Consider the following 102,905-nt stretch of genomic DNA (forward strand, 5'->3'; position numbering starts at 1 on the left):
AGGGTAGGCAGGAGGCACAGGTGAGCAACTTCCAAAAGGTGCAGCGAAGACAGAAACAGCAGGCTACCTGGACAGTCACCCAAAGTCTCACAGCAGCGTAGGGGCAACCAGCTTTGGCTAAGGCCTGGAGTATCTGACTGACCAACACAGAAGCAGGGAGGTAGAAAGGCTGTCATACCCTGACTTGGCAAGGTTCAGCAGTCTTGTAATTTATCTCCTGCAAGCACAGTAGGACAGCATGTCCAAAGTCAGTGGTCGAAGTGAGGGCAGTTCTTTGCCCAAGAGGCCATTAGCCAAGGAGAGAATGGACACCGGAAGGAGTGACATTGGTGCCCAACATTTTCTCGGGAAATAGCTTGGTGCTGTCAGGAGCAATTGTGTCTCATGTCAACAGAGTACTAATAGTAAAACATTTAAATGCCATATTCTGCAGGTCTATGAAGTGTTTGAAGATCAAAATCTATGTCTGACTAATCTCACAGATATAAGAATGTGGGTGAAAATATCTGTAATTCTCGGGAACCTAGTTGTACAATGCCTTAAATTTCCCTAAATCCCACACTCCCCGAATGCACCTGTGGCCATGCCCAAACGGGCAAAGTACCTAGTAAGATCGCTCCCTACAAATATAAATATCTGTGTTTTCCTATGGTCTTGGGTAATCCTTGTGAAAGGGTTGTTCCATCCCCAAAGGGGTCGGGATCCACAGGTTAAGAACCACTAAGCTAGTGGCTTTGGGGAAACGCTGGGAAGAGTTCCTGCAGTGAGGCCAACCGTAGTGTTTTAGTGATGGGGTGTGAGTGGGAAGCACTGGCTTGGCTTGTGGGAGGTTCTGCTGGTGCCTTGTCTGGACTAAGAAATACCCAGGAGTCACCACCATTCGGTCCCCTAGATGTGAGGACTCTAGGAAAGACATTGACCTCTCTCCACTCCTCAGAATAGTCATGTTTCTTTGTTTTGTCATCTTGAATCTTATAAGAAGCAAGACTGGTAACGAAAGGGACTTCTTCATCTCCCCTGGAGCCCAAAATCTGATTCTGCTTGGCATGTTTGGGGAGGCCAGAGGTGCTTCCAGAAGACCTTTTGAGGCTGCAAGGACATCGTTGAGTTTCCTAATGATCAAATGGGATGGAGAAAGAACTGAGAGTAAGATCCAGTGAGCTGGCCCAAAAGTCGCTGTGATGTGGAAGGAGAAGGCTTGGTTGTGTTTGTTTGTTTGTTTGTTTGTTTGTTTGTTTTAATTGCTCCCAACAGAGTACCTTTTCCACAAATTCAAATTAAGTGCTGGTTTGGGAACTTGTATAAGGATCCCATTTCAAAACACAATGTATGAACTTTGTAGGGCACAGCTCACTTTGAAAAGCCCAGGAATATGAGAAATTATATGCCTATAGCCAACCCTTTCTAGGGATCACAGAGTTAAATAACTCTCTGTGGTCCTAACCAGTTAGAAGGGTTTTTTCCTTTATCCCTGAGGTGTTTTTAATAAAGTTGCTTCAGGTTGATAGACTTTGGTGGTCTGCTCCCTGTTATTTGTGAGATTCCAGGACCCAACAGCTTTAGCCAAGTTGGGCAGACACATTTAGTTATTATCATTCATTCCTCAGAGAGCTACCCAAGGTGCCTCTAGACCCTTGCTGGCCCCTACTGTTTCTTCACTGTAGACTTTACAGTCTTTGTCCTCACAGACTCTTGACAGAACATAACCAACAGGGCACCATGGTAACATTCAGGCATGCCAGAGCAGCAAGCACGGGTAACTCTAATGGGCTTTCTGGGAACTATGGGGGGAAGAGACCAAACCAATAAGGCAAGCTTTGATGTGCTTCAAGAAACAAGTGACTTTTGTCCCCAGTTTCTGATGTCTCTTTCAACACAAAATTTCTAAGCATCTATTTCCGAGGCCGAACAGGAAGTTTCCGAGTAGCCATGGCGCTTCTGTGGTGTCATTTGGGCAGCTACAGCTTGTCTCCATTTTCTAAAATCCCATCCTAATTTTTTTTCCTTTTAAACAAGTTCAAAGCCAAACATTTAAATGTGAGGGGAATCTGCAAGGCCACTTTTACAAATGGTGTCATGAGTCCTACTCAAGAAGTGAGTCCCACTTTGGCTGGCAGGGGACGAAGAGTTGCTTTACACACCAGCTGGAGTATCTGTTGGGTACCCCTCTTCTGGGCACCCACTTTGAAGTAAAAAACAGCAATTCCCGATCCTTTGATGGATCAGCTTCGGTGCTGTTTGTGGTCTCTGTCAAAAAAAGCTTGCATAGCTTGAATAGGTTGTGAATTGCAGGAGGCGCGCATGTGCACCCACGTGTGTGTGTGTGTGTGTGTGTGTGTGTGTGTGTGTGTGTGTGTGTGTACACGCTCGCTGTAAATTTGTGCATGCAATAGTGGGGAGGTCAAGGTAGAGATTTTTTTCCTTGGTGAAATATATGAGATGCCATATGGCGGGGTAACCTGAGAATGCCAGGTGTGCCTGTATCAGAAGCTAACGTGCTGTTGCCATGGAGACCAGCGCTCCTTCCACCGTGCAGGGCCTCTACCTCCCCACTCTGAGGAGTTTGCCTGGCTAATAAGAGCCTGTGCTTTGACGTGCAAGAGAATTACGGCTTGAGGGCAAGCCTCCAGCAATTTCTGATTTCTTTTTTCTTGAGTCTTCCAGGAGAGTTTGTGCCCTCTGGACTTGCAGCTCCACTCTCTGGACTTGCAGCTTTGAGGATGCCTTAGAGGAGAAATCATATTTACATCTATAGAGACGGTACTTTGTGTTACACACACCACACACTGACACTGAAGTGTTTTATCTATGTTTACAAGGAAACCAAAGGCTTCCTAGAAAGTGAGACTTGTTCCCAACTCTCTGTCCAAGCCTGGGTCTGAATCCAGAACCGCCCGATGTCAGCTGTTAATTTCCCACTCGATTCAGATGAGTTGTTATCTAAACAAACCATTTTTTTTTGTCTAAACACATACCTCCCTCATAGATGGGTACACAGTAAGAACCTAAACACAAAAGGAAGGGGATATGAAGTAGCTTCGTTAATAAGTCGTGGTGACTTACTCACAGGACATATGCGGAACTGAGAGTGAATGGCTGAGATTCATCCAGCATCTTCATGTCATTCATTCATTCAACAAATATGTATTGAGATCTACTTATGCCAAGCATTGTCTTTAGTGTGTAGGTATAGCTGTGAATAAACAAAGTGGACAAAAGCATAAATTATCCAACTGTAGAGCACAACACTTAAGCGCTGGATTCGGGAGACAGATGGTCCAAATGCTGTGGCTGGTGGGTGGCAGGGTGGCTGTGGGTGACCCAGCTGCCTCTCGCCTCTGAGCTTATTCGATCGTTGGCAGATTCCAGTTCTGCTAAGCTCCCAGGGCTTCTCTGGTGACATATGGGAGTCACTTTTGTTGTAAGACCAGGTTCCCAATCTAGCACGTTCAGTGACTTCCCTCGCCATTTCGTTTCCTTATGCTTTGCTTTATTCATTTCAACTCAGCTCTTTCCTGGTCCTACAGAGCCATGTGTAAAGGTTGTTTTAGAAAGACATCCTTGGGGGGCTGGGGTAGAGGGCAGCTCAATTATTGTAGTGCAAGCACAAGGCTTACTGCCACCAGCCTAGCCTAAGTGTGGACAGCATTTTCCAGGTTCTCTGACACATGCATGCATACACATGTACATACACACATACACACACATGCACAGACACATCCTTGCACACATCCAAAAACACATACATGCGCACACACAGATCTTGTCAGAAAAAAAAAACCAAAAACAAAACAGGAGGGGCGAGAGAGATGTCTGAGCAGACTCACAAAACTCCATAATTCCAGATCCAGCACATCTAACCCCTTCTTCTGACCTACATGAGTATTAGGCACACACATGATGCACATACATATATACATACATACATACATACATACATACATACATACATACATACATGTTCTTCTAGCCTACATGAACACTAGGCACACACACGATGCACATACATACATACATGTTCTTCTGGCCTGCATGAGCACTGGGCACACACACACATGATGCACATACATACATACATACATACATACATACATACATACATACATGTTCTTCTGGCCTGCATGAGCATTAGGCACACCCATGATGCACATACATACATGCAGGCAAAGCACCCTATTTATAAAATAAAAATAAATCTACCTCTTTTAAAAAGCCAAGGAAATCACAATGGCTGTGAAATCAAAGCTGCGAAGTCACACTACCCAACTCTCTGGCCACGCTGCCAACCTCAGCGCTGTCATTTACGCTTGGGCTCTGCAGCATATGATGCCAAAGTGTCAAACACAAGTGAAATATGACTGGGCAACTGGCCCTCTGTTTTGTTAATATGTTAGCAGACAGGCATGATATCCAAGTCATACATACACAGAGTCCAACATTCGTAATTAATAAAACTTAGAACAGCATGAACCTAATACGTATTAATGGCATGCACAGGTATGACAGTGCTGTGTGGTAGATATGACGGGTAACACGTTCAACAGAGGTTGCATTCCTTCAGTCAAGGGCCTCCAGGCACAAACTGGGTGAAGACAGGTATAAAAAGAAAGGGATCAGGATATAGGATAAGATCAATTTTAGAGGTGACTTTTGCACTTCCTTAAGCCAAGTAACTCCAAGGGCCGTCTTACATGCCTTTGTTCAAGGGTTTCCAATCCATGGGGTTAGCAGAAGTAAAAACCCAAAACCCTGAGCAGGGACAACAATCTGAGGATAACTGTCCAGAATTCAGGAATAATGAACTACCTCCCAGGATGCTGGGTCTGATATTCTTAAGATGTTCACCCTCAAAGCAAGCACCCCCACCCACTTAGATGAGTGAGAAGAGAGAGCCACCTCTTAGGCAGGAGTTCTTGCCAAGGAAGTCCATTCAAGTCATCCAAGAGGGGGATGGCAGGCAAAATGAGGCGGGGCGCTCAGCAATTAAGCGCACCAGCTGCTCTTCCAAAGGACCTGTGTTGGGTTGCCAGGACACATACGGTGGCTCACAACCATCTATAACGCCAGTTCCAGGGGGAATCCAGCACCCTCTTCTGGCCTCTGTGGGTACTGCATACACATAGACCCGCATACAGGCAAAATACATGTGAGACCTCAAAGCCCGCCCCCACAGTGACACACTTCCTCCAACAAGGCCACACCTCCTAATAGTGCCCCTCCCTATGGCCAAGCACTCACACATATGAAACTATAGGGGCCATTCCCCTTCAGACCAGCACAGTAATAGACCTTAGAATGTCCATACAGTGGCTAAGAGGCAGGGATCCCTCCGAGAGTCCTAGTCCAGGGGCTTCACTCAGAGACATGTGACAATCACCACTCAAGTTTTTGGGTTTGTTTTTAATCTGGAGGCCTCATATCACAGTACCAGGCACTTCTCTCTCTGCCACCTCCTCCCACAGATGTGACACCTCCCACTTTGACTCTGCCTGTCTTCCACCTGGGAACTCCGTGGCACCCACCTCATCCATTTTTTCCCATCAGTCACTAACCTCAGAATGTGAAATCTGTGGAAACCATGAGGTGTGGTATTGGCAAAGTCGTAGACTGAACCAAAGTTAGCCATATTTCATTCGGGCAGTGCCAGTGTTTGTTATTACTATTGTTGTTGTTGTTTCAAATGAAGACCATGGAAAGAGTAGCAGCTCAGAGTACACCCCTGAGTAGCTCCCACAGGCTGAAGTCACCAGTAATAAGAGTCTCTCTCTCTCTCTCTCTCTCTCTCTCTCTCTCTCTCTCTCTCTCTCTCACACACACACACACACACACACACACACACACACACACACACACACATCAAAAACTGGAAGAAACATACCAAGCTCGATGTACACATTATAAGAAGTCAAATTGGCACATTGTGCTGGCTATTTGCAAAACAGTGATGCAATCAGCCCTGGCATGAACTGTGACTTTATTAAAATATGGAACAGTTCCTGGTGCTGTGTTGGTGCTACATAATACATTTTAATGTGTTTCTTGTGAGGAGTGAGGGAGTGGATAGAAAACTAAGCTAGTCTTCACTCCCAAAGTGACCACTCAGGTTCTGTTTTCTGTCTCCCAGGGAGGCATGGCTTCAGGAACAATGATGCATGGTCTTTGGTAACACTTTCCTATGTTATATGTACTACTCATTTACTCCCATGACCTCACATGCCCTCTTAGAAACACAACAATGTTCACCCAGCTCTAGAACTTTCTGAAGTTCCAGTCTTAAAACTTTTCAAAAAAGAAAATGTGGCTTTGAGATAGTCTTTGGCTCAGTAGGTACAGAAGTTTGCCATCAAGCCTGACTGCTGTGAAATAAGCCTTTTTGTACACTGTGAAGCTTTGTCACCCAGATTGGTTTAATAAAGAAGCTGACTGGCCAATAGTGGGACAGGAGAAGGTTAGGCGGGAAAGCAAACTGAGAATGCTGGGAGGAAGAAGGGTGGAGCTGGGAATCTGGATTCACCAGCAGACACAGAGAGAAGCAAGATGGACATGCCCATACTGAGAAAAGGTACCAGCCATGTGGCAAAGCATAGATAAAAAACACAGGTTAATTTAGATTAAGAGTTAGCTAGTAACAAGCCTGAGCTATTGGTTGAGCATTTACAATTAATAGTTTCTGAGTGATTATTTGGGAGCAGCTGCTATCACAGAAAAACTCTGCCTGCACCTGATAACCTGAGTTCAATTCCCAAGGCTCTAGGAGGTAGAACAATGAACTGACTTCCCTGTGTGTCCTCTGACCTCCACATACACACTTGAGGACACACGTGCGCACACACACACACACACACACACACACACACACACACACACACACACACACACTTTAAGTTACACAGAGTAATCCCATCTGCCAGAGTCCTGAGTAAGGAATACTATTGCATGGAGAGATGGGCATCTCCTGTGGCCAAGTGTGCCACTATGCCTGTCTTGGTGTTCTCTTGCTGTGAAGAGACACCATGACCATGACAATACTTACAAAGGAAAGCATTTAATTGGGAGCTGGCTTCAGAGGTTTAGTCCATTGTCTTCACGGCAGGAAACATGGCTGCCTGCAAGCAGACATGGTACTGGGAAAGGCACTGAGAGTTCTACATCTGAGTCTGCAGGCAGCAGGGAGACAGAGAGAGCCACTGGGTCTGGCTCAGACTTCTGAAACCTCAAAGCCCACCCCCAGCGACACACTTCCTCCAACAAGGCCACACCTCCTAATCCTTCTCAAGTGGTGCCACTCCCTATGAGGAGGCACTCAAACATATGAGCCTATGAAGGATGTTCTTATTCAAACCACACAGTGTCCATTTATTCAGTCTCTCTTTCTGGAAGAACTGTCAGGGAATACCACAGAGAGCATTGTCTGCTTCTGCTTTTGGTGACAGTGAGTATGGCCCCATGGCTCACTGTGGCTGAGGGGGCAGGAGTAACACATCTTGTTCTTGGAAGCCATTGGCATCTGGTCCTCAGGAAAGAGGACCGATCTGTTAGCCCCCACCAAGTGTAGAGGATAAATACTCAAAGACTGCCAGGCAGAGCTAGATGAACACAGGCCTCCAGACAGAAGCCCCCAGCAGCAGAGACTTCAAGTACAATAGAGCCACAAGCATCAGAGAATGTGTAGTGCCAGCTGCCTACCATGGGACGTGGGAACCAGCATGGTGAAGCTGCCATGATCATTCCCCAATCCACCCTATCTCCAGTTGGAGTCCAAGTAGATCTAGGGGACCCTGCACTTGCCACCCAGAGCCCCAGCTCACTCCCTAATTACTAAACCCTTCAAAGTCTACTTGACCTTGTAGAAACACAGTGATTCCATATTTATGGGCCAGACTTTGTGCGCGCGTGCGCGCGTGTGTGTGTGTGTGTGTGTGTGTGTGTGTGTGTGTGTGTGTGTGTAGAGAGAGAGAGGGGGGGGAGGGAATGGAAGGAGGGAGAATTTGTGGTTCATCTAAATGAAGGTGCAATATTTTATCAGCCTCATGGAACAAACGGGTTCTAGCTTAGTCTATGTGATACTGAAGAGAAGATCAAAGCATTGTTCAATCTGAACCTGAGCCTCACCCTCTCCCAGGCAGATTCCATGTGTCTTAGAGGCATACATCAACTTGACGAATCCAACTAGGACAGGGAAAAAAAAAAAAAAACAGAAGAATTTTCCAAATGAAATGATGTAAATGACTGGTTTTAGATAGAGAGCCCCTCACTTAGCAGGTGTTTGGAGAGCAATGTCTATGTTACTTTAAGAGAAAAAAAAAGGAAAATTTAAAAAAGGCACAACATATAGAGAACTAATTAGACTCACAGTCTGTGAATAAAGTCAAAATAAAGATCTCAAATCCATTTTCCCCTTCCTATGTAGCCTGAGGGCAACGGCCAAGAGAAATTACCATTAAGTGTGAGTAATGCAAACTAGATTGTGCGAATTTCTATCTGAAATGTGTGAATTTAATATACAACTGTAAATTGGGAAGTGCCTTTTTGATTTCCAAAGTAGGCTAGGTTCACAGGTGAAAAAAATTCTACCCTACTGATGACTCCGGAGACCCAGGAAAGAGAAGAGCAACTTCTGAGTGCCACAAAGATCCCCAGGCTATGGAGAGGGCTCATAATCCAATGGCTTATAAAAGCCACTCTGGAGCAGGGCTGCATGACCCTGGGACTGACTGTGGTCCCCTGCTCATGAGTAGGCACAATGTACTGGTGAGCACACAGCCAGGATCCCAAGAAGTTCCCTTTAAGCCATATGACAATAAAAAGAAATGAATTTCTGTAGTTGTCCAGGGCCCAGCCACAGGCCAAACAATGGATTTACCTCTAAGATTTCCACCCTGAAGAAGGTCAAATCCAAGGCTTTGTTGTAGTGACAGTTCTGCAAGGAAGGTCTTAGCTTACAAGGAAGGAGACGTTCATGGATGAAGAGTTACCTATGATCTTCAAACCCCCAGAGGTTGTAGGAAGAGGCGGCCTCAGCCCTCACTGAGCTGGACAGTTTGTCAGTAATGACAAGCGTTAGTGAGAGATCCCCACTGCACTGATACAAAACCATTAAGACATGAACGGTAACGTCTGCTGGACTGATAGCCCCTCCCTCTGTAGCCAGGAAGCCTACTGCAGGCTTCACAAGGCTGGAGTACCTGTTTCTCATGTGACACTTTCTCTGTCGTCTTCCAGACAGCTTCCAGACACACTCACTGATCCGGCACAGTATTTTCTTGTTGACACGGCTCTCTCTACCATGCTGAGCTACGAGGGCAGGGCCTGGCCTCAAATCAGTTGTGCAATCAGTAAGTTGAACTGATCTTACACAAGTCTAAATTATACACTTACATCAAGATTCAAATAGGGGAGATGGGAAAGCAAGTCCTGGCTCAAGCCTCCAGACCTTTGTGTAACATCATACATTAAACTTCTGGGTGGGAGGCCTTAAGGAAAGTGCTATGGAACCTGAGAGAGACCCTCTGCCATCATGCAGTGTGCTTTCTTTCTTGTGGAAAGAAAATGGGGTGAACACATGTCACTCCAGGCTGTGTCACTTCAGTAAAGTGCACAGAAGTCAAGGGGTTCTCTCTGAAGGACAGGCAACAGATCAACAAGAAGGAAAAACGTGATGTTTGCAATTACCCTAAAGATCGTCTTTATTAAGAAACTGAGGTTGTTGTTTAGTTTCTACTAAAAGCAGGGATGGATGCCCTACTGTGTGCTGCTGTGAGGTTCAGGAGAGATGGGGACCAGGGAGAGCAGACCCTCTCCGTCTCACCACCTCCTGGCCATTGCTGGGAAAACGACTCCACCAAACACTTCTGTGTGTCTGTGTCTGCTGTGGTGGCTAGGTAAGCAGCATCAGCTGTGGGCTCCCGAACCTGGTGGACAAGAACCACCTGCCTTTTGACAAAACGCCAAAAGCAGTGTGGGATAGCCTAAGTGTCGGTAGGGAACGGCAGAGGAGGGGACGTTTCATTCTTCTCCTTGCGTCCTACAGTTTCTGTGACACAGCAAAAAAAGAGAGTGGTTTGACAGCTGCCAAAAGAGTCATTCATCCCACAAGTCCAGAATGGTTCAGTGACAGTTGTTGGTTATCACATCTGCTTGTTTCAAGTGACAGAGCCGAGGGGCGTTCAGAATGTCACCAACAGTGCATGCTGATAAGGAGCCAGCCCTCCAGGGGGACCTGCACTGGCCGCTGTTCCAACATGCTGGATGCTCTCACAATGACACATCAATGCTGGAAAGGCCAGAGTGTCCCCTAATAACCAACAGCTGGCTCTGGCCTAGTCCACACCAGGACTAACACACTACAGTCACAGCCTCTTATTAGAGGTAGGTCATGATGGCATCAGAGCTGGGAGACTCCTGCATGTCAAGTGCCTCACTTAATCTCAGAACGGTCATCAGAAATGACAGTTCCATGCTTCTCCATTTTCAGGTGAAATAAAAGGCACAGACAGGGTAAGACAATTGCCCAAAACCTCACAGCTTAGAAGTGGTGGCTCTGGGGCTAGAATCCAGGTCTGACTCCAGAGCTGAAGTTCTCACAATGCCAGTGCCTCTCACTATCTGATGGCTGCAAACAGGCATCTCACAGGGGAGCAGGGACTGCTCTTTGGCCTGGGAGGCAGTCTGCATAAGACCAAACATCCATGGGTCCCTTTGGCCTTGTTTGCCCAGCCACCGAGTACATCCCACCTTCTTCCTTTGAAAACTCCCTTCCTCTTTGCAGCCTGTCACTCCCTCACAGTTTTCTATTAGTAAATTGGAATTGTGAGAGCCAAAATTACATTTTAAATTTTAATTACTATGCCTTAGAGATCCATGCAACAAAAATACCTTTGATCTGCAAGCCCCTTGCCCAAGGACAGATAGTTCCTGAAATGCTGGAGGCTCTTGTTTGTGGGAGATAACAAGCCGTATGTTTTCACTCCCCTAAGCAAGTCTGTTTGACCCATCTGCACCAGATGTGGGCCGGAGGTATGGGGGCAGGAAGTACGTTGGGATGTATGCTTGCTCCTGATTGGACCTGATGGGAAATGCAATGAATTGTGGGTTTTCCTTCTTAAGTCCCTGCACACTTGATTCTGGGCCATTTCCCAGGAACCTGGGTGTGGACCTGACCAGAGCCCATCCACCTGGTCAGTATTTAATCAAAGCTTGCTTCAAATTTGACTTTAAACTATGGTCGTGGTCTTATTCTCAGTCAATGGGATTAACAGAATATCCTTGAATGATCAGCAATGGTCAGCAAGCAGCTGTCTAAATGTTCCATTCTGGCATGAGAGTCCCTGTCACCTGCCACCTCCCCAGGGGACATTCACGTGGCATGGGGACTCGCAGACATTAGCACAAGGATTACCAGTTGCTGACTGGTTTCTGAAAAATGAAGCAATCTTGACGACGTATTCACGTCCCATCCAGATGTCAGGAGTTGATGGTTGTGGAGAAATGAATGTTCAATCAGGAATCAAACTTGTTCCAGGTGTGGGCTGGAGGATGACCCAGCACTGGCTACTCTTCCAGAGGACTCACATTTACTCCCACAACCCACATGGCAGTTCACAACTGTCTGTAACTCCAATTCCAGGGGATTCAACACCCTCTTCTACCCTTTACAGGAACCAGACATGCATATGTTGCACAGACATGCAGGTGCAACCACCCATACACATAAAAATAAATAAATAAATGAAACAAAAACCTAGCGCAGGCCATCCAAGGACAACGGTGAGTGGGCTGAAGAAATCCAGTTCTCAAGCACAGGAGTGAGCGAGCAGGGGATAGATGCCCAGGATGTCTGCCACCTTTAGTAGTGAGAGGGAACTTAAACAATAAGTTTGTTCCTGATGACCAGTCGGGAGCAGCATGGTGGAGTACAGGCATGGGTTTCTGCTAACTCCCCCAGCGCCCTTTTAGAATGGGCACTGAGGGTCCTCCAGACACACTGAGGGGTGGGGTGTGCATCTGGGGCTAGCTGGAAAGGTACCCAGTTTCCTATAGCAGATCAAGCAGTTTTATAAAAGAAATTCAATGGAGAATAATGCAGAGGCTCACACACAATGGGGGCAGAGATCGGTTTTTATTAAACTTTTGCTACGCATATATATGTACTCGTGTACAATGAAATGCTCATCTCAATTATCTCTAATTTGATTCCCTTTTAAAATGAGGAATTAATGATCATTTTAAAGGAATCTGTCAAATGGAGGCTGATGCTGAGAAATGTTCCCACTGTTATGGGCTTTTGTTACCAAAAACACTGAGTCTCTTATTACAACTCTTAATAGGGGCAACTTAAATCTGAAGCAATTTTCCTATTTGTTTAAAAAAAAAAACCCAAGTTTTAAAGGAAGAGGCTTGGTGGATTTTGCACTGTTAATACAAAACTGCGACCTTCCAATTAATGTGAGGGACTGAAGAGCATTAAGAAAAACGGGAAAGTTAAACAAAAACTTCTGCATAATTAGTGGGCATGGTTCACAGTGAAGCTCATTAAAAAGTTGATCTCACTGGCAAGAGTGGAATAAAACAGCTTTCTAGAGTACAGCAAAGATACAGGGGAGGGGCAGGGTGGGAAGGGAGGGTGTGGGTGCCGGGCTGGATAAGGGAATAACACAGCAGGTTCCATATAGCCCCCAAGTATAACCACAGTGGACAACAGTTAGCTGAGTGATTTCACCATGACTAGCAAAGAGGATCCTGAGTGTTCCTGACCCAAAGGTGTGCTTGAAAAATGATGTTCAGGATTTAAAATTGCAGCCACTGCAATTCCCACTGTTGTAAAAGCAACTCTGTGAGCAGTGACAGCCACTGAGAGTGAGCACTGGGATAAACAAATTGTTACCTCCCCCAAAGAACCCCAAGGAAACACAATTTCAACATGAATTTTTCAGCATTTTTGTAAAGATTTCGTGCCAATAAGGTTTTCAGTGTTCATGAGTCTCATCTTTAAAATTTCTACATTGTGTTTTTAGAAATTATATACAAATGTTTCTATAAGCCATCAGCAGAATAGCCAGAGGTAAATGTTTGTGTATGTTGCTCGAGGTTGGGGGTGGGGGCTGGGGGTGCTGTGTTGATCAAACCAGGGCCTTGTACATGAAGACAGGCATCATCTACCACTGAGCTGCATCTCCCAAGGTCTCACTGTGCAGTTTTGTATTCTTTCCTGGAACTTCCTATGTAGCCCAAGTGGACCTTGAACCCATGATGCTCTGCCCAGCTCCTGAGAGCTGACCATCATGCCTGGCTGCAGCTCATGTTATTGCCGGTAGGAAGCGCCATTGAAACTAGGTGAGTGAAAATGGCTGGCACCATCCAGCCCCAGCAGTCAGGGGGAGAGTACTGACAGCCATGGCTGGGAGGAAGGACTTGACTTCTACAAACACTGCTGTTCTCACAACTTTAAAATTTGTAAAGAACCCACATGGAAAAGTACAAAGTAAAAGGCAAAAGAAAAGAATCTCTCTTACAAAAGTTGATACTGTTTTTCAGGCTAATTCTTAAATGCATCTATCATTCAAGTTTCCCTGAAATATCAAGAGCCCTTTTTATGGCACACACTAGTGAGTCTATGAGAAGCTGAGATACCCTAAAAGGCACAGAAAATATGTCTCTACTAAACAAATCCTAGAGAAAAAAAAGACAGTTTCTAAGGGTAGGGGTGTCAGGTGTGTTCTTGTGGTCAGTGGATGCACATTTTGCAGGTCCCTACTGGGAACTGATGAAAATGGTGTCTTTCTCCAGGCTGGTCCCTGAGTGGTGTCTAGCTGCCTCAAGCAAGCCCCTTTCTTTGTTGCTATGCCTGTGGATCTTTCCCGAGTCACTGTGGCTTATGACATTCTGTCCAATTAGCTGTCAGCACATTTCCTTTTACCCTCACTGCAATGACCTTACTTCTTCTAAGACCCCATACCATTAACTGGTTCAGTCGGAGCTAAACAAAAAGCCATTCTCAAAGCCCCATTGCTAGGCAATGGGAACCCATTGAACTAAATCTCCAGTGGAAAATACTGCTAAAATACAGATGAGAACAATTATTGCAATTTCACCATAAATTGTTAATTTGGCTGAGACTAATACCTTGTAAAAATTTTCAGGAAAAGTTGAGAATCTACATCTGGAAATAGCAAATCTGAAACTTATGAGTGCTGACATGATGCTCTTTCCCGAATCTGAACTATTTTGGAATTCAAAGTTTCTGAGTGATCAGTTAGTAAAATCTATGCCAACATCCCCAAATCCAAACAACTCCAAACTCTGAATTGCCTTTGGTCCTAAGCATTTCTGATAAGGGATACACAATCTACACAGGCAAAACTTAAGTTAAACTATGAGAATTCATTTCTCATTTCTTTAGAAGCCAGGGTCTCACTTAGTGTAACCTGGCCTCAAATGTGTGTAGCTGAGGGTGGTCCTCCTGCCTTGTCTCCCTTCTGAGTGTTGGGATTACAGGCCCGTTTTCTTGTAGTGCTAAGAAATGAAATTGGGGTTCATGCATGCTAGGCAAGCACCCTACCAACTGTGCTATGTCTCCAACCCCTTCCTGCTGCTTTGAATGTGTGTCTTTTCTAGTACATGTGAAAATGTGACAATTCACATACCGCCAGTGTGCATGCTGGCTACTCGTTCAAGTAATGTGCTTGAATAGTTCACCTCTGCTGAGTGTGACAGGCAGTACGTGTTCTGTGCCTTCACAAGCACGTGCTGTAAGTTCTTTGCTGGTATTTGCTTTGAGAAGCAATGAGTGAGGCCAGTTCTCACCGTGAAATCAGACCAATTTATTGTCTCCAATCCAGGGCTAGCTTAGATTTCAAGCTCTGTATCTTGAACTGAACTAAAACACTTTATCCACAACCATCATGGGAGGAAAAGTTATGATTAAGGAGAAGGCTTTTAAAGACCAACAGAATTCATGAGAAGGGTTCTTATGACTTCTTAGAAAACAAACTGCTCTTAAAAAACAACTTTGATGAGTTAAGTGCAAAATGAATGAGAAACATATGGGTTATATTTCCCTAAAGATGCACGAGAGCTTAAACACTAGAGGGAATGTGTTTGCAAAGTGTGTCTGAGAAGTGTTACAAAATAGATTTCAAAATGCTTGAAAAACAGCCCGAGGTAGCTGGCAAACCTCGGATGGGGTGCAATAATTCATCTACCCCTAACTACATAAGATGCGCGAGTGCTACAGCCCAAGATCTCTGTTATAGACGAGTAGTCATACTGTGGTTAGCTATTCATGTAAGAAATTACTGAAGATATGCTAACTGAGAGACATCTGAAGCATTCAATGTGAAACCGGGCTGTGGAGTGGAGCTTCCATGGTGCCCGGTAGCTAACGGCAACCACACATACAGCCAGGAGAATGAGGCTTAGAAGCCAGTGCAACTGTCGATGAACCATGCCACTTACACAATGCTCAAAATGCAGGTTTTTTTGAAACTCTCGGGATGCTTAGTTTCTTATATAAAGCCTTGCGCTAAAAAACAAGAAACATGCTGGGCGTTGGTGGTGCACGCCTTTAATCCCAGCACTCGGGAGGCAGAGACAGGCGGATCTCTGTGAGTTCGAGTCCAGCCTGGTCTCCAGCGCGAGTGCCAGGATAGGCTCCAAAGCTACACAGAGAAACCCTGTCTCGAAAAACAAAAAACAAACAAACAAACAAAAAACAAGAAGCATATACACCTGCACTCGGATGTAACAAGTGGCAGCAACAGCCCCGGATGCATTTATGTCTCATGGCATCGAGACTCTGCTTCCCCCATCCCTGTCACTAACATAAAAAGCAATAGGATGTGTTACGATAAGTCTTCTAAAAACGTCCTGGTAAAAGAGCCCTGCTGGTAGGGAAGGTGAGCAGTTAAAACCCTCAGAAAGCAGGGAAACTTTCTGGTGAGTAACTTTTGTGTCTGTTTAGCTTTGCTCAGAGTAACCTGAGCTAGGCCAGGTCCCCATCCTCCTGTGTAAGAGCCATGTACTGCAGCAGGTTGCTCTATAGCCTGCCTCCTCTTTTGCAGACAGCTGAGTAGAAATCCGATGACAATAAATGTATCTCAAATACACTCAGCATTGCAAATGTCCTCTTCAGTTCCTCAGGGCTTTGTATTTCTTAACTACTGTCAACCTTAATGAATCAGCTGGGCATCCCAATCCAAAACGCTGCAGAATCAGAAGGCTAGACAAGATGCTACAAGTGGATGCCACCACACCCAGCCTTGTGACAGGGCACAGCCAAAATAAAGGGGTAAAAGGACTGTTGACGGTGAACCACTCCATGGAGGCAATTACCAGGAAAGGTAAGATTAGGGAAGAGATTCTACAGAGGACAAAGTAACTGCTTCCCTGTGTGGGTGCAGTAGGAGCAAGGACTGTGAAGAAAGCTGGAAGCAGCCAGGTAAGTCAGGGGAATCCCTGTTCCTCTGCCTGTTCATTAGAAAGGAAGTGGAGGATGCAAGGTGCAAGAGGACCAGGCAATGCTCGGCTTTCTCAGTTTCTTGATTAACTCCTGCTTTCGATGGGGAAACCACCAGCAATGAACTCTGCTCTGCCCCAACCCACCTCACAACTCCAGGCCACACTGGCCCTCAGCCCTGGACAAGGGTAAAAGGATTAGTGGGGCAAGTGGGACAACTGGGCCCTCCCTGGCCGCTGCTAGTTTGATACCACTTACCTAACTCTTTCCTGTGTACACTTCAGAAGGACAAAACTTCATTTGTGGTCACAGGAAGTTAAAAAAAATAAACAAGTAGAGCCACAGAAGTGTTTCCAGGTACATTCCAAGCTGTAAATATGACCCAGTGCGGCAATGCAGCTATGTGCAAACCCCAGCTTCACACTTGCTCTACCCAGAGCACTTCTGGTAACCAAGTCTTAGCTTCTCTTCTGTGACTTAGATAAAAGTACTGACAAAAGTCACTTCAAGGAGAAAGATTTATTCCAGCTTACAGCTCAAAGGTACAGTCCATCATGGTGGCAAGTAGAGGTGACAAGGGCATCAAGCAACTAGTCACATGGTATCCACAACCAGAAAGCAGAGAGAAGCAGGCCTTCGAGTGCTCTGCTCACTTTCTCCATCTGACACAGCCCAGAATCCCAGCCAGGGAACTTGCAGCCCATAGCTAAGATACATCTTCCCACACCAACTGCCACAATGAAGACAATGTCTCCCACATTCGTAGAGGCTAACCTTAATCTCGATAATTCCTCACAGGTGTGCGTGAGGCTTGTCTCCTAGGTGACTGCAGATCCTGTCAGGATGTCGGTGAACACTAACCATCAGGCAGAATCATAGAGAACCCAGAGAAGTGACACAACACAGTTCACACACCAGAGCTTTACTCCTCCCCATGATTCTCAGCAAAGGAAAAGAGGCCATTAATGTGATACAGATAGGAAGGAATATTGAAAAACAAATGCCAAAGAGGTGCTTGGAGCCCATAATTCTGTACCACAAAGACATGGATAAATTAAATCTCTCACTTAAGAACCCAGGGCAACAGTGGGATATGGCTAGGCTCCAATTACATCTCATTAAAATTAATGAGCAGGGGCTGGAGAGACAGCTCAGCCACTAAGACCCTTGGCTGCTCTTCCAGAGAACCCAGTTTTCAGTTCTCAGCACTAACATGGTGGCTCACAACGATCTGTAACTCTAGTTCCAGGGTATCAGACACCATCTTGTGGCCTCTGCAGGCACTGTATGAATACATAAATGCAGGCAAAACTCTACACATAAAAAAATAGTTTTAAAATTAAATGAGCATATGAAAAGATGCCCAATGTCAGTTGTCATTAGGAACAAGCAAATGACTTACCAAAATGGTGAGATCCAAACAACTGCCACCACCAAATGCTGGCAAGGGCGCGGAGCAAGGGGAAGGTTCACTCTCTGCTAGGACAAATGCAGGATGGCCTTGGCCACACAGGGAGACAGTAGTATAGTTTCTTACAAGATTACACAAAACCCCATGCATGAACAGTGTAATTATGCAAGCATGGTTTGTAGCCATTTTATTCATAATTGCTGAAGTTAGAAGCCACTGAGAAACCATTCAGGAGGTAGTGTATAAACAGGGAAGAGTTACATGTGTAACTACTCCTGGATGACGCACACAAGTCTGAAAAGCTACGAGTTCTCATCCAACTAGACTGAAATCTGAACTACAGAGACAGAAGAGTATGGCTAGAGGACCTGGGAGAAGGTGGGAAGAAGAACAGCAGGGGGCTTGTGGGATTTTCAGGGCAGTGGAATGATTGTCCATATAACAGTTATGGTAGTACACGAATATGCTCTTGTCAAAATCCACAACACGATGCAGACTGAAGTCCATTGCAAGCTATGGACTTTTGTACAAGAGCACTTCTATCACACCAATGCAACATGCTAATGAAGATGGGGGCATTGGTGAGAGAGTATGGGACCTGCAAGAACCATTTCTGCTCCTGTTTTCCTAAAGTTCTCTAAAAAATAAAGTCTGATAATTCAGGAAATAGTTTTTGGAGTGTCATCAAATAAGGCTCATGATCTGGAAAATTCACTGTACAGAACATCCATTATATAATAGTATAACATAAATATTTATTAAAATAATTAATTGGAAAACTACACACATTACCACATCAACCTTAAAATTATTAGCATATTGCACAGAAAACAAAATACCAAGTTGCCAATATAAGAGTTCATGAGAAAAGGTCATTGCCAGCTAGTGAGGGGTATGTTGTTCCCAAAGTAGCACACATCACTACATATCAAAGCTAAGCCACATGAGAAGCCACCAACAGTCAACTCTCTAGAAATTTATTACTACATCACAACTTACATACAAACACAACAAAGCTTGAGACTAGCAAACAGTAGTGTGAAAAGTGAGAGGAAACAACATTTAACAGATACAACTTAGAAACCTCTTTTTAGGTGAATTAGTTTTAAATACTGGATGGCAAACACTGGAACAAAACACTCTAGCAGCACACCTACAAACCATTCTGACATGTAGGGGTCCCACTAGACACTGTGTCCACAGAGAGGCGGCCAAGGACAATGCTTAACTGCCATGCAGCCACATGAACAAGAGTGTTTTCCTAATGTACTTAGGTTCTCAGAGGGTGGACAGAGAAACTGCTCGTCTCCAAAATGTTTAATACCATCATGTGGATTTGTATTTGCATAACTCTGAGAAGCTAGGAGAGGGTGGTCTATGTGTGAATCTGTTCCGTGGGATGAAATACATTCAAATAAAGAGGCTGGCCACATAAGGGAAAAAGCAACTTCCACCCTTCACATAGTGTCATTTGGAGAATATGGCTTTGCCAGAGGAAGAATGGCAAACTGTGTTTAAAAACAAAATTCAAGTTTAGCTGGGTATGTGGCACATGCCTTTAATCCCAGTACTCAGGAGGCAGAGGCAGGTGGATCTCTGTGAGTCCAAGGCCAGCCTGGTCTATATTATGGTTCCAGGACAGCCAGGGCTAATGGCAAGACCCTCCCTCAAAATAAAAAATAAATTAATAATAATAATATAACTTTCAAAAGTCTAGTTTAAAAACTTGAAGTTAACAGGAGGAGGCCAGAGCAGCAGAGAAGGTGGTGCCTGGAAAAACAGACCTACAGAGATCGGGACTGAATGCCTGAGGCTCTTGGCTCCCTCCTGAGGGCAGGTATGCATGCTCAGCTCACTGAGTACAGGAAGAGAGAGCCTGCTTTTTGTTCACCCATTCAAGGCAGAAGTCCCTGCAGTAATCCCCCATTTGTGGTGCCAAACGTACCAACCCCATACTACTAGTGATACGCCAATATTCAGGTTTTAGTTTTTGTTTTTAGTTTTCTCAAGGTCTGAGAAAAGCAAAGCAAAAATGATTTCGTCGGTCGCATCATCTTAATATGTGTTTATCAACAAGGCACCTAAATATCATTAAAACTAGAGTTTTCAGAGGAAAAAAAACTAGTAAAAATTCAAGGAATTACTACTAAATAAATATGTAAAACTATATTACCATACAGATTTAATTTTTTAAATCCTCAGTTTCTGCATTAAGAAACAATATTAAAAGCAAATGATCCAAAAGTTAAATAAATAAGTATGAAAAGCCTAAATTAAAAGTATAAATAAGTAAACATGTAGTAATTAAAACAAAGTAGACAAACTACAAAATAATTAGTGAGAATTAAACTCATGAGGTTTTCCTGATATGTCCCTCAACTTTGTCCTACTTGCTTCTGTTGTGACGAACTCCAAGAGTCACATACATATTATATGCATCACAAATTTAAAATATTATAATTCAAAGCATTAAGAAACAAAACAAAGATACAAAAAAGTTGGAGTATTCCTGCTTCTTTCTCATACCTAGAATTAAATGAGCTTTTCTTGGGAGAGGCCAAGTTCCACCTAATATTTTTATCTCAAAGCACAGGGCATTCCATAGTGTGAAGATATTTAATAACAGTGGAAATATACTATTATGAAAAAAAAGACTGAAGAAGACTGCACTATGGAGGCCAAAGCTGAACCCACCATGCAAATGCCTTGTCTAGCTCTTCACTTCCATCTCAAGTGGGGGCAGGAGGAAGTCAACTGGTCTACTCTTGAGCAGGTTCGGCACCCTGCAGTGTATCCAAGGAAGGAAGACTCATGAACCAGATACCTAAGACCTATGGAGACAATGATCCCACAGAGCCATGACACACAGGAGAAATGAGCAGCAGTGAATACTGGGAACTGGCCTTGCATGTACTGTTCTGGACGGCTGCTCATCTTAGAGCCCAGGCACTTGCCAGCCTTCTGGGTACTGGCTCCACTACTCCTCCACTCTTTGAGCTCTCTGGAAGTTAAACAGCTAAGTGAGTAAACTGTCACACAGGTGCTCCTGTGAGGCCCATGGCAGGGTGCCCGGCAGAGTCTGAGTCAAAGCTCCCTGTGTCTGGGTCACCACTGAAAGGGCTGTGATATGATGTCACTGAGTTTCCAAGCTGGGTAACAAAAGGCTGCAGCTTCCCAAGCCATGTGTCTTGGACATTTCACCAATATTAATTTACTTTCCTTAAAAGAACAAATTATGGAAACAAAATATTTACAGAAAACACATCGCATGTGTACATCTTACCATATTGCACGTGTAACAGTGGCATGGAAAAATAAAGATGGGTGCATTAGAATAGATCTTCAATAGCTCTATACTGTTTAAAACGTCTCGTTTTAAAACCAGTCAAAGGTCAAAAAGGAGAGAGGAAAACCTTTTTGTATATTCCCTTCCTCAAACACATCGATCACTGTGTCTCTGTTCATGATAAATTCCTGTTTTCGAAGCAGAGGCCAGGAGTGACAGTTACTGAAGAGAATGCCAAGTCAGAGCTTAACTGTCTGACACAGCTACACAAGCCTGTAGGCAGACAGTGAACAGAGGAGTGTGCCCAGGGAGGGACTGTCTATAGAGTGCCTGTGAAACAGCTACACACACACTGGTTACTGGTCTGCGGCTCCTAATCTCCTGCTTTCAAAGCAGTGAGAACCAACCCACTTCTACTGTGATAACACATCTGCTTTACAAGTCAAAAGCCAACGAAGCAATCCCCACTCTGGGCTGGGCAACAGGTCTCCTGCAGCCAGGACAGTGTGTGGGAGATATCTGGAGGGACCTCTTCCAGAGCCTTCCAAGGGCTTAAGACATGCAAAGCCTCACCATCTGCTGACAGCAAAATGAGAAAGGAGGCTGCAGGAAGCCCAGCTGACTCTCCTAAGGCGGCTGCAGCAGAACACCACCTACCCTGGGATAGACGCACAACTGCATGCAGAATTTCCAGGAAGAATTCAGAAAAATTAGGTTTATGCAAGGATAAGTAATGAAAGATCCAGAAAAGGTCTACCAAGCCATAGTGTTGCAGAGAAGTTGTTTGTTTTTGTTTGTTTGTTTGTTTGTTTTTAAGTACAACACTATTAGATGGTGATGGTTTGCAAGATAATTCATGTGGGATTATTTTTTGTTTGTTTGTTTGTTTGTTTGTTGAGATATGGCCTTGCTATGCCACACAGGCCAGCTTCGGACTGTGTGTGTGTGTGTGTGTGTGTGTGTGTGTGTGTGTGTGTGTGTGTGTGTTTGCGCGCACGCGCGCGCGCGCCTGGGGAGGTGGAAGGCAGAGGATATGCCTTCCTTACTCGTTCATCATTTGGAGGGCATTTGGGTTGTATCCATTTCCTAGCAATCCTCCTGCCTTAGCCTCCCACACTAGTTGCTTATTTTAAATGTTTATAAATCATCTTGGGGTGGGGCCTCAAGTCCCAGCTACTCAGGAAGCTGAGACAGGGAGATTGCCTGAGCCCAAGAGCTGAGACCAGCTCAGGCAACCACGTAAGACCCTTCCTCAAAATAAATAGGTAAATGCAAGTTTGCTTATAAGTTTCTCGTTCTAAATTTTATAAGAATTAGTTCCATTACAATAAAATCATGTCTTTTGATTTGAAATTTTATAATAGGTGTCCAGAATAACGAGGGCAATTATAGAAATCAAATAACGCCAGAAGTTCAAAGAGTCAGATGTATGGTCCCTAAAAAGGACACAATGCGTTTACAGGTTTGACTAAGGAAAGAGGTCAAATATGTTCATCAACATACTACGAGTTTTTGTTTTTTTTTTTAAAGTGCCTGTAAGATGTATATGGTTTAAAAGCAGACTTGAGACTCAGGACTTCAGGATATTGTCACAGACACACTATGGATTGCCTGATGGTCCAAAGGGACGGGCATAATTAATTACAGAGAACTAACACGAGGGCCCAGGGCTTGTGACTAGATCTGCAGCTCCCTTTCTGAAAGCCTTCTCACTCTCTAACTATGTGTCTAATGAGCATGTTCCCATCTCTATTCTAATTGCATTGAATACACAAGTTCTTAGAAGGAAAACTTTCTACTCTTTTAAATGAGTATTATTCAGTTAGGATACTGTTCTGCTAAATAAGCTGTCTGAGAACCATAAGAGATTTTATTTGTGGGACTGGGGAGATGGCTCAGCTGTTAGGAGCACTGAGTGGTCTTGAGGAGGACCTGGGTTCTGTTCCCAGCATCCCTATGGTGACTCACAACTGCCTGCAACTGCAATTCCAGGGATCCAATGCCCTCTTCTGGCCTCCTTGGGAACTACAACGCATGTGATCTACAGACATACATACATGTGGGCAAAATACTTGTATACCGAAAGGGAGAAAAATGTTTGTTTTGCATTAGCCTAGAGACTAGACTTGTTTAGAACTTATCTTAAACACTAAAGTCAAATTTAACAAAAAAAAAAAAAAGCAATTAGTGTCGGAAAGTTCGAAAAGAAAAACAATAGCTAAGAAAAACAATGGCTGTATTGATTCGAACACATTGAAAGAAAAGTGAGCACTCCCAACAGGAGGATGAAGGTGTGCTGCTAACAAAGATTCTTCCCATCTTCCCAAGTGAAGTATGAGAGGCACTAGCAAAAGAAGACTATATACCAGGGGGAAACAGATCACAGACCACTCCTGGATAGACATAAGCCAGCAGCTAACAGTGGAACTGGCAGAGAAGAGGAGAGAAAATTCTAACTACAGATTAGACTCTAACAGTATTAAATTCTACAGATTTAAAATCCATTATTTCCTTGAGAACTTACTATCATTCTCAAAATGACAATTAATGAATTTGACAGAAACCGAGTTTTGCTGCTAAAAAGTGTGTGTGCATGTGTGTGTGTGTGTGTGTGTGTGTGTGTGTGTGTGTGTGTGTGTGTGGTGTGGTTTGTGGTCAGACAGCAAAGCATTGGGGGAAACAATGTATGCAAATGAGAGTAGAAACTGCCAAAGCTCTGTAAGCAAGGCCCTGCAACACAGTCCCACCCACTGGCTTGCGTGTTCTGTGACTTGAGAAGGAGGATTGTCAGTGTGAAGCCAGCAGACTATGAGTGTCTCATTTCTCAGCTGTGTTTCTCTGTAGCTCTAGATGTTTTTGTTTTGCTTTGGCCTTTAAGTGAAATTTTCTCTGATTAAAAATTCCAGATTTTTTTTAAATTTAAGGAATTTCTTCACATTTTATAGACAAAAATACCACAAATGAAAGAGCTGGCAGAAATCACGCAGATCCAAACTCAACCATCCACTTCTCGTACTTCTCCAAGTCTGCGGCAGAGACTGACTTGGCAATTTTCTTCAACGCCAGCTCAAAGTCCCCTCTGGTGACAGGCATCTGCAGCTCCTCTTTGGACAGGGCCCTGATCTCTTCTGGACTCAGGCCGCTGATTCGCCGTCTCATTGCCATCAAAGATGCGTCCCTGGAATCAGGCAGGGCAGTCAGTAGCCACACCTGCATGTGCTCTCAGCACTTCTAGCTATTACAAAGTTATGACAAACATCCTACGGGCTAGTTACGTGTGCTCTTATGATACCACTCAGAAGTTCACACTTCATCCTAATGTTTCCAAAGAGAATAAAAACCATGCAAGAGCTTGGGAGATGGCTCTGTTGGAATAGTGCAGCCTATGTAAGCCGAGGACCAGGAGTTCGATTCCCACCCACCCCCCAAAACGCTGGGTACATCGCCACATGCTTGTAATCCTCGTGCTTGGAAGGTAGAAACAGAAACACCTTCAGGTTTACTAGTATTTTTTACTAGAGACTCTGAAAACTATATTGGGCTTGAGGTCTTTGGACTCAGACACACCTGGAAAACACTAGCAGAAAACATGAGAAAAACAGAGGCCAAAGCTTTCAGAGAAAGCTGCTGAGACCAACTGTGCAGACTTCTCCATATAAGAACTAAAAATTCTCTTTATCGGGTGATGTCTCTAAAAGTTATGAAGTCCCTAAAATGAAAGGGAAAGAAAAGAAAAATGTGTGTTTCTTCTACCAATGAAACTGATCAACTTCATTCACCCACATGTGGTCCACATTTGCCCAATAAAGCTATACAATATTGCTTCCATCCGTATAGCTGGGCTCCAGCCTAAAGTTAATCAGCCAGAGGCTGCTCAGCTATTGTTGCCAAGTAAGACACAACGTTCCTAGAACAATCCAAACTCTAAGTGAGGAAAGGGGATAGAGCTCACTGGTAGAGCACTTGCCTACCACATGCAAGCCCCTGTGTCTGCTGCCAAGAACCATAAGAAAAGAAGCCCAAAACCCTAAGTGAGAGTCTGTAATCCTAGCATTCCTGAGACGGAGGCAGGGGGACTATGAATTTACAGTCTGGGCAACAGAGGATCTGGTATCAAGAGCAAAAAAGAAAAAAAAAAAAAAAGCAAAAATGATCATACTATGTACTTGTCTAACAGCCAATGAAGGTTTGTCTTAAGGGAAAAACTTCTGTATAATAATTCCATGTATGGCCGGGCATTGGTGGCACACGCCTTTAATCCCAGCACTCAGGAGGCAGAGGCAGGCAGATCTCTGTGAGTTCGAGGCCAGCCTTGTCTACAGAGCAAGTGCCAGGATAGGCTCCAAAGCTACACAGAGAAACCCTGTCTCAAAAACCAAAAACAATAAAAATTAAAAAAAAAATAATTTCGTGTATGTATGTTTTCAGGGCTGCCCATTTGGCACTGGATAACTAATTGGTGTGCTCCTCTCTGGGGAAGATTATTTCTCCTGCTCTTAGTATTCTTTAGTTGCCTACAGTTGCTTGTCTAGGGTTGAGGCCTCCTGAGCTTGGCCATCTCCATGTCAGCATGTCTACTTTGTACGGTTCATGTTTAGGCAGTCATTGGTGGAAGAAAAGAGAAAGGAGAATGATATAATTTTATTGTATCCTCAAAACAATAAATATTTTTAAAAGAAAGTAAAGCTAGTTGAAAAGAAGGAACAAGTACAGCAGTAGGAAAGCACATCAAGGAAACGGGGCTGGGGCTGCTCCACGGACCTTAAGGCTAGTCACCCTACAAAACTAAAACCAACGTCTGAGTCACCGGTCACAAAGACACACCTGCACACGTTAGTTATGTCGGCACCGGAATAGCCCTCAATCTTGTCAGCAATGTCCTCCAGGCGTATGTCAGGATCCAGCTCCACCTCCCGAAGGCTGATCTTCAGAAGCTCAGCTCTTCCTTTTGCTGTCAGAAGATGAAATGTCTTGTTAAATCTACAGACCATTTTGCTGAGGAATCCCATCTAAAATCCAGGCACAGAGAGCAACGTCAAGAAGAGTCAAAGACGGCAAGTGCCCCAGTGCCTCTGACTTGCCTGCCAGTGCAGCAGCATTCTACTTTCTATATGTGGTCACTGAAAACAGAACTGATTCCATTCTCCTTGTAGATGCAAGGCCTGCTCTGAGAACCAAAGATAAGATAAACACTGTATTCAAACGCCAGAACACTTCTAAGTAAAAACACCTGGGGTGTGGGCACTGGGCACTGGAGGGACAGCTCTGCAGTCAAGAGCACTGGCTGCTCTTGCAGAGGACCTGGGTTCAGTTCCCAGAAACCACATGGGGCTCACATCATCTGTAACTCCACTTCCAGGAGATCTGACACCATATTCTGGCCTCCATAGGCACTGCATGCTTATGGCATAATACATGCTGGCAAGATACCTATCCACATAAAATTAACTTTAAAATTGGAATATCATTTGGCCCACTTTATCAAATGAGACCGGATGGAGTATACCTCCTATAAGTAACTCAGCTCACATGTGAGGATGATAGATTTATAGAATTCTCATCAGTGGTTCAGAAAAATTCCTAAGACTCAGCAGTGAGCACAAATGGCTCAGTAGTGACATTTCTACTTAGTCCAGAGCCACTTGCTGCCGGCATAGCTTCCTCCCAGTGCCAGTATGGATTGGACTCTCTACTGAGTGACTTGGATTTCACAGCTGCAGTCTGTGGCAGACCTGCCTGAACAAGACACTATAACAGACCATAACAGGTTTTCCTTGGTCTCTACTTCCTAAGATACAAAACAAATTTAATTTCCCTCAACTGTTATTTTGAAAAATTTTAAATATACAGGAAAAAAAATCCCTTACTTCTCCTCAAAATTCACTGGATGCCACTAGTACCACTCTAGCTCCTTACTTCTCTCCACACACACTTGTGAGAGAGAACCGGCTGCAGATAACATGATACCCACACAGTCGTGAGCATGCATCTCCTGAGAACAAAGACATATTCATGTTTTTCACTATTACTAGGAAGTACAATAGCAGTGCCTAAGAAGTATGTGAAATACGGTTTAAGGTGCAATGTCTCCGTTAGCCTGGGCCTCACGGCTTCTAACCCACCGCATCCTACAATCACACATTATCTCATCATTGTCTCCCATTAAAATCGCGCCCCATGAGTTTGTTTCTATTAGTTTTATCCTTCATGGCACAATTCTTCCCCCAATTCATAACACCAAAACACTTCCATGAACGTCTGAAGAGGTCTGTTTACAGAACCTGATGGCAGATTCTAAAATGTGCATCAATATGGAAAGAACCAAGAACAACAGAGATGTTCTAGAAGAACAGCAAGGTGGGAAGAATGGCTGTTAACAATTTATAATATGGCCTGCAAAACAACTGGGTGCTGTCAGTGGGACACTCTGTGGATGCAAACATGTCAGTGGACAGAAACTGGAGTGGGGTAGACTCTAGACTTCAGGTTATAACAGATGGTTCAGGTAAAGAGGAAATGTAAACCTATCCTCAGGGAAAATGAGATGCAGTTTCCCCTTATTCTATACACAAAAATCAATGCCAATATATCACAAGTAAAATAAATGTAAAATTATATGCATTTTAGAAAATGACTAGGAAAATAGCTAATGATCTTAGGAAGAATTTTCTAGATACATATTTTTAAAGAGGAGTACTGGGCCAGAGAGATGGCTCAACAGGTAAACTGCTTGCCATGATATCATCAGGATCTGAGATTGGATTCCTAGCACAGTCATCAAAATCTGGGCATGGCTGCGTGAGCCTGTGATCCCTGTGCTGGAAGGGAGGACCAGGGAAGCTGAAGGAAGGAGGCAGAACTGAGGATCCTGAAGGAAGAAGGCAGAACCGGGGATGCTGAAGACAGGAGGCAGAACCAGGGGTCCTGAAGGAAGGAGGCAGAACCAGGGATGCTGAAGGAAGGAGGCAGAACCAGGGATGCTGAAGGCTCTTTGACCAGCCAGTCTACTCAGTCAATGAACTCCAGGTTGTGAGAGACCGTGTCTCAAAAATTAAGGAGGAGTGGCAGAGGAAGACACCCAACACCGACCTCTGACCTCCAGAGGCACATGCACAGCACTTACACACATGTCGGCATACATGTGGCACACACACACACACACACACACACACACACACACACACACACACACACACACACACACAAACACACACACCAGAATGAAGGAAAAGCTAGCCATGCAGATAACACCTGAACTAGGGACTCCTATTATCACAAGAACCACGTCCCCAAACATTCTTATGATGAAGTTCTAACTCCAAGTCCTTTGGAATGTGACTGCACTTGGTGACAGAGGCTTTTAAAAAGATGAGATCACATGAATCTGTCCTAACCCAATATAACCGATGTTATTATTAAAAAGATTAGGACACAGACATATTCAGGAGGAAGGCCAAGTGTTGACACCAAAGGAAGATGGCATCAAGCAGTCAAAGAGAGGGGCCTCAGAGTGAAAGATGTCTACACAGCCTGATTCTAAGGATCAAAACCCTGTCTCCTCACTTGCTCAGGTGACTAAGCAGTATTAACTCTGGGGGAAACACAGCTGGGTCTACACCAGTCATGACTTCCCCAGAGAGCCTTGCTGGAGAGCACCTGTGCCACTGTGTGGCTGGTGCCAGTGGCTTCAGCTCCTCTCCTAGAGTCTTGACAGTCACTTTGGAAGGAAATGTTGTCTTCCCCTGGGTCCACAGATGCCCATGACCAGAACAGGATGAGAAGGCCTGGTATCTTTGCCTTCATCCTGTGTCTGTCCTCCTGGCTGCCTTATCCTCTGGGAAGATTCCACTTGCCCTGCACATGGACAGGCTGATTATTAGAAAACTATTTTCTCCAGAACTAAAACTCAGCATTAATCTGATGGAGATGTGCCTAGTCTCTCATCCCCTTCAAGGTAAAGTCACCTATTAGCCATGCTGCCCATCACAGGAATGAGGGAAGGTGGTATCTGTGCTCCTGGAGGACCTCCGCCTGTGCCCAGAAGGATTGTGGATGGTCCTCACCCTTTCATCACTCCTTCCCTGCACCCAGATCCATCTCTCTGTGGTGGAGAAGCAGCTGCACGCAAAGCTCCCTCTTCTCCATTCTTCCATGGCTAATAACACTTCTCTCTATCTCCCCAAACTCACATCTGGGAGAGCTCCACATGGACCACACCTGGGTTCCATTACACCTCCACCTTGGACTTTGTGACTTCCCCGGCTATGAGCAAGTGGATTTCTGTTGTTAAATGCAGCTAGGCTTTGGTGTCTGCAACAGCACCCCTAAAAAACAACTGAACACAGTAGAGCACCAACTACATGGCACCATGAAGGAGCTACATCCATATGTGGTAACACGGAGTCTCTAAAACACACTGAGCGAAGGCAGCAAGATGAACAGACACAGTTTTGTGACTGAATCTATATAAAATTTCAAAAGAAATAAAACTGTTTGGAAATATATTAAGTAACAAAATTACAAGGAAAAACAATAAATGACTTCTATAAAAGGAATGGCAGTGGTTAGCAGTGGCTCAGGAAGGGGGTGTGCTGGAGGGGACGCTCTGTGGGGCTGCTGAGTTCTGAGGAGGACCTGTTTCTTTCCTAGAAGCAGTGGCAAGAGTATTTGACTTGCCAATACTTGAATAAGCTGAGAATGCTAGCAAACAATTCTGCCCTGGGTTGTGGTTCACGCACACATAGCAGAAGAGACAAGACAGCAAGAGCAGCTACGGTGGAAAGATAATAGGCATGCATTTTTTTTGAAGTTTCCAGAAAAGAAGAAAAGAGAGGTCACAACTTGAGGATAGTCACCTCCAGATATAGTGTTCTGGAGATGAAAATGAGCCTTGAGGCCTTTGGGACAAACATGTTCAAGTCACCAATTCAGAGCTGGGATATGTGTGACAGTGCACGAAGACCGAGTCTCTAAGGGAAGTCACTTCAGCTACTGCTGTAGGTAAGATCATTTCAGAGCCCAACCAGCAATTAAGCACTACTGTATGCAAAAGAAATCCTTTTAAGCCTCGGTTATCAAAAGTGGCAGAATAGAGAGTGACAGCCAGGAAAGCTGACAGGAAGCAAGGCCCGTGAGCTGAAATTCTACCAATTAATTATGTCACATAGCCTGGAGGCCAAGTCACAAGAGTGATCAAGTAATACATTATAAAATACAGTTTCAAAATTCAGAGGCAAGGCTTGCCTTTCTAGCCACAGAGAAATAACTGCTATCAGACAAGCCCTCCTCTGGTAATCATCTATACACTTAGACAAAATCATGAGGCCAACTATTTTCATGTATGGGTGTTTGCCTGCCTGTGCGGCCGTGCACCTTGTGTATGTAGTGCCTGAATAGCCAGAAGATGGCACTGGATCCCCTGGGACTTGAGTTACAAATGTTTGTGACCCACCATGTTGGTGCTGGAATCAAACCTGGGTCCTCTCAAAATGAAGTCAGTGCCTAGACCACTGGCCATCTTTCCAGCCCCAGGAATTTCAGGATGGGTTTTTCTGAGTTTTGCCTGAGTACCTGCAGGAACACACTTTATAGGAAGGCAATACCCAGACTCCCTACAATATAGAGCATATGACATAAATCACTGGATATATTAATAAACAGAAAATGCAAAGAAAGCAAGAAAATTGAAAAAAAGAAACAGGTGGTCAAGAAGTTACAATGGGCTAACAAAGTGAGAAGTGGCAGTCTGTTTCTGAGAAAACAGTAAATTAAAGTTTAGAGGTGTAAAATAACATCTTAGTCCCACAGTTTCTGTGATTCCAAATCTGAAAGCAGTTTTTCTAGAAAGTTCTGGCTGGGGGGTCTGAGCTAGCTAATTTATTTGTTCAACTAGTGCCCAAATCTTACGTTCAACTTTATTCTGGAGCTCAATATTTAAATTGGTGGACTTTGAGAACAGCAGACCACCTGCCCACAACGTGGCTGGGCCTCACCTGATCATTTGAAGGTCTATATAGCTTAAAACATTGGCCTCTCCCAGGAAAGGAATCTGGAGGCTGACAGCTTTCTGGCTTAACTGCCTGTGACATCAGCTCTTCCTGGGTCTCTACCATGGCAGCTCACCCTGCACACTGTGGACTACGTGAGCCACACCCTGAAGTTATTCCATCCATCACTACCTCTCCTCTTCCTCTCGGTCTTCTCTCTCCCTCCATGACCCAACACACAGACAGAGAGATGAACTCTATAGGTTCTTTTTTTTTTTGAAAACCCTAACAGAGGATGCCCTAGTTTCTTTCTTTTGCTGTGATAAAATATTCCAACTAAAAGTAACTTATCAGAAGAACAGGCTTATTTGGCTCACACTTCCAGGTCACAGTCCATCACTGCAGAAAGTCAGAGCAGGAACTCAAGTAGGAACCTGAAGGCAGGACCTCTTACTTACTCCACGAAGTATTATGTTCAACCAGCAAACTCACAGCCAAGGACATACAACAGAAACATGGAAGGATGCTTCTTGATGGCTCACAGACTCACACTTGGCTAGCTTTTTTATATTGCCCAGGTCCAACTGCATAAGGATGGGACTACCCACAGTAGACTGGGCCCCCCTACATCAACTAATAATCAAGACAATTCCCCATGGACATGCTCACTGGCCAATCTGATGTAGGCAACCCATTAAGACTCCTTTCTCAGGTGACTCTAGACTGTGTCAAGTTGAAAGTTAAAGCTAACTAGGACAGAAGGGATCTCATTAGATTGTACTACAGTCCTAGACCAGTCAATCTAGAAGCAACTCATTCCCATGACTGGCAAGATGGTGGCTATTAGTATAAGTCTTCAGTTCCCATGTGGGCTTCCCCATGGTTGCCAGAGGAACTCATGTCATGGCTGCTGGCCCTCAAGGGACAAAATAAGGCAGAAAATATTCTTTTTCTGACCTAGGTTTAGACCTTAGCATCGTTTCTGCCACACTCTATTACCACCCAACCAATGTCGGGAAGAATTCTGAGAAATAAAGGGAAGGAAGAGACAAAAGTGAATGAGACAATGATGAAGAATCCCAGCAAAATAACAGAAACTATTTAAAAACTGGAAATGAAAGATTTGCAAAGCAGACCTAAAATGAAAATTCACAGGAAAAGAGACTGCAGAGGAAATGCTCGGTAAACAAATGTAGAAGGAGCCTATCAGGAAAAGGGTTAGAAGAAACAAATAGCACCCCAGTGATGGTTGCAGTAGGACCAAGATGTCCAACACACATGCAGAACAAAGAAAAAAGGAAACCCCACATTACAGCCAACTACTAAAATACAAAGTGCACCATCTTAAAAACAACAAGCAAGTCAGTGACCAGCCTGTTGCTATAGCCAAACATGTATCACCAATGTCACTTCTCAGCATTGATGCAGGAGAAACTAGAGCATCTGCCACACAACCAACCAACCATCAATGCTCATAGCAGCCTCATTCACAATGGCCTTAAACTAGGAATGGTCTAATATCAACCACTGGGAATGGAGAAAGTCTGTGATATGTCCACACAATGAAACAAACAATGAAATATCAGCCCAGGTGGGAGAAGGAAGGCAGACTGGGAAGGGCTCCAGAAGCCTCTTTAGGAAGAAAGGGTGGACTTGCTTCTTGGTATATGGTCTCATGGTGGTACACAGCTGCCATAGCTCAGCATCTGATGTGAATAAAGTTTATTGTGTCTAAGTCATTCCTCAGTAAAACTGATTTTTAAAACAAAGAATTAACCAGGGAGGAAAAGATACCCCTCAACATACAAGGGGACAATGACATGAATGACAACTGACATCACATAAGAACAGGCTCAGAGTAGCCCAGCAGCACAGGGAATAAGAGGCCCTAGATGCTCTTCCTCCTGATCTGGGGAGACAATGTCTTAACCTCACCAAAGCTCAGAACCATCTAGCAAGCCACAGCGTGAACTTTGTGGAAATGGGTGAGAAAAGCCGCCTGGCTCTGCAGTTAGTTCTTCCCCCTAGCTAACGGCTCCTAGGTTAAGGAGGAAAAGGCCAGCTTGGAGCTTCCCTTGGGAGGGAATGAGAAGAGGGAGGCATGTGCCCCACATTCCAGCTTCCATAGCACTGCCAAAGGACTTGACTCCGCTGGCTCAGGCTTCAAGCATAAAGGAAGAAGAATCGGTACCCCTTGGCCTGAGAGCCACCAGGAACAGAACTCGGCAGCTGCTGCAGCCCCAGAACCTATGGCACCTTGAATAAAAGCTTGCACAGCTCCACAGGGCTGGACATAGTGTCCCCTGGGAGGAAAGAGAAGAGTGGAGCATGTGTCTGTGTCCGGCATCCAGGAAAACTGTCCGGGGCACTGATTTCCAGCTCACAAGACTGTTTTGCAGGGAGGGTTTACTCTTTTGAGTTTCACTTTCTCCTTTTCTGAAAGCAGAAACAGAGGACCTAGTTGAGGCCTTTCTTCTTTCTTAGGTGCAAATGTTAACATCTGTGACTATTTTACGCACACTGACTCCCATGGTTACACTGATCCAGAGGTGTTACACAATGAAGAACACTTAGGGAGATTTTACTTTCACTTAGTTGCTTCATTTTCCTTCTGTCTATAAGAGCTGTTGTGGTGACTCCTTCATTCCTAATACTGGCAATTTATCTCTGTTGTTCTTCATTATTTCTCTAGAGATTTGTCAATATTAACATAATGAACAAATGTTTGCCTTGTTAATATTCTATTTCATATCTCACATTTTTCTAATTTATTTCCTCTACACATTTAAACTAATTTCTGTTTCAAAGTCTAACATAGTATCTACTCAAGCCTTTTTCAAGGTATGCATTTACAGACCTTAAAACACTATGTTGGCTTCATATCACAATATTTAGGGTGACATATTTTTCCTACCAAAACACTATTTTCAATTTTTCCAATTTTCTTTGACCCTTCTGTTATTCAGAGCTAACTTGTTTAGTAGTAAAATATTGGGGATAATCTAAATACCTTATTGCTAGTTCCTAATTCAATCCCATTACTATCCGGAATATACTCTGCAAGATGCCAGTTTCTAAGATTTTTATTAAATTGAGAAAAGTCCTCTCAGCAAATGGTACTAGAACTGAATATACTCATGGAAAAAATAAAAGCCCACCCCACAATTCAAGAGAATCACAGGGCTAAATATAGCTTCTAAAAGTAAACAGAAGAAAGCTTTACAGCCTAGGGGTAAGCAGATATTTTCTAAGATACAGGAAGCCCTATTAATAAAAAACAAAACAAAAAAACCTTTAAAAAAAGGTCTTCACAAATTAAAATACTCTGGCTACCAAGAAAGAACATTAAGAAAATTGAAAACTAAACCACAAATTGGAAGGAAAAAAATTATAAAAATGTAAGTAAAGAGAATTTATATAAAGCATTAATAAAACATTAACTGTTATAAAATGAGGGACACAGTACATAAGTTCACAAAAAGGTGGTCAAGATATAAGTCATCAGAGGAACCAGATTAACCACAATGAGATGCCATTTCACATCAACAAGAGCAAATAAAACGGAAACACTGCCAACAGCAGCTATAGGCAAGGTTGCAGACTGCCCTTCCCATTTATTGATGGTGACAGTGACAATACAACATGTACAACCACTCAGGAAGACAGTTTGAGTATTCCTTATAAAGTTAAGTACAGCTGCCTTGTTAGAAGTGAGCAAAGCATCAGTCTTATAAAGTTAAACACACAGCTCCCCTGACTGACTAACATATCCCATTCATACTACCCAAAGACCTAAAACAGTCATCCACAAAAATATGTATAAGGCTTAAAGCTCTACTCATAATAGCCAAAAACTAGAAGCAATTCCTGTGCCCATCAGAGGGGACTCAACACACAGCAGCATCGTCACATGGACAAGAAATCACTGATAAGCACACTCATACATGCAAATCTCAAAGACTTCTGCAGGACGAGAGTCACTAGACACTGACTGTATGCTGTCACCATACTGTTTACACAATGCTTCGCAAGAGAGAAAACTGGCCTGTGGTGATGGAGGACCAGGCAAATCGCTTATGCAATAGCCATTTAGATGAACTGCTGGGACATCCTTTCTAGGATACTACACTGATTGAACATGATGACACATTTCAGAGAACCAATCATAACACACTTGAGATATACACTTCTCAACGACATATATATTTATCTCAAAGGAAAAGATAAAAATAAGAAATAGGAAACTTCAACATTCAAGAGAAAATCACTTTTGAAAGTCCCCAAGACAACTTTTTTAATATTTAAATTAGGGTTAATGGAATCCAATTTTAGAAGTAAGAACTGGAGTGCTACCAAACTTACCAGCACAAGTACTGCTCTAAGACTAAGGGTTTCTCTGAAATGCAAAGGACTTCACAAGGGCTTTGTTTCTGTCACTCAGATCGTCCCCCTAATGCCACAGAGCTCTTCAAACAAAGTGACAGTGAGACAGAGATTTAAATAAATAGAAAAGGGTTAACAGGAAATGACAGAAAGTTCCAGATCCAGTAAAAGGAAGCATCATACCTGTCGGTAGAGGGATGTAGATCCTTTTTTCTAGTCTCCTTCGAAGAGCTTCATCAATGTCCCACGGGAAGTTAGTGGCAGCCAGAACCATCACCATCTTGGACGGATCGTCATTTTCTAAGGCTCCTCCGACTCCTAGACACAGGGAGCAGGGAACAGGCTATCAATGTTTTGTGATGTCCACTTCAGTCCTTTCCCTCAGCCAGCCTCTCTAAGTGTGAGCCACAGCCCTCAAGTGATGCACCTTCACCATCTCTGTGACCTTGATGGAGTGGCAAAACCAGACATCAACACAGAACAAAACAAAGGGGCTAAAGAATTTGACAACCTAGGGCAGGGCTCTTCCAATCTGTATTTAAGAAAATAGTGCATATTGCTTCTGAAAATTCAGGCTGGGGTCCACTTAGTTCTTTAATGTTTTCACTATAAATTACCTCCCCCCACCTTAGTTTTGGGTTTAATTTAGTTGGCTTTCTCAAGAAGAGAGAACAGCTGACACAGAACAACCAAGGATCTGTGTGCATTGTCTGCTTCTTCACAATTAAACTCATAGGATTAAAAACTATCCAGGCATGGCAGTACACACTTTTAATCCCAGCACTTGGGAGGCCAGCCTAGTCTATGCATTGAGTTCAAGAACAGCAAGATCTACAAAATAAAGAGAACCTAACTCAAAAACAAAACAATAAAAACAACAACAAAACCTTTGAGAGTGTACAGTTGGCTCTGGGCAATACATAGTGAAATATTATTCATACATATGTTCACAAATGTGACAATTTACCAAAGTAGTATATTTTGAGCAACCCAGTTCAGCATGCATAATAAATAAGTCATTACTAAATGTCTTTTTAAATAGTTCTCGTGAGGAATAAACCTCTCCAGCTAGTAAGCAGCCATGATACTGTCCAATGAAATCCTGCTGGCTGGATGTTTATTCAGTGATGCACTGACCCTAATTTTAAACACCTCATTTTCTGCTATGCTTTTCTCCTAAGTAAAATGTGGTCCTTCTGTTCATATATATGCAAGAGCTGAAATGGTACACTAACTGAGGGACAGGTCACCTAGCACACAGTGCCATTGTTGGTCTCTCAATGCCTGATATTGTGTACCACGTGATACGAAGTACCCATCCTCAGTGTAGTGCTTTGAATAAAAATAGACCCCATAGACTGCAATGCTTGAATGTATGGTCCCCAGTTAATGGAACTTTTTGAGAAGGATTAGGAGGTGTGGCCTTGCTAAAGGAGGTGTGCCACTAGAGGTGGGCTTTGAGATTTCAAAAGCCCAGCCCAGGCAGGGTCTACCTCTCCTCTCCTTTCCTCTCCTTTCCTTTCCTCTCCTCTCCTCTCCCTCTCTCCTGCTCTCTCTCCCTCTCTCCCTCTCCCCCTCTCCTCTCCTCTCCTCTCCCTCTCCTCTCCTTCTCTTCTCTCTTTCTTCTCCTCCTCTCTCTCTCTCTCTCTTTCCTCCCTCCCTCCCTCCCTCTCTCTGTCTGTGTCTGTCTGTCTGTCTGTCTGTCTGTCTGTCTGTCTGTCTGTCTCTGTGCCTGCAACTTGCAAATCAGATGTGAGCTCAAGCTGTTTCTCCAGCACTATTCCTGCCAGGTTCTAATCCCCACCCCCCCACACACACACCCATGATGATAATGACTAACCCTCTGAAACTGTAAACAAGCCCCCAGCCAAATGCTTTCTTCTGTAAGTTGCCTTGGTAGTGATGTCTCTTCACAGCAATAGAACAGTAACTAAGACACTGATTCCACAGCTGGTGGGTAATCAGAAACAGCACTTGCTGGGTATTTTAGACACATTTCCATCTTTTCCTATGGATTGCTTAAACTGCCTGCTGTCTACCACACAACTACCAGACTGAGTTGTGTCTAAAGAAGTGCTGAGCCCCTAACTCTTCCTCATGGCTCTCCAAATCCTTTTCCTCTTTGTCTGGACAATTCCAGCCATGCATCAAAGCCCCTCTGCCTCCGTGCTGCACCTCCCACCCTGACCACTGCCACTCCTACACCCAGAGTTTCTTTCTGCTGCAGAGGAACCACTGTGCAACTTTTGGTCAGCTGTCAGCCTCAGGTGTAGCCGATGGTCTTAAAGGTTTTGGTCTCAAGACCTCTAATGCTCTTAAAAATCCCTGGAACTCTTAAGAGCTATCACTGTGTGAGGTATGTCTATCAGTATTTACCATTAGAAACCAAAACACAGAAAGGCTGGGCTGTTGGCTTAGTGGTGCTCGCCTATCAGACACAAGGCTCCAAGTTCTAGCCCCAGCACCATAAGTAGATAGATAGATAGATAGATAGATAGATAGATAGATAGATAGGTAGGTAGGTAGGCAGGTAGTTAGTTCAAAGTACCAACTTGTTGTAAAAATAAGACTTCATGACTCATCAAATTAAAATAAATAACATATTTTATGAAAAACAAGCACAGTTTTCAAAAACTCTCAAGTCTTAGAAGACTTTTTGTTTTGTTTTTCAAGACAGGGTCTCTCTGTGTATCCCTGGCTATCTAGGAACTCACTCTGTAGACCAGGGTAGAACTCAGAGATCTGCCTGCCTCTGCCTCCTGAGTGCTGGGATTAAACACATGGGCCACCAACTATTACCTGGCCTAGAAGACTTTTAAAATGACACTATGTCTGAGTAAATAAGAGAAGAGCAGCATTCTCCCATCTGCCTCTGCTCTCCATCCTTTGCAGGTTTTGTAGACCCTGGGAAGCTCTACTACATACTTGTGAGAGAATTAAAGCAAAACCAGTAAGTGTGCCTTGATATTAGTATTGAAACTGTGTAGCCCTTGTAGAGCCCTCAGGTGGTCTGAAGGCCCAGGGACTTCCAGTCACACCTTCAGAGCCTTGGCTCTACCAGCAAACTCCTTGGTGGCCAGCGTAGTCCTTTGCTCCATAACCTAGAACCTGAGCTGGTGTGTGGTTCGCTGTGAGTATTCAATGAGTACTTTAGATGCATGAACAAGTGGGTGATGAGCAAGTGACTAAAAAGAAGTCACAGCTGCCTCCTGACCCACTCATTCAGAACTTACAAATCGTGAGTACAGACATGGCTGAAAGGGAGCGACCTTGGGAACAGTCTTTAAATGTCAGTTACCGTCCATCTGGACCAGGAGCTCAGACTTGACTCTGCGGCTTGCTTCATGTTCGTCAGACGTTCCTCTTCGACTGCAGATAGAATCTATCTCATCAATGAAGATTGTGGTGGGGGCATAGAACCTAGCCTTGGTAAAAACATTTAAAGTAATCATTCAATGATCTCATAAAGCACTCGATTTTTTAGGTAGCTTTTTCATTCTAGAACAGTGGCAAATGAAAGCTATAATTTTTGTCTATTAAAGTGGTACCACTATCTTGTTATCAACAATAACTTTAGGAAAAAGCAATCCAAAAATAAAACTTATGTGGTTGGTGATTTTGAGCGAAAGATTTACAGAGATTCATTTTTATTTTTTCTACTTTTTATTTATTATTATTTTGAGACAGATCTCACTATGTAGCCCTGACTGCCATGAACTAGGTATGTAGACCAATCTGGCCTCAAACTCAAGTGATCCACCTGTCTCCCTCCATAGAGGGAAAAAAAACCTTATTGGAAGTAACTTTAAATCAATAAGTCAATATCTAATGACAGATCCACCTCTGGCTGTTTTTTAAAAGTCTTCTGTCCCATCAGTGCACTAGACATCCAAAATGCCAATCAACCTCACTGGACAGTGTGCCAAAGGGCCTATTTTCATCTCATCAAGAAAGAGATGTTGAAGACACACCAAGTATCCTACAAAATCCACTATCACTAATGTGTCCACAGCTAGTCGGATATACCCACACTGCTCTTTCAGAAAACCTCAAGGAATACAGACCTGGATATGAGGAACCACAGGCCCAGACAGACAAACAGCACTTGGAAACCCAAACACCGCACACTTACCATTTCAAACAACAGACGGACCAACTTCTCAGATTCGCCTCTGTACTTAGAAGTCAGTGTAGAAGAGGAGACATTGAAAAAGGTTGTCCCACATTCAGTGGCAACCGCTTTAGCTAGCATAGTCTTCCCAGTCCCTGGAGGTCCAACCATCAGCACACCCTGAAAACCCAAGGATGAATTAGGCAACATACTAGATTTAAATGTTTTCTAGAAACGATCATCAACTGGTAATGCTGGTGTACATGAGGCTCCCCATTAAAATATAAACTCTATTGCCACTGTGAGATCTGTGCATTTAGCAAGAGCAACAAGAAAATGATGAAAGCCATTTCTCCAGGTGTTTCAGGTCACAAGTGGCCAGAGATAAGCTCATAAAAGACCGGCTGAACAGATACTGTGACTCACGCCTGTACTCCCCACACATGGGCAGTATATAGAGAGTGTTCAGAGTTGGAGGCTAGTTTGGACTCCAGAGGAGACCCTGCCTGATAAAACAAAAGATAAGGAGGAAAAGAGGAGAGGAGGAGAAAACAAAAGCATTGGCAGCAAAGAGCCCTCTTGTGCATTTAGAAAGAACCTTTCTTGATCCCAAGGGAAGACAATCCTGTAATTCTGTGGACTTCTTAGAGTAACCCTTCTGGGGCTGGGAAGATGACTCAGTGGTAAAGAGAATGTCCTACTCTTGCGGAGGACCTGAGCTCAGTTCCCAGCATCTCACAACCACCTTTATCTCTAGCTCCAGGGGATCCAACACCCTCTTCTGGCTTTGGGGGTGCCTGCACTCACATGCACATACCTGTACATAGACACAAAACACATAATTTGCTTAACTTTTTCTTTACAGAAAGAGACATCCAAAAGTTCTTAAAATTAGGCTCTAGCTCAGCACTTGAAACATGTGACTTGGAAGATGGCAGTCACTGCTCTAAGCCCATCTCTCTTGCTGTGTGGTTGCAGCACATCTCAACCCCAAATTCACACCCAGGTGTGGAGGTGACTGGGAGCCCAATCTACTGATGGTATGAACACACAGACCCACAGCAGCACTGCCCTTCAGTTATGCAAGCATCCCCACTTCAAGGCTGTCAGACATGCTCACCTTCCATGGCCTTCTAATCCCTTTAAAAAAGTCAGGCATCCACATGGGAAGGACAACAGCTTCCCGGAGCAACTTCTTAGCTTCCTCCAGATCTGCTATGTCATCCCTTTGAAAGAACAGTTGCATGTGTGTTTACTTAGGGGACACCTCTGATTTATGGTCAAAGCTAATTACATTACATGTGTTTGCTTACAAAGTTATTCTTATATTAAGATGGTATTCTAATTCTTAATATAAAAAATAACCAGTGAAAACATACTGGGCTATTAATTAGAACACTTTATGCAGTTAGCAAACGTTGTCAGCATGTCAACAACAGATTAACATGTAAAGTTTCCTTTGCTAGAGTATGACAGAACGAAGGTGTCATCAGGAGATGGGGAGAAGATTCAAAGCAACAGGCCCTTGTGATGTTTTCTCTACTATAATTCAAGACTCTCACCAGTGAATGCTAGGGTTCCTAGACACAATGTCCCTCTCCAAGGCTTCCACCAGATCCTTATCGTACCCAGCACCATCAAATTTGGGGATTTCACCATCACTTGCACCATCTTGCATATTTTTCCTTCCCTGGAGTTATGAATAAAAAAGTTATGGTCAGTAACAAAGTAACTTTAATTGATATTATTATGTTTTCAACATATAATGTACCTGTGTGTATATGTATGTATGTGTATGTGTACATGTGCATGTGTGTCCATGTGTTCATGTGTCTGTGTGTGCACAGAGCAGGGACCAGGGATGAAATCCAGAGCCTATACATTCTGGGAGAGCACTCTAGTACTGAGCTACATTCTCAGGCCAGAGTAATCTCTTTAAAAATATTTTCTTATGAAGGGAGTGATGGTACACACCTTTAATTCCAGCACTCGGAAGGCAGATGCAGGTGGATCTCTGTGAGTTTGAGGCCAGCCTGGTCTACAGAGTGAGTTCCAGGACAGCCAGAGCTATTACACAGAGAAATCCTGTCTCAAAAAAATTTTTTTCTTACTATTTAAAGTAATATCTTCGGGTTGCTTAGATGCCATCCTGCCCTATGTAATTCATCAGAAGTAGATCAACTGGTCAAACATATGTGACCGTCCTCACATCTACATTCTCAGGGGATAGCTGCAGGTAGGACTTCGCTGACCCTTCCTAGATCAGCAGTCTAGAGAAGCCTGCCTCTGACTCACTGGACAAAAAGGATTTGCCTCTCTGCTAGAAGATGGTCAACCAATGTTCGAGAAGAAGATTAATTACTGAACACTTGCCGCATGATAGAGCAACCCACACAGTATCTCATTTGATGTAGCAGCCCAGCACCACAGACTGCTTTTCATTCTCTATGGATAAGGAAAAGGGGCTCAGAAAAGCCAAGGGGCTAAACACTTCTCGGCCTCTTAACTACTTAAGTGCAAAGTCTAAGGAAGACTCGACTCAACAGCAAAGGTTGGGGCAGAAAAATGTCTTCCTAAAGCAACACCTTTCCATGGCTCTCCCATCTCACAACTGACTGAGTTGCTTACCATCTCAGTGCCATATGGCAGAACTAACAGATCAAAGGCTCCAGACAAGATGACCCTTGACACTGTTCCCTTGACACTGCTGGTCACCACTCAGGACTCAATGGTCTCCTTCAGACAGCTCTCTGGGCCACATCACAGAATTGCTCATCATGGCAGCACACACTGTTATAACAGCCAAAACCCCCTCTCATTTCTCCCACCTCTTCCTTCTGCTCATACCTTTCTCACTCACTGCCCAGAGAACCTTTTCAATCATAGCATTAAGACCTAAGGAAATGTTTGATCTATCCTAAGTTCTTTTACTAATAGTGTGCTTTAAAAAAAGGGAATTCTAAGCTATTGCTATATTCAGTCAGTGCTGAGAAGGTGAATGTGGAAATGCTCTGATTTCTCAGCGTTTTCAACCACAGAACTGCTTTAATGAGTAGAGCCATGCCCCTTCCCAGAGCATCGGCCCCTTTCCGTCTGATCTAAAAGTAAAAGGTAAAGGGTCACGATGAGGAGACAACAGAACATGATGGACTTCTCAGATTCTACTTCATAGATAAACAGAGAGGCACAGTCAGTACCAAAAGGGAATCAAATGGCTCCTTTGGCAGAAGTTCTGGCTCTCTGAGCCACTAGGTAAACGGCCAAGCAGTGTTCTGGTGACCCAATCACAAAGATTTACTCACTTGGGCAGTATAGCAGTTGCACTGGGATGAATGCTTAGGAATATCCTTCCAGTTCAAATGGCATGTATTAAAATTGACTCTTTTGAAATGAGCAAACCTCTGGCATACTGACACCACAAACAACCTCAACAAATTGAAAACAAGCTCTGCCTCAGATCACATTTTACGACATGGCTAGGCCAAGGCTACAAGCCACATTCAAGCCAATCCCTGGGAACTCTGTGATCATTTTAGAGTAGTCTAGAAACAAAGCAGCAACAGGCGTCAACAGAAACCAACCTAGCTGGCTCCTACAAGCCTTCACAAACCTTTGTAATTTGAGACTTGCCAAATTAAAATTAAGTTCAAGTTTGACTTTCACATGAATGTCCACATGACAGGGAGACTTGACACACACCAAGAGGAAGTGAATGCCCAGTCTCTGTCTCAAAGAAACAAGAATCCTGAGATTCTAAGAAAGTTACTGTGAGCAGTGTAGTTTCAGGGCAGGGGTGAAGATGCGTGGTGTTGCCCTCACTGAGCATCTAGGCGGGTGGAGGACGGGGGAGCCAAGTCATCAATGTGACTAAATGAAGAGGCTGGAGAAATGGGCAGCAGTGAATCTGTCTTTTATAAAACGAGCATGGACTACCATAACGTGACCCGACTTTCAGACGACCCTACCTGCCATGGTAGGGAATAACACTGGGGTGGAGGAGAGGAACCACAGAAGTAAGCCTTTCACTATAGGGGAGGAAAAGGGATGGGAGTCACTGAAGGACTGGCCCAGCACATTCCCACAGAGAGGACCTCTCCCAGCGAGGACCAAGTCAAATCAAGATGGTGAAGTGAAACAAAGGAAAAGCTAGTGAAGCCAAATGAAACCATCAGCAAATGGGCAACAACTGTCCTTATAGCAAACATAAATTAGAACAGGGGTAGGCAATATAAATACCACATGCCTGGGTAGGAGCAGACATTAACTGCACTGCTTTAATGAAATGGACGGTTTTCAAGCAATAAAACTGAGACTATCACTTGGGATGCTGTGACTTATACATAACACTAGGCTGGAATGTCACAGGGTGATCTCAGACTCTTAGCTTTGTGCACTCATCGATAAGGTCAGAATTACCAAGGATGTGACAGGGTGGAGGCTGGCATATAGTGTTTTTCATTAAAGCAAAATACTTAGCTTCTTATTACTAATTCCTAAATTATTCAAATCAAGACAGTTTCCTTAAGGATCTTTTATGAGTAATGCCTAGTCATTCTATCTGAAGAAAATGAGGCTCTAAGTGATGAATCAAGTATTTATAGCTTGCAGTCAATGATTGATACAGCTTGTCCCCAAATGTAAATAGCACTTGCATTTGCATTTGTAGCTTCTCACACTGTGGGACTAAAGTGATTGAGATCACTGTTGAATGAACTATGCGGAGGACAGATGACCAGATGATAAATGGCTCACACATCATGACCTATGGAGGAGGAGGCCAGCAAACCTGTGCCACATAAGCTGAGGAGATAGTACAAGAGCAATGCCACCCACCAGCTGCTCTGTCACTGCAGAGGAAGAGCCAGGGCCAGCATGAGGCAACAGGAGAAGTGGGTTTCAGATCAGCACAGGATTTTCTAACAATGGGTCCTGTTCAGCAAAGACACCGACTTTCTTATTAGGCAGTGAATGATGTACAGTCACAAGAACGACCTGGCTGAATTGTAGATGGCTGTGGTTTGTTCTGTAATCTCATTGCTTCTCCCTTGTCCAACTCACTCTTCTCTACTGCCTAGCTTCAATGGCCAAAAACAAGTGCAAAATTTCTTGACCGTTTCAGATTTCTTTCCTTCTTTCCTTTTTTTCTTTCCCTCACTCTTTCTCTTGGTGCTGGGGATCAAACCCATGGCCTTATATATGCTGGGCAAGCACTCTTAGCACAGAACTACATGGAAGCCAGAGACATCAGCTCCTCCTGGAGCTGCAGTTACCCAACTCTGGTCCTCTAGGAGAGCAGTATGTGCTCTTAACCACTGTGTCATCTCTCAGCCCCAAATATCTTCTGTAAAATACGAATCTTGTATAATCTTTTCCACGTCGTTATTGGTCTCCCACTGTCATGTTAGCTTAGCAGTGAGCATTTGCTCTGCTCTCTGTTAGTGTCCTGGGAACTTGGCATGTATCCACACACTCATTCTAAAAGAAGTGTGAAGAAGGTATTCTTTCTTCCATCTCACAGATGAGAAAGCTGAAAAACGAAATCAGTAGCCTGTCTAAGCATGAACAGCAGCCTCGTTTCTCTAGCTACAGGCCATGCTTGCAGTCACTTTGTTCACAGGGCAAACTGCTGCACATAGGGGCTGCTCCCAGGTGGCAGCAGAAGTAAACACAGGAAATGTTAGACAAGCGCCCCAAACTGCAGCCCACCATTGTCCTACTGTTCTACAAAGTAAAGCAGGCAGATTAATGCAAAATGACACTTACTGATTTGGGTGCAGTGCCCTGCACTGTCCTATCAAGACACTACAATCGTAACAACAAATCCACAGCAAGTTGTAAGCTTGCCCATATGGATGTTCTTTACATGATATGCATGAGCTCGTTTAGTGTGCCAGGCTCAATTCTAGGCAGAGAATACAGCAATGAAGCAAACAGACAGAGACCTCTGCCCTCATGAGGCTTAGAGGACACAGTCAAACACAATGAAGTATTTAGGGTTAGAACATCAACGCAGAAGTGTCAAGTGGTTGTGTTCACAAGCATCAAGAACAGAGGCAGACAGAAGTACCACAAGCCATGGCTGAGCGCAGTCAAAGAGGTAACAGTAGTCAAGCCATCCCAGGCTTATAAACGCTGGTGGAAGGACACCAGCTGTTAATCTTAAGTGGGAAGGAAGGGAAAGGTTTTGAGCAGAGAACATGATGTGAGCTGTGTCCCGGGCTGCTGGGGGCAAACATACCAGAAGCAATGGCTTCCCTGAGTTCTGGCTTACACTTTCTATAGTGTACAGAATGGCTAGCATGAGTAGTAGTTTTTTGTTTGTTTTTGTTTTTGTTTTTGTTTTTTGTTTGTTTGTTTGTTTTTTGTTTTTTTGAGACAACGTTTCTCTGTGGCTTTGGAGGCTGTCCTGGAACTAGCTCTTGTAGACCAGACTGTCGACAAATAATAAATGGGACCTCCTGAAACTGAGAAGCTTCTGTAAGGCAAAGGACACAGTCAACAAGAATGGGAAAAGATACTCACCAACCTCACATCTGACAGAGGGCTGATTTCCAAAATATACAAAGAACGAAAGAAGCTAGTCACCAAAACAACAAATAATCCAATTAAAAAGTGGGGTACAGAACTAAAAGACAATTCTCAATAGAGGATTGACTGACTGAAAGAAACTTAAGAAAGTGCTCAACATCCTTAGCCATCAGGGAAATGCAAATCAAAACAACTCTGAGATACTATCTTACTCCTGTCAGAATGGCTAAAATCAAAAACACCAAAGATAGTTTATGCTGGAGAGGATGTGAAGAAAGGGGAATACTCCTCCATTGCTGGTGGGAGTGCAAACTTGTACAGCCACTTTGGAAATCAGTATGGTGGTTTCTCAGGAAAATGGGAATCAGTCTACAATAAGATCCAGCAATTCCACTCTTAGGCATATACCCAAAAGAAGCACATTCATACCACAAGGACATCTGTTCAACTATGTTCATAACAGCATTATTTGTAATAGCCAGAACCTGGAAGCAACCTAGATGTCTCTCAACTGAAGAATGGATAGAGAAAATGTGGTACATTTACACAATTGGAGTACTACTCAGAAGAAAAACAAACAAACAAAAAAACAAACAAACAAAAACAAAACAAAACAATGGAATCTTGAAATCCTAAGGCAAATGGATGGAACTACAAGAAACCATCCTGAGTGAGGTAACCCAGTCACAAAAAGACAAACATGGTATGTACTCACTCATATATGGATTTTAGACATAGAGCAAAGGATTACCAGCCTACAATCCACATTGCCAGAGAAGGAGGAACCTAAGAGAGACATATATGGTCCCCCAGAAATGGGGAAAGGGACAAGATCTCCTGAGCAAATTGGGAGCATGGAGGGAGGGGAGAGGGAATTACGAGAAAAAGAAGGGGAGAAGAGGAGGGGAGAGGAGGACATGAGTGAGCAGAAAGGTTGAGTCAGGTGAAGAACAGAAGAGAGCAAGAAAAGAGATACCTTAACAGAGGGAGCCATTGTAGGTTTACAGAGAAACCAGGCACTAGGGAAATGTCCAGAGATCTACAAGGATGACCCCAACTAACAATCTAAGCAATAGTGGAGAGACTACCTTAAATGTCCTTCTCCAATAATGAGATTGATGACTACCTTACCTGCCATCCTAGAGCCTTCATCCAGTAGCTGATGGAAGCAGAAGCAGACACCCACAGCTAAGCACTGAGCACTGAACTCCAGGAATCCAGTTGCAGAGAGGGAGGAGTGATGAGGAAAGGGGTCAAGACCAGGCTAGAGAAACCCACAGAAACAGCTGACCTGAACAAGGGGGAGCTCATGGATCCCAGACTGATAGCTGGGAAAACAGCATAGAACCAACCCAGACCCCCTGAAGGTGGGTGTCAGTTGGGAGGCCTGGGCAATCTATGGGGCCCCTGGTAGTGGATCAGTATTTATCCCTAGTATACGAATGGACTTTGAGAGCCCATTCCACATAGAGGGATACTCTCTAGACACATGGGGGAGGACCTAGGCCCTGCTCCAAATGATATGACAGACTTTGTAGATTCCCCCCATGGAAGGCCTCCCCTCCCTGGGGAGCAGAAAGGGGATGGGATGGGGGTTGGTGGGGGGCAGGGGAGGAGGAGAGGGAGGGAGAACTGGGAATAACATGTAAAACAAGTTTGTTTCTAATTTAAATTTTCTAGAAAAAGATTTCCCATTCAATTTTCCCGTTTATAAAATACCACTTTTAAACAAGAGCTCACAAACCCTTGAAACTGGCAAAACTTTAGCTCAACAAGAATATACAAATTCTAAAATCAAGAGGATGAAGAATGCTTGCTGAGCAAGGCTGAAGACAGTAAAGAAACTCACCAAGGGAAACACAGTGATGAGACACACCCCTCCCTCATCCTGAGAGCGCATCTCTCACAGACTAAGAGGACAATAAATGGGAAAAATAAACCAATGTGGATTTTAAAAAGGTAGTGGCAACTCCTACATATGTGCAATTCAGCCACAGCTATAGAAGTAAAAATGTTGCAAGATTACAAAAATGAAAACCCACAAGACTACATATTAGCTGACATGAGACTGAAAAAAATGTACAGATGGTTTAATGTCCAAAGGCCAGAATAAGACAGTTCTTAAAACACATCACTGGCCAAAATATAGCCAATACACATATGAAACAGTTTTCAGTCCCCTAAATTATAAAGTATTTATACAACACACCTTCAAGAGAATGCTGACAACGGTGTGGAGACCTGCAACTCCCATTCTGCCAGTGTCAGTGCAAACTGCTAACACCCAGTTGCAAAACTACTGGATGTGACCTCCCAGTGTCTAACTTACACATCTCCTATGAGCCCACCATTCCAAGTGGCTCATACAGTGTGTACTCACTAAAAATGGATACATATACACAAAGAAGGAAAAAAAAAACATACCCAAAGTGACACTATTTAACAGCTCCACACTAGACAACCCGAAAATCCACTAACGAGGCGCCAGATTTAATTGAATGTAACAGTATATAACTATGAGAATAATTTACAGTGCCTGCAAAAAGGTGGACAAATCTCACAAGCATACATTAATCAGAGAAAGAAAAGAATGAGAGAGAGAGAGAGAGAGAGAGAGAGAGAGAGAGAGAGAGAGAGAGAAAGGTAAAAACAAAAATCCAATTCACAAGAACAGGTGGCTGCAAACAAGGTGCTCCTAGCGGGGCATCATAAGACAGAATGCTGGTCACTCTGGGGGAGAGGGGAGTGGCAGAGACTTCGAGAGAGCAGGACCATGGTATCTGACTTCTGAGGTACCAGTGTTCTCTCTTGACCTAGGATGGACACATTTATGACAAGAAAGCTACAAGGGTTAACTACAAACACTGTTCCTTTTTGGCTTATGATAGAGAATTTTCAGCTTTCAAGAACTTCATAAGTCAATTGTGAAACATACTTAATACTAAAAACCAAACCTCACCAACAGCTTCAATTATGTGTGTATGTATGTATGTATGTATGTATGTATGTATGTATGTATATGAAAAAAGTAATATTTAAATCTCCTCATTTCCTGATTATCACTGTCTGTGCTCTAGAGGCTTCTTAATTCCATTATGCCCGCATGCTGAAAACACTGCAGAGTAGGGAATTACCATCTCATGTAGACAAGGTTGAGTGAGAAGCTGACCCTGTCATAATGGAATCAAGTATACCACAGAGCTCAGGTGGTGTAAGTGCTGTAAGCTCAGGCTCATTTTGTTGCTGGTGACTATCTACACTGTTAAAGGTGACAGTTAAAATGTCACTGTGGACTCAACTTAAAAGTATGCCATTGCAGGCTTGGGGGATGGCTCAGAGAGTGTAACACAGACAAAAGCAAGAAGACCTGAATGTGGATTCCCAGCACAGGGGAAAAGCTGAAAATGGCAATGTGCACTTGTCATCCCAGTGAGAGGCAGAGGCAAGACGACCCCAGAGCTTGCTGGCCAGTCAACTAGAGCTTAGAGTCAACAAAAAACCCTCTGTAGCACAGGGTTTCTTTTGGATCACCATCCAGCACACAAATAATGACATGGAGACTTATTATTAGTTATGAATGTCCAGCCTTAGCTTATGTTTGTTCCACTAGCTCTTATAACTTAACCTGTTTCGCTTCATCTATGTTTTGGTTCAGGGCTTTTTACCTTTCTTTCATTCTGTACGTCCTACTCCATGTCTGGTTGGCTGGCACCTGCCCCCTTTTCTCCCTCATTCTCCTCTTGTTTCTTCTTCTCATTCCTAGATTCCTTCTCCTATTTATTCTCTCTGCCAGCCATCCCTGCCTATCCCTCTACTGCCTAGCTAGCTATTGGCCATTCAGCTTTTTATTAGACCACTCAGGTCCCTTAGGCAGGCAAAGCAGCACATCTTTACTTTCTTTGTTTTGTTTTTGTTTTTGTTTTTCGAGACAGGGTTTCTCTGTGTAACCGCTCTAGCTGTCATGGAACTCACTCTGTAGACCAGGATGGCATCAAACTCACAGAGATCCACCTGCCTCTGGGACTAGTGCTGGGATTAAAGGCGTGCACCACCACCGCCCGGCCTGTAACACATCTTTACATAGATAAATTAATAGTCCACACAACCCTCCCTCAAAAGTTAAAGTAGAGAATGACAAAGACACCTGGTGTCAACCTCTCACCTCCACACACATATGCACTGGTGTCCACATGCATAGGCACACATACCTAGACAAATACACACACATATATGCATACACCATACACACACACACACACACACACACACACACACACACACACACACACACACGCACACACACATACACATATGCCATTTCTGTTGTTTTTACATTATTTGAAAATTATTCTGTCTGTCAATGTTGCATAAGTCATGGGTGAATGAATAAAATTCCAAGATGTTTTATTCTTCATGGCTTTACTACCATCTTACTAATGAAAACAAATTATCAACCAACATTCACTTCTATACTGCATTCCTCCATCAATGCAATCACAAGTCAAACAGAGATATGAGAGTGGGCCTAAATCAGTAAAAGCTTTCTATGAAGTCTCTAAGGAATATTGGACAACCATCATTTCTAAATTATGGGCATATAGCTGCATATCCTTATGTTGATTGTATCTGTAATGGACTCACATGTGAATGTATATGTGCATAAGTTATATGTGAACATACATTTTTCCAGAAAAGTCATTCTTACACACCCGTCAGCACCCATGTAAGATGATCATTCATAAAATAACTCAGTTATGACTTATGCACTCTCTTACGTCACTGTTCACTTGTGCAGTCAGCAGGCATCAACAGAATATTCCAGTCTTGTTTCCCACACCTCTTCATTCCTATGTCTTGAAGCTAACCACAAGAAGGAAAGCATTCACCATGGCCATTTGCTATACATGATGTGATGAGGCAAAGCATTTTAGGCTGAATAACTGAGCAGTGAGTTCAGTGGGTGTAACTTGCCCTCTATGCAGAATCACATGTAGTCAGAATAATGGGATCATGCAGGACACTGCTCGTTAACCACAAATTAGTTAAGCCAACAAGGCTAGCCTAACACATTTGAGAACTGGCATTTTCTGAATTAAACTTATTTTTATTGTAATATAAAAACACTCCTTCCACTCGCTCATATTTACTTTCAGTATATCCTTTCTAAATTAAAAAAAAAGCATTTGTTATTTCTACATAACTCTCTGATCCTCAAGTATTGTTAAGACTATAACTCACAGTCAATTAACTCTTGGTGAAAATGACCAGTGTTCCTCTATCTTGTGACTAAAGATACATATCCTTTTAAATAGAATTCAAGTTAATATAGGGCAACTTACATTTCTCAGCATACTTCTATGTTGACTGTAAACTTAAATGAAAAATAGTACATTCAATTTTCCATTGGCTATAATCTAAACACATGGATTCCTCTAAATGTCACATCAAAACCCACCCACCCCCACCCAGTACACTGCCATTAAGAGGTGTGGCTCTGTAGATGTCTTCACTAGACCCTGCCTGAGGTTCCATATTCATAAAATGACCTGGCATTTTAGGATAGCATCCCAAGCAGACCAAGACACCTGGTACATTCAAATAATGACAACAGCATGGCTTAGCTGTCTCTGTCAGCAAGGAGAAATAGCCACATGTCAGTCACGGGATCTTTTAAGACAAAGTCTCACTATGTAGCCTGACAGCACCAAACTCATGACCATCATCCAGTCTCAGCCTCCTGGTGTTGGCATTCTAGCCAAGTACACTTCATTAGTTAATATTTATGACTAACACAAAGCACATACCTAATACAAATGTACTAAATAAATTAAGGTACACACTGCCATTCAGACAATCCTGCAGCCCTCAGGATTATAAAGAAACATGGCCTCAACAACAAATCATTATGCAAAATGACTGGTGCTTATTTTAAAAACAGCCCTTTAGCCAGGCAGTAGAGGTGCACACCTTTAGTGCCAGCACTCGGGAGGCAGAGGCAGGCGGATTTCCGTGAGTTTGAGATCAGCCTGGTCTACAAGAGCTAGTTCCAGGACAGCCTCCAAAGCCACAGAGAAACCCTATCTCAAAAAAAATTAAAAAAATAAAAATAAAAATAAAAACAGCACTTTGAGTTTAGACTAGTCTGAAGCCTAGCAGAAGTTTAAAAAGAAGTGGAAAAAGATGTAATCTCTCACAAAATTTAACAGAATTTTTGTTTACAAAAAGTATTTTCTTATGACAGAAAAGTTAAAGGTAATTTTTAAAAAAAAGAAACACTTTGACACTGCTCACGATTTAGAACTCAGGTGTAGTCATGACCCTCTGAAGCCCAGTCCCCCATATCTTCACGTGTGAACAGGAGGTGGGGCTATGCTGGTAGATGGGATTGACTACACCAGCACACAGCTTCAAAAGGGTCAGAGGCAATAACCAAGTTCATTGTGCTCAGGGAATACTGTTTCTACTGCTGCATGTGCTGTTCCATCACTCAATTCTGCACACAAAGATAAAAGGCAAATACACTAGCAATCCTTGACAAGACTATTATAATTCCTTTACCTTTTGAGCCATTTTGTGGGCCCAAAATAAATTCCTCTTATCCTCCTTTTTATACCTATGAAGCTAAGTGTCTGGAATACAGAAGGCCTTCAGAATTCTATACACAAAGTAATAAATATACTAGATTATGAGAATACACAAACGTTATATCACTAATTTTGTTTTGTTTATTTTGTGGCAGGGTCTCAATTTACTATGTAGACCAGGCTGGCCTTGAACTCATAGAGATCTGCCTGCCTCTGCCTCCCAAGTGCTGGGATTAAAGGCATGTACCACCACACTGAGCTTAAAATTGGGATCTTAATGGGGAAGCAGGTAGGAACCAATACAATGGAATAAAAAGCAAATAAACTCTGGTCCCTTTACCTACTCATTACAAGTGAGCTTTAAACAGCTTTGTCATAAAGCACCTCATCGGGCCAGTAGGCCAGACTACTTACCATGTAGGAGCTCCTATAACTACATGTTTATATACTTACTTAACTAAATATTTTCAAGATAATTACTATCTTTATCATAGGCAATACAGTCTGATGTTTCTGAACCATTTTATTTTATTTTTTCAAGCCTGTTGCAACACACCAACCAAATGTTTTTAAAAGGAGTGTATAATACCCATAATGATCCTTCCATTTTCATTTCCAAATCACCTTAGTCTAGGGAACTAGTCTCTACTAAATTTTGAATGACTATGATAATCAGATCAGAGATAACTACACCTTTCAAGCTACTGTGACATTTCCATGTTTGTTTTTTAGTAGTACTTCCTTTTGTTTCTGTGGTGACTCATATATCTCTTCTACCTCCTTAACAACCGCAGAAATAAGAAAGCCTGATTTTCCAGTGATAGTCTGAGAACTTAGCATGTCAGTGACGGGGTAAGACTCAGACAGTTATTCAGAAACACTACAAATGAAAAGCCATTCATAACCTCCAGGGGAACATGCTTGACATTCAGCAACTGTTACTTGGTTGCCTTGTCCTCAGTTTAAAAGTGACACTTAAAACCCAAGATTTGCAGGCGTTGGTGGTGCACTCCTTTAATCCCAGCACTCGGGAGGCAGAGGCAGGCAGATCTCTGTGAGTTCGAGGCCAGCCTGGTCTCCAGAGTGAGTGCCAGGATAGGCTCCAAAGCTACACAGAGAAACCCTGTCTTGAAACCTCCCCCCCCCAAAGAAACCCAAAATTTATTCAGTTGTGGACTTCTTTCCTCAAATCCAATCCAGACTTTAACGGTGTGTGGGGGGGGGGGGTCGTCTTCAGACTCCACCCCTCACTCTGAGAGGACTGGACCTCTCTAAACCTTAGTTTCTTACTCTGAAAAGGGGTGTGGGGCTGTCTCATGAATTATTCATGGATGGTGCCCAAAGCCTCCCAGTAACCTGGCTGTTCTTTCCTTCGTGTAATGCTGCTGCAAAGGGTCCACTTTAACTCATACGTGTGTGTGTGTGTGTGTGTGTGTGTGTGTGTGTGTGTGTGTGTGTGTGTTTACTTTATTAAATACCTCTCTACCTGTGTGCATACTTACTTTACTGTTGTAGGACAATCTTTTTATACACTGTAAAGATGTGCCTCTGCCTAAGGCACATTCTGATTGATTTAATAAAAATCAGAATGGCCAATAGCTAGGCAGGACATGGTAGGTGGGACTTCCAGGGAGAGAGGGGAAGGATCTGAGGTGCTCGAATTAAGCCAGCGAGGCTTGGAGTAGGACATACAGAATGGATGAGAGGTAACAAACCATGTGACAGAACATAGATTGACATAAATGGGTTAATTTGAGTTATAAGAGCTAGTTGGGAACAAGCCTAAGCTAAGGTCGAGCATTCATAATTAATAAGAAGTCTTCATGTCTTTATTTGGGAACTGATGATCCAAAGAAAGTCCAACTACACTTCACTACATCTATAACTCTGTGTGTGTATGTGTGTGTGTGTGTGTGTGTGTGTGTGTGTGTGTGTGTGTGTGTGTGTGTTTGCCTGTGTGTGTAATGTGCATTTACTACACCTGGACTGTGAAACATGAAGAACACTAAGGAACACTGGAAAGTCAGCACCAATTACAATATCTGCCAAGGCCCTAGGCTGGCAAGGGAATGAATTACAGGTCTTGCCTTGTCATCTCTCCCTCTTGCTTTATAGTCCTTGTCTTTACTTGCAGGTTTGTCACTCTTGGCGATCGGGTGTGCTCGGCCCACGAGTCCTCGGGCTCCTGCTCCCATGTCTTTCCTCAGAGGCCTCACTTCCCGGTTAGGACGTCTGATCTGAGGTGGAGCTCTGACAAAAGACAGACAGGAAAACAAACACTCATCAAAGACAAGTGTGGAACACCATCTTACTCAAGAAGCTGTCACAGCTTTCCTAATGGATAGTGGTTGACACAGTGATTAAATATAGGTGAAACATACGGAGCCATAACTCTGCCAAAAGTAACCATTAATCACCAACAGAGGGCAACACAGCCTGCATCGGCCTGTTAACGTTAGCAGCTGAACTCCACTGACTGCCTTAAATCAAGAATAGTTAACTTAGAAAAAATTAAGACCTTTTCATTAAAGGACGGGATTTAAAACCCCAACTATTTGTATAGTTTAAATCTTTCCTTTTTACAACCAAGAAGACTTTCTCCTTACACTGGAAAAGTCAGCCTTTCACAAAGCAAATGAGAGGTGGTAGGGCTCGGCATGGACACAGTCTTATAAACAACGCATTTATGTTGGAAAATACTGCCCATGTCTTGTGGGTGCCAAAAGTTATTCTAGGGCTCCAGGTGTGATGAGCAATTCCAGTGGATCCAATGCCTCACAGCAGCACGTTTTGTCGGTACAATGCAACTTCCACCATCCAACACAGCCTCAGACTCTCAGCAGAGCACAGCATCCCTCTGGGAGGGGACTCTATCACTTCATCTTCCATCTCCTTTCTCAAGCCATCCCTCCCTCTGCTTTCTTACCCCCCCCCCATGGCTACTCTGACATCTGTGGCAGTGCAGACCCCTGTGTGCAACTGCTTTTCCTATTATTACTACATTGACTGTCCCACCTCTGGGCTCATGGGCTGTGTGTGTATTTTAGCTCTCTTCCCTTTCCCTAATGCTTTCATTAGCGTATGTTAATTATACATACTAACGGATTTCATTATGACATTTTCACACATGTACATAAAGTACTTTAATCACACTAACCCCTCAATTACCCTCTAGCTCTCCACCCACTCCCCTCAGCCCTTCTCTTCCAAACTAGTTCCTCTCCTCCCCCCCCTCCTTCCTTCCCACCACCGGTGTGTGTGTGTGTGTGTGTGTGTGTGTGTGTGTGTGTGTGTGTGTGTGTGTGTGTGTGTGTATGTGTGTGCCCCGAGAACTAGCTCTCTGTCTCTCTCTCTCACTCTGTGTGTGTGTGTGTGTGTGTGTGTGTGTGTGTGTGTGTGTGTGTGTGTGTGTGTGTGTGTGTGAATAAAAGAGTTTCATTAGGGTTGGTCACAGGAGCATGTGCACCACTGAAAAGGCCTCTCCTTCCCACATTAACTCAGGGAAGAGTGGGGCCCCATGAGCACCCCCTTCCATGACAGGGTGCTGAAGGGTCAGTCTTGTAAAGATCTTTGTGCAAGAAATCGCAGCTGCTGTGAGTTCAAGAGCACAAGCCATGCCATGCCTGGAAGTGAGCATTCCATAGTGCTCCACCCTTCCTTCCACTCTGACACTCTTTCCACCTCCTTGTCTGCAATGTGCCCTGCAGTCTTGGGTTTAAATTCACCTACTCACCAGTTTCCTTACCAGTGTGATAGACGGTGGCGCAATAACAGCCAATTTGACAAGACAGGAAAATGGCTGACGATCCATACCCTCGGGGGAAAATGGTAAAGTACCATGACAGTTCCACTACGGTCTAATGTACAAAGATCCCAGGTCTCACTCGGTCTCTGGATGGTGGTTCAGCTTTGGAAGGTTGTAGAACTTTAGCAAGTGAGGCCTGGCTGATGCAGTGGGTTGATGGGTAGAGTCCAGCCCTGTGCCATCTCTGCTTCTTGATCTGCCAAATGTTAGTTGCCTCACGCTTCTGCCTGCCTGCAGTCCTGCCACTGCCATGCCTTCACTTTCATGATGAAGTTCCCAGAAACCTGAGTCAAAATAAGCCTTTCCCCATTAGGATTCTGTCACAGCAGGCAGAAAAGTAACCACTGCATAGAGCATCTTCATATTGTGGGAATCCGCTGAGAATAAAATGGCTGCTGAGAGCCGCACAGCTGTCTATCGGGCTACTCACATTGACATCTTCATCCTCAGAGTAGATCAGCTCAACAGTTACTGAACAGCCATTTTTACATACAGCTAGTGACACCACTGCCCCCCAGAGAAGACGGAGATAAGCAAACAACAGTGTGACAGGGGTCCTTGGAAAAGGAACTGGGTGAGAATCCACAGCAAAATGACCAGAAGACACTTCAGAAATTGAAGTTTTATTACATTATTGGTTCTAGGGCATTCTTGGTCACTTAAACATTCATTAATGAAATAAAATGGTGAAGAGACTGGTGAAGAAGAAGAATAATGACAAATTGCTGTTTAGAATACTGCAGGTCTGGGGACCTCGCTCAGTAGCAGACTGCTTGCCCAGCATGCACCAAGCCCTGGGTTCAACATCTAGCACAGAAAATAAAATAAAACCTCAAGCCTTTTAGTGTCTCAATGCAATCCTTCTGTTGCTGTTTGGACTGAGGCAGGCCTGTTTTACTTACGTTTTCTGTTCTGAGGAAGAGAGACACAGTGGTCAAGTGCAGTCTGCTTTGTGTATTTGTGTATTTGTACATGCAGAAATGTGTTTCCTGCATCAGTCAAGGGCATCAGCAAAGAAAAGAAATCGAGACTCTCTCTCCATTCTGCACACATGGAGTTTCTCCTATTGTTAGCAGCTGTGGTGCTATTTATGACTGTCACTATGGTCCAGCTTTGTAGATACTACTCCAGCATGAGGCCTCTGCTCACCTTTAGCAAGGCCAGCCCTTGCGGCTGTGTGCAGGCTCTCTGCACTGCAGTTGCTAGACTTGCCCCAAGACAGCCCTGACTCTCTGCTTGCTACTTAGCAGCTGCTCAGAAGTCCTCGCGCAGTCCACTTTGTGCACACACCTGGCTTGGTAAGCTATGTTATAAGATTGCTTCTAAGCCGGTGCACAGGCGGCCTTCCAAGGGCTGCCACCGAGCTTCTCCTGCCATGCTCTCTTCTGATGGGCTCACAGAGGCACTGAATGAAGTGCTCACCAAGCTGTAGGTGGCATCTGTGGCAAGTCCCACGTCTTGTGGGAAGTACGCGTGTGCTCCCCACATCTTCAGTTCTGCCTCACTGCAGCTGGATGTTACATGTGTGACAGACTCTGTCAATGTCCCAAAGGACACCCTTGATTCTGTTCTGTACTCCTTTGTCCATTGCCGCATCACTGCACAATGTCATGCTTCACTATGGGGGCTCTGTGACAGCTTCCAGGCTGTGCAAGCAACGGCTTCTTTAAAGAGAGGCTTTAGTGGGGCTGCCCAGCACCACCAACCTCAGCCCTGATGCTCAGACAGAGACCGACACTGTACTAGCATGCAGCTTTTCAAACACAGAAAGCAACTAGATAGTCATCAGAACATAATGAATAAACACCAGCCTGGAATTCTGCACTGAACTACCATTTAAGAGCGGCAGGGAGACAAGCTATTCTAAGATACAAACTGATAGCTTACCACCAGGAGGGACCTTCACTGTGAGAACCACTCAATACGCATCAGCAAGGATAAAAGTGAAGCAGAGAGAGACGAATAAGGAACAAAGAGGTGAAAACAGGTGTCTACACACTCCTTCAAGAAATGCTTCTGGAATACCTACACTGTACCACCCATTCTTCTTGGAGCTGGAGATGCAGCAGTGATCAAGTCCAAGGCCCCAGGTCTTGAGATCACATGACTTGGGGGCATGAACAATAAGAATTGTGCAGTCTGGTAGCAGTAAGTACAAAGGGATAGAGTCTAAGGTTGGATTCTTGGAGTCATCTGGTAAAGACAAGTAAGGGTGTCAACCATTGAGAGTCAGGTGGAAGCTGCAAACCTGCCCGCACACCCTGCCATGCCAGGCTGCCCTTCATACTCCCCAAGCATCACTCTACGTCATTCTCACAAGCATGGCAAGGGGCAACTGCCACTCTGCTCTCAATTACAGAGGAGAAAAATGAGGATGAAGCTGGCTAGCTTGTCCTTAGGGCCACTGAGTGGCAGAGCTAAGAGGAAACACCCTCTACTCCCAGAGCTGGCAACTGGTCTATGCAAAGGCAGCAGCCTTCCTAGTAGAAGACGCTGCATGGCAAGGACCTCACTCTTGTTTGTCAGCATCCAGAGGGTACTGATGAGGTCAAGATGAACTGAATCGGGAAGAACATGGGAACTGGGGACCAGAGACAAGAGGAGGACATGACAGAAGAGGCCACAGTAACAAAAGGAAGAAGCACAAAACAGAGCCATGTAAAAGGCGCAAAAGCAAGAAGAGGGAAAGAGTTCCAAAAGAGATGGCAAACAGCAAGTGCCACAGAGGTGAGGAGTAAGTCTAGAGGGAGCAGATGGCATTATTACACTAGTGAGTTGCTCAATGCAGTCAAGAGTTCAGTCCCGGTGCTGCAGTGACTTGGGATGTGGGATTCCTAGTAACTAAGGAAAAGGAGAGATAAGTTACACTCAACAGCAGACAGCAGCTTGCCAGGAAAAAGACAGCAAGGCAAAGTTTTCTCAGTTCAAATGTAAATGTGTTATGGTTTCATTCTGACATTGCTATCTTGTCACTCCTTCATTTGTCTCTAATACATTATAATTCTACTTTCAGTTAAAACATGGAAATACCAAGTTTAGGGGGCTGGAGAGATGGCTCAGTGGTTAAGAGAACTGCTGCTCTTGCAAAGGACCTGGGTTCAGTTCCCAGCACACACAGCAGCTCACAACCATCTGTAACTCCAGATCCTGGGGATCAGATGCCCTCTTCTGGCCCCCACAGGCACCAGGCACACATGTGGTACACAGACATACAAGCAGGGACAGCATTCACACACATAAAATAAATCATTCATTCATATATATATATATAATATATATATATATATATATATATATATATCACTCACTGTAAGAAATACCTAGAACTTCAAAATTCAAATTCAAGAGATCACGCAGGAGACAGATGTTCCCTACCGAAAGCTTATATAAGAGGAACAATGAAAGTATAAAAATCAAGAACAGAGCCCAACAGAATGCCCTCCCCCTTCGGGCATGTGGCCCCTGACCTTTGCTCAGTCTTCCTTGCTGTTATCTTCCTGTGAAGTGACAACAGTACCTGCAGGCAGAAGCCGTTTCTCTACACTCACCACACTGTTCCAACTCAGCTTTCTGTCCCAATCACTGCATCAGCACCACTGCTCCTGAGACCTGAAGGGCACTGGCCCTGCAGCAGTGCTTCCCACCCAAGCATTGTCTTGCAGCCACAGCCTCCAGCATGGAACTCCAGGCAGCATAGGCACTGCCCTCTGTCCTCTGTAAGTAACTAACAGAGACTCCTGGGCTTCCCCCAACCACCACTCAACTCTGCTCTGACAGCGGGACTAGCTCACGGAACTGTAGATCCACTATCTCCATGCTGAAGCTGGTGTGTCACTCTCTGCCATTCTACTGTAACTGTGCACAGTGTACAGTGTACAGTGAAATCTCAGGCCTAGAAAAATGGAGACAGGCAGACCTTGAGTTTGAGACCAGCCCAGGCTTCCCAGCAGATGATGTTTCAGACATCCAAATACAATTTTAGGCTGTGTGTTTTTGAAGCTGTGCACCGAGCCATGGGTGAGCTCATGCTGTTAAGTTCCATCTGATTCCCAGCCCTTGTCCTATAGTAGATGTGTTCATGGGAGGTTGTAAGGGTTAAATTATAAGACAGGTAAAGAACTCAGTAAATGTCATTTATTACTGTAACAAATCACCCCTGCTACCTACATTCTCCTCACAATCTGAAATCAGAGGAAATAGGTGCAACCCGAACCTGGCCCCAGTGTTAGACAATAGCCTTCTGCATCATATGAACAACCACCGTCAGATGTCTCCAGCTTGGCTGACACTCTCAGGTAACTAACTACTATTACCCCCCTCTTCCCCCAAGTCTGTTCTTACCTCTCATTCCTAGTCAATAGCTTGGTCTAGATACTCAATTATCTAGTCCCATTTTCTCTCACTCTCACTATCTCATTAGTCACCAAGTTTAATCCATTTTACCCAGTATGCTCTCACACCCACCCACAAGACCAAATGTTTCCAGGCAGGCGCCATATCCATGTGTGTATTCCATCCAATGGGCATGGGACCTGGTGCAGAGCTTGGCAGGAAACAGATGCCAGCATCCCTGAGGCCAGGCTCTGTGGGTTAGTTATTGCCACTACATTGCCTGCAGGACCTGACATAACAATGAATATTTACAAAGCACGTGGCAGGTGGATCCTGCAGCACTCTTCTCCCTGAGGTCTGATGCAGGGCTGCAAAGCGGTCTCACTGTGATGCACACCTCACACAGGCCAAGTTTGGAAGATGAGTGAATCAGTGAGTGCTACTGCAAACCGCCTCTTCCTCCTCATGTGCCAGGAAAACCACTGAGTCAGAGCAGAGGTGAAGGACTTACTAACAGGAAATGGCAGTTTCCTCTCGGTACTTGGCTGTGGCCTCTACTGAACCTTTTCATTATTAACTGGGCTTTCTGTTTTGAATGCTGACAGTTACTTAAGCTAGCAGGGAACCCAGAGAAAACAGCCTTAATGTTAAGTCTGTAAGAACTCAGGTAGGGACTTAAAGAAAACTAGTCTCCTAAGTGTACATGGAAACACATTGTGCCTTCCCTTCCCCAAGGTCATGCACACACACGCACGCACGCATGTACGCACACACATACACATGCACACACACACCCAGGAATCTTCCTGCCTCTGCCTCCCAACACTGGGATTCTAGGTACTGCCTCTGTTCCAGCTTTTATGTGGGTACTGGAAATCTACTCCCATGTCATCATCCTTACAAAGCAAGCCCTTTACACAATGGGCTCTCTCCCCAGCTCCTCCCTCCAGGTCTTGATGAAACAGCATTAAAAGGTCTATTAGGGTTTTAATCACAAAATTACCTATACAGAACAAACTGAATGATTAATTTCAGATTCACATATATAATCTCACTTGTCTGCCCCCACCCAAGGCATGACTGGTTAAAATCTAACACATGGGCATATAATCTAAAACCCATCATAAAGAACACCAATAGTCCCTCAAAAATAGGGGTTGGCAAGATGGCTGAGCAGTTAAGAGAACTGGCTGATATTGTAGAGGACCTGGGATCAGTTCCCAGCACCAACATGGAGACTTACAATTGTCTTTAACTCTAATTCCAGAGGATCCAATGCCCTCTTTTGGCTTCTGCAGGTCCTGCACATATGTGATCAAGAGAAACATAGACATACATGCAGGCAAAACACCCACACATACAATATCAATAAATATTTCAGAAATTCAAAATAGAACTACTATATGATCTAGTAATCCCACTTGTGAATATATATCTAAGTAAAACTGAATAGGGTGTTGAAGAGGCATCTGCATTCCTGTGTCTGTCACAACTCTATTCATAGCAGCAAGACATGAAAATAACTTAGATGAATGACTAAAGAAAACGTGGTGAGTATAAGACATGCTGTTATCCAATGCTAAAGAAGATAGTTCTTTTATTTGCAAAATAATAATAATAATAATAATAATAATAATAATAATAATAATAGATGACCCTAGAAGGACATGGTGCTAAGTGAAATAAACACCCTGCAGAAAGACAAATAATGGGACCTATTTACATATGGCATCTAAAACAGGCAGATCACACAACTGGAGAAGAGAATGGGGGCTTCCAAGGGCTGAAGTGAAGGGAAAGGGCTTCTTAGCCCATTATGTATCACTTAACAGAATATCTAAGACAGAGTAATTCAGAATGAGTAGAATGGCTTTCTTTACATCTGGATTCTGAGAGGTCTAGGTCTAAGGCACCCATGCCTGCAAGGACATTCGTGTGGCATGGCTCCATGATGGAGGGTGAAGCATGAGTGGCTTTCCCATAAGAGTACTCCACCTTCTGGGCTAACAGTATTAATCCATCCCTGGACCCTACCCTCAGAACCAATCCCTCCTTAGAGATCCAGCTGCCTTGGGAAACAAGCTGCCAACATGTGAGCATCCAGAGACACTCAGACCACAGCACAGGCAGACACTCAGATCACAGCACAGGCAGACACTCAGACCACAGCACAGGCCGACACTCAGACCACAGCACAGGCTGACACTCAGACCACAGCACAGGCTGACACTCAGACCACAGCACAGGCTGACACTCAGATCACAGCACAGGCTGACACTCAGATCACAGCACAGGATACACTGTCACAGCAAAGTCCCAGTCATACAAGAATTAATTCTGGACATCCAGCATACATGAAGGTGACCACAGCTAACCATCCGTACTATATACTTGAATTTTGCTAAGGCAGATCTTGTGTTCTCGCTACAAAAAGAAAAAAAAAGGCAAATTATGTGAGGTGAGGTGTAACTATTGTCATTATTTCACAATCTAATCCAATCACTAAGTTGCATATCTTAAATACAAATTCTACTTCAGTACACCTGGAAAAAAAAAAAAAAACGATCTGCCATGTTTTTAAGATGAATAGAGAATATTATAGGGTTGGAGCAGTGGGTCTGAGTGTAACACCTGCTGTGAAAGCAAGAGGACTTGAGTTTGAATCCCATGCAAACAGTGTGTGTGGCTCCATGAGAGCCATAGTCATGCAGGTGACAGACAGAAGCATCACTGGGGCTTGCTAGCCTCCAGCCCAGATCCAGCTTCGTCGAAAGACCTTGTCTCAAAGGAATAAGGCAGAGTGACAGAGCAGTGTTGTCCTCTCACTTCTGTACCTGCACACACACACACACACACACACACACACACGCACACTCACTCAAACCCTCATGCACATGCACACATGTGGATATACACACGCACACTCACTCATACACACACTCTTGCACACACAGACATACACACACACTCACTCTCATACACACACATGGACACACACACATGCACACTCATTCACAATACTCTCAAGCACATGCACACACCAACATACACACACACTCACAGACACATACTCTCACGCACACATATGGACACACACTCATGTACATACACACACGGACACACACATGCACACTCACACACACTCATGCACATGCACACACAGACATACACACACTCACACACACATACTCTCACGCACACACATGGACACACACATGCACACTCACACACACATACTCTCATGCACATGTGCACACGGATATACACACCCACAAATAGACACACACTCATATACATGTATACACATGAACATACACATGCACACTCACACACACTCTCATGTACATGGACACACACAGGTGCACTCACAAATCACTCACACATATACACAAAAAAGAAAGAAACGTATTTGATTGACTCTATGCTACACCAAGTATTGTTCCAGCTACAGACAACCTCAGATTCCGTCTAAGGCCTCACAAGGAGAGATCACCTTGTTAAAGAGAATGTACTTACTAAGCCTAGACGTGAAATATTATCAAAATCATTTCACTAATATAGGAAACCTACTCACAAAGGACACAATCTGAAGGCTTCATTCTTTAGAGTTTAACTCTACTATTGCTTTGACCTCCCATCATGATCCTACTTTCACAGCTCAATTTTCTCAAATTTAAGGCAATGGATCTAATTTATTCAAAAGACTGCTTTGATTTATCTAAGCAGCTGCTGGTGATTTAAAACATGATCGTGATTAGACTCAGCAAATCCATGACACATAAAATCTGACTTTAAAAAACATGGCAAAACCACTGACAGAAGCCACAGTGTGCGCACAACTGTGACGTGCCACTGGAAGAAGAGGAAGTTCTGCACTACAATTCCATAAACTCAACCAGACAGAAGTACAGACAGGCTGGCCAGATTAGCAGCCAAGGCCAAGCACATGAACTTCATCTCTGAAGGGCTTTGTAGGAAAACAGTAAATTACATTTCTCTATTGACTAAAATAATAATTTCAGTGTGGTGCTCCCACAGTGACTGTTTTAATTACATTTAAAATATTAATATTTATTCCATTAAGCATTTTCAATTTCTTTATTCCACCACCACTAGTAAGAATTTAACAAGAAGATATTAGGACACAGACTATATATCAAAATGCAGCCACAAATGCCACTGGCTGTGTGTGCTGAAATGACACAACAAAGTGGATACAAATAAGACCGCTGGCACTGAGGGGCTCTGGGTTCAAGTCCTGACTGGAAAAATAACAAGCTTAACTTCACTCTCATGTCTGGACATCAGGGTCTCAGCACTAAATCAGCACACTGCAACTGTCTACGTACTTGGTGGGGGCACTGGAGGTCTTAAGTAAAAGACCACTTAGAAACAGCAAGTGACCAGTAGTTACTAGGGCCCCCCTTTCCCTGAACACCAACGTCATGGATCTCCAATACTGAAAACCCAGTATTCTATCTGCAGGGGTTGTCCAACATGCTCTAGACAACTAAAGATTTACGCAGAATTTTCAAGGAGAAAATACAGTCACACTTGAGGTTTTCCTGAATGAGATCATTGTGAATTATGTCATCTTCCATTATTTATCTGAGAGAATATCGAAGCTCTTCTTTTCAAAGCTGGCCAGTGGTTTTAATGTATTACCTGTTGGACATCATCAATGAATTCTCTTATTTAATCCCATCACGTAGAGACTTCCCTACAGCAGAGACACTGAAATCAGTGTTCAGAGCAGTGAAAATAACCATGGCTCCGGAACAAGTGGACATCAGCCTTGAAGCTCAATCCAGAACCTGGGCTGGTAGCGACTGTCTTTTTAAAGACCTTTGCCAGCCAGTCATTATCTCCAGGTGGAATTTTTGTTACATGGTGGAAAGAAGCCAAGTTCCTAAAGGAACAAAACAGTGTTCAGCCCCAGCTTCCCATAGCCTTTAGCTGAGAGGACACGATTGCCCCCATGGCCCCTGCATATGCTCAATGCACCAGACCTAATTTCTTCAGTGACATGTGCCTTACATGCATGACACTAAAGCATCTCCACCATGGCAGGACACTGCTGCTTATAGGCAGAGCCTGTTCCTGAAGTCTTAAATTATGAGCTGCATGATTACTTAGGGATTGAAGATGCCATCCCCCATCTCCACCCACTCCCCCCCCCATACAACCTCTTGAGTTGTCCTGTGTTTTCTTGTGGTTGCTGATAGATGTGTTACAGTCTGTACATGAAATGTCCCTGCTGGTTCATGTGTTATACACTGGGTCCCAGTGGTGGTGCCATGTGGAGCTTTAACAAGTAGGGCCAGCTGGAAGGTTGCTTGGAGCATATACTGATCTTTCCCCGGGATCCGTTCTCTCCCCACCTCTGCTTCCTGTCTCCAGACAAACAGAAGCACTCCTCTGCCAGCTGCTTCCTCCATGCAGGCCTTCTGCCCAAAGCATGGCACCCAGAAGCCATTGACTACACCCGGTGAAGCCCTGAGCACTAAGCCTTCCTTCACTGTTTTTAATCAGTTATTTGTAGTGACACAAATACAACTAATACAATATCTCTTCCCTGGGTGACACATATGCTTAGATTGTTTAATATACTGTCTCTAATCCACAGAGAACACAGAAGCACATGCCACATACAAAAGCATACAAAAGCTATACATGACGGAACTGCTTTAAGATTTTTAGCTTTTGTTTGTGCATGCGTGAGTGTGTGTGTGTGTGTGTGTGTGTGTGTGTGTGTGTGTGTCCAGAAGACCCAGGTGGCTATAGGCTGCCCATTGTGGATGCTGGGCACCTGACCTGGGTCCTCTGCAAGAGCAGCTCACACTGAGTCATCTCTCCAGCACCCACATAGGAAAAAAAAATTTTTTTTCAATTTAATGTGGAGAAAGAAAGTCTATCCATGCATTTCTCTTTCACTTTCATTACAGAAAAGGATTAAAATAAGTATAAAATAAATGCAATCTATGTCACAGGCATGTAAGGAAGGACAGACAACAGGAGATGGCTGAGTTAGAGGTCTGTAATGAGGGACAGTTTCCAGGTCAGCAATCATCAATGGGGAAATGTTATCCACATTGCTAGCATTTGAGTCACAAATATTAGAGTTACTGTCTGTAGCACTGCCTTCTGAAATTAATGGTGGTGAGGTAACAATTCAGAACATGTATTCTAAAATGAAAATGTATTCTTAGCTCTTAGCTTTAAGCCAGAAGGCTATTTTGGAGTTAATGACTTCCAGGAAAGAGTGAGACATTCCACTGACTGCATGTACAGGGACAATGTGGTGTCCTGACAGACCACAGTCACATTCTTTCTCTTTTTTTTCTTTTTTTTTAGTTTTTACTCTGGAGCTTCCCAGGAACAATCATGACTCCTGAAGCAGTGCCCTCTGAGGGGGAGGGCTACCTAAACCAAAACCACATCTTTTTTTTTTTTTTTTTAAGATTTATTTATTATGTGTACAGTATTCTGGCATTCGTGCCTACACACCAGAAGAGGGCACCAAATCTCATTACAGATGGTTGTGAGCCACCCTGTGGTTGCTGGGAATCAAACTCAGGACCTCTGGAAGAGCAGACAGACAGCGCTCTTAACCTCTGAGCCATCTCTTCAGCCCCCCAGCATTTTCTTTAAGAAAGAATTCTCATCTAGTGCCTGCCTTTTCTAGGGAAATCACAAACCACCTGTAACTTGCTAGAAAAAAATCTGAAAGAATTTAGGTGGCTGAGATGGTGCAGAACGTAATCCTCGCATGTGGGACCCTAATTCGGGAGAATCAGAGACAAAGGCCAGCCTGGGCTACATGGCAAGTTCCAGGACAGCCTGGGCTACACAGCAAGGCCCTGTCTTAAAACAAAACAACAAAAAAATTAACCATTTTTCACAATCCTTTAAATGTTTTTTGAAAACTTTGAAAGAGCAGATAGTTAAACAGATGACCCCAGCTACTGGCAAAAGGAAAATGTATTTCCTATGGGACAATGCTCGGCCCACAGCACCACTTCACAATGCAAGAGACAGAAGGAAAGCCCAACGACCTGATCTCAGATCCCAGCCTAACCTAACTCATACATCCAGGTCCCCCAGGCCTCAGTCTCCTAACTCATCAACTTAACTCGTTGATCAGTCAGTGTAAAACTCCTACCCTGGGCAAGCCTCTGTGTTAGCAAAGGATCTTTGTTGTGTGGTTTTTAAGTAAACAAAGTCTTGGCCCTTGCCTTCCATCACTTGCCCTCTAACCCTGAAGAAACAAACTGCAAGCTGCAGTCGGGTGACCCAGACCTGAGGAAGAGGGGCAGCTTAGAGGTGTGAATTCCAGGGCTTCCTTGGAGAAAGAGCACATGTGCACACACAGAAGACAGGAAAGAGCAATGGGAGGGAGAGGATCAGAGAGGTTGATGGGAAAAAAAGCCTTATATGCCCCCCTGAGTAGTCTGACCTTTAAAGCAATGTTAGGCCACTGAAAATTACAGGTGTCCCTTCTCCACCAAGGCACTGGCAGCCCAACCAGATCAAGCCAGTCTCCCCACTACTCACTGGAAGGGGTCAGTCTTCCCAAACAAACACCAACGTGTGGTGCTAATCTAAAAGACTTCTCTTAACCACTAAGCTGTCAGACACCCGTTATAGTGACAACCATAAGGTCATAGTGAGCAAGGGCATGGCTCAGATTCACCTCTTCTTTTACCAAACACAAGCTCTGGACCCCTACAAGGAACAAACATGATAAGCATATCAAGTTTATAAGCCCCCAAATGCTTCTGCAAAACTGTTCAAATAAAGCTACACTCCAAGTCTCACTTACCTGTGTTCTGCAGGAACAGGGGGTGGCCACACTGCTGGGTCTCTGAATGGTTCATCCTGACAGGACACAGGGAAATCTGGGGGCTTGTCGACTTTAAAGCTTTCCAACGTGCTGACAATGCTCTTCACTTGTTCGTATTCCTCCAAGAGCTCCTGTCGTACCTTAAGAAAGAGCCATGCATGATGTTAGAAGCTGCTCAAAGCTCACACAAAGTCCAAATAGATGACTACAGAGTGTAAACCTTCTCAGTGTCAGGCAAAGTCTGCAAAAAACGAGTCACAGAAACGTGATCAACAGCCATTCAGAGTGATAGAGAGAAGCAAAGAGCTGTGAGGGCAGCGGCTGCATCGCATACCTCGTCACAAAAGAAAAGCTGATTATTAAAATAGCTTCAAACAAGCATTTAAATCAGTAACAACTTATTCGCCCCAGACATTGAAGATACTATGCTAAATCTTTCAATATTCTTAGAGATTAAAATAACATTGGTCAAAATTGTCACCCCATTTCCCATCCCCACTGTCATGAAGTATGAAATGCTTGTCCTGAGAGTCTGGCCCCTGCCGGATGCTGTTAAGGATCACCCACCCACCCTTATTTGTGATCCCTTTCACCTCCAACTCTTTTGAGTCCTGGGCAAGGTTTATCTGGAGTTACGTCAAGATTTTCCCTGCATTTGACAAACATAACTGAGTACCTACCATATGCAAAGTATTGTCTTCAAACTTGATACCCACGTTAATTCTCAAAAGCAAGCAATGGCTGGAAAAGTTGTATTTATAAACTCGATTTTAACAATTATAGTAATTTTTTAACCAGAAAGCACATTGAACTCCAAAGCAGAGCAGAAGAAATTTTCCCGGAACAGTATGTTGAAAAGAAACTGCAGAGCCAAAGAAAGACCCTAGTGAAAGGGAACTGCCAACATGTGTGGCCGTATGACACAACACACAGGAGCAGTACATGCCAGACCCCTGTAAAGTGCACATAGGAGCAGTACATGCCAGACCCCTGTAAAGTGCACACAGGAATATCTCAAGAGAAACACTCCCCACCACGAAACACAAGCATCCTGCCTGTGAGAGGCAAGAAAAACTGGAGACCCAAGAATTTCAGCCCAAGTTACAGCAAGTGTGGTGTTCTTACTCAATGCAATTTGGTAAATCTTACAGTGGAAAATGAGCCCAATTTACCCTCAAAACTTAGTGAAGCACAAATTTGTGACGTGTGGAGAAACTGGGGGGGGGGGGAGTGCTCTGGAAAGGCACCAGATGAAACAGAAACTTCAAAGTGCTGTCTGACTTTGTACTTTTAATTTTAAAAGGATTTTAAGTTACAACAGTAATTGGGGAAATTATAATTCAAGTTTGCGTTAACTGTACTATTATATAATCAAGTTGTACAGTCAAAAAGACAGAAATGATGTTAGTGCCTTTATTAGATTACCAACCCATTTGTGTTTTTAAGGAGACTTTCAAGGAAAACTTTTATGAAATAGGTCAAAACTACAAACAAAAATGAAAGGAGAGACAGCAACAAGAAATACCTAATTTTTAAAATTTGTTGGCAGATACAATTGGGCACAAACATTTTAAAAAATTAAGAAAACCTTCAACTACAATTAAGTACCCTCAAAGATTAAAATGTATGGTCAGAAATACATAGACTACTGAGTAGGTAGTCTACCAGAACCGCATATAGAGTTAAGTGTGAAATGTATCTCAGTATACAGACCAATAAGAATGTGTAAATTCTCTGACTAATTTCCCAGCTCTGATTCCTTAGATTATCAGAGCATGACTGTCATGGTGCATGGAACACTCGTGAGCTGTCCTACCTGATGCCACTTCCCTTTGACAGCCGGGTCTCTCACTGACTGACAATGTCTCTGGATCTGCTGTATTACTCCCTGGTAATACACCATTGATGAGTCATAATTTCCCAGAAGTGCATACTCTCGCCCTTTCTTCGCGTTGTCACAAATCTCTGCCAAATTCATCTTCTTTCAGATACCTGAACAATAAAATACAATGCTTTTTTTAAGGTTCTTAGCACTGATTTTAAAAGTTATCAATTTTGTAACACATGCATCAAACTAGTTTTGAGAGTCAAAATAGCCTTAATGCTGAACTAAATTTCCAATTCTCTAAGTACACAGAAGATCACAGAACATCCAAGGAAGTAACAGGGAGAGCCACCTACATGATACACAACTGGTTGGTTGATTTATGGGGAGAAGTGGACATGAGTGCTCCTTGTTCATTTATAATTGCTACCAACTCAGTCAGATAGATCCACGAGAGTCTGTTCTGCTCGGCTACTTCTTTATAACATCAAAAGCCATGCATGAATACTGGCTGTTTTAGCTGAGACTCCTGGACCCCCAGGAGTAAGAAGTCACACTTCAGGTTATACTTTGGAGGAAGCCTATGGATGTCCATCATCATCTAGATACCATAACTGCATCATACAGCAAAGCTAAGTATGAATTAAACTGTGAGAGAGTTCTGCATCTCAATTTGTCCTTCTCCTTCATTATGTATCCATTTAGTATAGGGAAGAGATGGCCAGATAACTTTCATGAGTGAGCTCTCTCCTTCCACCACTGAGCCATCTCCCCATCCTATTTGACACTATCCTATCAGATCCATCCATCTGATGCTGGGAATGCCCTCTGAGCTTCTGGTTTCTAGGCCAGTGCTTCAGCTCAGCAATGCTGGCTTTTTTCTATTTTCCCAAGTCTCCTAGTTACCCAAGGCTTCTCAGCAAAGACACTTTCCTCCCAAGACAATAAGCACAGAAAGTCCCGAAATACCAAGGAGGGGGCCCTAGGAAGAGTACAAATTGCCCTACTATCTCCTGAAACAGCAAGCCAATTAAATGTCTAAAAAGAAAATAGAAGTATTTCTTCCCTTCCTAGGGAATTATACTGTGGTTTGGGTAGCTCAACTCTCCCAAGGTAGACAGTGGAAACAACAAGCTCTGGGCTCAAGTGAGAAACCCTGCCTCAGTATAAAAGGTGAGAAGCAAAGGATGAGAACCCTGACGTCACTCTCTGACCACCACATGATCGGTTCACATACATGCCAGTGCACCTAAACACACATTTACAAACATGCACACACACATGCATTCATACCACAATCATACATTAAAAAAAAAATTTAAACAAGTGCCTTGAAGATCAGTAATTACTTCTCTGAGTCTATCCAGGAGAATGTTCCTGAGAAAAATCAACCTTGGGAAGAATGTGGGTGGCAGCATCTCACAGGCTGGGGACCCGGACAGAAAGGGACACATATTTTCTTTGCTCCCTGAGGTCGCCATGCCCTTCTGTCCTAATGCACTAACTACCTCAAAAATAACCGGAAGTATGGAGGCAGCTACCATTGACTAAACCCCAAAACAGTGAGAGTCATAAGCTTTGCATCGCTCCTATCTGTCACAAAGGTTTGACTCTTTATTTCATGACTAGCTAAGCCTCAATGAATAAACCTGTGGGGGCAAGGTTCTTCTAAGGTTGCTGTCCAGCAAATTACTTGTATTAATTCTGCTAATATGTACAGGTATACCATTATGTAGGAAAAATATTTTGATATAACAAAAGGCCTGACATCCTTTTTTTGTAAAGGTTCAGACAAGCATTCGAGTCCTAAGGACTAACAAGCAAAATAGAGGATAATATGTAAACAATTACAAGATAAAAGTTTCTACATTCTGTAATGACAAAATTAAAAACAGATAACAGTAACTCTGTAAAGCAGATATCCTAATGAAAATCAACTCTCTTCAAAGCTTATGATTTAGTTCCCCACTGCCAAACACAAGCGCCATGTCATTAATGCTGGTTTTTAGTAATACTATATGTATTTCATCTGTGAAGTCTTTTCTTGAAAGAATCAGGGTAAGCCAGTTTGGTCCTTCCACCTAATGTTAGCAAACTGTAGCCATATGATTTCCGGTCAGCATAGTCACTGTTCAGAGAGTATTTAAATAATGTATTCTACAGATTATTCAAGACCAATTAATGATTAAGCTGAAAGGAACTTCAAAAACACAGTTAAATGGATAGCTAATATGGAAATTTAATTCAAAGTCTGGAAAATGATGCTAAAACCAGTCTGAGCTCAAAAGAATACTGACAGCCACTATGAATAAGAATGGAGATGTCAACCAGACCATGGCGGCATAAGCCTTTAATCCCAGCACTCAGGAGGCAGAGGCAGGAGGATCTCTGAGTTCAAGGCCAGCCTCGTCTACAGTAGAGAGAGTTCCAGCACAGTCAGGGCTACATAGAGAAACCCTTGGGGGGGGGAGGATATGGAGATGTCACTTGTTTTACCTTCTCACTACATGGAAAGCTGAACAACATTGATAGTATGTAGAAACACTAACTGGCATAGCCAATAATTTAATAATTTTGCTGCAGTCTTGGTTTTGATATAATTACCTGTTCTGTCTTGGTGTAGGGTGAATTCATTAAGAAATATGACTAAGTTTATGCCAAAAGCAAGCCACTTGGTGTTCAATAAGAGTGGCTGAGGGCAATACCTCTCATTCTGACAACTCCCTACCTCTATCTAAGCACAAAATCTGGCTATTGCTAAGCCATCAGGCGGCTGTGTAGCTAAGGCAAGGAGGGTGCTGTCCTCCTCTTGACACAAACCCGTGGAACTGACAACAGCTAATTCCGTATGGGAATTCCAAATACTGACCCTGCATGGACCCTGACTACATATAGCATGGACCCATACTACTAATATTTCGGATATAAATATATCCGAAAAACACCAAAGAATTAACAACAGGTGACCACAAGCTTCACCTAGCTCACATTTTCACAGCATCGTAACTATGTCCATCTGAGCTCATTTCCGTTCTCACGGATGTTTACAGCCTCCCTTCTAACACATCTTTGAATATTCCGGTTGTATGAAATTGATATTGGATGTCTTGACAACACTGTATGTGTCCTCAACACCCCCAACACACAATGTTTGTTCAGACTCACTTTTCAGTCACTTCAAGCTCAGTGTCAACTTCCCAAATAAACAACTGAGCAGTATTGCTAGCATCTGCCATCTCATCAAGAGCCAAGAAAAACCACGCAAAATCATTTCCTTGGGTTCTTAATTGATTAATGGTGCCCTCAACGCTTGGAGCAAATGTCCGTGCCAAAAGGCTAATCATTTTAAACAAGTTTATTTTCTCCAGACACAATTCTGCCCCTGCTGCAAGCCAACTCCCAACATTGGTTGACGATTTCCTCGCTTGGCTAACAAATGAGCCATTTGTAAACTGACCGGCAGCACTCCTTCACTGACATTTTTCCCTTCTGTGAAGAGATTCTCCTGGAAGAGGGCATCCGTGTTAAAGCTTGCTGGTTCGACTGGCCTTTGCTTTCTCAGGCAACGTGGGTATGCTGTACTCTGCTTACTCTGGAGACCGTGGTATGTACTGACTGTCCCTCTTTATGCTGTACTGTGCTTACTCTGGTGACCGTGGTATGTACTGACTGTCCCTCTTCAGCGCAGCCCCCGTGTCACTGCACAAGCACACTGCTTCGTCCTCCGACTCGCTGTGCTCAAAAGTTAACATTCCAAATACATTTTTCTACCTTTTCTTGTTCTGGCATGAGTACGCACTGATAAAAACAAATTAGGTGTCGAGTTCAGCACCAAGACTTGCTGACAGCGTATCAGGCACTTGAATAAGGACTATGCAAATGCTACTCAATCTCAGACACAAACACTTAACTCTGCCATTCCAGAGAAAGGCAGCCATGAGCAGTACATCAACAGCGGAGTGTGGCTGCATCCCAATACAACTGATGTGTAGACACTGAAATCTGAATCTCCTTCCATTTCTATGAGTTTTTTGTTGTTGTTGTTTTGGTTTTGGTTTTCGAGACAGGGTTTCTCTGTGTAGCTTGGGAGCCTATCCTGGCACTCGCTCTGGAGATCAGGCTGGCCTCAAACTCATAGAGATCCGCCTGCCTCTGCCTCCCGAGTGCTGGGATTAAAGGCATGCACCACCAACGCCTGGCCCATTTCTATGAGTTATCAAGTATTTTTCCCTTCATCTATTAGAAAAAGGCAAAAGTCATCCCTAGTTCATGGGCCATTCAAGAATAGCTTGCCCGGGTACTGGCCCCTGGCCTGCAGTTTGCTGGTGCCTGCCCAGTGCTACCACCTTTCGTTTCAGGACAGGGGAAATTAAACTCCAGAGAGGCAGGAAGGGGAAACATAACAAAGAGAAGAAATCATGCCAACAGAGGTGGTGCATGACTTTAATCCCAGCATGCCGAGGCTCAAGGAGGTGGATCTCTGAATTCGAGGCCAGTCAGGTTTACATAGTGAGTTTTAGTGAGCCAAAGCTACAGAGTGAGACCCTGTCACTAAAATAAAATAGAATGTGAATAAATCAATCAAATTTAAAAGAAAAAAAAAGCAGGAAAACAATATAAAACACTCCAATGTGGCCAATGGGATATTCTTCAGAAAGTTCAATAAAATGAACAAGCATCTAGTGAAGCTGGGTGGAGAAAGGGGGAACATTGCCAAAATCAGAAATGAAAGAGGGCTAGCACAGCAAACTTCAAAGAGAGTGAAAGGCCAAACAGCTCACTGACAAGTCTGTGAGGTCACAACACACCAAACCTACTCCAGAAAAACTAAGAGCCATCTCAACAGTCCTGTATCAGTCAGGGAGACTGAGGTTGTTGTTTAAGACCTCCCCAAACTACTCCAGGCCCAACAGCTTTATACTCGAGTTCTACCGAGTACTAAAGACACTCTCCAGAAAGAGGCAAAAATACTTTCAATTCATATTTGAAGACTGCCACTGATTCTAAAACCAGACATAAGGAAACTACATGCCAATATTCCTCATGATTGTGGATACAAGATGTTTACTTTTGAACCAGTTCTACACTATATACCAAAGGTCTCCCCTGGTCTCCATGGACAGCCGCAAGCCTTCCTAAGTGGTTGTTGTAACCACACTGGTGATTGGGTCTTGAGTTAGACACGCCTAGGTTGAAGTCTCCGTTTCCTGACTTTGGACAAGCTCTCTGAACCCATTTCATCATCGATAAGTAACAGTAACTGCTTCACATTTTCTTTGTGACACTTAAATAGTGCCCCACATAGATAAGTAGCCAGTAAACGGGGCTCATTTTCGTTGAAATTATTGTTTCAATCACTCAATTGTGAGGAAATGAGTGTGTGCCCCTGTAGGAGACAGCTATCTTCTATTCATCTCTTTAGTCCCACCAATTGACTTAACAGCTGGCAGTAGAACAGTCTTCCATTTCTTTTAATGAATAATTGTAATACCTCAAATCTCTACACTATATAAGATCTCTCCTCCACCCCCACAGCCTTACTATTTTACCTCCTTATACAAAAAACAAAATCAAAAGAAAAAAAAAAACCCCACTACTTTGAAATTTAAAGACATCAGCACAATTGAGAGAAAAATAAGTTTAGTGCTCCTGGTCTTATTTTTGCTGTTATTTCTCAAAACACACACATTCAAAAGTCTACAACACTGTCAAGAATGTCCCAACTTACCCCATACAACACCAAATGTGAGGTTATCTATTGAAAACCTTAATTTAAAGGATGCTGAGGGCCAATTTTCCAGATCTGTCTGCTTCCTTCCCACTAGGTCTTTGACTCAGCTCTTGTGGCTAAGTTGTGTTCCATAGCATGGCATTTAAAAATAGTAGTAAGTTTTTATAAGACAGGACACAGCATGTTTCATTGTGAAAACACGCTCCTCAGAAATTCTTTTTAAAAAATTATTTAGGGTAACGAAGAAAAATAATACCACACATTGTCTTTAAGAACTATTTGCTTTAAAAGTTAAACTAACCATTTAAAATTTAACTGGACTTCAAAGGAGAACCAAAGATGTGTGGGCTTGTGAATAGGGAGCAGAGGGGGAAGGGGCGGTCATTATTCCACAATATTGAACATCATAGCTAAAATGCAAAACGGTTTTTAAAAAAATACCAGACACCGCCAGATAACAGTAGCATCGTTCATTCGTTTTCACGCCTATCCTTTTAAATATTACTGTCCTCTGAACACACACTAATGAATGGGTTTAATATGCCAACAGCTCTGAGCTACTTGAAAATAAGCAGAAATACCTAGAAATTCACGGGGAAAGGCAAAGGGCCTTTGAATGACGGGTTCTTCGGGTCTCTCATCAACCTTGTGCCATACATACGGTTCTGCACCGAGAGGCAGCGCCCTAGGAGGCCCAGGCCCCGCGCGGTGGCGATGGGGCGGGGCCGCGAGTGCGGTGGCTGCGAGCTCAGCACTGAAGCCCACCGCTCACCTGCGCGTCCCCAGCCCGGCGCACACTGCCCGCTTCAGCGACCACCCCGGAGCCCCCTGCAGACAAAGAGCCCCATTAACGCTCTCCAGTCCGCTCCCAATTTATCAATCAGTCGCCGCGCTCTGGACTGCTGGGCTTTGTAGTTCTCGGGACCGAGTCACGCAGCGGAGGCGGTGAGCCTGAAGAATCGCTAAACTACAAGACCCATGATGCCCCGCGACCGGGGCTACTGTCCCCCTGCGGCTCTCGGATTTTTCCTCCCAGGGAGCAGCCTAATGTAGGGCCACCTGGGGGATGCGTACAGTGACTGCCCACCTGGGCGCCGCAGCCCGGCTCTCTCGGTCACGCCGACCCCTCGGGCTCACCAACTAGATCCTGCTGGTCAGGGCTGTCAAGGGGCGGGGCGGGGCACCACTAGCCGCCGCCCGGAGTCCGTTAGTTCGCCTCCTGGGCAGAGAGGCGGCGGCGCACGGTTGCCATGGCAGCCGCGGCAGCGCTGCGGGGAGGGCGTGAGGCTGAGTCAGCTCTGGGAGGAGCCTGGGAAGCAGGGCAATGGGGGAAGGGTGTGCAGGGGCCAATGTTGAGAGCACTGCGACCTCACCTGTCAAGATAATGAGCCCGAGACCCTAGGCAGGGCGTGCTGCACCTGCCACATTCGTGCGGGACCTGTGCGGCGGCAGAGCACGCGGCTTCTCGGTCTAAGTACCAGATCTCGCTGAGAACCAGCCTTGTGGACTGGAGGCCCCTCCTGACTTTCTCCGAGGAGTGGAGTGAGAGCGAGCCATTGCAAAAGATGGCGTGTGCACACAGCCTTCAGGAATATTCGGGACTCGTTGGAACTCATAAATGGCACTGATCCCCACCCAGAGAATTCGAAGCTATAATGTATCTTAGGCAGTCGTTTGCCGATTCTCCAGGATCGTCAGCATAGTATGGGCCGGAATTAACAATCTGGGCTTCTCACAGAGCGTCCTTGCTAACTGCTTGGTAGTTGATGACTCTGGCACCTTACCTATCTGCTCTGACGTTTTAGTCTGCAAAATGGAGCTATCCCTACGTTCCTGTGAGAAACTTTAATACTGATGAAGCAGTACCTCACAGTAGCTTTCGGAGATTAGTTAATACAGTCGTGATAAAAGTCCAAATATTTGGCTAACCATTGAAGGTGGCTTGGCAGAGTGAGAAGCTGTCCTGTACTGATTAAAAAGTACTATGTATCTTGCTAAAGATTTAGGTCAGGGAAGTGTCTGTAGTTGTCAGAACACATGGAATGGAGCAGTTAAGATTTGTAGGTTTTATTGTATTCAAATTTACCTCAAAGGGAGTGTAATGTCGGAGCTCTAATAGAAACCCTGGGGATATTTATATAGGCCCAATCTCCAGCTTTTATGGATGAGGAAATTAAGAAATTAATAAAAGGAGAAGTGAATTACTGGCCTATATATTTTCTCATAATGTCTTTTGAGTAATTAGGGCTGGGCATGCAGCTCATTCATTAGAGTCCTTATCTGGCATGCATGAAGCCTTGGTTTTGATCCCCAGCACCATATAAATGGGGCGGGGTGGCACATACCTGTAACCCCAGGAGAATGGAGGCAGGAGCACTGGGTGTTCAGGATCAACCTCCACTACACAGAGTTAAAGGCCAGCTTGGGATGTGTGAAAGCCTGTCAGAGATAAATTATGATGGAGCTGGGCATAGTGACTCACAACCACTTGCAGTCTCAGAGCTTGGAGGACTGAGGCAGGAGGCTTACCTCAAATTTGAGGTCAACCTGGGCTACAAGTGAAACTGTCTCAAAAAAGTGGAGAAGCAAAGGGTTGAAAAGCACACTACAGTTTGTCAACATCACCTGTCACGGAGGTCTTGTTAAAATTGGTTCAAGTCTCTTGCCTGCCTCTGTGGGGACGCCCAGTCTGTGTGTGTACTGTCCATGGGGGACACGGTCTCCGGGTCACCTCTAGTTCAGAGTTCTTTCCCTGAGCACTTAAGGCTTCCTCACATCTTACATCTTACCTGCAACTCCTCCCCCCCCCCAATCTCTCTCCCCCTAAAAAATCAACCCCCTCTCTTTGCTTGTTTGCAAAACACACCTTTCTGACGGTTTGGAGTAGGTGATTTGTAATGAAATACACACACACACACACACACACACACACACAAGTAAAATTAGAAATCCTTTCTCTTAAAGGTCCTTTGTTTCCTGCCATGGCATTTCCATCCACCAACTCCTACCTTCAACAGAAACCACAGCTTGCCCACCCCTGCCCACTGTGCCATCCTCGTCTTCTCTCTGCAGTATTTTTCCATCTCCCAGCCAGTGTTTTCATGACTACCTACCATTGCTAACCTGGTTACCAAAGTATTTTCCTATATAGACACAGAAAGTGCCCTCCCCAAAGGAACTCTAGTGCCAGGAATTATAGGTTGTTTTCTTTTTCTTTTGGGGGCCTATGGATATGGCACAGCCTATAAAGTGTTTGTCTTGAAAACACAACACAGGTCTTGAATTCAATGCCCAGAAGCAATGGGGCAGGAAAATAAGCTGGGTGTGGCAGCACAGTTTGTAATCCCAGCAACCAGGGAGGCCAAGCCTAGCCTACTTGGTGAGTTCTGGGCCAGTGAGAGACCCTGAGGGGAGAAAGTAAACAGAGATGGTGGCACCTGAGGAGCAGCAGTTTAGGCACCTATGGCCTCTAAATGCGTTTGTATACACACAAAGTATTTTTCACATCATAGAATATTTCTCCATATTCTATTTGATTTAGTCCGTATGCATATGACTGGTGTATCTTCATAGTGGTTTCAATTATTAATATTTTTACTACATCTGTGAGAGTGGTTTGTCTAACAGAAGTATGGAAGCAGATGAAAATAGCTAGAATCTGTTCTAAAGAGAAATGAAGTCAGGACTCTGCACATGTCTAGCTTATAGAGAAGTGACAGCATTTAATTCATAAAGTCCAGGACCAAATCTGAAGCAGAATGACATCTTCAGAGAAGCAGCACTTGGGCCTGTCACCTGTCACATTTCTCCACAGCTCTGCATATATAATGAGCATGCCGATTCTTTTTTTTTTTTTACGAGAGAAAGTGGTACTGATCTGCTTCCAGATGAACACATGGCTTTTGTAGTAGGAATGAGGGTCACCTGATCATCCATGGCTCATACAGTTTTCCTTGTGACGGTCACTTATCTCTGCAAGGCAGCTGGCCAGGGTTGTAGTGCAATCTTCAGCCGTGAAAAGGACACCAAAGACAAGATTCTGATGCCTGGCTGCCTTGATTTTCAGTGCCAGGATCCCAGGAAATCAACTTATCGGGACAAGCCATTTGAGAATGGTGACAGCAAAGACAGCAGACAGATGCTCATGTGAGCTAGGGTGGGTGATCATGAAGACCATTAGCCATTGAGGCATAGCCAAAGACTCCCCCAAAGGCCCCAAGGAGCTGTGGAGGAGTAAGAACCAAGGAGAAACTTTTTCATATTTTCACTGGATACTTTGTGTCTTACTGTTCTAGTGCTATGAAGAGACACTGTGACCAAGGTTACTTATAAAAGAAAGCATTTAACTGGGGGCTTGCTTGCAGTTGTTAGTCCATAACCATCACCACTAGAAGCAAGGCAGCAGGGAGGCAGGCATGGCACTGAGCAGTAACGGAGAGCTTGTATGTTGAGACAACAGCCATAAGGCAGAGAGAGAGAAAGCTAACAAGACATGAGCTTTTGAAACCCCAGAGCCCATCCCCAGTGACACACCTCCTCCAACAATGTCACACCTCCTAGTCTTTTCCAAACAGTTCCACCAACTGGGGACCAACTGTTCAAATATATGAGCCTATGGAGGCCATTTTCATTCAAACCACTACACTCTGTGTCGTTAAAGTGATCATTAACGCTGTGCAAAACCAACCCCAAAACTGGAGTTGAAAAGTTAATGTTAATTAATCTAGCATTCTTACAAGGTGGTTTGAATGAAAGTGGCCCCCACAGACTCGGAGTAGCATTATTGGAAGTGTGTCCTTGCTGGAGTAGGTGTGGGTTTGTTGGAAGAAGTATATCACTGGCTTTGAGGTTTCAGAAGCTCAAACCAGGCCCAGTGTCACTCTTTCTCTTCCTGCTGCCTGCTGACCCAGACCTAGAACCTCTCCAGCATCATGTCTGCCTGTGTGCCACCATGCTTCCCACCATGATGACAATGGACTAAACCTCTGAACCTATAAGCCAGCCCCAATTAAATGTTCTCCTTTATAAGAGTTGCCATGGTCATGGTGTCTCTTCACAGCAATGGAAATCCTAACTAAGACAGGTTCAAAACTTTGGAATGCCATGGGCACGTACTTCAGGGATCAATATCCACTTGACTGAGTACTGAAAGGTTCAGACATTATGCTGGCCTGGCCCCAGTTACCTGGCAGAATCCACTCAGGCAGTACCCAGGGTTCCATGGGAACCAAGTCTGCACACAGGTGTAAAGGTCCCCTTTAAAAGACAGACCCCAACCACTTACTTCCCTCTCTTGCTTTCCTCTCTCTCTTTGCTCTCTCACTCTCTCTGTCTCTCTAACTTTCCTGTCTATCTCTGTCTCTGTCTGACTCTCTCTCTCTCTCTCTCTCTCTCTCTCTCTCTCTCTCTCCCCCTCCCTTCCTCCCTCCCTCCCTCCCCCTCCCTCACCTGGAATAAACTATGGTTAATGTATCATTCTCATGATTCATCTTGCGCCTTTTTATATTTTTAAACTTAAACAAGATAGCAAGTACCTCCATTGATAAGAGCAGTGAGGCTTTCTTGTACTCTGCTGAGAGCTAATATACTAGTAGAGGGATCACTGAAGAAAATGTTGGCAGTTGTTACTCAGTTTGAGACACACAGACTATCTTTCACTGAGCTGAAAAGCATGTCGCCTCTCAGTGTATCCACTAGTCCAGCACAGGTGGCATGTCGCAGAAAAATAGCTTGAGATTGGGTTTTCTATTCCAAGACGGCAGTGCTGTGCCAGCCAAGCCCAGTCGCAGACTATCCCCAATCTCAATGGGAGAGAAGGAACAGTATGGCTGTTTCTCTTCTAGCAAGATACCAACCCAGGCAGCCTCTCCCATCCTGAAATCCTTTGCTGTCTTGTTTTTCTGGTATCTTGCTCTATTTCAGCTATCAAGGATTTGGAATGATAGGTTAGGGAGGAAAATTCTGTTCCCTTTCTTAGATCTAGTTTGTCTGGTGGATTTTGTGTCTCAGTGCTTTAAGCACATAAACGATATAAAATCCTAACTATGGACTCATGTGAATTGTTTCTAAATGTTAACTTCCAAGCGAATGGTGCATCGGTCTCTTCTCTTTAAGATTCTCTCCTTATGTTCAGGCTACCTCACTCCTTTCTCAAGTCTCACCTCAAATTTTACATCCAAAAACCTTCACTGGCAGTGAAAAATTTGAACAGCATTTACCTACTTCATCTTCATGTATCTTCCCCCAAAGTACTAGGTCATGCAATGCATGTGAAATGTCTGCCACAGGCCAACATATCTGAACACTTGGTCCCCAGCCACTGGCTCTGTTCTGGGAAGGTGGTAAAACTGATGATGCAGGGGCAGGGCCAGAGGAGTTTAGAGGCACACCCATCCCTCCACCACCCCTCCAGCTGTGTTTCCCATTCTGAGGACTGTGGTCATGAGGCTAGGGGGTTCTAGCACACTCCCCCCATGCACCCCACTCTAGCCTGACAGTGCTGCTCAGTCAGCCACCAAGACGTGTGTGAGCCACCTCAAGCTCCAGGAACCTTAGTTACAAGCCACTCTCCGTCTGTGTGCCTCCCCAACACCATGGACTATATATACTATATAAACTGTGAGCCTAAATCCTCCCTTTGAGGATTCCTTTTGCCAGATATTCTGTCATAGCCACAAGAAAAGTCATTAATAGAAAAAATGGATACTGAGCAGGCTAATTGCTGTGATAAACCAAACCACACAATTTATAAACCTGTGGAACTACAACGTGGAAGAATTTGGAACTGAGGGCTAAAGAAACTCTAAAAGGCTATGAGCAGAGCTTGATGGGAGGGGTGAAGATGAAAAATACCAGGATGTTGATAGAAATATGGACAGTGAGGCCAGTCTCCTGGGATTTCTGGGAGGAATTAGAACTCTGTTAGGAACTGGGCAAGGGGCCATTCATGTTACATCTGGCAAAGCATCTGGCTGCATTCTGCCTGTGTCTTGAAATTTAAGTGGGGCTGAATTCAAAAGCAACACTAGCACTAGTTTAGCAGAGGCAACTTGAAGAACCCAATACTATACAGGCTGTGTGGTGTGTGGTCCCTCCGAGCATAACATGGCTGTTGCAGTCTTGAGGCAAGTGCTGACTACACATGAGAGGCCTCACAAAATTGGGCCCACTAACATTCCATCACAGAAGAGGAGGAGGACTCGCCCGTAGGCACACAAGGGGACCTGCTCCTCTCTAAGGACATATGTGTGTTTAAAATTGCTGGAAAGGATGGGGTGGGACAGTCTTCAGTGATGTAGCTGGCCTTAAGCTGTTCACACTCCTGTAGGCATCCCTTACCCATCCCTCCTGTATGCAGCACCAGTTAGACTTCAGTTTGCTAAGCTAGAGTTGAGTGTGATAATTGCCTCGGTCTGTTGTTGGTGCCCTATCAGGGACCAACAAGATTGTTTTCTCAAGTCTCTTTAGGAAAAGTTAACCTGGCAGCTGGTACCTAAGCAGGGATACAAAAGATGAGTGTAGGGGAGGGAGTGCCCTCCCTTGCCCCTGCTGTGGATGGTAAGATATACGACTGAAGCTAAACCCTCTGAGGATGGACCCTCTGCAGAGGTGTGGAGCAAGTGCGGTGAACTGGCACACCGTCTTTCTGTAGGAACAGTTGTTTCTACTGTGACTGGTAGGGTCTGCAACAGAGGCTGTTCCATCTAAAGACAGAGTGTCCTGGGGAGAACTCCCCAGGTAACCATCCTCTGTGTTGAGAGGCACACCTCCTCCATGAATAGGATCTCTCACGGAGTATAGGAATGCCCCTACCAACAACTGGTGGGCTACAGAATGCATTGCAAACCCCTACTGTAATCCGCCTTAGTTCAGCATCATAAGCAGGCTGTGGCCTCGGTTGCGTGGCTGTTGCTGTAGGTGGGAAGACATGCAACCGAGGCTCTGCTGCCTGCACTTTAGGAACTGGCCCACTTAAAGGAGAAATCACAGAAAGAAAAATACGTGTGATGCTCCCCTCTGGCCTCTGAATTGGCAGGAAGAGTAGGAAGAAAGGAGGGTGGGATGGAGGGGCCAGCTTGCCGTTTCTTACCCATTATAAGTGGGGTTGGAAAGATGAAAGTACAAACTACATATGCTGACCAGCCCCTCGTGGGACTGAAGAACATGGAACCCATGGAGTTAATGGAACAGTGAGGAGGGAAGAGTAGGATGAAGTGACAAAAGATGCCCCTCAGGTCTCTCATTTAGTATGAGGGGAAACCCATAGTTCAGCATGCAGACAGGGGCCTTAATAAGGACAGGCAGGCCCAGCACAGGAAACTGTGATAGGAAAAACTCAAAGGCACCCAGACTTCTTGCCTCAGGAGAGACTTCTGAGCCTCTTACAGCCTGGCCTCTGAGGCTGTAGGACATGAGCCAGATGGGATCAGTCTGAATGGCTAGAAGGAGAGAAAGCAATCTGAAGAAAGTCAGGCTCTGATGGCCTGGCTCTTGTGAGCCATTAGGGACACTTGGCTACCACTGGTTGAGACACCCATGGAGATCAGAGCCCTGAGGCCAGTCGAGGAAGTAGAGGTATTCCTGAGGGGGAACTGAATCTGAGTGAGGTACTTGGTGCTCATTTCACCAGATCTAATAGGGCTGTGTTCACAGGAGAGCTAAGAAACAAGCTAATTCTGCAAGGGCCTGGGGATCCTTATGGGACCCATTATGGGTCCTGCTCTTTGATTTAGACGGGCATGTAAGTGAAGTTTGCAAAGTAAAGTGCCAATGCATTCAAGAGGGGACCGGGAAGGGGGAAGGAAATGGTGAGCCCATCCCGGCCACTGGAAAGCAGATGCAGCAGCAGTATTTGTGCAAAGCCACAGCCTGTGGGAAAAACTGACAACAAGCCAAATTCAATGTTTGTGAACCTCTAGAAGCTTTGCCTGGAGGGATGGCCAAGGTCGGTCCAAGTGAGGGCCATACAAGGCAATGGGATGGGAGGGAAGGGGTCTGTTGAATTGCAGATTCATTGGTTCTTTAATATTTGGACTCTGTTGGAAGCATCAAGGGCATGGATGATGGCTTGGATGGGTGTGGAGAAGGAACATTTGCAGGTAAAGGATATCACTGTCATCCTAGGGGTGGCCAGTTATCCACCAGAGTGCACTGTTTAGATTTCTCCACTCTGGAAAAAGTGGACTGCAGGTGGGGGGACCCCAGGTACATAACCTGCCTTCCAGCTGGAGATGTCTTACCTGCAAAGTAAGTGTGCTTAAGTGGAAGTGGAGCCTGTGGAGGTGCCCACATCTCACAAGATGGTAAATATTCAACACGAGAAGCCCTAATGATAGGATAAAATCACAGAAATGATTAAGAAATTGGAAAAACATGGGGCTGTTCTTCCAGAGATCCTGAGTTCAATTCCCAGCAACCACATGGTGGCTCACAACATAATGTAATACAGTCATACATGCAGGCAGAATACTGTATACATAATAAATAAATAAATAATTTTCTTAAGTGGAAAAGATGTTATTTGCCAACGCAACGTCTTTGCAACAGTCTGGTTTGGCCAATAATGAAGTCAGGGGTTCATGGAGAATGATCGTGGATTATAGAGAGCCGAATAAAGTTAGCAGGCTCATTGTGCCACTGAGCCTATGCCACTGAGCCCGCACCACTGAACCCTCATCACCTAGCAGGCACCACTGAGCCCGTGCCACTGAGCCCAGCGATGCTCTTTCGAAGTAACAATTGATGCAAGTGATGGGGTCCTTCCGTTCTATGCTGGGCATTTGCTCAGCCTTTCTCTAGTATTCCCTTAGCTGCTGAATCCCATAACCAGTTCTCCTAGAATGGACAGCCATTCACCTTCAGTGTACTCCTCCACGACCTTCACAGCCCCATTATTGGTCATGGGACGTGGCCCGGAGCCTGGCTCTGTTGGCATTCCCAGCCTCTGTGTAAAGGTTTCACGACACAGGTGACATACCTCTGGGTATTTTAATAGAAAACCATCAGAAAGGCGCACAAGTCCTCCTAATAACCAAGGATGGGAGGACGTCCCACACAAGATGCCAGAGACAAGCACATCGGCAAAATTCTTGGGGGGGGGGGGTTATGGTCTGGTACGACACCCGACAAGGCTGTTGAGGAATGTCTACAACAGCCTGTGTTCATGTAAATGGAAACCAGCTGTGGATGTTTAGAGGGCTCGGAGGATTCTTGTGTATTTTCATACCCCACCTTGCTCAAGTTGACTGTCTTGTGCACAGCCATGTGACCCAAGACACTGGTGCCCTTTAGTGCTGGAGTTACTAGAAGCTCAAAGGACTGGAGCTGAGGCTGTGGCACACAGTACCCAGACAGCCTGAGCAAACAGTACCAGTGGGGTTTCCATCCCAATCACAGAGGGGGGGTAGATGTTCATATAGAGCACTAAAATGAAATTACTAGCTGCAGCTAAGGCACTAGAGTCGACAGATCTACTGCAAAAGCACTTATCCAGTTGGGGTTGGATTGAAGTTCTCTTGACCAAGTCTCTTCCTAGGTGGCACAGGACCAAACTGCTTAAAGTGGCATGCATATTTACAGCAATAAGGTAATGTTTGTTATACCACAGGCATCCTATATCGTTTTGCACATTGTCAAGCTTTATATAATTATATATTATGTTTCTAACTATAATTATTATTACATGCCCTAACGAGGACCTCTGAGTTCCAGCCTTGATGTCCTCTCAGGGTTCAGGCTGGACGCTTATAGCAAGTGGGTAGGGCTGGCTAAAAGGATCTGAGAGTTCATACCATTGTCATTCTCATGTCTCTTTACTTTCAAAAATGTTGTGTTCCCCTACCCACAAGGTTTCCAGTTTTTATGCCCACACAGACACAATTAGCAATTCTCTGGCAATAGCAAGGATACCAGGCATGCATATCTCAGGGTCAAGAAAACAGGTAAGATCTGACAAAGCAGGCACCTTAAGTCTCAGAGGAGATGTGATTTGTAAAATATCCGGGCATAGCTTAAGAGGTGGGGAAGGTCAATGGAGTAAGGGGCTATGATTTCTAAGACGGGAGAAGGGAAGTTTGTGCATAAAACTACATTTGTGTGGTTAGTTACGCTAGAAATTTGTAATTGATAAGTGTAGAAAAAAGAAGGGGAAGAGAAGCTATAGCTCTGTACTTTGTACCCACTAGCCTTTGCTTTCAAAGTGGCTGGGAACACGGCATTGTGGCAACCATGGCAACCTGCATAAGCTGCTGAAGGAAATGGGTGGTATTTGGTCTGTATTAGCATTTTTGACAAATGTTAGCTGATTAAAGGGGACTTCTCGGAGCTATATCAAAGGGAAAAGCTAAGGCTATGTAGTGTAAGATCCAGAGGCTGCTGCTCTTAGCCTCAGGGTAAGCTCTTACTGCCGATGCCTCATTGAGAAGGAATTTCCTTTCTCCAGGGCCTTTTCAAGAATTCAAAGCACCCAGTATATATTCTATGTATCAAGATTACACAGCCAAATGAAAAGTCATCCTTGTGACTTCTCACAGATCTATATGCCCAGAAGATGAAATATTTTCATGAGATAAATGCACACAAGCAGTGGGAAACACCTAGAGCTATTCTTAGGGAAGAGATGAAGTGACTCTTGATAGAAATTACAGACAGGAACAATTGATTTCCATGGCCTTGCCAGGTGGAGCTCCTATCACTGATGTGGTAGATCAGCCTGTTGAGTATTAGTTATCCTGCTGTGTTTCTCATGGCCCTTGACAATACCCCACCTTGCTCAAGTTGACTATCCTGTGTCACTTGATTTTAAAAAGTACTCTATGTGGGATAAGGACTCAAACTGGTTCTCACTGTGTAGCCCTGGTTGGCCTGAGACTCACTATGTAGACCGGACTGGCCTCATATAGATCTGCCTGCCTCTGCCGCCCAAGTGCTGGGATTAAAAGCTATACCACTATTCCCAGTTTATATTATGCTTCCTCGAAATCACCTTTTCAGCCGAGTGGTGGTGGTGCATGCCTTTGATCCCAGCACTTGGGAGGCAGAGGCAGGCAGATCTCTGTGAGTTCGAGGCCAGCCTGGTCTACAGATCGAGTGCCAGGATAGGCTCCAAAGCTACACAGAGAAACCCTGTCTCGAAAAACCAAAAAAAAAAAAAAAAAGAGGAAGAAGAAGAAATCACCTTTTCTAATCGTTCAATGTCATTTGTTTTTGACATTCACCCATGTTGGTAAATATAGATTTAGCACAATCACTTTAATTGCCAAAAATATATACAATTCTTTTTTACATGTATGTACATACAATACTTTTCCAGTTACACTGAAGCTTATGACCGATGGGCAAGGGCTTTCTCCTGCCACTTTGTTAATTGAGTCTTAGTTCTATAGGTCCTTTGTCTTCCCTTCCTCTCTTACCTTTGTGGTTAAGTGGTTTTCTCTGGTGGTAGGCTTTGGTTCCTTTTTTGTTTTATTTTGTTACCACCACCACCCCCAAGACAAGGTTTCCCTGTGCAGCCCAGGCTGTACTAGAACTCACTCTGCACACAGGCTGGCCTCAAACTCAGAGATCCTACTGCCTCTACCTCCCAACTGCTGGGATTAATAAAGGTGTATGCCACAACACTGTCTGTTTTAACCATTACTTGTTTTTACCATTATTATATTTAATAGTTTTCCTAAAGGCCAACTTATGTGCACATCGGTTATAGATATTCTAAGTTTGGCTGTGAGGTTTGTACTTTTGGATGATTTCTTGTTACTTATTAACATCCTTTTCTTCCAGCTTAAAAAATTCACTCCCTTTCCTTCTGGTCAATATTTGATGTGTTCCTTGATGGCTACTGGCCAGAGCTCCCCTCAGCTCTTTGCTTCTGGACTGCCTTCAATGGAGTGGCTTATAGCATGATGGCTCGCTTTACCGAAGCCAGTCAGGAGCTAGACTTTCTAAGCAGACAAAAGCTAGACTCTGAAACCAAGCAGTGGTGGCATATGCCTTTAATCCCAGCACTCAGAAGGCAGAAGCAGACATATTTATGGCTTCTAGGCCAGCCTGGTCTATAGAGCAAGTTCCAGGACAGCCAGGGCTAGACAGAGAAGCCCTGTCTTGGGGGGGGGGGGTTAGCCAGACTCCAAGGTAATGTATTAATGGAAGTCAATCCTCTGCAATCTGTTGGTTAGAAGGCAGCTCAGAACCTCACATACTCAAGGGAGGGGGATTGCACCAGGAGATGGGATCACTGGCCATCTTCCATTCTATCTCCCACAGGAAGGAAGAGTTGAAGATAGTGGTTAGCCTGCCATCATAGGCCTACATCACGCTAGCTTTATTAAGGCAAGAGATTTGTTTCTCATTCCAAAGTCTGCAGGTGCCAGTACTAGGTGGACTGGCTTGGCAGATCCATGGTTTTTAGTCCTGGACCCCTTATCTCTCCCACTGACCTTGCCTTCTCCTCCTGGTAAAGAAGACCTGCCCTGGCACTTGCCGTCATGCTACCCCTCAAACCTTTCCCCCTAACAATGCCAGAATAATATGCTCAGATGTGAACCTGATCACATCGCCTCTCTGGTCTAAGGAACCATTCTCAAAGCTATTAACCCATGGACTCAGTTCAGACATGGATATGGAGAAATGCATGCAGACTGTCCAGACATCTGCCAAAACTGAACATGAGGTCTACAAAATACACTCGCCCTCACTGGGCATCATGTGCTCTGGTGGATGCAGAACACCATCTCCAGGTGATGGGGCCCTGCCCTGAAAGCTCCTCCTTTCTTTCTATACTCCAGCCTTCTCAGGCTCTGTGCTGTCTGTGCCTGTACCATCTCCACCCCCACCCCCCACCCCCACCCGGAGCTTATCACCTGGCCAGCTCCTCTTTGCCTTGAAAGACTCTGCTAATACTGCCACTGCATGACACCTGTCTTCTTTCTTGTGTCCCAGAGCACCCCATGCCTCTCCATCCTCCTTATAATGCTTCTCCATTTTATTTTTAAATATTTATTTATAAATTTTATAAATATTTATTTATATTTATTTTATTAATGTTTTATTCTTATATGTGTTATGGGTGGGTGCTTTGCTTGCATGTATATAAGAGCAGCACATGCATGCAGTGTCCACTGGAGCTACAGAGGGTCATAAACAGCCATGTGCGTGTTGGGACTCAAACCCAGGTCCTCTAGAAGAGCAGTCCCTGCTCTTAACCACTGAGCCATCTCCCCAACCCCAACTTATGCTGATTTTAATTACCAGCCAACTTCTCTGTTTTCCTCAAATAATATGTACCTAATAATGGAGACTATGTCTTAACAATTTCATTCCCCCAACTATAAGGGGTCAGCCATAAACTCATAAACTCAAAATATAATAAAGACAGACAAATATATAAATATCGGACAAAATTCTCATCATTTAAAGAAAATCTATTGCCTATACAATATTATTCTGGGGAGTACTTGATAGCAGTAAATAAGAAATATGTAGAAACAGCCCGAGTTCAAAAACCATCTTGAATTAGTCACTTTTATGTTGCTGTGATAAAACACCACAACCAAGGACAACTTGAGGAAGAAAGAGTTTATTTTAGTTTATGGTTCCAGAGGGAGAGTCCATACAGCAGGAGAGGCATGGCAGCTAGAGCAGACTGGCAGAAAGCAGGGAAGAGTGATACTTCCTCCAGCGGCAAGACCTCCCGAAACAGCGCCACCAGCTGGAGACAACGTGTTCAAACACCTCAGCCTCTGAGGAGCACTTGTCATTTTAAAACACCACACACCTACACCCACCACTAAGTCTGGTGGAGCATCTCACTGATGGTGGCTGAAAGAACTCGTTTCATGCACCCATCTCTGAACTATTTCCCTGTTTTCAACTCTTCAAAACCTCAGACATTGCTATGCTAATCCAGGTCTGCCCTCCGACAGAAGGCCCGGTGTAAAGCAATGAAGGGGTTTTCAAAGAGATTTTTTTTTATTCAGTATCCCCACCGCCACCACTAATCCTGGCCCTCCAAAATAGCCCCCAGACAGCCAAAATGAGGTCAGAGGGCATACTGTGGACTTTGAAGGGCGTTAAGGACATGCCCAGGTACTACTGTGAGCCAGAAAATCCCAAATGCAGCAGAGGAGAGGCGATTGAAACCAAAATAGACTCAGGGTCCTCCCCTCGGATACTTTTTGACCCTAGGAAGCCAGGTCACCTGAGGTCAACTCCTCAACCTTGTCCGGCAAATCAATAAAGAGGCCAGCCCCAAACCAGGTGCAGAGCATAGTGCATGATGACACCACACACTGTGGTCATCTGTGACCCCAGACGGGACAGAAGCGTCCCTCACACTGCTGCCTTCTCCCTCTGACTGCTGTAGCAATAGCTTCTGCTTCCACTGGGCTGTGTTCCGTCATGTGTTTGTCTCATTCTGTCTTCATGGCTTTTGGAGTTCTAGCCCCCTTTTGTAGCTGGGGCAAATGAAACCTACTGTGTCTCCATGGATGACTGGGACTTCTTGGGACTCTAATTTGTCATAGTATCTGTGGGAGATACAGAGGTCCCTGTGCTCAGGTTAAGCAATAGGGAGCCAAGAATGTTAAACACACAGGGTTGTCTCTTCAAAGGGCAGAACTGTACATAACTTATTTTCCACCCAGAAGGCTCAGGGATGGGTGTGGTTTACAGCCTGATGGCATTTGCACTATCTGTGTGGCCAAGACCTCACCAGATCCTCCCCAGACCCTTATCATGAACTTGTTTCTCTCTGTCAATCAATAGAACCCGTCTTAATGGAAGATGTCCCAGGTACTTTATAAAGACTTTCAATGTAGTCGTGTCTTAACCTTTATTGTACACATGGGATTGAGTTTATCATCAGGAAATTTTTCACTAAATTGTGCTACGTATAAATATGCCTAAAAGAAATTATCCAGTGTCAGACTCTCGAAGTTTGAACCAGCCCCCACTACTGAGTCATATTGGACCTAATTTCCTCCTTGCCTCCTGTAGATCAACACTCTGTTGGTTGTGATGTTTGCAGAGACCCCCACAAACATCAGTTTATAAAAGCAATAACAGCCAGAAACCTGGATTCTAACCCCAAGGCTGCTAGCTGTCAGTCTGTGGTCTTGGACTGTTCCTCGGCCACCCACAGCTTCCTTTCTTTGCTTAGCGAAGATGCACACAATTGTGGGGACATGACAGGTGCTGTGTGTGAAACGCTGTGAACGGAGGTGGCGCCTAGGGATGGCAGGTATTAATTAGCCTTTTTTTCCTAACTATTGGGGGCAATACTTATCCCCTTGTCCTCCTACAGTGCATCTTATTGCAGCCATCCAGTCATCTTGCAGCATGCTGTCACCTGTCTATCCCCTTGTCTATCTTCTCTCCAGGTGCACTGACAATGGCCAGTGTGGGGAGGAGATACTTATAACTGCATGAGTCTTTGCTGTTGCAGACCTGGGGGAACCTTAGGCATATGGATGTCTAATTCATCTTAATCAATAAAAAACCAGGGGTCAGATATCGAGGTGAAGCCTGGAAGATCAGAGAACCCAGAGCAGCTGCCAGTAGCTTCCTGCCTCCTCTGCTCCACCATCCATAAGGGCCGACATCCTGTGTCCATCCTGCCTTACCACTTCCTTTCTCCACCCAGCTTTATCACTTCCTGTCTGCTGTCTGTACAGACCTCCAGACCTCTACGGTTAACTAATGGCTAGCTCCACCCTCTGATCTCCAGGCAAGCTTTATTTGTCAGAACACAAATAAAATATCACTTACCACTCTACCCTGAATGATTTTACTTTTGTCATTGCTGTGACAAAATGCCTGATAGAACAACTTAAAAGCAAGGAAGAATATTTTTTAATTTGTTTCTTTATATGTATGAGTGTTTGCCTGTGTGTATGTATATGCATTATGTGTATGCAGTGCCTGTGAAGGCCAGAAGAGGGCACTAGATCCCCTGGGACAGACTAGAGTTACAAGTGGCTAAGGTGATTATGAGTTAGCTCATACAGATTCTAGAAATCAGACCTAGATCCTCTTGTAAGAGTAGCAAGTGCTTCTTACTACTGGTCCATCCCTCTGGCTCCTGTTAATGTTGTGTATGGTCTCAGAAGGTTCATGTCATAGTTTTTTAGCTTCATGTGCTTATGGTGATGGCAGCATGAGACAGAGGACAGCTGCTTGCTTGACTAACCAAGAAACAGAAAAGATGGAGTGGAAGAAAGGGACATGTTGGGATCTAGTTGTAAGGGCACATCCCCAGTGACATAATTCTCCCACCCAGGCCCCAGTAGTTACCATCACTATCATACAGAACTGTATCCATGGGGGAAGCCCTCAGGACAGAATCACCTCACAAACATACCCAGAGGCGTGTTTTACTGATGTTATAGCTGAGTGACGTCAGCTTCATCAAACTGACCTATCACAATTTAAGTCTCAGGTCAGGGAAGAACTGGGCACTAGCTTACTCCAGTGTGCAGCTTGGGCTAGGGCCTGCTGTTATGGAGACCACATTTGCATTTTCCATGGCTACTGATCTCAGTTTTAAAAGAACATAGCTTGCAGTCCTGGGGGGGGGGGGAGATCTATCACCTTGTTGTAGATACAGAGGACATAATGTAGTATGTTTGAGGTCACTTGGGAAAGACATCAAGAAACTGGACCTTGAGCCTGAACCCCAATGACCCTAAAACTTCGTTACAGTATCCAGCAGGCTTCCTATATAGGGCAGCTTTCCATTACAGAGACAAAATACCTGAGATAGGGCCAGCAAGACAGCAGGTTAGGACACTTGCTGCAATGCCTGATGATCTGAGTTCAATTCCCAGAACTCACATGGAGAAGGAGAAAAAACTCTCAAAGCTTTTCTTCTGACCCCTGCACATGGGTAGTGGTATATGCACACCCCCCAAAAAATTGTTTTAAAGAGGCCTGAAATGATTAACTTAAACAGAGAAAAGATTTTTGAGCTCATAGATTCATTGGTTTCAGGCCACAGTTGCTTGGTTTTGTTGCTTTAGGCCCAAAACCTAGTAGTGGGGGAGACCTATTTACTTCACGATGTCCAGGAACCAACAACAGACCAAAGATGGCCAAGGTCCCAATATCCTCTTCAAAGACATTCCCCAGTGTCCTAAATCCCTCCCTGTCTCCTCTCCTAAGCATTCCACCAGTTCCCATTAGTGCCACAGGTTTATGACCAAGCTTTTAACCCCTATATTTTTGAGGGACACTCAGGATCCAAACAGGAGCATCTCCTGTCTAAATCACCCCTGTTGGAGGAAAACATAATTCATATATTCCAGATAAGGTGGTAAACACAATGGAAAGTCTGGGGAAGTGTAGACCCCTCCTCCTGCATGACTGTTCTTGCCCCATCAGCCATCTCTCAATAATAAGCACAGTTCTCTCCCAAGTCACAGACATTAGAATTGCTTTTTTTTCAGATTTATTTATTTTATGTGTATGAATGTTTTGCCTTCAAATAAATATGTGCACCACATTCACGCAGTGCCTGTGGAAACCAGAAGAGGGCATCAGGTCCCCTGGAACTGGAGTTACAGATGGTTGTGAGGCAGCATATGGTTCCTGGGATTTGAACTGGGGTCCTCGGCAATAGCAGCCAGTGCTCTTAACCACTAAGCTATCTATCTTTCCAGCTCCTAAGACATTAGAAATTTATATTACCTTTTTTTTAATACTAGAGAATAAATTTGTAGCCAACAAATGGCTGCTTATATAATTCCCACCGTCATAATAAAGAAATGTCATTCAGTATTTCACCAAAGTTTCTTCCACTGACCTCTATTGTATTGTTCCCCCTTAGGGTTGATCCAAATATGCATAACTGTACATTACAGATATAAATGTGTTATATTTCTTAGGAGTAGTTTCTAGCCAGGCATAGTGTTGCATGCCTGTAACCCCAGCACTTAGAAAAGGAAGGCAGGAGTGTCAAGAGATCAAAGCCAGACTTAGCTACATAATGGATTCCAGGCCAGTCTGGGCTACAAAAGAGGGGGGGGGTTTCAAATTTTTCCTAAAGAAGGGAGCTTGAGAGATAGCTTAGTGGTTAAGAGCACATACTGCTTTTGCAGAAGACCAGCACCCACATGTTGCCCCATGGCTCACAGTCATCTGTAACTCCAGTTCCAGGAAATCCGAGGCCCTCTTCTGGCTCCTCAGCCACTGCACACACATAGTGCACTTACATGCACATGCAGGCAAACTTAGGCACAAAAAATAAATAAAATAAATAAAAATACACTGTTAGAAAGTATCCAGCTCAAATTCAAGACAACAACTATAATCTTTAGTTGAACTTCGTGCCTCACAGAACTAATAACAATGTCTTGTCTACTCATGTTGGGATTTGCTTCTCCCATCAAACATGAAGAAATCAAGCAATAAATGGCTTTGCCTTTTAGGGAACTCTCCTTAGAGATGGGCACCACCTCAAAGAGAGCCCCCCCCCCACTGTTCCTTTTGAGATGCTCTTGGGATACATTGAATTATTGCATTTGATCCCACCTTGCATACTATACATACAACTATAGGAGATCCCATTACAAAGCCTGAAGATTCCAATGGTGAAGAAGCGTCTCTCTCATCTGAGAAGGTTTTATAGCAAACACAATAGCCTATAAACAAGTACCTCTGGGACCCCACAAAATCAGCAATTAGACAGCATTTCATTGACATCCAGTGAGGGGGTAGAAGACAGAATTGGACAACTTTGGGGGCTCAGAAACAACATTGGCTCCCCGGAGAGCCCACACAAGAAAGCTGGCAACCTAAAATATTTAAAGAACTTAAGAACCCCATGGGAGAGTTCTTAACTGCGGAGATGGAAAAGAGATGAAGAGCTTGTTAGGTGTAAAAAGGCAGTTTTTAACAAAAAACTCAACAAAGTACATCAGCCTGAATTTGGGTAGAGCATCCCTAAAAAATATATTCCAATCAAAAATCCCATAGACAGCGATGACAATTGGGAGGCTCCGTCATTTTCTGCATATATCAGAAGATGAAGATCCAAAAATAGACGTGCAGATAACGGACTCTTGTTTCTCCCAAACTTAGTAAAGTGTGGCATCTTCATCACACAGAGGGAGGATTTGCTCTGAATCACCACCTCTCAGCCATAAATCCTGAGATGGTCTCCTCGTCGCCTCTTCTGGCCTTTAATTACAGTTCTGCTGTTTATTCTCCCACCTTCCACATTCCTCTGAATGAGCTGCAGTGTGTGTGGTGCATAAGCCCTGTACACTAGCTCCGGTTGCCTGAACCTGGTGTTCTGACCTTGGCAGTGACATCACCACTCTGCCTTGGTTCCCTTAGGTGTAAGATGAGGGAGACAATAACACCAGTCTCTCTGAGTTGTCAGGAGGCTAAAAACAGTTATTACAAGAGAAAGCAACCAGAAAAGTGCTCCCTACACAGCTGGAAGTCAACAAATGTCTGCTCTTACTGCCACCACACTGTGTTTCTTTTAGCACCTATGAATATAACATCTTTTAAAGGAAAAAGTTTTTAAAAAGACGTTTGGTCTAATAAAAGACTGTTTTCAGATTTGTAAACATATTTATGTGGAAAGACAAGGTACTTGGTTAAACATTCAAGATGTCCTTTGGAAAAAAAAATGATACAATCCTAGAATCCAAATATCATCCCACAGCATAGTCCCTCATCTAAAGCAGTTTGCATTTCACTTGAGAGACTGAACTAGATCCAAAGAAACATTGGACAAAAATCAAACCAAGCTGGGCATGTTAGCAAATGTCTATAAGTCAGCACACAGGAGACTGAGGCAGGAAGCTTTCAAAGTTGAGGACAGCCTGAGATACATAATGAGACCCTATACACACACACGCACGCACGCACGCACGCACGCACGCACGCGCTTGCAATCCAAGACAGTTCATGGCTGTGTATAAGCAATTCAGACTATAAGAGTTACAAAAACACAAAGGAGAAAAAGTTGTATTCTATTCCACAGTGGCCAGAGAATGCAGCAAATCGCCTGAAACTGGAGTTACAGATGGTTGTAAGCCACCATGTGGGTGCTGGGAACCAGACCTGAGGCTCCTACAAAAGCAGCAAGTCCTCTTAACCACTGAGTCATCCCTCCAGCCCCAAGGCTGAGTTTTTGTTGTTGTTGTTGTTTTTTGTTTGTTTTTTGGGGTTTTTTTTTTTTGGTTTTTTTTGGGTTTTTGTTTTTGTTTTTTTTTTTTTTTTTTTTTTTGGTTTTTCGAGACAGGTTTCTCTGTGGCTTTGGAGGCTGTCCTAGAAACTAGCTCTTGTAGACCAGGCTGGTCTCAAACTCACAGAGAACCTCCTGCCTCTGCCTCCCCAGTGCTGGGATTAAAGGTGTGTGCCACCAACGCCCAGCAGCTGAGTTTTTTATAAAATGTAAAATAGTTGTGTTTGACAGGTGTGAACTTTAATCAGCAGACTCCAGTTACACAAACACTGGCCTGGGAGGTGGGCTATATAAATAGTGAAGCATAGGGTTTGAGCTTCATCTCTACACACACAAAAGGAAGTTTAAAATAGAGTCAACTAGTTCCAAGAGTACAAGTATGGAAAGAACATCAAGAAGCCACGATCTTTAACTAAGGTACCTCTAGTCAGCTAGCAGTTACCTCTTGAAAAATCTGCCAGAAATACATTTGTGTGGTAATGAACGCTCAAGGCCCGTGCAGATGAGACAGGAAGATTGTTAGTTCCCAAGTGTGAGTCCAGCCTGGGCTACATAGTAAGACTCTTTCAACCAAAAATACAAAAAAGAAAATGTACTGTATTTGAAACATTATTCTTGGGAAAATGATTTTTTATTCTCTTGGCTGGTGAATCTCATTTAAAGGCATTTAGCAAACAGAACCATGTAATATTGGAAATAGCTTATGCCTTCTTTATAAATATGTATATATGTATTTTGCTATGACTGGGAAAAATGTATATATATACATATACATATACATATACATATATATACATATATATATGCCTTGTTTTACTTGTCAGGTGGCTGTCACTCCTGAACTCCATCATTCATCATTGTTTGTTCTTTTTTATTTAAATCTAAACTCCTCTAGGCAAGCAGGGCTTGCACTGCAGCAGGGGCAGGGTGCTGCTTCCCACCAGCCTCTCCCCCCTTGGTAGTTTCTTGGCTCTCTGAACTGTTGGGAGTATTAAGTATGGGGACAGCAACAATCTGAAGAGGTGAGATGTGTCCTAAGCTGAGTAGTACATAGAAATCACTATAAAACCTGACGGCCACAAGTGGCTGGGACAACTTACTCCTTGGAGTCCTGCAGAAGAGGGAGCCGTGCAAATGGCCTCACTCCATTATAGTGACATATCACACAGATTACTTCTCTGATGTCCCAGTTATGAGTTGCCATCCATCCTTGGCTTCCTGTCATAAAAGGCCCCGCTATCCTCCACAGTGCACACTGGCCCACAGATTGCACAGCCAAGACATTTACTTCGTCTCGGTTATATGCTGCTGTGTGGGATAATCAGTTACATTTTCTGACCATAAAGAAGAGGGGAGCCTTAGGGTATCCCCAGCTGTCATGATCCCCGAGAAGGCTGTTGCATGCCTCATCTTTGCCAGAGTCAGAGAGTGTGTGCTCTCTCAAGTCTGGCAAGGCCAGAGGTCTCATGAAAGATAGTGCTGATCCATGTTTGCCTTCTGTCTATCAGATTCCTGATTTCATTCAGTGGCAAAGCGCCTGTTCACACATGACCCTTGTAGCTAAAGGACATGTGTCTTGATGCCGGCCAGTGTGTTCCATCTGCCGTGATCGCTAGGAACACTTTTGCTTTCCTGTTTCAGAGAGTTTTTTCTCATCCATTATTTAGTCTCCCCCTCCTCTTCCTGACTGGACTGAAGAGTTGGGTGGGAGACAGAGCCACCATCCTGTGACCATTATGAAATGAAAAGCTTCATGATGAAGACCACACCAAAGAAGAAAGAAGCCTTTTCCAAGATAGTGTTGCCAGGGCCCAGGTTTTGACCAAAAAAAAAAAAAAAAAACCTGCAACAAATTATTTTAAAAGTCAATTCAATGAGTTTCACTGTGGCATTTTCACACACTTGTCAATATATATATATGTGTGTGTGTGTGTGTGTGTGTGTGTGTGTGTGTGTGTGTGCGTTCTTATTCATCCTGCTCCCTGCCTTGATACCCTATCCCATTCTGCTTGTTTGCCTCTTTCTGGTCCCCTCAGATAGTTTCCTGTTTCACAGGGATTGCATGCACTTTCTTTCCATCCTCCCTTCCTTGAGGGCTCTCCCTCCCCTCTGATGGTCACCTTTTTATTTATACACACACACACACACACCAACAATCCTGGCTTGGTCACTAGCCAACTAAAGAGACAAGCAGTTGTGAACAGCAAAGCAAGGAGATTTAAATGACTCCGCACCTTGGGAGGAGGTCTGGCTACACACACCCCTCAAATTAACACCTCCCTCCTTTCCAGACTGCATTTTTCTTGTCCTCCATCCATGGCCTGAGTTGAAGCAGCCTGACCCTATCCCCCCTAACAAGCACGCTGAGGTGAGCCTATCTCATGGTGTTGGGGCTGAGGACAGCCACCAGCACCAGCACCAGCACCATGGGGAAATCAAGGAGGCAGAACCCAGAGAGACTGAAGCTCTGAGATGGGGCTTGGCAAACTCATTCTGGGAAGGGCCTTGTGGGAATTTTTTTTTAGGATTCTCCAGCCAAGCAGCGTCCGCCACAGCCACCCACAACTGCCATTGGAGCAGGAAGGCAGCCACGGATAGTATCAAATGAGACCGAAATAAATGAGCAGTAGGGCTGGGTTCCAGTGGACTTAATTTATGGACACTTATCACATTTTTTTTTTTACATCCCATTAACTAGCATTCTTCTTTCCCCCTTTTTTTCCCAACCACTTAATAAAGGTAAATCCATTTTTAGCTTGTGGACTAAATAGAAACAGGCAACAGACAAGACTTGCCCCCAGGGCAGAAGTGCCAACCTTTGGTCTCAGTCTCTCACAGGCATTGCAAGTCCCTGACAGAAAGACAGACACCTCATTGCCTGGTAGAGGCTCCATGAACTGCAGGGCGTCAGGCAGCCTTGATGGGGAGCTAAGGGAGGTAGATGAGACTGTGTGGAGCCTCTAGAGGCTGGTAGCTCATGAGAGCATCAGAGCGGGGATGCAATTTTTACTAGGAGCTTCCAAATTCAGGGTGGTTCAGCTTCCAAATTCAGACTCTTGCAAATGCAGTCTCAGAAAGCAAAACCGGGAACTTTTTTTAGGTCTAAGGATGGAATCCAGTAGTGGAGTGCTAGCCCCAAGTACCCCCAGGCTCTAGTACCCAGCACCACAAATGTAAAGGATTTTTTTGTTTGGATACTGGGTGTGTAGATTTCAGATCCAGGACCCTTATGCATCAAAATGCTTAGTTCGAGAGTGGGAGAGATGGCTGGGTGGTTAGAGCACGGGCTGGTCTTGCAGAGGACCCAGGTTCAATTCCCAGCACCCACATGATATCTCTCAACCATCTGTAGCTCCAGTTCCAGGGTGATTGGACGCCCCCTCCTGGCCTCTGAGGGCACTGCATGCACTTAGTGCATAGACACGCAGGCAAAACACCCATCGACATAAAATAATAATATAAACATGATTTCTAAAAATTTCGCTTTCACTATTTGTCTGGGGAAACTAGCTAAAAAGTGGAGTACTGCCTAGCACATGCAAGGCCCCGGGTTCAATTCTTGGCTGTATGTAATGTTTTCTAAAAATTCTGCTATTGTTAGTATAATAAGAAGAAAAGTAAGTTTTGCCAATGACAATTCAGTGCCTGATCTGATTAACTAGGGAGGCTGCAGAACGTCCATCCTGGGATCTTGAAGCTGTGATCAACAGCCGTCCACTTTGGAGGTCTCGGGCGAACCCAGATCTCTTAAGAGCTTAAATGAACCTGCTGGAATCTCCTCTGCCTCCATCCTTCCAGGGTAGAGGAGGGCAGAGATGGAGTGGAGGTGGGGGAGGGTGAAAGAGCACACAGACACAGTAGAGATTAACCCCCTAGATCCCCGAGTAGTCCCAGCCGAAGACGGCTCCTATGAAAAGCATCCACCTGCATAAGGAGGCTGTAGTCAAGTCTGGAATGAGCTACTACGGCCACAGGAAGATTCTTTGCAAAGGAAAAAGGCATCTCGATGTGACAAGGAATGTCTGAGAAAAGACAAACAGCACTGGACTTTTCCCTGGATGGGCAGACATGAGAAGGAGGCCAAGGGGGCACAGATCGACGACTTCCGGTCACTCTCCATCAAGCAGCAGAGTCTAGGCTCAGGACAGGAAGTCAACCATCCTCTCTCCACATTATGCGTAGTTAGCAAATTTGGTTGACACCATAGAAAGCACACTTCGGTGCAGCTTGCTCTCTCTGTTGAGATTAGTTGTGACTTTAAAAATACACTGGAGCCGGGCCGTGGTGGTGCACACCTTTAGTCCCAGCACTCGGGAGGCAGAGGCAGGTGGATCTCTGTGAGTTCGAGACCAGCCTGGTCTACAAGAGCTAGTCCCAGGACGGCCTCCAAAGCCACAGAGAAACCTTGTCTCAAAAAACAAACAAGAAAGAAAGAAAGAAAGAAAGAAAGAAAGAAAGAAAGAAAGGAAGGAAGGAAGGAAGGAAGGAAGGAAGGAAGGAAGGAAGGGACAAAACAAAAAGAAAAGAAAAGAAAAGAAAAGAAAAATACACTGGAAGCCAGGCGGTGGTGGTGCACGCCTTTAGTCCCAGCACTCGGGAGGCAGAGGCAGGCAGATGTCTGTGAGTTCGAGACCAGCCTGGTCTACAGTCTCAGAAACCTCCCCCCAAAAGAATACACTGGATAACTGATTTTTAAAATTATTTTAATTTATATGTGTAAGTGTTATTCTTTTGTTTAAAAAGAAGAAACGAGAAATGCTGAGACATGAGACATATTGACTATAAGTTTATTATAAGGCCCGGCAGAATGGGGAGACTAAGAAGAGGAATAGGGGTAAATGGCTGACCGCCATGGCCGGTTGCCATAGAGAGACAGAGCGAGCGCATAGGTGGAAGACAGAGTAGAGAGAAAGGAAGCTGAGAAGAAACAGAGCGGGAAACAGAGAGAGGAAACAGAGAGCATAAATGGACAGGGGTCTGTCTTTTAAAGGGGTCCTCTGTATCTGCGTGCAGACTTAGTTCCCATGGAACCTTGGGCTGACCAGGGTACTGGTCCAGCATAATGCCTGAACCTTTCAGTAAGTGCCTGCATGCATGTACAAATGTGCCTGTGAAGGCCAGGAGAGGGGATTGGATCCCCTTGAACTAGAGTTAGAGGCAGTTGTGAGCTGCCATGTGGGTGTGGGAACTGAACCCAGGTCCTCTTAACCACCAAGATATTGCTCCAGCTCCATAGCTGACTTAAAAAAAAAAAAAAAAAAAAAAAAAAAGATTTATTATGTATACAGTGTTTCACCTGCACACCAGAAGAGGGCACTAGATCTCATTATGGATGGTTGTGAACCACTATGTGGTTGTGGGAATTGAACTCAGGACCTCTGGAAGAACAGCCAGTGTCCCCAACCTCTGAGCCATCTCTCCAGCCCCCCAATAGCTG

The 102,905-nt window shown here is 44.2% G+C and overlaps 1 protein-coding gene across 5 annotated transcripts; it reads right to left on the reverse strand.

Moving 5' to 3' along the window:
* Positions 1 to 18,599: 18,599 nt before the first annotated feature.
* Positions 18,600 to 77,542, reverse strand: Katnal1 (katanin catalytic subunit A1 like 1). 5 transcript variants are annotated; one of them, XM_027413713.2, is made up of 11 exons: positions 77,416 to 77,542; positions 70,539 to 70,714; positions 68,702 to 68,862; positions 54,830 to 54,992; positions 41,193 to 41,320; positions 40,751 to 40,856; positions 39,652 to 39,810; positions 38,818 to 38,944; positions 35,703 to 35,837; positions 25,975 to 26,101; positions 18,600 to 24,328 (listed from the first exon to the last, which is right to left on the reverse strand). In XM_027413713.2, the coding sequence occupies exons 2-11, from the start codon at positions 70,698 to 70,700 to the stop codon at positions 24,130 to 24,132; spliced, it is 1,467 nt and encodes a 488-aa protein (XP_027269514.1). In that variant the 5' UTR covers positions 70,701 to 70,714; positions 77,416 to 77,542; the 3' UTR covers positions 18,600 to 24,129. The 5 variants fall into 5 exon arrangements, with proteins under 5 accessions (XP_027269514.1, XP_027269513.1, XP_027269515.1 ...); XM_027413712.2 differs by having other exon boundaries at positions 77,366 to 77,518; XM_027413714.2 differs by having other exon boundaries at positions 77,353 to 77,500.
* Positions 77,543 to 102,905: the final 25,363 nt, after the last annotated feature.

This window comes from Cricetulus griseus, chromosome 4 (assembly GCF_003668045.3).
Source record: "Cricetulus griseus strain 17A/GY chromosome 4, alternate assembly CriGri-PICRH-1.0, whole genome shotgun sequence".
Classification (NCBI taxonomy): domain Eukaryota; kingdom Metazoa; phylum Chordata; class Mammalia; order Rodentia; family Cricetidae; genus Cricetulus; species Cricetulus griseus.

Coding starts and splice junctions, on each gene's coding strand:
- Katnal1 (XM_027413713.2), bottom strand. CDS start 70,700: ATGAATTTGGCAGAGATTTGTGACAACGCGAAGAAAGGGCGAGAGTAT. Junction 68,863..70,538: donor TCAAAGGGAAGTGGCATCAG/GTAGGACAGCTC, acceptor CTCTTTCTTAAG/GTACGACAGGAGCTCTTGGA. Junction 35,838..38,817: donor GCTCCTGGTCCAGATGGACG/GTAACTGACATT, acceptor CCCTGTGTCTAG/GAGTCGGAGGAGCCTTAGAA.